At 36.4% G+C, this 144179-nt stretch overlaps 1 protein-coding gene and 1 long non-coding RNA gene across 3 annotated transcripts; one reads left to right on the top strand and one right to left on the bottom strand.

The window, feature by feature from the left end:
• Window positions 1-14177: 14177 nt before the first annotated feature.
• Window positions 14178-30314, bottom strand: LOC145680849 (uncharacterized). Its single transcript, XR_014130686.1, has 4 exons — window positions 30126-30314; window positions 23167-23289; window positions 22655-22793; window positions 14178-19416 (listed from the first exon to the last, which is right to left on the bottom strand). It is a non-coding gene; the product is annotated as an uncharacterized LOC145680849 (long non-coding RNA).
• Window positions 30315-31358: 1044 nt separating this feature from the next.
• On the top strand, window positions 31359-88294 carry sip1 (septin interacting protein 1). Of its 2 annotated transcripts, none has more exons than XM_081751974.1 (15): window positions 31359-31515; window positions 40761-40888; window positions 41381-41594; window positions 49279-49453; window positions 53874-53967; window positions 59629-59833; window positions 62649-62838; window positions 64038-64259; window positions 69463-69716; window positions 73793-73989; window positions 76340-76558; window positions 78222-78316; window positions 79711-79822; window positions 84993-85162; window positions 87959-88294. In XM_081751974.1, exons 2-15 carry the CDS (start codon window positions 40780-40782, stop codon window positions 88199-88201), a joined length of 2499 nt encoding a protein of 832 aa, XP_081608100.1. In that variant the 5' UTR covers window positions 31359-31515; window positions 40761-40779; the 3' UTR covers window positions 88202-88294. The 2 variants fall into 2 exon arrangements, with proteins under 2 accessions (XP_081608100.1, XP_081608099.1); XM_081751973.1 differs by having other exon boundaries at window positions 31424-31580.
• Window positions 88295-144179: the final 55885 nt, after the last annotated feature.

Consider the following 144179-nt stretch of genomic DNA (forward strand, 5'->3'; position numbering starts at 1 on the left):
ATGACAGGGAACAATTATCATGTCTCGTGTACTATTTCCTAATACGTGAAAGTTGTAAATGCATACTATGCCTAACTAACTGCTATGTTTCTACGAACTGCCTTCATATTATGCCACTTTAATATTCGGCCACTAAAGTGACTTGATGATCTTACTGCTGTATCTCCAGTTTACAGAACAATATGAGTGGGGGAAGGAACGTCGTATGCACAACTCTCACCTCTTCGTGTTAGAAAGTGTGAATGGGTATTGGCTTTGCAGTATAACACTTCCAATGGGGCGAAAAAGTTGTAACACAATCTTTGAGCATAACCAGCTGGTCATTTTTCTTCATAAAAGGGGGATTCCAATAGGTATATTGCCCGTCTCCTGAATATACCACGAAGTACAGTCGGTGATATCTTGCGACGTTATAAGAACGAAGACACGATAGAATCCGTGAAACAGAAGGGTCGGCCTAGCAAGCTAAATGAACAAGACAAACGTGTGATTGTGAAAAAAGTGAAGAAAAACCCAAAATTAAGTGCACTGAAGATTGCAGCGGAATTGTTGCGAGAGTGTGGAAAGGATGTACACCCAGAGACTGTTCGGAAAGTACTGAGAAACGAAGGATACCACGGAAAGGTAGCTACAAAGAAACCATGTGTCAACAAAGTGTGCAGATAGAAACAACTTCAGTTTCCTAAATTCTATGTGCAAAAGAAACCAGAATGATGGAAAGACGTTATTTTTGCTGAGGAAAGCAAATTCAACATTTTAAAGACGGATAGCAGGGTTATAGTGTGGCGAAAGGCGAATGAAGAACTAAGGAAACTGAATTTACAAGCAACAGTCAAATATGGTGGTGGTAACATAATGGTTTGTAGGTGCATATCTGCTGTCGGTATGGATGAACTCAGGTTTATAAATGCTAAAATGACAAAAGAACAATGCCTGAGCATTCTAAAAGAGACTTTTCACAAGAGTGCGGACAAATTTGGAATCAGCGAGACTTTCAAATTTTATCACGATAACGACCCAAAACATAAGGCGCATGTTGTGCGTGACTGGCTTCTGTACAACTGCCCCAAAGCTATCGAAACTCCACCACAAAGTCCGGATCTCAATCCCATTGAAAATTTGTGGGATGAACTCGATCCTAGAGTTCGGAAAGTGGCAGTAACATCAAAGGAGGAACTTGAGAGAAGGTTAACAGAAGAATGAGCCAATATTGCTGCTGAATATACCGCAAAAATAACTGGAAATATGCAAAATCACTTGAAGGAGGTGGTACACAATAAAGAGTATCCAATTAGGTATTAAAACCTTTTTCTTGCATCGAAGAAGGCGACAAGAAAGTTCCACATTGTGTGGTGGCCGAATATTAAAGTGATTATAATTTTTGTGTTTGAGAAGAAATGTTCTGATTTTTGTACGTAAGAGTTAAAATTTTATAGTTTATTTTTTGTAAAAAGTTGCAGGAAATATAGAGGTTTCACATAGAATAAACAATATTATCACTCAACTTTACTGTAGTTCATAATATAAGATAAAATGTCAGTACAATGTGGTGGCCGAATATTAAAGTGAGTCTCTGTAGGTATATATCATGCCTGTATATATATATATATATATATATATATATAGTGGCGGATCGAAGGGGGCTAGGGGCTATAGCCCTCCCTTGACGCTGAGGTATACACTGGATAAAATGGGCTTTAATCCTGCTTTACACTGGATAAAACGGCAAAATATGGTTTGGCCCCTCCCTTGATCCTATCCTGGATCCGCCCATATATATATATATATATATATATATATATATATATATATATATATATATATATATATATATATATATATATATATATATATATACAGGCATGATATTACCTAGGTATATTGCAACGCTTCCCGCTTCGCCTGTCAAAAAACTACGTAGAATAACGCCGAATAGATAGATAGTATGAGTGTGTGTATGTATGTATGTATCGTATATTGCAGCATAACTCACGAACGCCTATAGCAATTTAAACCAAACTTAGACATAAATTTACAATCTGCAAATGAATATTGAGGGGCTAGGACCCTAGGAGGGAGGATGGGAAGAGGTGGCATAAAAATAATCCAAAACTGTATATATTCGTTTCGAATCCACAATTTTCGGGGTCGCTGAGACGAATAGTGATACTCGCATGCCCCTTAAGTTCAAGTTTACTCCCATCGGTAAGGAGGTAAGAAGGGAAAATTACTAAGATTAGTGTCGAATCGATAGTTCTCTGGATCTCTGAGATGAATTATGATACTCACGCAGTGATTTATTTGTAGATTTTGTACAAGGGGGGAATATATATATATACAAGATTGTGTTCCGTATAATAGAACAACTTTAAAGTGGGGTTGGGATAATGTTATTTTTAAACCTATCCAGTTTGAAATTATGGTACTAGTTTGATAGGAGACTCCCAAGTTCATCATTTTTTAAACTTTTTTAAAAACAATTTTATGATAAATACGAATAGGTACGTTAGATAAGATTTGGTTAGGTAGATTAGATTGCATGCGTTAGTTACCTTACTACTTTTTGTCCTACTGCTGAGGACAAGTATAGAGCATTCAGTAAAATCACTATAATTGCACTGCAATTTGCACATCTTGTCATAACAAGTGTCACACTTCTACGTAAAACGGTTTTCCTATGAGAAGTAATTCTTTAGTCTGTTCTAATTTGCTCCTTAAAGACCAAATTCCCCGCCCGAACAATAAATACAGCAAAAGGTAAGAGTTTACTTTGGGCAGAGCAGTGATAGGTACACATATACTTGCGCCTAATTTTATTAAGTAGAAGGGGAAAGACGCTACTAAAAGTCATTCCTTATTATCATAAGTGAGTTTTCGTACCATTTCGCTCCTTGTACTTAATAAAATTAGATTCAGGGGTGTGTGCACTATCCATGTTCTGCTAAAAGTAAACTTTTGGCCAACAAAAAATACTGGCATTAAAATGAATCTAGAATTGAACAAAGACAGGGATAAGCTGAAGCATGATTTACGGCATGTTATCTGACACTGTCTTTAGAAATTAACAATACTTTCACACCGTACCTCACTTTAGCAATACGTAGAATAGTGTAGCAATACGTAGAATAGTGTAGCAATATGAGGTTCTTTTACATCGGATACCGTCTTTTTCCTGGTTGGTTTGTTGGTAGTAGCATGATGTCATGATGTCCATTTCTTATTCAGCTGATGGCATACTTTTCTGCATTGAACGAGGTAATATCTGGTCCATTAACGTTTATGAAAAGAATAAATTCGAGGATTTTTACAAATAAATGGTTTCTAGTGTCAGCATGCTGGAAGCTTAAGCTAGAAAAGCCTCTCTCACACTCTGCAGAAGAAACTGGAAGAACATTGATTTCCATGTTAAGATTTTGTAGATTTGGGCCAATATTAGGTTTCATATTATGCTCTCGAAATTCCTGCAGAATTTTGGCTGAATCATCAGAGGAAAATTTTAATTCTTTTATTTTTTATTTTATTTTTGAAATTTACATTACTTCTTTGTCGCCGTTTAACATTCTTGCAGACAATTATTCTCGCCAATTGGATTGTAGCAAAACCTTTTGGAAAGATTCATACTTTCACATATTTTAACTATGGAATCACAAACCTCTCTGCCTATTGTTACCTATATCTTCAATAAACCTAAAGATATGTTGCTACGCACCTGATTAACTACAGTACGGATATACACCATGAGAACAGATTTATGAGACAGTGGAGGATTCGTCCATCATTAGCGCGAAGGGTTGATCGGAATTCGCAAGATACTGGGTCATTTTTCGTTCATTTCTTTAGCTACAAAATCAATAATATTTGAACACGTAATATTAGAGTAGAGAACTTGTTCGTGGTTCATTCCATTTATTTCTTACTATTTAATAAGATACACGGTAAACGACAGACGATTTAGCGCAATAACATAAGCAGTTCTAAAATCACAGTTGTCTTTTCAACACGATTTCATTCACAATTAACACTAAAGCTACTTACTTTCTTACTTTGTGTACCGGAATTACTTGCGTTTCAATCGTCAGGAGCTTTTCCTTTATTAAAATATAGTCTAATTTCATTTCTTTATGTTCTTTTTAAGGTGCTTGTCAACGAAGAAACTACCTATTCTCAACTGCAGTGATTGATCACTAATAACTGAAAATGTTTATTATTATTACTAGCAGCGTTCACCCCGCTTCGCTGCGGTCACCCCGGAACGCAATAAACTTTGTTAATTAGATAATTTTTACTTTTTCGCTTTCAAATTGCAGTAAATGTTAACATTATAGCGCCTGTCATTTATGTTAACCCGCCGAGTGACACGGTCATGCGGGTTGCATATAAATACGTTTATTTTTACCTATGATGAACTAATAACAAAGGATTTGTACGTATGGACACTTGAATGGTCAATTATCTCAAGACACTGGTAATTAAAAATTAAAGTGATATGATAAAAACCATCTAGGGTCCAAATCCTAATAACCCCCCAAAAATAAAAGAAATTGGTTCAGCCGTATTAGCGTGATGAGCTAACAAAGGATTTGTGCGTTCTCTTTTATAATATAGATTATTATTATTATTATTATTATTATTATTATTATTATTATTATTATTATTATTATTATTGTGCTACTCAGATGAAGTATGATAATCAGTGGTATCAGCTGCAAGATTTTTCTTCGGGAAACAATTCTATAAACAAGACCAGATAGCTTGCAACAATAAACATACTAAAAAGTAAAGAATTGTTACTAAAATATAAAGTTGAATTATTGTACTTTACAATCGATTGTATAGCCTAAGAAAGGTGGAAAATATCTTCCCAGGCTGGGAAGATAGAATTAAATCTAGAGACAGGGAAACCAAAACTTAGAAGGGGGGAAATTCCCAGGCTTCCCTGGCTACAAATAAATCCCTGTACTCACGATACTGTTCAAGTTCACACACATCAATAGTATAAGTGAAGAATGATAATGTGAGATTAGTGTCGAATCCATAGTTTTTGGGGTTGAGAGCATGACTGTTTCATTTGAAATTGCTTTTAGAAAACACATACCTGAGCTTCTCTGTGGCTAAGCGGTTAGCGTACGCGCCTTTGACGTGGGAGACCCGGGTTCGATTCCCGGCGGGAGCTCGTGGTTCGGATTCCACGTTAATCAGTAGGTCTACGTCTCATATAGCCTCGCTGCTGAACGGGACGTTAAACTCAAAATCAACTCAACCTCAAACTGGATTGTTATCAATATGATTAAAGTATTTTTCTAAGGGGTAGAGTGTTTCAAATTTGTCAAAATAGGGTATCTTGTGGATTTTTCTTACACTTTCATTGAAATGCGTATCCTAAAGAGTAACTCAATATTTTCCATAAATCTATGCTTTCGATGAGAAGAATAAACACATCAGCCGGCAGTCACATTAAAAGTAAATTGCATACAATTGGTGCATTCGACTTCCGTTACATTGGCGTGGGAGACCCGGTTCGATTAACGTCGGGAGCTCATGTGGTTTGGATTCCACGTTAATCAGTAGGTCCACGTTACATATAGCCTTGCTGCTGAACGTGACAAACTCAAAATCACCTCACTTCCATTACACGGCAAATAATGGTAGTCGAGCGACTAATGTGTACAAATTGGCTGCACGACTTTGGCTTATCCCAACCACACCAACTGGCGACGTCATGCAATTTTACGCGAAATAAGTTTTTGGTTACTTTCGAGAGTGCATAAGCACACTTTTAGATCACGCCACACGTAGAACACTAGCAATATAGTCACTATTACATTTTCCCATATGAAAATCATCATACTTCGATAGCACGTTGAAATTGCGCCAAGGCTTGGATGTCAAATACTGTTCAATACCGTGTTAAAGAACTCGCATGCTCGGAAGTGGTACGAATCTACAAACAACTATAAGGTTCGAGACAAACGGTAATCGGATAGCGTTATATCTGGACTATAAACCGAAGTGAGTGTTGGTGAACGGTTGGCTTTTAGTTGTGATCGTTGTTTTTCAGCGGTTCTTTGACATTGATGATGGCTGATTCGCCACAGTTGTTTTCAACCAACCAATTTTCAGCTGAAAAGGAACCAAGTTGACAATTTTTAACTACTAAAAATAATCGTTGGTCATACGGTGAATATTGGTTGATTGAATTCAACGAAATAAGCAACCATAGATTATAGTTTAATTAAAACTAAAATCCGTTCGTTAAAATTAACGATTTTTACTATCAGAGAATGTTTTATGTCCCAAAGTTATTTTACGCAAAAAAAGTGAACTCAACCATAAATCAACGTTTTGCGGACCATTTTGGTTACTTGGGAAGATGAAGTAGAACACTCCAATTTGATTCCTTTTTGTTACAGACTTCTTGACCAGTGTGATTTTATGAAATTTCCTCCTAAGAGACTCAAAATATACGATGGGTAAAGACAGTGCTGCAAAATTGATGAAAATTCGCGTTGAGCATGATCGGAGATAAGCCTTGGAAATTTCGTATCTCTGGGATCAAATTTTCCATGAGCCACTCCCTGAAATCACTACTCCTGAGCTATATGGGCGTGTGCTATTTTGCAGCAACAGAATTCTTTTCTGTGCAGGCAGCGTAATAGCAATTTTCATTTGTAAACTTAGTAGTTTTTATCTTATCTTAATGTCAGGAAACACCTACCAAACATTGTCAGTGCTGTTTTGAAACACCATGTATAGAGTGCATGTGGTAGCAATATTCGGACAACGAGATCATAGATAAGCATGATCACATTGTACACGTATGTCTCCAATTCCAGGAAGACGCCAGTGAACGCCTATTGTACAGCTGTCTTCGAGTGTAGGTGAAACCGTATAATGAGAATGTGAGAGGACCGGTGTTTATTGAGTTGAACTGCCACTAACGCGGGTCATGACATTTCAGTAATCCATCGGTACTATACACGATGGGAAACGGAGGGTTCTCACAGCAGCAATACTCCCGAGACGCAGTAGCGGATTTAAAGGGGGGATTTTGGGCTGAAGCCCCACCCGAAATATTGGAGCAAGAGGAATTTGAAGTCATTCACACTAAAAATGCTGAGAATTTTGCTGAAGTAATAAATAAGTTTTTATCTGAATTATGGAAATGGATGATTCGGGCTTCCTGTGTTTGGCTTTAGATATTAACTGCTAGTCTTTTCAATGACGAGAGTCGATGGCCTTAACAGCCAAATCGCGAACTAATTTGTACAAGACAACCCCAATTGCATTCCAGAAGATTGCAATTTTTGTATGATTGAAGCAAAGATATATTAATTTTGTATTTTTTACTTCTGTTTTGTCGTGAAGTTTGTGATATGTATTCTTTGTTACAAAATATTTCATGTATCTCCCGAAGATTTTTTAAAATCCTAGCTCACTAAGAACACAGAAAAAAATTACAATGAGATACATTGAACAATGTAACAATTTTAATAAAATAAACCTTTTAAATAAATTAGGTAGAATATCGGGTAACGCCACTTCTTTGGTTCCATGAACTAACCTATTTTTAACTATATGCAAGTGTATATTACTCTATCAAATTTGAACAGCAAAACTGAATTCCACTGTTTTTCTAAATTATTTTGTTCCAATCCCCCTCAAAACAATTTCTGGATCCACCACTGCCGCAACGTACCGAAAAGCTCCTGGAAAGAAGGATCATTCGCACCGCCCTGACAGGACGGTGACCGCTAGTGCAATCAGAACTACCATGGTTAAGATGTGAGTGCAGGAACACTAAACAATCGATCGTTGATGACTGATAATCTATCCCAAGTTTCTTTTGCACAATTATTGTTGACGCCTGCTCATCATCAAAAATGTTTTCGGCGATATTGATAGAATGCAGTGACAAGGGAAATAGAGGTTGATGGTATTCAGTGATGAGAGTAATTTCTATCTTAGACGCAGTGACGTCGTATCTTCATGACATGCTCGTATATGAACTTGTAGGTGAGCAGGAAAATACAGCGTGTTTACATTTCTCATATAGGACACACATACACGACTTTCTGGTACTTCGTAAGGGAAGGGACGTTAAAATAAGCTATATATTCGCCTTCATTCAAGGGAATAGCACTAGACGTAGTACCTTCGAGGTGTTGTCAATTACATAATCGATCTTATGTCGACACATCTTCAGCAGCATAACACGCGTCCATATACCATTAGATGGGCAACGACAATCGCCCAGACATGCAGCATCTTTCTAGTTTCTTGCGTGGTTGCTTAGTAGGGTGGAGCGAAAAAATCAAATTTTCGAGTATCGAATTCTAAAAGGGCTCCAAAGTTGCGTATTTGCATGCTAATCAATGAAAAAATAATGAAAAAATCACACTTTGGATCTTCAGTTCGCGCAAACGCCCTAAAGTTTGAAAAAATGACAGAAAGCACCAAAATTTACCTTTATGCGAAAAAAATCAAATTTTTGAGTACAAAACTAAAAAGACTCAAAAGTTGCGTATTTGCTTGCTAATCAACGGTACAATAACGAAAAATAATCACACTTTGGATCTTCATTTCGCGTAAACGGCCTAAAATTTTGACAAAAAAAAAAAAAACGAAAATTTAACTTTTAATCAAGAAATATGCAGATTACTTTTTTTTTTATTTCTATAGCGTCTAAGTACTTTATATTAGTTGTGTGAGGGCATGCTTGTTATTAATTCGTTAATGTGAGTGATTTTATAATTTTATTTTCATAAGGATTTTGCAGCTCTTCGCCCATTTGTCAACTTTTTTTTTTTTAATGGCCCAGAACTCATCACGAGGAGGTGGCTGCAATTCGAGTTTCACCCACATCCTAGTCAACTCTCCGACCAATTAGGGTGTGCTAAATTATGTTGATTTACTCAAGGATGCCTTAAATTCAGATTTTTTAATCAAATTTTGGCATTGTGTGTCTTGAGAGCAAATTTGCTCTAATGTACCCTTCTCTGCTTTCTTGTCCACACAAGAACGACACATCTTTTAACTTCCTGAGTATGGCATGGAATGTTGCAGCGCCGTAGCTTAAAATTTTTGTTGGGGGGCAAGCCCTCCTATTTGGGCCCCCTCTATCCATCTTCTTACTCTCTATGGAACCCCCGGAACCTGTGGGCCCTTCCACACAGCAAGGTATGCGGGGCCGTTAGTTACGCCCCTGGGTCCGTTCCATACATGACAAATTAATTAAAGGGGCAATATTGACAAATCTCAAATCCATACGAATAAATATTATTTCTAGGGCCCCTAATAGTATATATATATTTTTTTTACTGAAAAAAGCCCACGACTCATTTTTGTTTTATTGACCTTTTGTGTGCTGTTTTGTTTATGTAATGTAGAGAACCTGTTTGATACTTCATTTATAATTTCATGTTCGTATCGTATATGGAGTAGGAAAATTTTGTCTTAAAGTGCCCCCCTCGAACGGCGGGGAGCTTCCCTGGGGGCAGTTTCCTCCTTCCCCCCACAAATTCTGGCCCTGCCATGTTGAAAACAGTAGAATCTACCATCGCTTTATTCTTGTGTACAACTTTGAACCAAGCCCATGAATTCCTACTCGATTTTCTTAAACTGATTTTCGCCAGTGTAATTGTTAGTTCTCACATATTTCATGTTAATAAAATTTAAACTCTCTCTAAAAGGTCTTATGATGACGAGTCTCTGCATTTGATAACATATTCCGAATATTTATTTCTCCCTTTTTTCTGTATTCTTAATAAATTCAATAGGTGATATACGTATTATTTACTTTTTGTTCTTCATCTCGCTGTGTGTGTTGGAACTTGTCCTCAGCATTGTAGTTCATTTGCAATTCTCGTTTACTTCATTGTTCGTTGCAATGCCTAAAACACACAGTTTAGTTTTGCTGGCATAGTTTCTTAATGTATTATTTCCATCTTCCTCAAGCTGCAATTCGCTCATTGAAGCCTCATTTCCACCTTTAGAACTTTAGTTTCTACACTGTTATAATAATATTTCTCGTGCTACCTTTCGATTTGTATGGAATTAATCTCTATATACATTTTTCATATTTCTCTATCAGTTTTAATTCCACTCGCCACCTTTAAGTTTACTGTGTATTTCCTTGAGTTTGTCGATTTCCCTTCTTAATTCATCATCAACTTCTCCAGGTTTCTTTCATTATGGAATAGAGTCACTTGGTTGAGCCGATAAAAGTGTGTGGCTGCAGCCGAGACTACTTCAACAAATCAGAAACTGTAGTTCTATTTTCTTCTTTGAAAGCGGCACACATCGCACAGACATTTCAGTCACACAAACTTAATACTTAACAGCACATGTACTATTAATTTGTGTACATATTTCATTACTTCTTCCATATAGATCTAAATAGTTTGTGATCATTTTCATCTGCTACACACAATATTGAGGAGGACACGTCTCACTGTCCCCCAGCCAGAGGTGCCCATGGTTATATATTTCTGTCCTTCCTTTTAGCTAGTGCGATACTTTTCCTTGTGTTTTCTGTCATCTCTGGTTGAGGAACCCAAGAGGACAAAGCCTCGTGCATTTACGGCCGGTGCATATGGTAGACAGCATATCAAAACAACTGTATTATTCTCTTTTCGGCACAATGCCCCAGTTTCAATTCGTAAAGAAAGATAAATCGTAACTGTGTGCTCTTCATGGTGCACTTTCATGACCTTGTTCAGCAACGCACTGTTTCATGAATGACTGGGTGCTTCAGCCTGTTTGTTGGACGTCTACTGAGTTTGTGACATTAGATACGTGACTTTTGTCAATATGTATTGTATTACTGAGATAAGTTTCCCACTGGACACTATGGCGGACATTCTATTCGCTTCAAGTTAATACTATATATGAGAAATAACATTTCAGTATTAAAATAATAAATAGAATGGAATATTACAACGAAAAAATGGACTATCAGAATTACGTAACATTTTAATTTAGATAAGTCAATTTATACTATTATATATTAAATAAAAGTGGAAGTGTGTGATTCATCATCGACCAGCCCATACTACTATAGGTATTAACGTGAAATTTGAAGATAGTAGTACTTTTGTCACGAAGGTAACCCACATACACGACGAACCTAGGACGTCCCATTTTTGTCCCAATTATCCTACATAGTTCCCTGATTATCGGGATAATGAGTAGACATTCCATGGAAGTTCTGCATGGGATGTTCTAAAGGATTTTCACGTAGGTTGTCCACGGAACACCCCGAATGCGACAGGAGATTCCAGGGAAATCCCACGCCAGATATATCTAGGGCCACATTATCCCACAACTTACCAGTAGAAATCCCTTTGAGGTCCCGTTGAATATCCCGTTATCCGGGATATTAGCAGACACCTGGGTATCTCGCGGAGGTCCTATGGATGTCCCGGGAGCAAATTCGGATGATACTGGGATGTCCCGTTGTCCATTGCGGATCAATCTCAGATGTCCTGTGGACGTCCGTGTGCTATGTGGGTAAGGAATATGGAAAGAGTTTTACAAGTATCCATCCTGAGGGGATAAAAGATGGATGTCCCTGGCTTGCAGCATACTTCTGATGGCACAGTCCACTGATAAATAAGTCGAACTTAAAATAATATATTCTGTCTTAATGAGGCTCTGTATACCTCTTTATAAAGGCAGTTTTTATTTTTTGAGTTAATTTATATTTTAAAATAACCTGTAAAAAAAGAAAAAAATCTCTTAATGAAGTAAGTTATTTTAGATATATTTATATATAACTGCAGAATAATATTTTCAGTATTATTATAATGCAACTGTTAGCGTTGAAATTAACTACGTTCATAATACGTAGCATCGTGGCAACAACTGCATTGTCGCAGTTCTGTTTGGTCGTGGCAAATTTCAGAACCAAAACAAGTGAATGGAATAGGCACAAGTCCATAAGCCCTAAACGGTACAACACATAAACTGCAGAAGTTGTAAAATTTAGGGTTTGTGCCCGCATTTTTACGAGGGGCGTTCCATATTGATTTACACTTTCCTTTTTCCTTCTTTCAGACTCCTTCATTGAGCTCGACATTACGCTTGAAAGGAAGTAGTACTTAGGTATGCCTTCAGGTGGAAGAACAATACAGAGAAGTGTACTCCCTGGAAAACTACAGCACTTACACCAACAGTTGTAAGCAAGTGAGCGGACAACATGGAAGGTGATAAACACAGAGCTGGAGAATGTGGTTTCTGTGGAAAGAGAAGGTACAAACTGCGGAAATTCACAGGCGATTGGTGACAGTGTGTGAAGAGTGCGCACCGTCACGTAAAACCGTATACAATTGGGTGGACGGCTGGAAAAGTGCCGCACATCAACGGAGAAGGGAACCACTTCCGGAAGAAAAGTGTCTGTGACAACACTAGTGAACACTTCAAGAGTGGAGCGGCTTGTTCAGGACAACAGGTGCATCACGTGCACGGAACTGAGGCGGCCACAGTCACTTTGCACCGCCAGAATCACTTTGCACCGCATAGTACACGAACACCTTAAGATGGGTAAGGTGTCTGTCAGGTGGCCCAAATCCCTGCATGCAACACAGAGACAACAACGCAAGAACGTGAGAAGTTATCTTATGGAGCACTACAGCCAGGATCTAGAAGGCTTTATGTCCAAACTCATTACTGGCGAAAAGACTTGGCTACACTACCATGAGCCAGAGGCCAAAGCCCAATCAATGCAGTGGAAGCATAAAGGCAGCCCCACGCCAAAGAAGTTCCCCACGCAGCCCTCAGTAGGCAAACACATCGCAACTGTCTTCTGGGACAAGGATGGAACTATCCTCATCGATTGGCTGGAACCCGGGACCACCATTAACAGCTAGTCATATGTGACAACGCTGCGGGGTTTATGCCGTGTAATTCAGAGGAAACGACCAGGAAAATGGGCGAAAGGTGTGCTTCTGCAACACAAATAACGCTCGTTCCCACACGAGTCGGACAACCATAACTGCCACTAATGAGCTGGGGTTCTAGGTGATGCCACACCGACCTTATTCTCCTGACTTGGTCCCTTCTGATTACACCCTTCGAGGGATTGAAGAAACCGGTGCGTGGACATCATTTCGCCGACTTCCAGAAACTGCAAGACGCTGTCCGGACGTGGATGCAACAGAATCCGAAAAAGTGGTTCGCAAAGGACACAGAGAAGTTGCTACGACGGTTCTTAATGGAAACTATGTTAAGAAAGCGAATGTATCTGCTGAGGCATGAAGGTTCTTATAAGTTAAAGAAAAAAATAAAAATAAAATAAAAAATAAAGTGTAAATCAATATGAAACGCCCCTCGTAGGACATATGCTGGTTAAATCTTATGAATGTTACTCTATGATTGATATATATATATATATATATATATATATATATAAAGTCGATGTGCATAATTCTGAATTTAACCCGAACTTCATACACGTGTGACTTAAAATCTGAGGGAAAAAGTACTGTGACGGTAAGACACCCAGACCAGCTCTAAAAAAAAAAAAAATAAAAAAAAAATAAAAATAAAAATAAATAAATAAATAAATAAAGAAGAGCGACATAAAAAAAAATAAAAATAAAGAAGACCAATATAAGTGTCAAATCCATAGTTTTCGGTGTCGTTGTGATTACAGTGACACCGACGATACCGTTAATGGTAAGTTCAACCCCCATCGTTAGGGAGGGGGGATGAGACTGGGTGAAAAACACAAAAATGGACAAAGGCGGCATCGGCCCAGGTATTGGTCTTCCTTAACTACACTTAAACCTAAGCTTACGCAAGAAGGGGCATATCACAGGGACAACTTCTTTGACGTTGCTCTTAGTTATTTCACTTATTTATTTTCAAATTGCATAAATCTTATTGTTCCCGTGCATGGTAGCTGACTTTGGCTTTCGCTATTTATCTCATTGATTTCTTTATTTTCAAGTCTTTGCATAAACATTGTCCTACTCGTGCAAAGAAGGAGCACTTGAGGTACTACTAAGATATGTACGTGAAAAGGCGATTACTACCACCAAAACTAAACACGAATATTGTAGATGAAACTTTTAAATGGCAAACAATTTAATACGACTCAGATTTTCTTATCTTGGCCTAAATTTATTTTCTTATTTAAATTTATCGTAATTCAATGCCTTCTTTCGTCGAATGCTTTTGAGAATACTTCATTGGCAACTAGAAATTTTTCGCTAAATATCTGATAGAGTATAGACAATAAACTTAGAGTAAATTAGTAAATGATACAGATTATATTTTTGCTTCGCAAATTTTTAATAACATCCTCCAAATATACTCAGCTTGAGGAAATGATGAAATGTTCGAATTGATTATGAACTCTTGTACAAGGATTACAATAAAGAACTTAAGATCCAGTTAAAATTAAAAACTAAAATAAATTAGTCATATTGGTAATATTTAAGCATAAGCGACGTGAAATAAGTACTTTCTAAATATTTATGAAACATTAATAAAGCACTTAAATTATGACGAAGAAACGTAGAATAGGTATGATTTAGTCTTTCTGATCACGTACAGAATGAACAAAAATAACATTTCGATATTGGTAAAATACGAATTTCAACAAAGCGGTAAAATACGTGAAAAAGCAGCTTGTATATATGGTGTTTCAGGGAGAAAGAGGAATACTTTGGAATATAAATGTCAACATAGGTGACTCTAAGCAAAAAAGTTAATTGAATATAAGCCCTATTCTCAATGGTTTCAGAGTTACAGATTGCGAACAATTTCTGACCTTATGTTGCTTATTGCTCGCTCTGTAGTTAATCTTGGAAGGGAAGTTATTGAAGGAAATTGGAAATCAACGTTACCATACAGTTCCCTTAAATAAATCTTAAATTAATGTTACATGTACTCTACAACTTCCCTCTCAAAGACACCACCTGCCACAAGTTGCAAACCGTTGGAAAAGTCATTCCATCAAATTTTAAGTGCGTTATGTCTCACCGCTGTAAAGTGACGACAGACTGAGGAATAAGCAGCCTAAGATAAAAAGTGGTTCACAACCAATAGCTCTCAAACCATTCAGTATACGACCAATGCCCATATGAAGTTGTCTGTTTAGAATTAGTCATACTACCGTTTCTCAAAGTATTGCCCTTTTCCCTTGAAACATCCTATATGTTTAATAATTTGTAGATATTATTGTAGATAATATTTGTAGATAAAAAAAAAAAAGCAAAATATCTATCGTAAGAAGGAAGGAGCCAGAAACCAGATATAGTGGAATTTTATTTCGTTATGTGCTATAGCTCAATATTCTAAGAAAAAAAGAAAGAAAAAAAAAAAAGATTTCCTCAGAAAATCTTACATATTCAGAATTCTTACATACCTGTGTACAAGGTTATGTGGATTTTACTGAAAAGCTTTTTTTCTATTCTGGAACTTAAGACAGAGGATGGAAGAAAAAAAGTAATGAAACTAAACTACAAGTACTACAATATTTTGGTTATCATGATCCTATTCTTCAATTCTACACAACATGTAAAAATCAAAAATACTGAAATTACAACACAAGACACCTCACCAAAAATGAGTATGCGAGCCCTAAATATTCCTTTATCAATAACTTCAGAGATTGAGCCATTTATTTTAACGTGAAAAAAAAAAAAAAAAAAATACCCGAAGTCCTTATAAAACATGTATGGTAAATATACCCCATTTCACAGATAAATTTATGGTGTCATAATTCTTTTCTTCAACCTAAGCAAACAATTGTACGCAATGTTGTTCATACTGTTGCGTATACTGTTGAAACATGATGATCGCTGTTCAAAGTTACCAACACCAAAAGCATACAACTTATGAAATAAGGAATAAAGATGTAGATACTACAATATCTAATAAACTTACCCATAATACAAACATTTCCTTCAATTTATGAATTAATTCAATTACATTTACAATTGATGATTTCAGTTATCACGCGTTAAAATAATTTGTATTTAAGGTGATTGTAGTTTCACAACTGAACTTTTCATTGATACACACCAAAACTTAGCAATATCAGGAAAACAACACATCATCTCCACCTCGAAGGAAGTGGTCATTTTAGAGATATACATAATTCTTCTAATACTCTTAAATTAAATTTATATCAAATGATTCGTATTTTACATGTTCGTTTCTCTAATCCTTGTCTGTGAAGAAATTTATAGTGTATGAGACCTGCACAATTTCATATTTACTTGATGAAAAAGATAAAAAAAAAAAATTATATACTTTCCCAAATACAGAGCTTAGAAAAGTAACGGCGACACTGTTTACACGTCAGAAGGATGTGTCTCAGCAATACAGGAGTTCCGCAGGTGATAAGGGAATGTAAGACGATGAAGTATGGCGAGAGATAACGACTATGTGTTATTCAGTCAAAACAAGCAATGTTCTAGAGAACGCAATTTGATGCGCCATAACAATATGTTTCGGAAACACGAACCACGTGCATGGATCGAGATTGAAGTGGCAAGTGGGTGCAGTCCACAACAATGTTTTCCGGGACTTCGTGGCGACCTCTTCGTCAAAAGTGACCACTTCGCGGGAAGCACCACAACACAAGGAAAGACATCACACATACAACATGGTGATCGCTGCGGTACATTGACAAAGGTTGACGTGCTGACGGTTATGACGCCTTCCACGGTGTGGTAAAAAAGATACAGAGATGGGAGGCAATTAAATTCAGGGAATGTAGCAGATGTTTTTATATGCATAAAACCAGATAGGAATTATAACACTGTTCTCATTACTTGTATAAGATCAGACCTTTGATGAGTCTATACGTAAAGGGGAGTCGTACTACAACGTACGTTAAAAAAATGTAAATAACTTTTCACTGATGGTGATGTCCTGTCTGATATGAACCAATGATCTAACCAGAAAGAAAATATTACATGAATCATATAATGCACTTCCAAACCAGCTTGTCTAAGATCGACGATATCAATGGACTACAGTAAGATATCAAAATAGATGCTAATAATTGGTTAAAAGCACTACGAATTGATTTTCAACTGGCTCCATTCTTTCTTCGAAGAGTGTAAAGATTATACATATATTTCTAAACATTCAATAGATTTTGGTAATATATTGAATCCTGGAAATGAGATGTTCGGCATGGCTCATTGGTATCAAAGAATATGGTGATGTTTGAAGCTATTCCCAATCAAAACATATTAGAAATACTAACTAAATCCGAAGTGTAACATACGCACCTAAACGTAAATGTATTCACTAATATTATAAAGGTAACCAACAAAGTTCTGTCAGTTTTTGTGGAGGTCTGCGTTAAATTGTCCCTAGGACACCGTAAGTTGAATGCGAATGGAGATAAGGCGAAGGTCAGTTCTTGGTATGGGTATATCCAACATACTATGTGATCGTGGCAGTTCAGTTACACCGTGAACTTGCGTAAGGACAGAATGAACATGGAACAGAATGTCACAAGGGTGTGTATGCTGTACAAGTTGAAACTGGGGCCAAATGCCGCTGCAGCGCGGCGGAAAATATGCCACGCTTTTGGTGAGGGTATCGTGACTACGTAGAAAGTGCATTGGTGGTTTAACAAGTTTAAGGACGGTGACGAAACACTCGAAGACGCACCACGTGCCGGAAGACCACCACATGTACAATTCAGGCGAACAGTGGCCAGATATGTGAGGAACTGGGACTACAATTCAGTATGAGTGGAGAAACCATTCGGCAGCACCTACAACTTGGAAAGCACTACAAACTGAGTCGATAGGTCCCACATAATTTGACTTCGAGCCAGAAGGCAACGCGAGCAGATACTTGCGTTTCTTTGCTGTCTCGTCTGAGGAAGGAGCCATTTCTGAACAGGGTGTTGATATGTGATGAGAAGTGGGTCTTGTACGAAGCTCCACGGAGCCGTTATTATTCGTTACTATCCCATTAACTGGTTTCAAAGTAGCCGAAACCAGCACAGCACTAGAAGGTCTTCCTTGTGTGTTTGGTGGACTGCTCGCGGCATCGTGCATCTGAAACTGCTACCAGCTGGTCAGAGCATCAACGCAACTGTGTACTGTCAGCAGTTGAGCCGTGTTGAAGAAAAACTTAAAACTCTGGAGTCAGCACTTCTGAATCGCAAAGGGGACCTCCTGTTGCAGGACAACGCTAAGCCCCACGTGGCTAGGATGACCCGGGACACCATTCTAAACCTTGGATGGGAAATACTATTGCTTCCGCCATACTCTGTGGACATTACACCATCCGATTATCACCTGTTCCATTCCTTGGACAATCACCTTAGAGGACGCCAGTTCAAATCCCTAGTAGAGATGCAAAATGCACTTGATACCTCCTTTGTTTTACGGCCCATTAGGTTCTATTACGATGGAATCCATGACCTTCCAGAACGTAGGCAGAGGGTGTTGATGCTGATGGGGATTATTTTTGATCGTCCAGGTACGTCTTAGGTGACATATCGATGTTCGAAGGTGGTGGGTGAAAAAGCTTCAGAACTTTCTTGATTATCTTTATAGGCAGGAATAAAAACCTAATTTTCGATAATAAACTACTTATTATTTACAATTATCTAAATGCAGTTTAACAAGTTTATACAGTACAGAGAATGATGTATGTCATCTCAGATTTGTACCGCTAATATGGAATTTATATCTTAGCTCTTAACTTAGAACATACCCAGATATTTTCTAATAATTATAAACCTCTTTTTCTCAGTTTTAATGATTATTCATAAAAAGAAATATTTGGCTAGTTATAAACCTACATGTAAAACGAATACAAAGTACCACACACCATGCACGTATTGCAACAAACGGGCAATAAATTCAACAAGTTGTTCAAATGAAGCCATTATAAAAGAAGGGAAAATAACTGGTATTGCAAGAGTTCCGACATTTTTTTTTTTTTTTAATAAATAAATAAATACGTGTTTTGATTTCTACTGAGCAAATGGCAGGCTTACATTACACTTGACAAGTTTCATGTGAGCCTGAATAAACGTTGACAATACGTGGAAACTTTTCAAAAACTTCCATAACTACTGATTTAAGCAAATATGAAGTGCTTTGTCTATCATCATGTTAAGTAAATTTAAATTTACCAATTAGTATATTTTGTTTCAAAAATTGAATTTTTATCATGTTCTCAATTTCGTGAATGTTCTATTTGGTCGCACTTGAGTACTCGTTCACACTTCCAGCTTGTGTAAGTCCGTTGATTTCAATGAACAACACCAAGATATCAAAAAGGATGCTCACAACTGATCAAAAGCACCACAGATTGATATCCAACTGACTCCATTCTCTCTTCCAGGCTTGTGCACATCATACATAATAATAAATTTCTTCATTCTCTGCTCCTTACAAGGAATGTGACAATTTGTGTACTGCAACTCGCCTACAAAAAAAGTTTTGGAAACAATGAAAACCATTTCTAAAATATTGAGAAACTAACATTCTAGTATGCAACAATATCACAAGAAAAAATAAGGCAAAACAAATAGTTATCACTCAACGATTATACAGCAATTATATTAAGAATAATTAATACTTATATAGTGTGTGTCTTGGGAATCACAATGGTATTATTATATTCCTAGTGTAATTTCGGGAACCAATTCTGTGGCCTTCGACTTCTAGACAGCAAAAGACAGCTTCGGCTTCACAAATATTTTCACACTTTATTTAACTCACGTATTCTGTTTAATGTTGTTTAAATAAAAGAATTAGTTTTTTTTTTTTTTATTTTTTTTTTTTTCACGTTAGCACGAAACAGAGTATAGTAAATCATTTGCAGTTTTAATTTTCTGTTCTGCATGCGTCTTCCAATTACACTCAGAGAAAAAGTCTTTTACTTGCCCGTTACACGAGAATTTGTATTCGAAGTACAGAGAAGCAGTAACTCATTATAATTTGTGGATGTGTTTGAGAAATACCCTTGTTAAGTTATAAAGGCAGAAGTTCAATTAAAGTATATTTTAATGGGTTAAAAAGTACCTTCTTTTTAACACAGTGTTCGAATCCAACTTCGATTCAGTATTAGAAGATTGTGAAGACTCTGCATTAGATGAAGAGAAATATTGGAGCTGCATACGTTTAGAAAATTGTGTTAACCCTTCTTTAATCTTCTTGTAGAATATTAATATTCTAAGTTATATTATAGTTATTATTTGGAAATCAGATGTTCCTTTCGTATTATTACAATTATAAAATTATGAGTTCAACATTCTAAGTTAGTTGCAGAGCCTTTGATAACAGCGCTTCCAATATACTACGTGTTCTGTCAACCTGTCAGAAGCCAACTTTCGTTAACTGTACAGTAGTTTAATTGATTTTTCCCTCGAAAGCTCTCCGTTAAAACTTTTAATTACTCCCTCCTTAGTCCTTTAATTGTTAGTAATGTACATCTTGCATAAACGGCTAGTTTTAAGCATGGTGAACCTAATACTTCAATTTACCTATTTTTAAAAATAAACCTCGAAAATAGTTAAATATTAATTGGGAGTTTGATGCAATAAGGGCGTAAGTCTGAAATATGCATTTGGAGAAAACGATGTTGAAAATTTAAGTGGAGTTTTATTCTTACATAAAATAATGTAATATGCAGCATTTTATTCCGATATCGAGTTGAAATTTTGACAGGAGGCTTAACAAGCATGATAAAAACCACTCATGCATTTGATGCAAAAAGGGAGTAACCTTTTAAGCGTAGGGCTTACGCCCTTATTACATCAAACTCCTCAATTCTACTACGATACTTCCTAAGTATGTAACAATGAAGTAAATAAATAAATGAAAGAAAATCTGTGACAAATAATCGGGTAAAAATAAAATAAATCTATTATGTTTAGTTTTCTTTAGTGCCTGAATTGTAAAATACATTGTGAACTACCTTAAGACGAAAGAAATGGGCTTGTTCTGTAGTGCATATAACAACGGACAATGTATTTCCTCATTCCATTCACTACTCAGAACGTGGAACACAGATATAGTCCAATGATCTTCCCTGAACACATTCCTCATTAATTCAAGCTCAAGCATACGGCTCGAAGCCTGTTAAAAGGTAATTCACGATTAACTGAATTTCATAGACCAAACCACTAACACTAGACATTGGACCCTCAATTAACGTGGAACTGTAAACTATTAGTTCAGTGTAGATAATAAATACATAAAATAAAATAGAATTATTACTGAAAATACGTCAATAAAAAAAAAAAAAAAAAAAAAGTTTATTCAGTGCGCAAGAAACAAATAAAATCCAAAGAAAACGAACTTCTACAATCTCACAATTTTGAATTTTGAATGCAGGGATGAAAACAGCTCTCAGGTACAATGTGTGATCAAAAATACGACTTTTTCCCCTTTTAAGCAGCAACTGCTGACGCTACACTCATTTGATGTAATTTGTTCGATAGCTGATCCGTTGAGACAGCCAGCGTCAAGATGAAACACGTTCTGACTTGTCAGTCCGCGTCCAGAGCCGCTAGAGGGAGGTCGTGTTTACCGTGTCTTTCGCGCATCATGGATTTCGAACAACGCGGAATATTAAGTTCTGTTTCAAGTTGCAGATAAGTGCCAAGAAACTCACGAAATATTGAATTGGTGTATGCTGATAATGCTGTAACTCTGAAGACTGTTTACAAGTGGTATGAACGATTTAAAAGCTGAAATGAATCGGTAGAGGATAAGCAATCTTCGGCACGTCGATTAACCACAAAAAAGAAAACGTGCATAAAGTGCAAAATTTGTTCGTTCAAATAGGCGAATAACTATTTAAGAGCTTACCGAAAAACTTAGCATCTCACAATTTTAGCATTTTAACCGCCGATTTGCCAATGAGAAGAGTGGGTGCGAAATTCATTCTCCGACTTTTGACTGACGAACAAGAGTTTTTGACCGATAAAAATATTGGTGTTTGTCCACATCCACAGTACTCTCCGGATATAGTACCATGCTAGTTCTGCCTCTTCCCCAAAATTAAAACTGCTTAAAGGAAAAAGTTTTGACACCATTCCTGACATCAAGAGGGTTACGACAAAGCAGCTGAACGCCCTTCCAAAAGCCTTCCAGGAATGCTTCCAGTCTTGGATTCAACGATGCGATAAGTGCATTGCTAGCCAAGATCAGTACTTTGAAGGAGATTAAATCAAATTCCATGTAAGCTTATTACTTTGTTTCTAATATGGTGAAATTATTCACCGTATCTTTTGACCACGTCTCGTATATTTCGAAAAATACGGAAATACTTAAATTTTAAAATATGAAAATAAAATTTTTGACACCTTATTCATTAGAAGTATGAAACTTTGAATACAAGGGAACCTTAAAAAAGAAGATATTAAAAATATGTATTTGAACAGCACTATTAAGATAAATATTCATGGGTTTTCATTTTGTTACTATGTTCTAATATTCAAAGTAAATTTAGATATAATATTGGCCTTGAAATGTTAATTTGTTGATCGAATGTAAACACACTATATGTCTTTATGTACAGTATGACAAAATACAATCACCTTCACGTACAAGTTCTACATTACTGCTCTGAGCTTACATCAACCTCTCTATACTCGTATTTAGGCCTTGCATTCTACTCTTACTTAAGCAAGATGCAATTATTGTTGCAAACTTACGGTGAGTCACACGTTAAGCATCATCCATTGAATTCTTCGATTACTGTATTTGGGGAAACTGGAAGTTACACATCCTATTCATCTTAGCGATGACACGTACTTAACTTACTACGGTATACAGGCATAACTGCTAGACACCCTGTAACCGAAAAACAATTATATATATATATATATATATATATATATATATATATATATATATATATATATATATATATATATATATATATATATACAAATAAATAACAAAGAAATAAACAGATAAATATGCTATTCTAAGTGCTAGCATAAGGATCTTTTCCCCCTGCAACTCGTACGCAGAATAGTGTTCCCACATTTGGAAGACCACAGCAAACGTGTCACATACTCAAGATGGCCATGGTTAAAATCATGATTTATGGTAGAAGGTTAAAGTAATTTTGAATTTGATCGATTCTGTTTATTTATTAATTAATAGAATAATCTGCAAGTAGGTATCTAATATTTACCCTAGTAATTATTAAGATACATACCAGTTTTCAGAATTCTAGTTTTCTCACCATTTTTCTCGGCCTTTTCAGTTTCTCTACGTTCACAATATATTCCACTTCCCACTTTTACGTTAAGGAAAATTTGAGTTTTCCGTCATTCACATCCTGTAAACCAGCGAATGTAGAGGAGAAATGGTTAATTAAATTTAAAAAAGAACTTGGGATACAGGAAAAAGTTAACTGTATATTGAACTTCAAAAGTACATAAATATCTTCCATTGCTATGCAAATTGAATAATACATAGCCAGACAGAAATAACTAACAGTTAGATGTAAAAAATGTATTCTGAAAATTGTTTACTTTAATGTTGTTCTTTACTGCTAGATATTTAAACTAATCGCAAATAATCTCTGTCAATCTATATACTGTTAATTATATATAGCTTGAAAAGCTTTTCACCATTTTCTCTTTTTCTGTTAAGTCCCTTGAAAAGTATAAAACCGGATTTATACTGTATACCAAAAGGTACAACTATTCTACGAAAACCATCTAGCAGTTTTCGAGGTTTACATAACCCTTAGTATTTCCCAGATGATTTTGAGATCTGTGCGTTAACATAGGGGAATCCAGAGTGGATCAAAATTTTAAAAAGTTAAAAAAAATGCCTATTACTCTCAAAATTTCCCGCTTGAGGGACATGATAGGGAAATGTGAATGTTACCCTTTCAAAAGCTGTTCTGTTCTAAAGAGAGTGATGTATGTACCATGATCCTAGGATAAATAGGGATGATGCTGTAGCTGCTTGACTGAAAGTCTATAATTTACCTTTAAAAAGAGACATAATTTAAAAGGGTTAAGAAACATTGTTTGGGATTGATATAGGTTAACGATAGGGGATAATTCAAAATTCAACCCCAATACTTTCACTTAAATAGCATAATTAGCATTTAATAGTAATTCCTAATGTTTTTTTCTTCAGTTCGCGACTTGTATTATACGAGGAGACAGATTTGATTTAAATGAAACAAATCGATTTAAATAAAAAAATCAACAAAAATGATTTTTTTTTTTTCACCTGCACAGAAACTTTAAATAGTGTTCAATCACATATCTGCCTTTTCACTGTCCCGAAACAAATTCCATGGCAAGACATACCAATAGAAAGGAAGGAAAATCGCTCAAACTGTATAGACTAAAACTCAACTTACTATGTGTGTGTGTGTGTGTGTGCATAAAATTAACTTCTAGTATTACTTTGAAGTTCCTAACTATATTTTAGACCTAGTTTTAACAGGAATCTTTATACAAGGGAATTTGCTTTAAAACCTAGTGAGAAATGCACAAGCCGAAGTGGCAAATAGGAGTGCAGCACAGAATTGGGGCGCCGCATGTCCAACTTGTATCACTGTCATTCACATTATACTACATCAATAAAAACAGTCGTTTCGAGTGTATATACTGTAAAATGAAAGGAAAACTTTGAGTTTTACGTCCCAAGATTATGCCGGGTAGGGTAAGCGAGACGGTGGTAATGAGAAATGGTGATATGAAGGAAGTGGGAGAACCACGAATAAACCCACGCATACGGTGTTTGTTCACCACAAAGTTCACTTGGCGCGAGCTGGGATCGAACCAGAGACCCCCAGCACCAGGGGTGACCACTGAGCCATCGCAGCTTCTGTATATTATATTGTGTACGATACCCCCTTTGAAGGACTATATGGTAAATATGATTTTATTATGTTATTTTTATCACTTTGATTGAACTTGAGGTATGTTGAAAAAAAAAAGTGCAAGTACTTAATGTTATTCCAAAAGACCAAGACCAGTAAATAAACAAATAATAATAAAAAAAATGCATACATGAGTACATTGCCTCTAACATGAGTTATAATGACGAAGCCGTAAAGCAAACTGTCTGGTCTTTACGATGTAATACTCCATAAGGAAACTATAATAAAATAGGTCTGCAATAGTACTGTGGTAAGGAAACGTGTGGTCATAAAAGTGTCTCAAAGAAATGGGCATGGGGTTCTGTACCACAAAAATGTTTTTCCCACTAATTTTGTTTATACAGTTCTTTTCATTGACGATGCACATGCTCCCTACAGAAGCACCACCGGACTCCAGCTTCGGTTAGAGATACTACTTGCATACTAGTGGTCATCTGGCACAGGACGGTTAGTAGTCTTTTGCTTGACAGTCTTTATAGCATATGTCATAACGAGGAGCATGAGTTAAGCCTTCCAAAAATCAATCTGTACACAGGAATGAAACTCGTCCCGCAAGAAATGTTTGAAGGTCGTAAGAGTATATTTAATCATAAAAGAATGAAATGCATTGCAACATAAGGTATGATCTCAGATTCTTAACCTGCATGATTGTTGTTATATTAAGTTCCAAATCAAGCAGTCTTCATCTGTGAAGTAATTTAAGGTGCTGATTGAGAATAATAAACCATTTCCCTTTCAATTTTTTTTGCCTTAAATGATTCCCTAAGATTCTAGGTCCTTATTAATCTGGCACATGCCCAAATTATTGTGCATAGGTTGACAATAAGCATGCAAACTGATGTACCCAGGAAATTACTACGTGCTATGCTATTGCCATGAAATTCACTCAAAGTGCCTTAGAAATCGTTTCTAAGGGTAGGAGTAAAATTTATGGGTGCCAGACACAAATACTCGTCCGGGTGTGTCATATAAACGACTGTAAAATATATATATACATACACACATCAACTTGTGTTAGGAGCAGTTAAAAGTGAGAATGCTATGTAAGTGAATCAGGCCAAAAGCGTAGCAAGGATGCCCGCGCCAAGGGAACAGGCGCGTTAGCAACAGAGGTGCGCATATTGACAACGACAGTGCATATAAACATAAAAGATTCCGTACATGGTGCAGAAATACTGCGCCGTAGGAAATTAGTAGGGTTAAGTGCTATATCGCGGGACCAATCTTAGGAAATTTGCCGGGTCAGTTGGAGAATTTATTTAAGTTTGTGAGGAAGAATGAATGAAAGTCAGGTAACGGGAGTAGTAAAAGCTAAGAAAATGGTTGAGTTTGTAAGTTCTAAGCGGCAGTGTATGTGGAGGTGGACTATTTCGCGGAGACAATGCCGCGAAAGGAGCGTGTATGTTAAGGCTGTCAAATATCATGTGTGAGTTATATAGAACTATTGAAAAATAACGAGAGACAGTTGTTGAAATTTTACGAAAGACACGGTATGTAAAACAGGCGAACAGTGTGTGGTAAATGGGAAATGAATTGAAAATACAGAAAAGAAAATGAAAATATTATTTTCAGCGTGGGAAAAGGGTACCGTACGTGGGATTCATTTTCTTCTTGAAATTGCAAAAGTTTACAAGCCTGTTTTGAAGGTAAGCGACTTCTAACTCAAAGGCAATGTACATCTGCACAGTGTACAGAAGCTATATCTTATCTTTACAAGTGAAACGTTACTAGTATGAAATCATGACAAGTCAGGGTTTGCCCAAGCGGCCTAGCCCGAAAAAACCCGTTTTTTTTCGTATTGAACCCATCTAAAAAAAACCACGTGGCTTATTGTTAGTATATCATTAGTACAACTAAGGTGATCACATTGAAAATTATTTTTTCCCCCAGATTTTGGACTTTTCTTGGGCGAATTAGATGCTTTCACGTTAAGGTACACATTAACATTCAACATAAGACCTTCATAAATCTCTGAATGCAGTGAAAAAAAAAAAAAAAAAAAAAACCTTAGTTTGGGATAATTGTGGAGCAAATTAATGTATGGATTATGCTTATAGCCTGTTTGAAATAAAATAGAAAATACTTTCCGTGAATAGTGTGCTTCCCAACTTGGCGACATCGAGGTTTTACGGATTTAAGGGCATAGGTGCAATGATGTAAATACGCTAGTTGTTGCTCGGGGCAAGAACTCGACTTAGCACCCCCCAAATATTTACCCAATTAGGCACCCGGGGAATAAGCCACGTTTGTTCCCCTAGTTACGTCACTGCATAGGTGCCGGTACTACCAGGAAATATGTAAATACATTAGTAAAACTATCAGAATGACTTCTTACCTTTGATGGTAAACACAAGTAATTATAATTATAGACATACAAGTAATCATTATTCTTCAGTAAAATTTGGTTTTCCAACAGCAGCAGCTTAGTTCAGTTCATTTGTTGCTACTCTTCAAATATGCATTCTGTAGAATCAACACCAGCAATAGTGTAAAAATTCTTGTCAAATTTAAGACGCTTAATACTTGGAGCTCTGACGACTACGTAACGCTAACTATTTCAAGTGCTGAATTCATACTTCCATACTAGTGGAAGATTGAATGTACAGTAAAGAAAGCTACATCCTCGGAAAAATTCCGTTGTGAAAGAAGCGCTCGGGAAATTCCCATAAACGAACGCACAAAGCATCTGAAGTGAATACTTCAACAATAAAACTATTTATTTTACGCTGGAAGATATATATAATTTGATTTAAAGCATTTAGATAACTTTACAAAATATGAATTATACCTTTGTTTTTTAAAATTAGTTTTCGGGAAATAACTGTCTTGCAACAAGTGCTCGGGAAATCCCCGTAATTGAACGCACAAAGTATCGGAAGTCAACTTCAACAATAAAATCATTTATTTTACGCTGGAAAATATTTATTTCATATTCGACATTTTAAAACATGAAAGATATCTTAGTTTTAATTCAATATATTTGGCATTCACATTTGGCGAACGTCACTGAGGCTCCTTCTCGACACGATGTACATGTCTCCACGTGTGTGGTATCTGCCTGTATCACACACTACAGGGTACAACTTTCGGTCTTCTAAGTTTAAATTTTCAGGCTACAAGGCACGAGATACGCTAAATTTCCTGTTTAGATTTTGGAGGCATACCAACGTAAAATTTCAAAACGGCGGCCATTATTATTATTATTATTTTTCAAAATAACGGGCATCCACGCTACAAAGCTTAATTTTCGGTCTTTTAAATTGAAATTTTCAGAGTAGAAGCACGAGACACTCTAAATTAGCTGTATAGATTTTCTCGGTGATCCGATGAAAAATTTCAAAATGACGGCCATTTTTCAAAACACCAGTAAATAAAAAAATTGTTGCAAGTTGTGACATTGACTATCTAAAAACGTAAGTCACATTTTAACACGTTTGCAGCAAACGCATTGAAATATTTCGAAAAAAAAAAACAAACTAAAAAACCCATATGGGTCGGGTTTTTCAAAAAAACCTGGGCTTTTATCCTATAACTACATTCCTCTTTACATGCACAGACTCATTTTAATCTATAATTACGGCATTTATTCCGAAGTTTGGCGTCCGCTTCCGCCACGTTTTTCCGCACTTTCTGCAATTTGTTATTAGGTTCATTAATCCGTGCTCTTCACAAACTTTTAAAAAATTTTGCTCGTTATTAACGTATTGCTTCACAAATGTTAAAACTGTTAGTTCATTGCCGTTGTACATTCGCCATGTTGATAACATAAATGCTCGTTTCTTTCCCACAATGCAACTGTTCGGTTACCTTGCGGCAAGTAGTTCCCTCCACTCGCCGTATAGTCCCATGTTTATAACAGCTTATATATAACAAATAAACAGATTTTTCGACACTCTTATATATTATCAAGCACACAAACGATCTAATTATCCATATCTTTCCTGTAAATTTTAAAAATTTTGCCGGAAACGGACGCCCAACTTTGGAACTTAACCCATAATTACAATTTCTATGACGGACTATTCTTAATCAGTACCTATATTGTCCGTAACATATGATAGTAACCTTATTCTAAAGTTAACACAAACTAGACAGGTTTCAAACGTACCACAAGTCGATGCCACGAAATATAAACAAATTGCTTCCCATAAAGGTTAAAAAAATAAAGCTTACGTTTAGCAGAAGGGGTCCAGCTCTTTTCCTTTAAAAAAAAAAAAAAAAAAAAAAAAAAACGGTAATAGTATACATGAGAACGCCGTGATCTGCGTTTCTTCTGTGTTCTATTACCACTTCTACATGAAATACCATAAATTTTTGTACGTAGTGCAATATTAAGAAGTATCCATGTGCACAAGACATGCGATATGCGTTAAATCCCCCCCCACACGCACACATAGTCATAGATAAAGTACAAGGGCACTGCACATGCAGATATAAAGTACAGGTACGTTCGTTTTTATTTTCGTATCAGTTGATAAGTAAATCAAAGTCGCTTTGTTACCCCCTTGGTAAGTTCGTAGATACTCAATGAATAATCCCTAAAAGTATGAGCGTCCAGCTCCTTCGGGAACTGACGCGGCTTTATGAATACTATATCCAAAAAAACTTACAATTTTGGTGATTTCTGTTTACATTAACTTAGTTTAGATTAGTTTATGTTATATTATATTAGTTTAGGGATCCAGCATAATTTTCCAAAAAAAGTAATAGAAATTCGCTTATTTCTGCTAGTAGATTACGGTAAATCTTTAGTAATTGGGGGCCAACACTAAAGAAGACAGAAGAGAATGTACCCTGCGGGTGTCTAACCCGCCTTCACTCGCTAACGCTCGCTCGGCAATACTGTTTGAATTAAATGTTGTTAATCTAAGCCAAACCAATGTGAATAGAATATCGCAAAAAAGTCGGTAAAAACCTATCCCCCCCCCCAAGGCTAAACACTACCCTAGACTAGTTTAGGTTAGCTTAGAATAGATTTGGTTACATTACGTCTAAATACTTGCATCATTCATTTCTCCTGTAAATTTTGTTTTTTTACAAGCTTCTGGACTTCTTCTCCTCAACATACTCCAAAAATAATCGGAATTTATATTCTGCACCTAATCTCGTTGTTATTAGTATATCACATAACATACCATAATATGTTTAAGAAAATTACTACTTTACAACTACATTCAAGAAAATATTGTTCTGTTATTAAATAACATACCGGTAATTAAAAAAAAAACTACTACTACTAAGCGGAGCTTTGAATTTTACTTGCTTACCATGAAATTCAACCGACTCATTCTCAAACGCGTCGTCAGTTTCTTTCGTGCGCTAATTTAGATTTCCACACATAGCAGACGGTCACTATTTAATTTCCTTACCCAATAAGAAAGCATGTTACAAATTGTTTATGACGTTCTGCCTTTTGACGTCACTAAAACTGATGTACGAGTAGCTATTGGCTAGAAATGGAAAAACCTCCATCTAGTTTTCACACTAATATCGTACCTGGGTGTGGATGCAGTCGCTACCTAATAAAGCACTAGAAAGAAGGAAAGAAAGGATCGTCTGAGATCCCTACATCACTTCAGGATAAAAGAAATTGCATGGTATTTGAGTTAAACAACATTTTCAAGTTGTAACCTGGGTTGAGGCCCAAGTTCAGGTCCATGTGAGAAGGCTTTACAGTTTTCCTAATCAATTATTACATATAACAAATTTTAGCAATTATATCAAGGATGTTATAAAATAGAGGATCTGCCCATATGTATCTGTACCATATGAACTCAATGAAGCCAAAAAACAACCGAGCTTCGTGTGAGTCGGCACGCCTGATTGGTTACTCTCGTTTCCGCCATGATTGTTGGCTCGAAACGCGATCTTAGTGGCGCGGAGTGGGCAGAGCAGGTGTGGCAAAGCTGTGACGTATGGCTTCACAATTTTGTTGTATGGGCAGATCTTCTATTTATAACATCCTTGAATTATATCAACTTATAGCTTAAAAGTAGCGCCCATAGAAAGTCAAACATTTTATCTATGCACATAAAGCATGTAATTTTTTTGAAAGAAGAAGAAGATTGACAAAAGAAATCCGTGTGTGCGGTTGAAAGCAAGGATGGTTAAAAGTATACAGAAGAATTGTAAATGAAAGATTTGCAGTTCGACAGTGGCCGTTACTGCGAGTGCCTAGTGTGTGGTGGTACTATGTGAGGAAGATATTTGAGTGGAATTTCCCATATACCTACACTACACTTACACTTTCTTTTACATTTACATGTATATACACCCGTTCTTTTCATACTCTTTTTTTCATTTGACACTTCCCACTTTTTCTAACTTTTTGTCCTGTTCAACTTGGCTTTCAGCTCTCTTTCACTGTCACTGTGACTCTTTCAAACTTCTTTCCCGATTTTGGCCTTTTCCTGACTTTTACCTTTTTTCCGATTGTATCCTTTCTTCCCACTTGTGTTCTCTATTTTATTCAATTTTGTTCCTTAATCACTCATCCTCTGTGTGAGGTACAGATAAGACACTTTTGCAATTGTAGCACACATAACTTTAATGCTTGTGCACCTACCTATTTGACCGATAATGGTCTGAAGACAACACAAGACAAAAGTATACAGTGTCAGTAAAGCGAGATACAATACCAAGTTTGTAATTTATTTTGTAAGTATAAAAGATTTTAAAGGTCTATGTCATGTTGAGTCGCTGTTAAAATCCATATTTGTTTGGTAAGTTATATTTAATGGGATACAATTTGACCACCAAACCAAAATTTGCTAATTTTCTAGTGTACTTGATGTTTACGAAGACACAATTTGACCACCAAACCAAAATTTGCTAATTTTCTAGTGGTACTTGATGTTTACGGAGACTTCTTTATAAGGAAGAAGGTTATAGTTAAGGAGCCGTACTTTCGGCATATATTCCGAAGTTGGGCGTCCGCTTTTGCCACGTTTCTTCGCTGTTATCTCCTTTCCACACTTCCTGCAATTTGTTATTAGGTTCATTAATCCGTGCTCTTCACAAACTTTTAAAAGATTTTGCTCGTTATCAACGTATTGCTTCACAAATGTTAAAACTGTTAGTTAATTCCCCTTGTACATTCGCCATGTTGATAACATAAATGCTCGTTTCTTTCCCACAATGCAACTGTTCGGTTACCTTGCGCCAAGTAGTTCCCTCCGCTCACCGTATAGTCCCATGTTTATAACCGCTTATATATAAGAAATAAACAGATTTTTCGGGACTCTTATGTATTATCAAGCACACAAATGATCAAAGTATCCATATCTTTCCTGTAAATTTTAAAAATTTTGCTGGAAATGGACGCCCAAGTTTGGAATTTAACCCGTACTTTCCATTTAGGGAAGGACGATAAATGCCATACTTTCAGGAATTATTCATTGACTATCTAGGATGTTAAAAAGTAGGTAATAGACTGAGTTCTTGCCCTTGTACTTAGGGTGTTTAGGTAGTACAACAGTAAGATGTATCCTCGTGCACGGGAGATGAGAAGTAGCTGTTCTTAACTATTACCAAAATAATGGTGGTGGTGATCAGGTATACGTTTCATACACCACTCTAAATAAATGTTAAATAATTTGTGCTGTGGGACATGAAAATACCTCATTTCACGTAACATAAAATTCAAGGGACATCAGAAGTACTTGAAAAATTACAACTCTGACGCCACTGAAAAAGCACGAACACTAGTTAGAACAGTGCGAAGCTGTTGGGCGCTCTCAGTATTGTTTGCGAAAGAAGCAGGCGCGTCAGCGAGAATACTGAAAACAAGTAAGTTTTGGCAATGATACGAGTTTCTATATGTCATCGTTTCATGTTAGTAGTGCGCTAAACTGCTGTTGATGGCGGCCCTGGACAAAGCCCACATTCACCTGTTTTCAACGTTGTATTACAACTTACCTGTTCTTCCTTTCACGTACCTTTACCTAGAAATACCCCAGTTTCATGTCAGGCTTTCATTATCGACTGTTAATCTCAAATATTTCATAATTTCATTTTGCTCTTTGCTATATCCGTGGGACGCGGTATTAGGGTACGTTTGCCAAAATGTGCTGCATTCGGGTATATTTTGTTGGATTACATAGAGTTACATTAGATGACGTTACCTTTCGTTAGGGGAATAAAAACTAGTGCTAAAAAGCCAACCTGTGCTAGGTGGGCACTAAAGAGCACGACTGCTATCTAATCGAGACAGGGCAGTAACACAGTAGGGAATGTGAGCGATGCGAGGGGATGCGTCCGAAGGGAGTAGGCGCGTCAGTGACGGTGGGTATACACGTAAGCGAGGGTCATGATGTGGGTTTTGGCAATCATGAAAATGTCAATAGTGCATGTCATGGTTTCATACTTGCAATGCTTCACTTGTTAACATACAATACAGCTTCCGCACACTGATTACATTCCCGTCAGAAGTCACTTGCCTTCAAAACTGAGACTTGTAAACTTTTCCAATTTCAAGAAGAAAATCGTGTACAACAGTTTCGTAGGGTTTTCTTTCCTTAAACAAATACTCCGCTGAATAGCCCTCGAAATGCTATTCCTTCTTCCACAACGCCATGCTACTACATAATAAAAAGTGAACCTCTCCGCGAAATAGTCCTTCCGCCTCCACATACAGTGCCGCTTACAACATAAAAACAACTAACTAAATCAAAAACTTTCTTCAATTTTACAGTTTCACTTACTTCACTTTCACTCATTCCTCCTCACAAACTTAAATAAATTCTCCAATTGACCTAGTAAATGTTCTAAAATTGGTCCGGCGATACGGCAATTAATCCATGGGACGCTATATAGCATTACTGAGCGAAATTAGTGCATTTAAACTGTTAAGTGTTAGAATCTACGCACTACTGCTAAATTACTAAGAAAAGTATCCTTACCTTCTCTCTGCGATGTAGCATATGGCTTCGAAACTGCTACTGAAAATTTGTGAATGTCATTCTTCCTTGTCGCGTGTTTCAGGGATGAGGGATTACTTACATTCACGAAAAATGAATTTCAGCATCGCATGTACTCTTACTACCTTAGAGAGTGTTTCTTAAAGGAAGTGCTCATTGATAGGTTCAGATTGACTTCAGTGTGTGGATGTATGGCATAAGAACTATAGTGCGCTAAGCACGAATTAACTATGCAGCAGCGGGCCCGAGCGGCAGTAAGGGTTGCGTCCATAACGCGGAGGCGCGTCAGCGAAGGTGGGCTTACACATTGTATGTCGCAAGGTTTTGCGACACTTGCATTATCACTTTGCATTCTGCTTTGACATAGCATTTCTTTTCATCATGTCTTCGTTATTGAGTATTATGAAATACAGAGCAAACCTTCTGCTTCGTATTTCTACCTTTTCACTCATATTGGAAAATCAAATACACAACTTCTTCCGTAAGTATTACAATTTTATGCCCTAACATGAGATATCACCCAAAATTTTGTCCCATGTCACTACATTTATCTAGGCCCGTATTTAGGTAAGTGCTATTCTGTGCTCGAGCACAGGGCGGGAAAATTTTGGATTTTTTTAAAGATTTACAATAAACTAATATTTGGAACTCTCAACCCACAGTGTCCCGCGCAAGCGCGAGAAAATATGTTAATGTGTTTAATTCGCTCTAATTAACAGTAGTTACTAATTACCTAACTTATCTGATAATTTTTAAAAACTCCCACCTGAAAGGGTAATGATGAACTTGATCATCATGAAAACTGATACCGTTAAACTCAGCGATCTCGAAGACTATGAGTTCAACACTAATATCTTTCGTTTTCAATTACTTTTGAAGTTTCACCCCCTTCTTGGGGAGTGGAGTATGACAGGTTGAATTTGATTAAAACTGTCGCTATTCATTACAGCGACCCCAAAAATTATGAATTCCACTATTCATGTAACCTAAAACGTATGAGGAAATGCATATAGAAGAAAAACAGTTTCTTTGGAAATACTTTGGGAAGTTATTATTATTATTATTATTATTTGGGTAATCCAACAACCTTAAAAAAGCATATACAGGAGAAAGCAGTTTCTTTGGAAATATTTTAAGATTTTTTTTTTTTAAATTTGTTTGTGTGATCTAACAACATGAGAAAACGCATACAGAGGAAAAGCATTTTTTTTAAATTTTTTTTTTTTTTATTTTACTGATTTTGCACAAATTTACCATCCCGGATTGGGCCTCCATCTTGGAAAAATGGCGCCAAAACTGAGTTGTTGTAGCAGAACCTTAACGAAAATTATATGATACTATTTTGTTTTAATGATTCTTTTATATAAAATACAAGTTAATGTATTTTTCATTCATTGCAGGTGTGACTAAGGATAAGTAATCAGGTCTATTAGATCATCTACGTTCAAGATATCAGCTGAAAAATGTTTTATCTGTGAGAAACTTCTCGGTGATGGTGTTACATGTATAGTAAAAGAAAAGGGACTGAAAACATTAGTAGACTACAGTATTAAAGTGAAAGATGCAAACGAATGTCAACTTAAGGGACTGAGAAGTGTTACACTTCATGAAAAGAGTAGAAAAGTTCACACAAAAACAAAAAGTAACAAAGCGTTGCTATCACAATGTACTTCATCACCTACACCGATAACCCTTAGGTCAGAAGTACTAAGATTTGATTTTCAAGAAGCCTATCTGTTTTGTAGACGATGTATATGATATGAAGTTTTAAAGAGTCAGAATAAAAATTTAAAAAAATAATTGTGAGTGAGCGTGAGAGTGTATATCGCGTCGAAATCATTTAAGTTAAATAATCTATTATGGAAGCAGCCGACAGAAGAAATAACGACTGCGGCAAAGAAGTTACTATTAGGATTGGCAATGTTCATGATTTAGTTGCTGCTCAAGCGAGATGCCATTGCTCATGCATGAAAAAGTTCTACAAGATTTCTTCTGGAATAAAACATGGTCGTCTGAAAGATAATGTTCTTTCAGATGCCGTGGCTTATGCTTTCAACTACCTTGAAGCTAACAAGGAAGAATGCCAATTTTTATTCAGTGAAATTTTTCAAGATTATAATGATACACTGCCAACTAAAAAAACAATAAAGACTAAACTGAAAGAAAATTACTCAGAAGATATTATTATATTATCAAACAAAGAATGCATGGTGCAGAAGAATCGAAACTTAAAAGAAAACTGCCTCAGCATATGATGCATACAGTCCTAACGAAGGGAGAACATTTAGAAGATGTTTACTACCATACTTTTGATTAAGATGTGCCGCAAGTCCTACTTGCGATAAGGATAAAATATATTTTGGTGTTGCTGCTGGTGAGAAATTGTTATACTTTTTCTTTCCCATTTTGTGCTATTCCCTGTCTTGTATTTCAAGGTAGTAATATCGAGAAGGCATTTAAAGGTCCCAGGAATGAATGAATTAACGTTATTCAAAGAATATCTGCTGATGGCTATTCATCAGTTTCGTAACCTGGGGGTCTGATATGTTCAGCAATTATTTGCCCTGCTGTCATTATGATTCTCAACATCTCTTGGTCCATATACTTACTTTTTTTTGATGATCATACCATGCATCCGTGAGAAGTCTGAATATCTTCTGAGTAATTTTCTTTCAGTTTAGTTCTTATTGTTTTTACAGTTGAAAGAGCATCATTATAATCTTGAAAAAATTAACTGAATGAAAATAGGTACTCTTCCTTGTTAGCTTCCATAATAGAATCTTTATCTTGAATGGTTTCGATGCGATGTACACTCGCACGCTCACTCGCAAGTTTTTTTATTCTGTCTCTTTAAAAATTCATCTGATGTACATTGTCTACAAAACAGGTAGGCTTCTTGAAAATTACATCTTAGTACTTCTGACGTAAGGGTTATCGGTGTAGGAGATGAAGTACGTTGTGATAGCAACGCTTTGTTACTTTTTGTTTTTGTGTAAACTTTTCTACTCTTTTCATGAAGTGTAACACTTCTGAATCCCTTAAGTTGACATTCGTTTCCATCTTTCACTTTAATACTGCAGTCTACTGTTTTCAGTCCCTTTTCTTTTACTATACACGCAACACGATCACCGAGAAGTTTCTCACAGATAAAACACTTTTCAGCTGACATCTTGAACATAGATGATCTAATAGACCTGATTACTTATCCTTAGTCACACCTGCAATGAATGAAAAATATATTAATTTGTATGGGTCATTCCACGTCAGTTCATGAAATTTGGTAGTGTTATAAAACTTTTTATGCTAATTACAAGTGTGTAAACTTTATTAGTGGTTCAGAAGTTATTGCATTTCAAAAATAAGAAAATCCATTTTTAATTCGCGACACGATATTTCGTTTTGAAAGAACACTAAAACAAACATATTTCGGTTCCTATTAATGCCAGAAACATGATTCATTCATAGGATTCAGATTGTCTTGAAGTTGTTTACCATTAAAAGCGTGAAAACTTTCCTTAGAGCTGATAGAAAATTTATAAAGTCACTTGAAAGGTAACATTTTGAGGAAAAAACTGGAACAGCATTTTGTAAATTTCAAACCTTTATTTCTCAGAATCCCCATCATGGATTTCAATGAATTTGTTTTGTTTGGAAGCTTGTTACATATAGTTTCACATATATAAAAATTGTGATGGGCATCCAAGCACTGAGGAGATATCCGTCAGTGTTGCCAACTGATAGCGAAATAAACATTTTTCCAATAACTTCAATACGATTTAACATATCCTCTCCAAAATTAGTATAAGTACTCTTTGGTATCCTAGAAACACGTCTGTGAGCATTACCACTCCTCCCAAGCAACCCAGTTGTCAGGGTTGCCAGCCAATTTCAGGCTTGCCTGTCACAGCGTTAGACGTATCTGTGCCACGTTTTGCAGTAACCTTATTACATCTATTTTCATTATATAAAAATTGTGATGGGGCATCCAAGTACTGAGGAGATATCCCAGTCAGTGTTGCCAACTGATTGAGAATTAATCTTTTTCCAACTTTAGCCTACCCGGCATAACCGTAGGACTAAAACTGAAAGATTTCGTTCCATTTTAATTTTTCGTTTACACGCTGCCGTGCCTGCTCCCTACGGAAACACACTCTGTTGCGGCTCCTGCGCTGACTCGGCTAGGTAGCATTCATGCTTTTTAGTAGCCAGCTACAGCAGATTAGTTTGTGGTTCTTACACTGTAGTTTGTATGGCATATTTGCAAATGCAGTATTTACCCGCAAAATGGTGAAGACCTCTTAAAGTGAATATGCACCGAGAAATTCTTGAGAAACACTTTCGAAGGTAGTGGCAGTGAATTTCCTAATGAATGACAAAATTTTGATGTTTTTAAGTCTGAAAATACTGGTCGTACTCTGTAGCACAAAGGCCTTGAAAATTTACATTTTGTATGTGGATGTAAACAGTGAAGGATAAACTTGATTGGTTCTGGGAAGTGTAGGCGTGTTCTCTCTCCACTTTCTGTGGAAATTGAATTTGTTATTCTTGAGCTTACCTTTCATAACGTGTCTGATGATGTATATGTATATATTCATTGACTTGTAAAATAAGGACACGATATTTTCATGATGCATTGAAATTCATATATGTATTTGATTGTGGTTTATAAAGCAAGTGACAATTTAGTCGATTAATCATTTTCAGCACCATGATCTAGACCTACTGTTGAATCTGAATCACAGGTGCACTTGCCGGGAATCGAACCCTGGTATCCCATACGAAAGACGTATTTCCTAACCGTATGTCTACTAGAAAGCTTCAAATTATGCGCAAAATTCCTTAAGTGTAGCTGGGACCACCGAATTTACTCTCCGTTGAGTGTTCTCTACCTTAGATCTACCATACATAACATTATTTTTTAATCAATGGCTTCACATTCTTATCAATAACATTTCAGAAGTAAGTCCATTTAAAATGTAATTCAAGAATATTTATTCATTTTCTATATGTTTGCAAAAGAAAAAAAAAAGAAGAAGTTGTTAGCATACTTCATGTGTTATTAAGTTCCGAAATCCAAAAGTGCATTAAGAAAATATTTTATTTTTTCTTCATAATAATTTATATGTGAGCGTCGTTAAGAAAACCCAATCTTTCGTCGAAAAGCTACGTCGAAGCTATGTTGCCTTTGAAGCAATATGAATCATTCTTTTTGCCGCAACTAGCAAGTCTTCCTTCCTACGCCCACCTTCGTCGTGTGGAGCGCGTAAAACAAGCACAGAACTGAAAAGACTTCATCCTATCACCCGCCTATTTTCCTGTCGCTCCCTTATCTTTTCGCCGCAAGGAGAAAGGTAGAAAGCGTTATTTTCCATCACAAATGTATGATTACCTTGTATGTAAAGGCAGGCGTTTAAAGGACTGTTCTATGAGGCAGGCTAATGTGAGAAAGAGCCAAGCCAGAACACATGAACAAAGGGTAAAATCACGCATAGTGACTTCCTTTGTGTTGCCAAATCTCACGGACATCAATCAGGGCTGCAGGGTACATATTAAAATTACTAAAATTTCTGTTCTGTCGCTCCTCATTCCTATGCAAATGTCCATAATAATAATTATTATTATTTTGTATTAATTGGAAGGCACGTGTCTTCGGGACTACATTACAGAATCGCTCATGTATTCGTTATTTTAAAAGAGAAATATATGTAAGTAATCAAAATATATGGTGATCTTATCTCTCTGACATTCCAGGGTTTTTGGATCGAAAGATCCAACATATTTCAGGCAATTTTTTATTTTATTTATTTCAACTCAATATAATGTGCTTATTCCGTAAAAAATACGAAAATCGATTTAAAAGCCGTTCAAAAGTTTTGTGGCCCCTGGTCCAAAAACTAATTATTGGCCAAGATCGCAATCTTTTGATCCCTTTTTTTTTTTTTTTTTAACATCCCTAAAATTCTTGTTGGAATTTTCCCCAGCCAAAAAAAGTAAAACTCATGTATGTAAACATCTCTAGAAATATACTTCAAAATTTGCAATAATAATCTTAATGTGATCGTAATTAGTTTCTACAGTCGTCTTTCTCAGTACTTGCTCAGTTTCAGAATTGGCTTTATATATGTACTTATAGATGAGAGATCTTCAGAACAGAATACCATTAAGAATGTATTTGGGAATCATGCTTAACGAATTTGGTTCGCGTATTAAATTCGCTTAATGGTGTTCAACTGTAATCTGGGACAAAAAAAAAAAGCAATATGACTACATTCCCTATATTTTGTAGTACATGTTCGCGTATTAGTGCAAATGAATAATAAAATGTATTTTTATATGTGTCAGTTAATTACAAATCGAAAATGTTTTGCTTGAATAGAAATTTTTCAACGTTACATTTGGATAATTACACACAAACGAAAACGAGTTGCATTAAAAAGGAGACCAGGATACTCCCAAATTCTTCTTGTGTATCTGGTGGAATATGTGACGTATAGTACGATTATCACAGGTTACAAAGGTCCTTTAATTGTAAAATATATTGGAAGAAAGTAAGTTGGCAACTGAAAATGGGGTTTAAAAACTAATTTTAAAAAAAATCCAATTAACCCTTTTAGTCTTGCATTTCTTAAGGAAAACGTTGATTTTATGTTAAGTAGCTATTGCTTCAGTACTATTCATACGAGTATTATGGTTCATACGTCATTCTCTTGGCCATTTTGTAATCATGATCGACTTGCACTCAGACTCACTATTTTCGATCAAGCTCACTGATCTCAATGAGGATTACACTAGCGAGTCTGGAGTTGCTATTCTCAATAAACTGCGTTGGACCGATATCTCGCTCATCAACTTCAGTGGGACTCAGTCTGAGCCCGCTCTGTAGGAGACTGTACAACATATTGTTAAAACGCAAAATAAATAAGTAAATAAAATAAAATGTCAGTTTACTATCCCTTTCACATCTTTCTTTAATTTCTGTTTCAGAAAGATACAGGGTCTCAAGATGGCGGAAGAAGAAGTAGAAAAATTTGAAATTACAGATTATGACCTTGAAAATGAATTTAATATTAACCGTCCTGTGAAACATCTTACCAAACATCAGCAAATTTATGGTAAGTCCATTTTTGTGAAAATTACCACATAATTTTATAGTGTAATTTCAACCAGTGAAGAAAAATCAGTATATGAACTTGTACGTCTGTTAGTATGGAAACATTCAGTTTCTATTACTTTGTGATTTTCTTTTTTAAAAAAACTAGATATTGGTAGTTACTTTGTCAAAGTGTTTTTGAAATGACTTGTGTGTAACAAAATGAAAATTAGAGCAAATAATTTCTAGTATTATCTCCATGTTGTTGATTAACTTGAAACATACGGGTGCACGATGGATCAGTAGTAGAGCGCTGGTTTGATCCCCGGCCATGGAGGTTTGTGGCGGAGAACATAGTTTTCTCGAGGTACTCTTCTTTCCCCCACATTCTCATTCCACCATCATCATTCACTTGCCCTAATCATCCGTCTCCCTTAGCCTAAAAGGCATAATTGTGGGACGTTAAACTGAAAGATTTCATTTCATTTAACTTGAAACATATCTTCTTATCCAGGTATCTGGGCGGATGAAAGTGATGATGAAGGTAGCAGTTCAAGTAGACCTAGTTTTAAAGGTGCTGCAGTGAGACAGGCTTACACAACTCCAGTGAGTTTTGTTGCTGGTGGAGTACATCAGGCAGGCAAAAAGAAAGAAGAAACGAAAAAAGAGAGTAAAGACGAAGAGGAGGAAGAGAAAGAAGACGAAGGTCCTGTTGTTATATCGTCAAGGTAAGGATCGCTGAATAACTTTTGTTCACATCACCTTGTGTATGTGTGTTTTTTAAGTTTTCTTGTATTTGATTTTAGTTTTCGTTTCAATAATTCATGAATATGATGTAGAAGTTTCAATGGTCAGAAACCTGCTAAGTTTTGTATTATAATGTGATCTGTAGTGATCATATTCTTTTATTCGTAAGATCGGAATAGTTGATTCAAGAATAAATTTCTTCTTTTAGGTTTTTCCTGTTACGTTGCAATTATTATTTTTTTATTTATTTCCTTGTCATATTTTTAATTTTTATAGTATATTGCGTTAATTTCTTGTTTTGCACAGCTTATACGTACTTTTTTTTTTTTTTTTTTTCCGGATTTTTAACGGAGCGTGTGTCGGCCCTGGCCTTATCATAGGATAGTGAAATAGTCCTAATAGAACTGTTGATGATAGTTCTTGGACTGGTTATTAAATTCCTAAATAATAGACTTACACCAAGATTAGTCCAAGAGAATATTGTGATCTTGCGTCAGTTTAGTTCCTTAAGTTATTACTAATCATGTTCACTGGGAAATTCAGTGCGTGAGAACATTTTCGCCATATTTCAAAACAACTATATAGAAATTTTATTAATGTTGATAAGGAAATGGGAAGCACGTTAAATGAGCCCTAGATAGATTGTCAATTGAGTTTTTGTGTTTTATGTTCTTATATAACACCGAGATTATGAAGGAGAGAACCTACTATTAACGTAGGCTCCGAACTTGAATCCAGTGCAGTTGGCGGATACGCAGACTATGATGCAAATCAGTCTTTACAGTATAGGCCGTTTCCTACTATACTATCTCGGCTTCAGAGGAGTTGGATTACAAGAGCACTCCACTGGTTTCGGTAGATGGATTCCCAAGTGCCAGTAAATATCTTGTTATACTTGGTACATTAAATCCTTATGTTTTTGAATTAAGTTGCTCCAATCTTACTTGCTGTGATCTTTTCTTGATTCCCTAATAATCTGTTTTTCTGGACGAATTTTTTATATTAATATTACTGTCGAAATGAATTGTGGAAATTTTTTACATGAGAATTGGAATCTAACCAGGGTCTCAGGCTTACTATATCGATGCGTTAACTATTATGCTGTGGTATAGTTTCAGTGGTCAGAGTGGCTGAGCACCGACTTCAGTGTGATGTGCAGAGAACACACTGAGTAGCGTAGTATTAACCCATTGTTTCTGTGTGCTGTAGACTCGGTTTAATTCCCAGGTCGTGTGTTCATTTTTTCTTTTTCATTCTTCATATATAGTAGTCTCTTGGTAATAAAAACATCAAGAAAAGTTGCTGAAGAAAAGAAAGAAAGATTCGGAATAGAAAACGGAGTAAGTAGGTGCAGTTTTTCCAGTTATCACTAATTACTTTATAATATTGTTTTCGAAGCCTCAGTTATAACTAATGGGTCATTCCATGTCAATCCAACACAGTGACTTAACCTCACCCTCTCAGATTTTAATGAAATTTGGTACATAGATGCCCTCAAGATAGAGTAAGAAACATATCAAATTTCAACTTTATATATCAACCAGTATTGAAGATAGGGCTAAGTAAAGTTTGAAAAAAAATCCCCAAAATAGCATGTTCAATGCATTGAGCTAAAGAGTTGGTTGAGGTGTCATTTTACAGCGTTTTTCATGCCCTTTCCTGTGGTATACAACACATAGGTTAATACAGAATTTGTTTTTTCAAAATAAAAATAAAAATTTTATTTCAAAATATTTCGAAAAGTACGTATTTTAAATTTTGAAATTAATTCCGCGAATAGATAGTATTGTAAAGCACCTGTCAAAACATGAATTTGGAGTGGCAATGGGCTCATACTTAAAATATCAAAACCAGGGTGGATTGATTTAAATCAAGATTTAAATCACTTTATTTCTTAATAAAAATCGTTGATTTAAATCAACTTCCGAAATAATTTAAAGTGAAAATTAGTAAAGTCCCGTTTCTGTTCTATTATTTCGATTAAGGAAGATGATAATCATAATACAATTGAGACTCAAATGTACAGTATGTTCAGCATAGTATGAAAACAAGTGTCATGCAGAGGATGATTAGGAAAAATCCCGTTTTGAACGGGTAACAGGGCAATCCTGTTTTCTTCTCTTCGTAACATAGAGTTTATATGGGAAATCGTTAACTATTCCGATGGGGACATCGCCATTGACATTTAAGACGAAGATTCTTTTGTGTGCACGTCTGTATATTTGTTCCCAGATAATAGGGCGTATTTAGAAGTGTCCCATCCTCTGTCCAATTTTTTTTTAGATTTTATAACTTTAGGCAAAATTTATGTATTTCATGCCGCAAGCCAGTTACAATTTCCTTAAAAATATGCCCCTGCCAAAGATCAGTAACTTTTGTGGGGAAAAAAGTGTCACTTTGATAAGCGTTGCTGTACTTTTTCCTTAACGCTTAACCTTTTAAATTATATCACCTATTTTTAGGTGATATAATAAAATCTTCATTATTCGATTAAAAAGTACCAATAAAGCTTTTTACTTCGTTTTTTCGTAACTGAAGGCATTGTACAGCACGTTACATATGCTTTCACGCCTCTCTGCGTTGAGACATAGGATGCGATGACGTCATAATTTAAAAAAGATATTTTTTGTTGTACCTATTTTTATTATTTTTTGGCGGGCCTACATTTTGAATTTAGAAGACTGAAATTCTGCACACTCGTTCAGTGCACCCTTAGTGTGTTTCAGATGATTTCAGATCTCTGTGTGTCAACAGGGGGTTCCAGAAGGGCAAAAATGTAAAAAGTATATTTTTTAACAAAAAATAGCTTTCTTCGCGATTTTTCAGCCTAAGATGGAGACATATGAATGGTACCATGTGAAATGCTGTTCTATACTGAAGAGAATGATGTACGAACCATGATCTTAGGATAAATAGGGATGTCTCAGGAAGCTTACCTGAGATCCTGTTTTATACGGTAATCTGGGGTATTTGGGGATATTATTTTTCGCAGGCTTACTATTGCATCTAGAAGTTTAAAATTTTGGACACTCATTCACTGTACCCCTTAGTATTTTTCAGATTTGTTTCAGATTTTTGCCTTTAAACAGAGGCGGTACAGAGGGGTAAAAAGTAAAAAAAGGGGATATTTCTTAACAGAAAATCCCTTTCTTCGTGATTTTCCAGCCCCAGATAGCCTAAAAGAGAATAATGTACAAATCACGATTCTAGGATAAATAGGGATGTCTGAGGAAACTTTTATATTACATCCGGGTCATCTGGGGTATTGTGGGGATGTTTTTAGCTCATTGTTAAATATTTTTCCCGCCCTAACTATTCAAGATAGAAGCTTGAAATTTTGTACAAACATTTAGTACACCCTTAGTATTTTCCAGTTGAATTTGAGATCTGTGCGTTAACACAGGGGAGTCCAGAGGGGATCAAAATTTGAAGAAAAAATCCCGACTTCTCTCAAAGTTTTCCGCTTCAGAGACATGATAGGGAAAATGTGAATGTTACCGTTTTAAAGGCTGTTCTATTCTGAAGAGAATGAGGTATTAACCATGATCCTAGAATAAATAGGGATGATGCTCGACTGAAAGTCTATAATTTACAGGAAAAAAAAGCCATAATTTTAAATTGTTAAGAAACATTGTTTGGGATTGAAATAGATTAACGATTGGGGATTAATTCAAAATTCAACCCCAATACTTTCACTTAAATGGCATAATTGGCATTTAATACTAATTCGTAATGCTTTTTCGTCAGTTTGCGACTTTTATTATACGAGAAGAAAGATTTGAATTAAATAAAAAAAAATCGATTTAAATCCAAAAAAAATCATCAAAACTGATTTTTTTCCACCCTGATCAAAACTAACACTTGATTTTTCAAGAATACTCTGTATGTAGAGTAATAATACAAGGATGCCAAGTTTTACACTTCTGTGAAAACAGATATATATATATATATATATATATATATATATATATATATATATATATATATATATATAAGCGATGTTCAAAATATTTATGGAGTTGAAAAACAATGCTGTGTAGGATCATGGTAACAGAGTTGTCTTCAGTGGCGTATTTAGGGTGCTATCGGGCTCAAGCTCGCCCTGAAATAAATTTGTTAGTTTTTCGCATTCCATTTACAACAATGATCAATAATCCTTCTTAGCATTTCTAAGAATTTCATTGACTTTCCATTTTCTTATGGTCTTTGTTCGGAAATAATACTGTATTTGTCAAATTTCATATAATATAAGAATTGCGTCCTCTTTTTCTTTCTTCCGTCCTTTCTATTTTCCTGTTTCTTTTTCTTGATATTACTTTCTTTCGTTTCGCCTATCATACTTTCGACCGTTGTCAGTTGTAATTTAAGTCGACGGTCATCAGTAACACCAAAACTAAGAGGAGTTGATAACCAAAACTGATGTTCCACACCAACTTGCGCGGATATCAACATAACGGGACTTTAGTTATTATAGCAAAAGAAAAATTGTATCGTTTTGTTATTTTAAAAAGAAGGAAATGTTTGAATTAAAGAAAATCAAAACGGGGGAGTAATTAGCCCGAAAAATTAGGTAGGCCAAGAGGATACTTCCTTTTTCTTCTATGGATAGAATAAAAGGTTAGATTCACTCCTAAATTTTTGTATTATGCCATATAGGATTTATCGGTGTGCAATTCTTGCCATTAAAATTTCAATTTATGCATAAATTAAAATAATTTAATTCTTAAACTCAGGTGCGCAATTGCCCACTTCCTTCCCTGTGTTGGGCATAGCCCCTCGAAACAAAATCCTAAAGGCGCCACTGGTTGTCTTCAACATTGCGAGGTAGGTAGATTTGAGACTTAACCCATATTAGGGAGATGAAACCCATATTACGGTAAGGGGCCGCAGTGGCTCAGTGGTATAGCGTTCACCTCTGGTGCATGGGGTCCCGGGTTCAAACCCTGCTCCCGCGAAGTGAACTTTGTAGTGGACAAATACCATGTGCGTGGGTTTATTCGGGGTTTTCCCGTTTCCTCCCACTTTCTTCGTCTTCAGTGGTTAAAAGCCAAGAGAAATCATTTCCATCTCACATTCCTTTGTGGCAGACGGACACAAATCATCACACTTATTCCAAAAAAGCACTTTTCACGTCAAATTATTGGGGGAGACTTTCCCCCCAGGTCCAAGATTGGGGGCACATGTCCCCGTCATCCCCCCTTCCCCCGGGATTTACGCCAGTGCTTACTTAAAGAAAGAGTATAGTTGAGTCCATAGTAAAACTTTTCAATGAGTAGTAGTATCATTTGAATTTTGAAAAAGCTACATTTGTTCGGAATACATCACTTTCAAGAAGAACATAACTTCTTCCAGTGGGAGTTACAGGATTCACTTTTGTCAGTACATCCGCTACTAACACCCACAGAACATCAGCATTTCTTGGATATGACAATGATGGAGATGGACCAGGTGGATGAAAAAGTTATTTTTACTTCAAGTTCTTCATTTTTCTGTAAAACATAGCCGAGTCACCAATTTTCTTCATAGAGAGCGGTGACATAGCCTGGTATGTCTTTTAATTGAAGTTTATTTGGAGATTTTGACACTTACTTTTCACAGCCCTGTAAAACATCTGAAAATTTTAATACAATTTGCCCTCATAATGAATTTGAACCTCCCTGAAAAGCTGTGAATTCCCCGAAATAAATTCCTGCGTATGTCCTTGATAACCAGTGTACTAAAATGGCGTTTATACAAACAATGAATGCTGGAATTTTAAAATTAAAAATTTAGTATGAGATATTATGCAAGAAAATTAAAAAATCCAATTGATAAGATACAGATGTAATCGATTAAGTGTGCCTACTTTTTATCAATATATTTAAACAAAGTAAAAAAACATTGATAACTATGAAACAGACACCCAGGCAAGCAGATAGCTAAGACAGAATTTGTTTCGTTGGAAGGGGCGACTTCAGGATTTTAATTTTCAGAAGGCCAATATATTTTATTGTATTTTTTTAAAATATAAAATTGTATAGGATTTGTTTCTTGGCAGTAAATATATATTTATTATCTTTTAGAAGTTTTTATTTTTCATAATTTTTCGGTAGGCCCGGGTCTACCCGCTAAAACTGTTTCAGTTCGTTTGGTTTGATTAGGCTTAACGTTCTTACGTAACAGCGAGGTTATGAAGGATTGGAAATATTACTTAAAGTGGCATCTGAACCACTACTCGGTTCCCAGCTAGGAGAAATTTTGTGGCTCATCAGGACCCCTTAATTACAAGGCGAAAATTAGATTCAACTAACACAGATGATTCGAGATATGTGAAAACGTCACTGTGAAATTCACACTATATGTGGCATCTTTTTTGTTTGCACCATTAAAAAAAGTGGTTTAAACCAGCCAACCCTGCTGTTGTACCAGTGCTAGATGTATAGTTTTTACAAATCACGTTCATTTACAGTAACATTTTTCTGAAACTTGTATTAATATTATTTTATTAACTTCTATAAAGCTGAAGTTCGAAAGTATCAGCACCTTAATTTAGCTTTAAGTTAAAGTTTTTAGAGCATGAGGAAATAAGTATTGCCAGCAGATTACAAGTCTATATGATAAGTTTTAGACCCATTACTCTACTCTTCACATTCATTCCCACAAGTAAAACAAAAAACATTGCATACTTGTATTTTTCAGCTAAGTACAGGGTATTAATGAAAACTGCAGTGTTAGTTTTTAATGTTTTTAACAATGAACCCATTATCATCCCAAATTCATATTTTGCCAAGTGGTTTACAACAATACTATCTTTTCATGAAATTAATTTCAAAATTTTAAAATATGTACTTTTTGAAAAATTTTGAAGTAAAATTTTAATTTTGAAAAACAATTCTGTATTAGTATATATAATGTTGTACATCACAGAAAGGGGCATGAAAAATGCTGTAAAATGACACCTCAACCAGTTCTCTAGCTCAGTTACTAGAGCCGTAATTCCAATTTCAAAATACATTGAACATACTATTTTGGACAATTTTTTGAAACTTTATATAAGCCTTATCTACAATACCGGTTGATATATAAAGATTAAATTAGGTATTTTTCTTAGTCCATATGGATGGTACAAAATTTCATGACAATCTGAGATGGTAAGGTAAATTTTGTCTTCAAATTGTGTTGATTTGACCTGGAACTGCTCTAATAACTTGAAAAGATAATTTATAAAGTACGAAATCTTACGAAGTCCCTTTCTGTTCTTAAATCTCGGTAAGTTTTACAGAGAGAAAGATATGGGAAGGAAGAAGAATATATAAACTGGAAATACTATAACTCATACAGTAATTTCAGGTTTGGATCATGTCACGCACATACACACAAAGAGGGGAAGCACAAGAGGAAGTCTTTCTCCTGCAATCCGTACAAATTATTTGATTATTCATAAGTTCCCTCAACATTAGATACTTTCACATTCAACTAAAGAAAACGTTCATGAGCGTGAAAGCTTGGGAGGAACTGAAATTAACAACTGAAGAAGAAACTAAGAATTTTAAAATTAAAATTATGTAGGGGCATGAGACGATGATTCAAGGAGAAACTAAGAAATCAAAAATGTTTTATGCACGCATATACTTTTACATTGTATGACCACAATTTATTGCATTTTATTTTATATGTATATTTTAGTGATGAGGAAGAGGAAGATATACCGAGGCCTTCATTTAAGAGTTCCAAAGGAGTTATAGTGGAAGGTGAAATAGCTGGACTGCGAAAGAGAACTATTAATACGTCATTAATCAATAAAGGAGTAGGCGACTGGGAAAGACACACAAAAGGAATTGGAGCAAAACTACTACTGCAGGTATGATATTTGTGTTTAGACATATGCTTGTTTTTATAACGGTCATATTGCAGTGTTAATAGTAGATAGGTTGGAAAACTGTCAGTAACGTCGAAGGCTTTCCAAGGGTCAAGTTATCACACATTTTTTTTATCTCCAGTTGATCCCTGGTAAAAGGACATGTTTAAATCTTAAGCTGCAGTATTGGACAACGTTCATAGTCTACGACGTTAAGCACTGCAGATGATAATTCCATGTTTGAATCTGCTTGCCGGAGAGAAAGTTATAAGTTTCTTTTTCTTACTGCGCTGAGCTTAAAGTTCAATATGAATGCGGATCAGCAGTATGAATTGGATCATTGTTTCAGTTTTACACGCAATCACGTAGATTAATACAATAGATATTTCCAATAAAGTCGTCAACTGGAATGGAATGAATGCATATTACGTTAGGAGGAGAGAGTAGCTGGAGATTTGCCTGCTCTTGTATATCCTTGCAAATTCACACTCACAACAGCTGGCAAATTCGGTAGTTACAAGTTCGAATTTTTCGAAGTTGTTGAACTTAAATAGTTGGATTAGAAGTGTTCCGCTATGTATCAGTCTTGTTGGGTTGGTGTACTGTAGTTATATAGAAGAAACTTAGTAACAGCTTGTTTAGAATGAAGACATCAATATTGGTGTTTAGTGCAAATCATAGTTACGGTCAAGCTTTGCATTAAATACTGACATTTCTTGGAAATAACGTAGATATAAACAGTACTCAATGTGCGTTAAACTGCTTTAGCATCACTGGCAAAAGTTTCACTTTGGAGCTTAGAATCTCGGGTTCGATCCCTCACCTTGACTTCTGAGTTTCATTTGTTTATTTGAAGTTTAGTTCCGTTGCAGCATCATTCCTATATGGGACGTGAATACATGTCCTAGAGTTTTATAGATAATTCGAATCACTAAGGATTAAACCCGAGATTCTAACTTTGTGGCAAGTAGATGCCTTCTAATTACTTTCAATATTCGTACCAATGTGCTCGTTTCTCATGTTGTTTTACAGATGTTAACTTTTAAAACGAAAATCAAAATTATTTTGGAATGTGTAGTATTATATAGAATTGAGTCTTCTTTGAAAAACTTAATATTTTTAAGTCAAGTGTTATAATTTATAGACTAAATACCCGCAATTCATGTTTTCATCTAGAAGTAGGGTCAAACTTTTATGTTTATTCATCGGAAAAATATTGGTGTTTACTTTTAATCATGAGCGCCCAAAGTTAACTTTTCAGTAAGAACTAAATTGATTTCTCTTAAAAATGAGTCTTTTGATAATTATTTACTCCTTTATTATTCTATTCAATTGGAAGTGTATACAATGTGTAGATCCGCTCATGTAAGAAAAGAATAAATTAGATGAGTCACAAGTGAACTTGAATTAAAAATGACGACTGCAATATTATTTTCTCATATAATCACTGGCGCAAATCCCGAGAGGGATGAGGGGGACATGTCCCCCCAATCTTGGACCTGTAGGGGACAGTCCCCCCCCCCCCCAAGAATCTGACGTGAAAAGTCCTTTTTTTGGGATAAGTGTGATGATTTGTGTCCGTCTGCGACAAAGGAATGTGAGATGGAATTGATTTCTCTTGGATTTTACATTTAAAAAAAAATCGTATTCTATAGTACAAGGTGAGCATAAACGCTGTTTTCATATTTTAACCAGGTTGTTGGGATTCTAACCCGCTGTGCAGCATTGCCACCTTTCACAAACCTTACCTGTCAGCTTTTACAAGATATCGTATATCTCGGTCAGTTATCGATCTCACATAACCATGGTTCTACTGCTCATGCTCTACGGCCTTGCATTATAGGTTTTAAAGCATACAGAACTAGTGACCTTTTCCGAGTTGTTCTATCTCTTCCAAACTCAATTTTTCCCTTCTGTTGATGGCAACACTGTTCAACGGATGCTTCCAGACTTAGAGTCGACGCAAACAGTTCTTATCAATATCTAATTTAAGGTGTACAAAACGTTAGTATCTCACTCCCTGTATGCGAAGACACATATTACACGTTATTTCTCGAAAAGTTTGCATCACTGATCTGCCTTTACAATCTCTTTTGTGTTTATTTTCATTGCTGCTTCCAATGATGATATTCAATTTAGGTCATTCCATTTACAAAAACACAACTTTGTCTTGGTTGGCGACACTGTTCATCCGGTGCTATTTGTCAATAAACGAGCAGATGTCGCCCTTTCTCTCGTTGCTTCGTGCAAAGTTTCGTTTCTCTGTCTCTTTTAGTTTCCTCGTTATCACGGTTGGAAATTCTAAATTATATTAAAATGTGGAAACGCCATTTCATGACTTTGTTGTCAAGACGGCACGGGTTAACGTTCCCGTAGAGAGCTGCTATTTCACTAATGAATGTTTATGGTCACATAGAATACATCAGGGGCGGATCCAGGACCGACTTCTGGGGGGGGCGGTGAGTTGTCATAATGCTACTTTTAAGGGCTCCAAACTCTGGTATGGATTTTATTTATATATATAAAATAAGAAAGTTTCCTCTTCTGGGGGGGCGCTCGCCCCGATCGTCCCCCCCCCCCTGGATCCGCCCCTGGAATACATTTGGGGTGTGTGCGTATCGCAACACGAAATTACCCAAAATAAGGGACACCCTAAATATATATATATATATATATATATATATATATATATATATATATATATATATATATACAGGGGCGGATCCAGGATATGATCAAGGGAGGGGCTAAACTATATTTTGCCGTTCTATCCAGTGTAAAGCAGGATTGAAGCTCATTTTATCCAGTATAAACTTGAGCGTCAAGGGGGGGGGGGATATAGCTTCTATAGCCCTCCCCTTGGATCCGCCACTGTGTGTATATATATATATATATATATATATATATATATATATATATATATATATATATATATATATATATATATATATATATAATTACTTACCCGTCCCCCTCCCCCAGTGTTGAAGACAGATTTGCACCGATGCATATAATACGTTAGGAACTCTGAAAGTGAGGGTATTCATACCAATATTTAAATGGACAATATTTGAATATAGTAGTCCTCTAAAATGTTGTTACTTATTACGCTGCTTATAAACGCTAGAAATTTAAAATATGCCCCAACCTTACGTTCAATTCATTCTGGCTTCATGTAGGTACCGTAGTTTGTTGAAAGATGCCAATAACTGTTAAAAAATTCAAGAAATATGTCAAGAGAGGACATTGGCTCACCACTTCACACGCCTATTTTATTTATTAACGGAGTTATAGATATAACTATTAGAACAGTTTTACATTGGAACCAATTAACAATGAAAAATGGAAGTGTTGTTACTTTTGTAGCATTTTCCTGATAGCGCTAAGAAAAACACCTAGAAATCCTGAGTGAGGAAGATGTGTTATGTGTGGTAGATACCAGGATCTCCCACCTGCAAGGCGAGAAACCTAACTGTTGTCTTACGGTCGCTTGTTTACCAATTTGCGTATAATGGTATGCTGGTATGTTTAGGAATTCCTTTCCAACACCGAGGCAATATAGTGTGTGACGTGAAATCTGAGCTACGTGGACTTCTATATGCAATCATGTAACATTATCTGCATTACATTCGTTCACAAAGTATGTATTGTGGAGTTAGTAAATGGTATGCAGTTAAAATAAATTTAAAATCACATAAAGTATTCCACCAATTCAGAATAGACATTATAATCGTAAAAGTTACTCTGCATGAAAACATGGTTTTATACATACAGTAATTTCCGTTTTCACTTTCCTTCTTCCGACTTCTGAATAAACTAACTCGGGTAAAACTTTTCTTTGTATAAATGAAGGAGAGTTGAGTCGAGGCATACCATCGGGGAGTAAGAAATCCTTGTTTCATCTTTCTGGATGGTTATTGCGTAGCCAAACTAAACGGAAATGTGTATTATAATTAACTTTATGTCATTGCGAGTAAAATTGAAACAATCGTAAAATTAGTATTGGCATTGTATATTCATATGGGAAATCATATTGTGTTAAGTGGAATATTTCGTTAGTTGCTCCTGAACTAAAATTTACAAATTGTTTTATGGGAATTCTGGAACATAAACTAATGAGTACAATTCACCTTAAGTGACCATCACTGCATCATCAAATAAATTTAGTTCAGTTTTAAAAAATAACAGGAATTAATTGCTTATAGACATTAACTGACCCATAATTAAACATTAATCTCAGACTTAATCTTAAAATTGACGAATTAGGATAAATTTTAAGATCACAATTAACAACAGAAATTAAATATTTATATTTTATATCTTTGAAATGAGTTAATTTCCAAGTGCTGTTCAAGCCATTTAAAGAAAAAATGTCATGTTCATGTTAACTGAATGAAATAGTAAATATCATATTCTTTTACAGATGGGTTATCAGCCAGGAAAAGGTCTTGGAAAGGATTTGCAGGGTATATCAGCACCGATTGAAGCACACAAAAGAAAAGGCAGAGGAGCTATAGGTAAGCAAAATTTTTAATATTTACCTAAATATGTCGTTAATATTAATGTTAAACAGATATATATAAATATGCACCCCGGACAAAAAATTACTCACCCCGCGCGAGAGCAAGGCTGCGTCGGCAAACAGGTACAAATGCCGTATTGGTCGAATCACATGGCCAAACGTGCCTACACTGCCTCGAGGCGATCAGAGGGCATTACTGTGGAGTGACACAGAACCGATTGAAGCGGTGTGTGTGCGGCAAGATCGGGAAGAGCGTGGACGTGACGGAGTGGCAAAAAGGGGCAGTCGTGTTTGGCCGTGTCCATGGCCAATCGGAAGTTGCCCGATTTGTTGGTGTTTCGTGGCGGACTGTTCAACGTGTCTACAAGCAGTAGTGTAACACACGTGGCCATGAAACACGACACCAGAACTGTGGTCGGAAAAAGATCCTCACAGATCGGGCCCGAAGACGGGTTGCCAGGCTTGTGAATCGAAATCGCTTCCAAACCCGCCAGGAATTACTGCAGTCCGTGAATGCAGGCCCAGTCCAACCTGTCAGCGAGAGAACATTGCGACGGGAACTGCATGCAATGAACATATGGAGTCGGGTACCTCGCAAAAGGCCACTGCTCACACATGCACATAAAGTTGCTCGTCTGCAGTGGGCTAATAATCATCAAACATGGACAGTAGCAGACTGGCGCCGTGTCATATGGTCTGATGAATCACGATTTTGCCTGTATTCGAATGACGCCCGGCGTTGTGTCCACCGAGGCCACATGAAGCATCTCACCCGCAGTGTGTGGAAAGTCAGGTGCAAGCCGGGGGTGGGTCTGTCATGTTCTGGGGGTGTTTTTCGTACTATGGAGTGGGCCCACTCATTGAGGTGTCCACGAACATGAACCAGCACGTTTATTTGAACATCCTGGACGAGCATATGTTGCCCTTCAGTCACTATCTTTTGCGATGACTTTGCTTATAGACACCCCCATTTTTCAAGACGACAACAGCAGGGTTCACAGAGCTGGACCCATATGCGACTGGTCTGAGAACACTCAGGTACCCTACCACACCTCGAATGGTCCGCAAAATCACCGGACCTCAACCCAATTGAGCATTTGTGGGACCAATTGGAACAGCGGGTGAAACGTCGATATCAGCATCCCCCGACGTTTGGTGGAATTGCGTTATCTTATCCTCCGTGAGTGGGTTCAGCTGGATGTGACGGCCTTGCAGACACTTGTGGACTCCCTTCCCGACCGCATCCAGGGGGTTATCCGGGCCAGGGGCGGCGCTACACAGTATTAACATAAGTACCAAGAGGGGATGACATTTTTTGTCCGGCGTTGCTTATATATATATATATATATATATGGGAGGCCTGGGTAATAAGGGACAAAAAAATTTCTAGCACTTGTATTGATTTCTTGAGGAACTAGAAAAAAATATATGTGATTGTACTTAAAAAATGAAACCTGTTGATGTATTAATACATTTTTCCAGTTGCTTTTGCGTAAAAAAAAAAAAAAAAAACGAAAACACCGCATTTGAAAAATAGTTTTAGCTAACTTCAATGGATTGAAAAAGCTATTAAATTATAATCATACAAGAAGAGAACACTGAAAAATGTTGTAAACCTATTGTTGGTCAAATTTTATGTAAAATGTAGCCTATGTAAAAAACTACATTTTCGAAAAATATGTAAGATGAATATTAAACCTTTTACGATGTACAGACGAACGAACATATGAAAAATGTGCAAAAGAGTTTGGAAATGTTATGCTAGCCTATGTAAACTCCAAGTTAACACTTAAAAACCGCATAAATGTAATTTAAACTTTAGTGTAACATAATTATAGCAAGTAGGCCTTATTAATTATCTCAGGCTGGACCACTTAAATAAACATAGGAAAAATGTATAGGCCAAAAAGAACTGTTGGCATATAGTCATGAGTTTAACAAATGTTAAGAATAGTCTTACAAACACCTAGGTCTACCAAAAGAAGAGGAGTCATATTTAATCTTTATGTTTTGGTTTCAAAAGTCCTTTTTCACTTTGCTATAAACACGATTTTTTTTTTTTTTTTTTTTTTTTTTTTTTTTTTTTTTTTTTTTTTTGAGCTATCCTCTGGAAATCTGGAATGGTCCATTTCCATCCAGTTTGATAGGTCCATAAAACACAAATTTGGATGTCACTGTTTGAATATCATCATAGGCAGGCCAGTTGAAACCATTTAGTCTTTTTTTTTTTCTTTCTTCAAAAATTTAACCTTGCATGGTCCTTTATCTGGGAAAGCAGTAACCCTCCCAATATACCAGTCAAGATCATAGTACATGGTGTAATACATTTCTAAACAAGATTCTGCTCTGGTTGGATCAATTTCTCCTGACAAACTTTCACAAGTTGACGATGAAATTAGTTGATCCAAAGCATATTCTCCACTGTCACTACCTATGTACAGATTCCGACTGGATTGCCAGAGTAGGAATTTTCCTATTTACTTTCTATATACAAAAAACTAGCAGGTTATACTCATCACATGCGCTAAATAAACATAAAGTTGAACTGGGGTAATTTCTAAAAGGGGTAATAAGAGACATGCCCTCAATTGACCTGAAATGCAATGTTTCAGCATTTTTCAAAACTTCACATCAATCTTTATAATCTTAGTCACAAAGTTACATAGCAGTCATTTCCACATTTGTAACTCACTTTTCACAATACAATTTTATTTTAAAACAGTCATGAACTTTCGTGGTAAGTTCAGAGTGAAGATATTTTTGCATAGCGTGATAACAGTATAAAAACTCATATAAGTTCATAAGTACACGTGGGGTAGGAAAGTAAAGGTATTGATGGTTTCATTACGTATTTTTTTTATAATTTTGATTTGATATTTAGGGTATTTTTTGGCCGTGTCTCTTATAACTCCTGTCTCTTATTACCCCGGTCTCCCATATATATAATTGCTGTTTAACGATAATACAAGGTGTACAACTTTCCTTCCGCCGTTTTCCGATAGGTGGCTACAACGGTAAGTAGCGGTCGAAATAAACAGATCGCAGACGTCAGCCAGTTAGCTTGGACCTCTGTCAACATAACTCCATTCAAGCATTAGTCGATTTGTGTGTGCATCGTAAAGTTGTTCTCGATTGAAAATGTCAGGTTACGAGCCAAATTCTCGCCATTTGCGGGAGGTTCTACTTTTTTGTTTTAATATGAAGAAAACTGCGGCTGAGTCTCATCGAATGCTCTCAAATACTTATGGTGAGGACGCTTTAGTGAGAGAACGGTGACTTTAATGTCAAAGACCGGCATAGTGGTGGAAGACAGAAAGTTTTCGAAGATGCAGAATTGGAGACATTTCTAAGTGAAGACTCGCGTCAAACTCAAGAAGAATTGGCACGATCATTGGGAGTGACACAGCAAGCCATTTCAAAACGGCTCAAAGCCATGGGTATGATTCAGAAAGAAGGAACTTGTGTCCCGGATGAGTTGAAATCAAGAGGCGTTGGAGGCGTTTGTGTGTTTGTGAACAGTTGCTTCAGAGGCAAAAACGGAAGGGATTTCTCCATCGCATTGTGACCGGGGACGAAAAATGGGTTTATTACGATAACCCTAAACGCAAAAAATCATGGGGATATCCCGGCCATGCTTCCACGTCGACGGCCAAACCGAATATTCATGGCTCCAAGATCATGCTCTGCATTTGGTGGACCAACTCGGCGTCGTGTACTATGAGCTGTTAAAACCAAGTGAAACAATCACAGGTGATCATTATCGAACGCAATTAATGCGTTTGAGCCGAGCATTAAAGGACAAACGGCCACAATACAGCGAGAGGCACGACAACGCTCGACCCCACGTACCAAAAGTGGTCAAAACGTACTTGGAAACGTTAAGATGGAAAGTCCTACCCCACCCGCCGTACTCTCCAGACATCGCTTCCTCTGATTATCACCTGTTTCGATCAGTGGCGCATGACCTGGCTGACCAACACGTCCGATCTTATGAAGAAGTAAAAAAGTGGATCGATTCGTGGATCGCCTCCAAAGATGAAACATTTTTTCGACGCGACATTCGTAGGCTGCCCGAAAGATGGGAGAAAGTAGTGGCCAGCGATGGACAATACTTTGAATAATGCCTGGGTAAGCAATTTGTTTCATTCAAGCGTCATGTTTCGGGGGGGGAAAACGGCGGAAGCAAAGTTGTACACCTTGTAATCCAACAAACTATTTTGAAAGAAACTGATAAATTAATAGTTTCTTCTAGTACGGAACTTCTTAAATTGTTTCTAGTGAAAGAAGTAATTTTATTCGTGTAGAAATAGAGGCGTTGACAGATATTTTTCAGTTTTAGCATTCTGTCCAGGTAGTGGTGCAATGAAATTTAAATTTAGAAAATATGTACTTAGCTGGGATTTAAGCCGCGTTTTCAGCTTACCGTGCCAGTGCATTAACCATTACTCCACTCTTTTGCTCGTTAGATCATCCATATATTGTATTGTAACTGTTGACATTGATGTTTAGCCAATTCAGACTTCATGGACTGTATTCAGCTTAACACTTGTGCTTTGACAACTCAGTGATTATATTCTTACGACTGTAATTATGTAAATACTAAGGGTCTGCTTTCGAGTTTCGAGGTATATTTTGTATTATTGTAATACTGAAAATAGCAAAATTCTTTTAATTCAAGGAATACACTGTATCATTATAACAATTGTGCGGAACTTCTGCTTTTTGTACCATACGAACAAATTGAGTTCTAGTGTATATAACGTAGGAACAAATTGAACATAAGCGGATAAAATGTTTATTAATGCTTGTTATTTCTGGATATAATAATAGAAGAAAATATTTCGTAGATTTCGGTCATAGAGAAGAAAATGAATTAGCAGTATTGATAATAAGTCTTCTCAGACACGCAAATCTTCTCCGATTTCTTATATTTGTCTTCTAGTCCAGCGTCCGCTACTTTGAGTTCGCCAGTCACTAATTTGATTTCACTTTATAAATTGGTACTAGTATACTTTTCCTCCATTCGTCCGATATCATTGCTTCAGCAACTTTTTCAGATTTCCCATAAAATACCTATTTTTCATTGCCCAGATTATTCCAAACCTTTACAGGAATTCGATCAGCACTCACTGCTTTCCCGTTTTCCATTTTCCTCATTACGTTTTCCTCGTCTACCCTATTTATCTCTTCCATCTCTCTTTCTATTGCCACTCTTCCCTTATATCCATCACTCTAGTTCTTCTCATTCAGTAGCTTCTTAAAATAACCTCTCTATCTATTCTGGATCAACGTTAGTTATCCAGCACTTTATTCTCATCGTGTTTTATCAACTTGATTGATGGTGATGTCCTTGGATGGTTTGTGTCTTGCTTTGATTATTCTCAATGTTCGTCTATGCCCTTTGTTTTAGCTATTGCCACAGCTCTTTTGACCTTATTTGCTAGCTTGTATGCCCTTGTCCTCCATACTATATATTCCATTCCGTCTTTTCATAATCTTTTTCTTATACATTATTGCTACTTGCACTTCCTCGTTCCACCACCAAGCCTTCTCCTCTTGTGGTGGCCCTTTCTCTGATAATTCTAATCTAAACGTCGGCATATATGAAATAGTATATATTTGAATAAATATATTTATGTGCATATTTCTTGTGTAGGTGCGTATGGTTCTGAGAAGGGTGCAAAGGTTGCTTCTCTTAAACCGGATTCAGACGAGGAGGAAGCAGAAGAGTTTAAAGAGAAACTTTCCAGATGGAGGAAAGGAGATGGAGCAACGAAAAACAAAAAAGTAAAATATTTGTTTAAAACTGTCGATGATGTTATTGAACAAGGGAAATCTAAACCAATGAAGAAAGATTATAGGTAAGAAAGGTATTTTATTTATTTTTAATATTTTGTTCCTATTGTAGGCAGATCAAAATGTGCGATCAGGATTAAAAGTACTTCGTGTTGTGATTTAACTTTCGTTTTCTCTACTTGTAATATTATGCAGTTATTCTCTCAATACATTTCAATTCCTGTATCCCAGTAATACTTCCTTTGGTGCATAGTTATTAACGAAAAAGTAAAAGTAAGTGAAATAGTGAACGTAAATAAATTATTTACACTCGAATTTCAGTCTTGATTATTACTCTTATTTGAGGTATTTTGTTTGTTGAAGTTTAACGACCCTTTTCAGCATCGGGATTGTATGAGACGTGGATCTACGGATCTACAGTTTAAGGTAAAATCCAAACCACCGTAGTGCGATTAATGTTCTCCGAGAATCGAACTTGGGACCACGTGGACCAAATCTGCTCTCACTATACTAGCGGGAGGGTAATATTTACGTGCTGAATAAACTTTCGGGTATATATAATTTTATTACCAGAATGAATATTTTTTTTTTTTTAAATACGTATAAAGCATGCAACGTAACTTGTAATATGTGTGACACTGGTAGGAGAAATCAAATAACAGATACAACGTGCTAGTTAATAGTGTATATTTTTCATATACAGCATATAGATAGATTAATAATCATTGAGGTCTTGCTAGAAAAAATCGATGTATGAGTGTATACCATGGCATCCTCTGCCTATCGAATGAGTGATTGCCCGAGGTGCAAGCCACTCAGTTCCGCCGTGGCCTTTGAACGAAGCGGACTGTACGTCTCTGCTCCGTCGGAAAAAGTGCCTAGTGTTAAAATGGAACAGCGTATCAATATGAAGATTTTTTTCAGACTGGGGAAATCCATGACAGAAACTTAAGATTTGCAAAAGGTAATGTACGAGGGTGACTACTGCGCATACAAGTTTTGAGTTGTTCAAGCGGTTTAAAGGGAGACGAGAAGTGATCATAGACGACCCCCGTCCTGGACAACCTTTGCATCTCGAAAACGAACTCAAACATTCCAAAAAATCGATTATATGATTCGCAAAGCTCGTCGCGTGAGTATTCGAGCTGTTGCTCCAATCATAAGAATTGACAGAGAAAGTTTTCGTCAAATTTCACATAAAAGCTTTTCAAAATCAGTATCAAGGAATCTGACATTGGAATAAAAGGAAACTTGGATAAACATTGGGTTAATATTTTGACAAGCATTGAAGGATACCCCACATTCCTAGAAAGAGTGACAGCGGCTTTAGAATCGTGTTTTCTCATGTATGATCCTGAAACCAAAGGCCAATCAGTGCATTGGTAGAGCCAAGTTCGTCACGCCACAAGAAAGCTTGAATGAGCAAATTGAATTTGAAAGCAATGATTTTTTTTTTTTTTTTTTTTATACATCCGTGGGATTGTGTATGTTAATTAGGTATCCGAGGGTGAAACTAAACCAACATTTATTACCGTAATTTGCTGACAACCCTTCGTGAGCGAATAAGACAACGATGACCTGTTTTATGGACGAACAAATCGTGGATTCTGCACAAAGCCGATGCACCCGCTTATGCAGCACTGTCAGTGAAAACGTTTTTCGCCAAACATGAAATCTTTGTGTTAGATCATTCGGTGTATTCGGCGGATCTTGATCCGAGTAATTTTGTTTATTTCCCGTAGTGAAATCAGAACTGAAATGAACCTAGTTTGAGACAGTAGGAGCTGTAAAGAGAAAAGCGAAGGATAAAATGAACAAGGTTTCTAAACACGACTCGAAACACTGCTATTTTAGTAAGACAAAACAAAACGAGTAGATAGAAACATTTACAAGTAGAACAGATATTAACTTGGTAGATAGTCTTGACGACAGAGTATATGCAAAACACCTGCATGTTTGAGAGTACCATAATAGTTGCAGTTTGTAGGACGAAAAATATGATGTAGAAATGTTTCTCTATCCTCTTTATACAAAGTGTACATACTGTAAAATGATTGCATTAGAGAGCAATGTACATACAGGCCATTAAACGTGGAGGTTCGGAAGTTCGTATTAATTTTCGAAAATTTATTCTCGAGTTTATCATAGATTATACACTATAGCGCTACTTTGGGACAAAAGGCAGAACTCGGTATTAGAAGGGTTAGCGAACTACAGAAGGCTGTTCTGCATATGTTTAACCAAACACGATTCCCTCATCCCGCGCGTAAAATGAGCTCGCCCAACTTTGTTCAGGTGCATGTGCCAGTAATGTGTGAGCTGTGAGTGTATGTGTTTTCTCACTGGACCGCTTTCTGGAGTTTCAAAACGGAGTCACTTTCGGGAGTTATGTTGTAGCCCTTTGCGCAAAGTTTGATGTTTCAGTGATCAGGAAATATTGTGCAAACAAGGGTTATGACATTAGCTTGACTTTATTTAAGAATGTAATCGGTAAACATAAGGATTTTGAGGCCCCAGCGTTTGATTCTCTAACAAAGGAGACAACTTGGCTGTACATACAGCCTAGTACTAACATCCAAAAAACACTCACTCAACGTCAATTTTCTAAACCAAACACGGAAAAGTAGCAGTTCAAGGAATAATTCCGAAGTAATAACATGCTCATTAAAGTTGAAAGGAAAAGAGTCGACAACATTTTACTCAGGTAAACAGATTTCGACTTTTAATAGAATGATTGAAGAAATTCAAAATTTGGTTTGGACTGTCCAATATGATATAGGTATATATCTATTAGTTTATGCAGTAGAACTCGATTGATTAAAGTCATTTAGTTTCTGTTCTTACTTTGAGCACATTTAACTTTTGTCTTTCTTCATCTAGCCATCTAACAAAGGTCAAGGTAATTGATATGACAGGACCTGAACAGAGGGTGCTTAGTGGCTATCATGCGATTTCTGGTCAGCAGCGACCAAGTGATGAGTGGGAGGTAAGGAAAGAGAAGAAGTTCCAAAATTTTGCTTTACCTGAATTATTACATAATTTGGATCTCCTGATGGACATGTGTGAACAGGTAACTGTCATATTATATTATATTTCTCAACATCCTAGTACTAAATATTATAGGATTGTATTGTCAAAAATAAATAATAAAATAATAATAATAATAATATATATATATATATATATATATATATATATTCCTGGGATGTATAGGACATTATGTCACATTTGTCTAAGTTTACAGGAGAACTATTTTATCATGCCGATTGTTGTTTTTATTTATTTTCTGCTACTGTTTGTTAGGTAATAAGTAATAATTTTTTTTTTAGTATGCTATATTTCAACTAGATTTCAGTCAGTGTTTTGTCAATTTGTGCTAAGAAAACAATTTAGAACGAAAAAGGCTTGTATAAGTGTTATCACAAATAATTTATGATGTGGTTGCAATGAAATTTAATAAAATTACATTTAGTCGAAGTTTGATATACTCTATTAAATTTACAAAGTACACGTTCGTACAAGTGGTAGTGTATGTCCGTAACTCCATATTTAAATCCTTGGATACGTGAGATTTTTATTTTTTTTAATTTTTATTTTTTATTTTACTTTTTATTTATTTATTTATTTATTTATTTGGACAAGACATTGAACATTAATCTTAAAAAAAAAAAAAAAAATTGTCTGACGGTATGGTAAACATTGTGTGTTTAGCAAGAATGCTTTCAAAATTTTGCTTTAGTGCTGCAGTTCTTGTAACTGCAGATGTCTTGATGGACATGCGGTAGTCATTTTCGATGAGTTTTAAATTGGTATCAACCTGCTGTGGAACCGACCGTACCTTTGCTACTGTTTCCTTGAGACCCATATTTTGGTACCTGCTGTATCAAGGTGGCGAAATTGGAAGTACCCCTCTATCATTATAAGAGAATAAAACACACACATCTCTCCACAATATGAATTCAAAAAGAGGAAACGCTATGTTTTTTTAGTTTTGAAAGTTTAGGGTCATTTATGGCAGAAACAGAAATTGAAAAGCTAGGATAACTTCCTTTTTTTCTTTATACCGATAATTAATTTTAAAAACTGGCTAAAGTAGTACAATTTTACATAACCTAGCTAGTAAATATCTGTATTACGAATATTAGTATATCTGAAATGTAACAGCAGCTAGCATACTCGAGTTATTAAATCTTTATAAAATAGGAAAAACTGAGCAAGGATTAATTATTGTTCAATATTATGCTTAATAAATTTTATGCTTATTTACAGGATATCATTCAAAATGATAAGAAATTAACATATGCTAAAGACAGAATCGTGGCTTTAGAACAGGAAGAAGAGAATTTGACTCAACTAGTGGAGCAGGAGGAGAAACAAATAGCTACTTTTGAACGCGTTTTGGGGATTGTGGAAGAAATGGTTAATAAAAGTAAGGACAAAGAAGATCCTTTAACTCTAGAAAAAGCAGTTCAGTCATTTAAGGAATTACAGGTAACAATGTTCATATTGACAGCGTCTCAGCAAATGATCGTTAACTTTTTTATATTTCAGTGCATTTCGTAAAGAATTGATTATGAAGCAGTCTGACAAGATTAGAAATATCTTTTCAATTTTAGACGAAATATGATGATTATGGAATTCTATCGATTACTTTTGTCCTGCTTAACTCACTATAACTGTGCAATTCCAGATATACGTTCAAGAACTCATGCACCTTTATTTAATTGACAGGAATCAGAGGAACGTCTGATAAGGGTAATGTAAAAAATAGAAAATTTACGTATAACATATCTTCCACACAACTGAATTCACTGAAGTTCAAAATACAGAAAAAATGATTTTCCGCTATTTCTTGTCTGTATCTAGTTCAATTATCATGCACCAGGTTATCCAATCACAACAGAAGTTGTGATACAGACCATGTGTCGGAATAGCAGTGCATAAACTCAAGAATAAGAAAAATGTGACTGGTTAGAGAAAGGGCTGAACACAGTAGCGGTTTGGCTTGATTTCTGCTCTAATCTCTTTTTCGCTCTTTGAATTTTGTGAAAAGAGAAGATAACGCGTAAATGGCATTTTAAAAATATAACATGTAAGGGAAATTAACTTACCAGGGAAGAACAATGTAGTAACTCATTGTCTTATATGCTTCTTAGATTCCACTTGTTCACTAATAGCATGACTCATTGTGGAATAGAGTGCTCTGATTTGTTTTGCACGCAGCACATGTTGCCACGAAGTTTATTTTATTGTGTCAATAAAATACTATTTTTAAAAATAATATTGTTCCTTTTTTTTTTAATTTCGTCTTGTGGTCTTGGCGGCTTGAAGAAAGAAAAAAAGATATTCGAAGAACGATCTTGGGGTTTTATTTTTGGCTTTGAATAAAATCCTCGAATCTGTCGTTCGAGTTCATTTTAAAGCTTTCGTTTGGATTTGAAATAAGATGTTTAGCTGTTGTATATTTAGGATGGTTTTTGACATGTATTTTAAAATTTCTTTTCGTCATACCTATATAGTCTTCACTTTAACTGTCCTTTGTCTCATAGATACCTTATGTTTTTATTTAGGTAAGTGAGTAACTTTTGAAATTAGTGATCTGTTTTCCCCTTCCTCTACCAAAGTTTTGGGGAGTTGAAATGCAATGTCCATACTATAAATATAACTTGTGCTCCCTATTGGCTATATGGTTAACGTACTTGCCTTCCGTGCGGCAGACCCGGGTTTGATTTCCAACTGGAGCTCATGCGGTTCGGATCCTACGTTAAGCTGTAGATCCACGTTTCATATAGACTTGTGCTAGAAAGAGACGGCAAATTCCAAACCGATTAGTCAAAGAATCAATAAATGTAACTTACTGAAGCTGTCAACTTAGGGAATATACGTAGTAAAAACAGAAATAAGTTGGCTAAGAACGTAAGTCAATGGAGAGCTTTTTTTCAACGCGACATTGAACCTTCGGGTTCCGTTGGCAGTAAGGTTAGTTAGTATCCATTTGTTCTTATTTATTTCGGTTTCAGTCTTTGATTCCAAAATTCTTGTATATTACCTGGTCATATCATCCTAATTATAAAAGAGGAACGTCCCAATCTGTATGTCACATTAATTCATAATAGTGAACAGTCATGCTAATAGGCATCGCTGCCTGCGCCAATAGATATCACTAGCGTGTGGGCAATTCGTCAATTTAAAACTATTGTGATAATTTAATTGCACTTTAAATAAACTATTGCTTCAATTTGATTATTTCAAAATATAATAAGGGTCCTAACCATATTCAATTTGAGCATTAATTGTGTAAGAGCATTTTAGGTGGTAGTCAAACTTTTTTTAAAAAGTTAAATATAAACCATAACTATATAAGCATGTATTGGTTGGTGGGCGAACTATTAGAAAACATCACAATATCGCGAGCGGTGATAATATTCAATGAGAAAAAGCAAAAAGGCTACTACTCCGCAAAAAAAAATATGTGGCAGAATTTTCTTCTACATGCAACAGGTAGCTTTCGGAAGATGCTACTTCCTTCTTCGGCCTGTTAAAGATTAGGATTTAAAAACATGAAGGAATGGTTAAAAAAAAAATGGTTAAAAGGTTAAGATATGTAAAAAAAAAACAAATCTTCTGTCAAAGATTAAAACACACGGGAATAGACACTCACTGATATTGTACACTGCAGTTCACTGTTTTCTGTTCTTGCTTTCCAAATGGTGAAAGTATGTAGTGAAAAGATTACTCCAAATGATATTTATTTCTCTTCTATCCAGATTAAGTATGGGCCTTTCTTTATGAATATAATATAATTCTTTAATTTTTCGTTCCGTTGGTGTTTTAGGTTTTTCAGTTAAACATGATTCCACGTTATGATGGTTATAATCTTTAAGATGCGTTCCTAAACCGGATAACTGTTGCGGGTTCCGAGATTTCGAGGTACAAACGTGTTCAGTTATTCTAGTACAAATGTTCCTTCTTGTTTACCTATATGCACTTTATCACACTGACATTTCACTCGAAAGACCCCACTGCTTTGTAAAGGTTCAGTAAAAAATGCCTTAAAATTGGTCAGATTATCCATAGATTTCGGAGGAACTTCTAAAATTTTGATGTTGTGTCTTTGTAGAATCATCTTAATTTTTGCTGCGAAATGTGAAACCAAAGGGATACCAATCCATGTGTCAGTTGCTGCATTTGTTGATGGTGTGTGCCGACTGTTGTACTTGTTTGTACCATTTTAACTATAAAGATTTTTGGAAACCATTTTCTTGTCCAATTTGTAATAAATATTGTATTTCCTTCATGGCTTCAGAAATTAAATGTCTGGAAAAACTTTTTTAGGAGAGCTCTTTTACTTTCAGACCTCTCTGAGCATCTCGACAAGGAAATACAGTATTTATTACAAATTGGACAAGAAAATGGTTTCCAAAAATCTTTATTGTTAAAATGGTACAACAGGAAATCGTCGGCACCCACCATCAACCAACAACAGATGCCGCAACTGACACATGGATTGATATCCCTTTGGTTTCATATTTCTCAGCAAAAATTAAGATGATTCTACAAAGACGCAACATTATCAACATTTCAGAAGTTCCTCCGAAATCTATAGATAAATACATAACTAATTTTAAGGTTTTTTTTTTCTGACCCTTTATAAAGCAGTGACGTCTATCGAGTGAAATGTCAGTGTGATAAAGTGTATAGAGGTCAAACAAAAACGAACATTTGTACTAGAATAACTAACACATTCGTACCTCGAAATCTTGGAACCCGCAACTGTTATCCGGTTTAGGAACGCATCTTAGAGATTATAACCGTCATATCGTGGAATCATGTTTAATTGGAAAACCTAAACAGCAACGGAACGAAAAATTAAAGAATCATATTACATTCATAAAGATAGGCCCATACTTAATCTGGATAGAAGAGAAATAAATATCATTTGGAGTAATCTTTTCACTACATACATTCACCATTTGGAAAGCAAGAACAGTAAACAGTAAACTGCAGTGTACAATGTTAGTGAGTGTCTATTCCCGTGTGTTTTAATGTTTGACAGAAGATTTGTTTTTTTACATATCTTAACCTTTTAACTAATTCTTTACCCTTCCTTCATGTTTATAAATCCTTTTGAGTCTTTACAGGCCGAAGAAGGAAGTAGCATCTGTTGCCGAAAGCGCTACCCGTTGCATATAGAAGAAAATTCTGCCACATATTTTTTGCGGTAAGTAGTGGCCCTTTTGCTACTTTTCATTATTAGAAAACATTACACATAGACAGAGCTTTTCATTAAGCATGATTTTAAGCTATTGTATAAAATACCCGTAGCTGTTTTCATATGTTTGTTTTGGTTACTAAATGTGCTGACCTGTAATGCATGTGGTAAATATTATAAATACGAGCAATAAACTTGTTTCTGCATCGTCTGCTGTGTAAATCTAAAGTGAGCTTGCTTTCTTGCTCTCAAGCTCGAGCTTCAGTTTGGTTGGATCTCGTTTAGTTTGTTAATTGATAGGTCTAATTGTTAGGTTTTATGTAGAACACTACATCATCATACTATAATAATAATGTACCTTACGTAATTTCTGTAAGTTAAAAATTTTGTTTTTAAATATTTAAAGAACAAAGTTAGCTATAACAATGAATAAATGGATATTTCATAGCAAATCCTACGTTTGATGAAACACTTCCCTATATACAGGATGATTCAAGAGGAAGTGTCAGCGGTGGAAAGTGGTGGGGATGTAATCCGAACTAAATAGTACTTATATTTAGAAATTGAGATCGTAATACTTCTTCAACTTCTCACTCCATTTACTTGCCAAAAACTTCTTTATCACAATTGTATTCTTAACCAGGACATATTTTGCTACAGAAGTAAGTGTTACAAATGTACTTAAATGGCCGTCACTTCGTCAGCGTAGTAACTAACTCTCATGTAACAGCGTAATAACATCAGTTACAATATAAGCATGAAGGGAGACAGTTGTCTTGATGCTACAGAGACGTTAATACAGTGCGGGAGAATATATATTCATTGTAAATGTCTTTCGTGTTAAAATAAAAGTAGTAATACTAATAATCAATAATGACTCAAATAAAACGGAAAACACAAGTACTGCATTAGCAGTCCAGAAATAGTGTGTCTTCTGCGTAGTTTTTTAATAACAAGCAGATGATGACATTAAAAGTACTCTAAAACACCAGATATTTATTTTACTGAAATATATCTATCTGGTGAATCAGCATTAATTTCAACTGTTAATTAGTGTAACCATAATAGTCTTTAAACCTACAAACACTCCACGGAATTTATAATTTTTAACAATAATAATATTTCTAAAACATTTCTGTAATAGGCTTGAAGTCTACATTATAATTCGAAACTAACAATTTTACCAAGTATTTCTTCTTTTTTAACGGCGTGTTATTAATTTCAAATTTAGCATTTTTCGAAGTCTTCAACACCTACATACATGTGAAAATTTTGCAATAAGTACTATGGTAACTTTCGCGCGACGCTATATCTAGCAGTTCCTCAACCGGTATATCTAATTCTCTATCTGCGCATGCACCAAACTTTGTTCGTAATAAATATGATAGCTAAGCTAACTATTTAGGAAATGAAATTCTTTTATGATCTTCATGTGTATAACAAGTTTACATGATCTCACGTATTGTATCTTTTATATTTTAGGACAAATATTATGAAGAGTACAAATTGTATGATCTTGGTAATCTTGCTAGTACATTGGTGGCTCCGATAATTAAGGATCAATTGAAGGACTGGGATGTTCTTCAGGAACCAAAGAAGCCATTGGATATGTTTAAGCAATGGAAAGATCTGTTGGAAATGAATGAAAGTCATACTATTACTATGGGAGTAACGCAAGATCCATATCACAAGCTCATATGGGAAGCATGGATGCCAAGTGTTAGAGCAGCAGTAAAGTACGTGTAAACTAGACATATTGTCGATTATGTTAAACATGTTTTCTTGAGTACTTACTTCTATACAGCAAAAGCAAGTCAGTTCTGCAGATTTACCAATGCAAATTTTCGTATGTAGATTGAATTATTTTGAATTCTGCAACATATTTCTTCCACATTCTTATCATCATACTCATTCATTTATCTTAATAATCCATCTGCTTTAGCCTATAGGCCTTATAGGCTAACTAGAATATTTGGTTAGGGATGGCCATGGCTCCTTACTTCTGAGAATTAAGAGAATGTTGTCTGTGGCCCAACGGTATTTTAGGAGGGTGTGACCCCTTCTAGTTACGCTTATATCTACAGGACATAATCATAGGACGGAAAACTTACAGATTGCAGCGAGGTTCAGTGTCATCACCGAGGACGTCTTTGGTAGTGTAGGGAGAGTGCGAATGGAGATCGTGTTATTCAGAAATGAAAATAATTCCTGTTCTTGGACACAGTTCATAGACGTTCAAATGTGGAGAAAATGTAGACGTTCAGTGTGTTCGCACTCGTTATTTAGGATCTGCACACCTGGCTTTCTGGAAAGGACGATAAGCTACGTATTCCTCTCATTTCTGGTTTTCATTGAAAGAGTATGACTAATGCGTCGTGTCTTTGTGATGTCATCAGTCCTACATCTGGACACCGTGCTAGACCGCAGTTTTCAGACGAATGACGCGCGTCCCTATATTACCAGCGATTACCCAGTCTGCTATAGTCGGTACACGCCTTCTACTCTGGCTTGCTAGAATTCTGGCCAAGGTTCTATCGTGCGCATATATTACATGCAGAGCAGACTATCTTAATGGTTCCCAATTTGGGGGAGTTGAATAGCAAGCAAGGGAGTGCAAGCTAATAACAATAAACTATGAAATAATGAATGAAGTGCCATCTGTAATGACCACTGACAAATTGATTTTATCAAAATTCACAGCCGCAACATGTTTGACATTTTGTCTTTGTCATGCGAAAGACGGAGAAGAGTTTGCAAAGGGGGCGTCAGGTAAATAAGGTTGGGAACCACTGCTCTATCGGAACTCCGGCAACGTACATGGCCATAACGCTAAGATCTAGAGCGAGCATGGAGTGTCATACTCCAGACACATTCAGCATTTTTAAGATCGATTATACATGCCCCAACTGAAGATACGGATAACGATATAAAAGACAGATTTTACGAAGAAGCGGAACGGATATTTGACCAACTCCCGCGATACCATATGAAAATTCTATTAGGGGATTTCAATTATTGGAGATTCTCAGTTCGGATTTAGACGAAATCGATCAATTATCGACCAAATATTGACCATTCGCCAAATACTCGAAAAAAAGTAGGAATACAATACGCCGGTACATCAACTATTTATTGATTTTAGAAAGGCGTACGACTCGGTTAGGAGAGAAACATTATACAACGTTCTTACAGAACTTGGAATACCGAGAAAGCTATTTAGATTAATTAAGATACGTTTAAATGAATCATAAAGTAAAGTCCGGGTAGGAAAATTTTTGTCCACGAGCTGTCACGTCAAAAATGGCCTGAAACAAGGAGATGCGTTGTCGCCATTATTATTTAACTTCGTTCTGGAATACGCTATAAGGAAAATCAAAGATAGCAACCTGGGCGTACAGTTGAACGGTATTCACCAGGTTATGGCATATGCTGATGATGTAAATTTAATAGGGGATGATAGGAGAACTATAGAAAGAAATGCAGAGATCTTATTAAACGCTTGCAGGGACATGGGTTTAGAAGTAAATGCAGAGAAAACTAAATACATGGAAGTGCGTCGTAACCGGAATACAGCAAATTATGGATGCGTTAAAATATTAAATAATACTTTTGATAAAGTGGATAGTTTCAAATATCTAGGATCAATATTAACAGAGGCAAACCATATTCACGGAGAAATTAAACGTCGACTAAAAGCAGGGAATTCGTGTTACTATTCGGTTCAAAATCTCTTGTTGTCGCGAATTCTGTCGAGGAATGTGAAGCTTAAAATATACAAAACGATAATCATGCCTGTTGTTCTGTATGGCTGCGAAGCATGGTCACTTACTCTGAGGGAAGAACATAGACTGAAAGTATTTGAAAACAAGATCCTGAGACGAATATTCGGACCCAAGAGGAACGGAAATGGGGAATGGCGGAAACTTCATAACGAGGAACTGCATAATTTATATGGTTTACCCAACATTGTTAGGTTCGTCAAGTCTAGGAGGCTTAGGTGGGCGGGTCATGTAGCTAGAATGGAAGAAAGTAGAGACGCTTTCAAAGTCTTGAGTGGAAGACCAATCGGAAAACGACCATTAGGAAGACCTAGGCGGAGATGGGAGGACAATATTAAGATGGACCTCACAGAGATTGGAATACAAAGTAGAAACTGGATGCAGTTAACTAAGAATAGAAAACAGTGGAGAGCTTTTGTGAACGCGGCATTGAGCCTCCGGGTTCCATAGGCCATAGAGTTTTATATATATATATATATATATATATATATATATATATATATATATATATATATATATACAATATAATATCTTGAGGAACATGTTTGAGATCATCATCTCTGTTTCGAACGCCAGACGAAGCAATGTCTCTCTCGGGGTATGTGCTAGGACTGTCTGCAACCGTTTGCTGGACGTAAGGCTACAATTACAGATGTCATTATCCTGGCTTTTTCCCCCTTCCGCCTTGCTACGGTGCATACCGCTTCCAATGTGTCGCGAACGAAGCAGTTGAAGGAGTGAATGGCGTGTCATTGTGTTTAGGTGACAGCTGCAGGTGTGGCATCGACTGGATGAGCTGCACTTTTCACATTGTGTAGAGCAGCAACACATAGGACCAGTACCAAGCATTATAGTGTGGAGAGCCATATTTTACACTGTGTATAATTATGCGCACAGGGTCCTACGTACATTTATGGACAAAATATAGAGAAGTTAAACGACTATATCAGTACGTTGTGTGCTCTCCTACAACCTTAAGACAGATTTGATCTCATACATCTAAAATATTGTAAAGGTGCTGGATGATATCTTAGAAAATAAGATTCCACATTTACTCAACCAGATGCCGCAGTTTGTCAAAGTTTGTTGCCGGGGTTGCAGACCAGATCAGAAGCTGACTGGTGATCGTGCAAGCCAGGAGAAATAACGCAGGTATTATTGGTTGGTTAGTTTGAGTTTAGCGTCCCTTTCAGCACCCATGCTATATTAGACATGGACCTACATCTTAACGTGGAATCCGAACCACTTGAGCTCTCACCGGGAATCCAAGTGTCGGAGAAGGCGTTTTGATGTTGAAAGAACCATCTCCCTGATGGTGCACGAACCTGCTTGAATGATGTTCTGAATGTACAGCTGATTTTTCCTGTATGAACACCAAAGACGAACAGCCAGTGTAAAATATGGCTTCCCACACTCTAATGCTTAGTACTGTTTCTATGTGTTGCTACTCTACACAATGTGAAAGGTGCAGCTCACCCAGTCGATGCCACACCTGCAGCTGTCACCTAAACACAATGACACGCCATTCACTCCTTCAACTGCTTCTTCCAGACAGTCCTAGTACATACCCCGAGAGAGACATTGGTTCGTCTGGCATTCGAAACAGAGATAATGATCCCAAACATGTTCCTCAATAATAATAATATATATATATACACACTTTAATAAACACACACACACACACACATATATATATATATATATATATATATATGCATGTTCGTGTGGTTCTGAGCCCACATAAATAGTAAGAACTTGAGTGTTGTATAACGATATAAAGCAAAAATCGACTAATCAGTTATTACAGTTCGTATTATTATTATTTGAAGAATTTAAAGTTAAGAATCTAACCGTAACTTTTTTAATTCAAAATTTACTTTTCTGTACTTGATTCCTATTACAATGATTTTAACTAAACTTAAAATTATAATAGAAGCTAATAACATTATTGTAACTAGTAAAGTAGTACAAGAACAACACTAGATTATGATGCCAATTCTTTGTTAACATAATGATCTCCTTTCTGATTCCAGTGGATGGAGCTGTCGCAAATGTGAGCAAATGATAGAATTTTTAGAGTATTGGTTGCCGCTAATTCCGAGTTGGGTACTTGATGTTGTATGTGACCAATTAGTGCTTCCACGAATACAACAAGAAGTTGAAGAATGGAATCCTTTGACGGATACGGTTCCAATACATGCATGGCTTCATCCTTGGCTACCTTTGTTAGGTTAGTATTTAATTTATATTGAATACACAAAGCAAGGTACGCATAGAACTAAATTTGAAAAGAGCTTTGTATTATTTATCAGTTCACATCCAAAGATTTTTCTTCGAGCAGTATTTCTGTTTCTGTCGGGATAACGTTGAATATAAATATCTAATCTTAGTTCCGTTTAAAGAAATCCACTTATTTTTTTTTCTTTTTCTAAAAATAGGTATCCTTAAAAACTTCTACATATTTGTAAGCTTTAGTTACAAGTAAATGTAATGTCTGGCTGAAATTTACTTCTGAGAGAGTTCATAAAATTTGATATATAAACAAAGAAAAATGTTACATTTAGTGCATGGGGTTTCTAGTTCGATACGTGGCCAAGTAAGTTTGCGGTGGGCAACGTCGTGTCCATGGGTTTTCTCTGGTTTCCTCTCACATTATTATCCCACCGATATTCCCATTATCATTCAGTTGCCTCCGTCTCCTTGAGCCTAAAGGGCATAATCGTGTAACGTTAAACTGAAAGATTTTATTTCATTTTAATTCCAAAGGAAAACGTTGATTTGTTTTTATTGTATCAACTTTTTTTTTAGACATAGGACGTGATAAAATGTCTGCACCTTTGAACAACCTAACCATCATCTGAAGACTTGTGCTTGTTCATTTTAGTTATTCAATATTTCGATGCATCAGCACTTTGCCGTAATTGTGTTATCTAATTAAATCTAATAAAAAGACTTAACGATTGAAGAAAATATAAGAATAAATAATAATTTCAAAATGAGGCCACGATTTCTCAGTAGTACCAGATTAAAATTTTCATACGTGCAGTATAATGGGATCAATACATAGTGAAACGGCAGTTTAATGCTAGGGTAATAGATAGCCAATAACTTCAATAGCCAAGCTAGCCAATAAGCCAATAACTTCATTGCTGAAAACGTGAGGAAACAGTTACTGAAAGCAGTTTTGTTCTTAAGGAAACTGATTTTTTTTTTTCCTTCAGTAGGTACATGTATTGTAATGCTATTTCATCATTTGTATGTAATATAGGAATTTAATAGTGGATCCTTGTAAGGGTAAAGTTAACAAAATAATTAATCTTTTGTCGTAGATATGATGTGTAGTATAAGCAAAAATGCATTCTAAAGAAAATGAATGTGCACAAAAAATATCAGAAGACAATTATAGTTCAGTTTATTATAATCCACCGTTATATTCTACATTAATTCATTACCCATATTCTGATTCAAATTCTACCTTCTATTAAGTACTTGAGTTATTTTGTTAATAGTATATATTTTTTTTTCTTCAATGAAATGAATACTACACTACGCGACACCGGATTAACGTTTGGCGTCAACCAATAAGCTCGCATCACTCTCTTGCTAAACCTTGTGTGAGAAAGGTGTCTTTTCTTTTGCCTCAATTTGGTTCCTTCAGTTAAATATTTTCTTCCGCTCTTGTAACATCTTCAGCATCACTTTCGTTTCAATCCTTTCTTTTACATCTCCAGTTGTAGTTTTTGCTATCCTATAAATATATTTTACACAGAGTAATCTTGGACTCAATCTCTGTTATTGGTTGTCATTTTTTAATTTGTCACTGAAAGGAAATATTCCTAGCTAAATATGTTCCCAGCGTGGAAAGAAATACAGTGAATTCATGATTTTCTGGGGGCATTTAATCGGTGCTCGTCCCCCCCCCCCCAAAAAAAAAAAAAAACTATTGCAAAATTCATAAGCAGAAAGTAAACAGACATGGAATTTGACAATGAGGTTCGAGTTCACAACGACTTTTCAGGTCTTCCCCATCCTTTCCCCTTTCTCGAACTTTTTTAAACAACCTGACTGCACTCAATGACAATGAGGGAGAGGTGAATAAAGTTGGGGAACAGTCAGCTGAAAACAAGATGACGCACGGAGCTGCATGTTATCACATCGAATGCCTTCTAGACTACTTGGAAGGGAAAGAGGGTAGTCTGCTGAGTGTCAAAATCATGATACGCAAGATGAGATCATCGATCTTAAAAAAAGAAAACTCTGCGAAACAAAGTTCTACATGAATTTGAACTGTCAGATTGTTCAAGCTCTTTTGCGTACGTATTTCTTTTTTGTTTGTTACAGTTTATTAAGGCACTATTCCTGAAAATACAATACAGGTAAATTTTAGTATAACATTTGTCTATTCATTATATAGTTCTTATTTATTTATTTATTTATTTATTTATTTTCTGTATTTGGATTAACAGTAATTTTGAGTAAGGTTCTTGGAAAATACGGGAACGAAGTTCATTTTAAAATTTTTTGAATCACTGTATGTTCATGCCTTGTAGTCTTACAAAATACATTATTTTCTTTCTTAGGTGCTCGTTTGGAAGCTGTATATCCTATTATCCGCCACAAGTTAACAAATGCTTTGGTGAATTGGCATCCGTCAGATCGATCTGCAAGGCTTATGCTTTTACCTTGGCATAAAGTCTTCTCCAAGGCTGATATGGACGCATTTCTGATTAAAAATATCCTTCCAAAATTACAGTTAGCCATGCAAGAATTTATAATCAACCCACATCAGCAGCATCTAGGTACTCACTTGTGTTCACTTAGCATTTTATAAATCAGTATGCAGTGTGTTTAGAACGTTTTTCTTTCTGGTACAATTTGCCGTACTAACATTTTATGAATAAATTCATCCATTAGAACATAGACTTCTTCAGGTTGTACATAACCTTCATAGTTGTTAAAATTTATATCATGCGGAAAAATGTGCTAACTTCATTAGTGTTATTAAGCTTTTAGTAGCATGATAAGAGAATGGTAGTTGTATACTGTTAAACTAATAAAAAGTATAAAGTGTCAAATATTTTTCAGTGGTGGAAATAAATAGAAACGACTTTTAAAAATAGAAATCAACGTAGTCATTGGAACTATTTGTCTGTAATAAAACCGTAATTTCTTGTTTTATGTTATCGTTGAGCATGAAGGAATGGCTTCTCCCTGTTATTATGCGAGTTGAATATTAATATTATGAGAATATCCATATTATAACCACTTTCGGTATGAAGGTATCGGTATATCCTCACTTGCTGCAGTAATAGAACAGGATTTGTTCTCATATGAAACAAAAGAGAGAAAAGCCCAAGTGTTAAAATTTTAGAATTTCTTATAAGGTAGAATTACGGAGAAAATTGCATTTAGTAAAAAATCTTAATTGATTTTTCCTCCCTTTCAAAGTAAATCTTTTGATAAATATGCATGCTTGCTGGTAACATGGAGATAGATAATGTCTTCAAATATAATATGAAATATGAGAAAATATTAATCCTTGAATGTTGGGAAGCCTAAGGTTCATCTTGCAGTGCATCTTCGTAGATGATACCAGCAGATTGCACGATTGATATGTCAAAAATATTTGCATAAACTCAACTTCTAGAATTTTGACAGCACACTTTTCTCTCTACTGACAGATCGTTTTATCCATCCCATCCTTAGGCAGAAAGCAGATACTGGGACCTATAGTGTGGTCCTAAAATAGACCTTTGCTATAGATGAATTAGTGTTATAGGAAAAGATCTGTATCTTGAGAGATACTTTTTCGTTATAGAGTGTGTGCACCCGTGAAATGCATTGAATTCAAGCCTCAGCATAATTCAGTCCCGACGTCAGTAATAGGTCTCGTTTTTCACAGCCACGAACTTGCATAATGACGTAAAGCAAAATCAATCAGTCGAAGTAAATTTCGTGGAAAGGAGTGAGAATGTTTGGGATGTGATAAATTGAATGGAACGGAGGAGGAATTTCAGTTTCAGTTTCCAAATACAAGCGCTATTAACCGTATATCACGTGCAGTACATAGCTTTAAATACGTAGGGCGTAAAAGTGTAATCGTGAAAGTGCATTTGAATTTTCTTCTGCTAATACACACTGCGACACACTTCTCAAATTTAATCACATAGGATTTACGGTTCTTTGCCCAGAATTAGTATCATCAATTGGATTCGCAGTTTCGAACTTACTGTCAATATAACATTTAGTGGATAATCTAACAGGCATAACAGAGGACATCAAGATTTTAATTTGACACTAAACGTCAACATCAGCAAAATGAAAAGCTGACACCTTATTTAATTCACAAAGGAACTTTAAATGCTGAACAGGAATTAAGTTTTCTTTTCTCTGTAAATTAAGTTATTTATACTAGAATTAATCATTTAAATTACAATTACAGAACCTATATTTATTTTTCAGATCAGTGGAATTGGGTTATGGAATGGGAGGATTTGCTGCCAACACCATGTTTGGTGAGCCTTTTAGAGAAGTTTTTCTTCCCTAAATGGTTGCAGGTAAGCAAGAATAATAAATGCAAATTGTGAATATTTGAATGAATAATGATTGTCAGCTCCTCAACAATAATAAAGTCGATCGCCAACAAAAGTGTATTGTATATACACTATATATACACATATTTTTGCCAATATCTCTGGAAAGACTCTGCCAATTAAATTTGTTCAAGTTTATAGAGTTTAAGTGGTATTTTAAGCGCTAGACTTTCCGAGACGTGGGTCTATGATTTACGTGGGATGTCGAATCACATGTGCTCCCATTATATGCATTCCAGTGTGATAGAAGAAAGTGGCTCAAGAAATTTGTACAGACCTGGTTATTGACATCTAGATGGCCTTCTCGATTATTTCGAATTGTAGAAATCACAGATATACGCATTAATGTTTAGCTCCCAAGAACATTATTCTTTATTAGTCCATCCTGGGTAAAAATATGATATAATTAGTATCTAGGAAATGTCATAAAAGGAAATGCGAAACCGAGGATGTTCTAGATTGGGTAACGCTTGTGCTACACTGCTCTTTCTAATTCGGATTCCAAGTGAAAATTAATTGTTCATCCTTACTTCTTTATAGTCGTTGTGATGCCCGGAACGTTGAACTTTATAAGCACGTCGCATCACATTATCACATTTTGCTGTTTTTGGATTGCAACCGTAGTATATGGCATTGAAGTCCAATATTGTATGATATTCTGAGGCGCCGACATGGAAGAGGAAAGACAAAGGGAAATGTTTCGTTATGCAAGGTCATCTGTGGGAGCGTAACGGCCCTCTAAAAATTAAATACGTATTTTATTCATAGAAAGAAATGAGAATCAAGCAAATGGAAAATATTTCTCACATGCGCTTGGATATGGATTAGTTTCTTAAAAATTCGAAGCTAGTTGGAAATACATTAACGTGGCACTTTGGATAATTACTTACAATTAATTGCAATTCATTTTTCAGGAGATTTGTGGAGTGGCAATATAGTATATAACGAATATCTTAATAAATATTTACTTCGAGGGAATTTATTATCTCTGTAATATTAATTGACTGGAGTCTATCGCCAGCCAGTAGACCATTGGATAAGGGCACTATAATATTATTGCCTGTTTAGTTGTTCACTTCATCAGTAGCTGCTATTATTATTATTATTATTATTATTATTATTATTTTGTTTACCGGTTTTCATTGAGTATTAAAGATTTAACAACTTTCTTATAAAATCATACTTCCATCATGTGTATAAGTAGTAGACGGACGAGAATGTTAGAGAAAATAAAATGCTTTCATGTCGAGGATTAAGGCCTTTAAAGTATATTACATAAGTGTAAATATTTTTTTTACACTTAATTTCAGTTATAATTTAAAAATACTATTATGCATTATTTTTCTCCTTTTTAATAGATCCTTACAATGTGGTTGAATCATTCGCCGAATTACGACGAAATTACAAATTGGTACATGGGTTGGAAGAGTATGCTGTCTGAAAAGTTGTTGGCCGAGCCAGTAGTGAAAGGTAAGAAAAAGCTTAATGCGATTTATGATTATGTAAGTCACTGAAAAACGATTGCGACAAGAATCTTATTTGAAATTAGTAGGATTCATTTATTTGCTTGCTATGATAATTGTTAAATGTAAGAAAACAGAATACCAACAGTTCGTGGCCCATAAGACTGACAACCTATTTAATAGGCTTCTACAGGGTGAGCACAGAAACAGTCCCAGATTTCAAATTAGTGTAAATGTAATATGCGAAGGAATATTTTGCTGAAATTTTAAACAGTGATACATAAACTCAAAAAGTTTTTGTAGCAATAATTAAAATCACAAACACTCGATATGCGAGCCACCAGTAACGCGGGAAATATCGAGGCGGTAATCTAGCTCCAACCACACGTTGTGAAGCATATCCGGTGTGATGGGGTTGACAGCATCACTGATGCGTTTTTGGAGATCGTTCAGGGTTGCGGGTAGTGGAGGTGCATACACTTTGTCCTTCACAAATCCCCACAGAAAGAAGTCACAAACAGTGAGGTCAGGTGATCTTGGAGGTCACTTGCAAAGAACTTGATCATTGACTCCAGAGCGCCCTATCCATCGGTTTGGGAGGTTCTCGTTTAGAAACCTGTGTCCAGCACGATGCCAGTGTGGCGGCGGTCCATCTTGTAGAACGAAGTCGTCTGTCTCTGCATTACTAAGTTGCGGAATCAACTCGTTACGTAGCAATGCTAAGTAACTTTCACATGTAATTGTTAGTTCCTGAAAGAAGAACAGACCGTGCACCCGACGCTCTGATACTGCACAAGAAAAACATTGATTTGCGATGAGTCACGTTCCACATTTACAGTTGCATGAGGATTCTGGGTTCCCCATATCCTTACATTGTGTCTATTCACTTTTCCACTTATGTGAAATGTCGCCTCATCGCTGAAAATGATCGTCAGAAAGTTTTCGTCGTCCTCCAGGAAATTTTGCATAGTCTCACAGAACTCACGGCGCTTTACCTTGTCTTGTGGGTATAACTTCTGAACCAACTGCAGTCGGTAGGGTAACACCGCAAACGCTTGCGTAAGATCTTGCTTATTGTTGTTTGTGGCATCTGCAACTCTCTGCTAGCTTTACGTGTAGACTTCTGTGGGCTGTGTACGAAGGCTACTCTTACGTGCTCCAGTTTTTTCGGAGACTGGACGTCGCACTGAATGTGTCCTTTTCTTTGATCACAAATGCACCCCGTCTCAATAAACGTTCTATGCCACTTCACAATGGATTTGTGTGTGGGTGGATCAGCATTAAATTGTCGTTTGAAATCACGCTGCACTCTCACAAAACTGCTTGTTTTTGCAAATTATAAAACGCACCAGCTTCGCTGCTGTGGGGTGAACGCCATTTTCGATGTTATTGCCCTCTAGCTGCCCTGGTCAGAACTAGGATTCTGAAAGATAGATGGGAAAATAGTTTGAGTTTACTGAGCTCTGTACAAAATTTCATGTAAATATTCAATTAAATGTTAATTATATGGCACTTTAAAATCAGGTACTGTTTCTGTGCTCATGCTGTATTTCCTATGGTTCAGGACAAACATGTAAAAGTAATGAAAGATCTAGTTAAGAGATTTAACTTCCTTTAATGTATAATGCATTTACGACGTAAGTACACACTAGACATGGGAGGGGCATTCCAACTCACTTATTCACTTACACCGAGTTCGCAAAGTCCATACAACAATACAAGTTTGTTACTGTTCACAGAGAGGTACAGACGTGCCCGTCCATTTACCAAAATAGAAATACTATCGCTGTCTCGTCCTCCGTTCCTATAGTTCTGCTGGGGTCACCGACAGCACCACGTTGACATCGTGGGAAGTGGTGCTAAGGCAGCCGAAGAAAGCATTTTGCATGCTTGAATGACAAATATACACGTAGGTAAAATTACAAGGACTAGAAAGCTAACTGATAGCTGTTTGGAAATTAACAGTTAAAAATGCATTTAATAGCCAAAATTTTGTTAAGAATTCGTTTAAATTAACTGAAGTTCAGTAACTGGTGAGATAACAACTTAATGAAAAGTGGCTTCATTAGACATTGAAAAAATGAGACAAGTTAATATAATTGTGATCATGCAGTTATCTGATAGAAACCAATGCGTTATTTATAGTCATGTTTAATTTGTAATTTGATAGAGCCCATCCTTAAGTAAATTAATCTAGCATCCTGTATACAAGTGATGAATAAACTACGCCCCACGTGATCACTGAAAGCTGTATCTAGCCCGCGACATGATTCCTAATCTGACGAATGAAGGCACTGAATGCTACAGTTGTTTTTAATAAATTATTAAATTATATTTGGGCGCCTAAAGTATTGTGTTTTTTGTCTCCCTTCTAAAAAAGTTTGCCGATCACTGCTATAAACATACATTTCAAATTGACAATCTCAGACACTGAAATCCGAATACAATTCTTGAATATTCTAAGAACGTTGTCGTCGTAAAAGTCGGAATAAACGGTTGAAAGTCAGGAATATTTTCTGAAATAATGACCTTCTTCATATAATGTATAGTCCTCATCCATATTCAACTTGCAACACATATAAAAGATTTCATCGTAATGGTAGAGATTGCTTCTATGATATTTTTGAACCTTTAGTTCTTGAACATAAATCTTAAAAGCTGCTTTTTACATTGATAATAAGGGAACACAGCAACACACAGAACTGTCGTAAAATCATAGTGAAGGAATGGAAGTCACGTTTTTATTATTGTTGGTATTTTTTTAACTTAAATGGAACCACAGCATGTCAACTCAGTTATATTAAAACAGAACTGACAAGTGTATGGGTTCGGACTGTCGAGACGAAAGTTTTCTGTTAGATAAGGATATATTGAGTATCTTGGGATGTAATGGAAATATGCAGAGAGAGCAATAATTAGAATATTATCATACATCACTGAAGACGTTATGCAATTATAACGAATGTGGAAAAATAAATAAGTCCTCAGGGAAGACTAATATTTACATACAAAATCGAGTTTTGGTTTACATGAGATTGATATTATTAATAAAGTTTTGATCGTACAAGACTTCCCAAATTACACTGATGAAATGAAAATGAAGTCAAGTAAAATTGAATCCTTTGCAGCCCGGAAAACTTCATCTACAGAAGATTTTGTCATTGCAGAACTGATAATAAATCATGTACAAACGAATAAAAACTGCTACTTTTCATGTACTATTTTAAAGGACATTAAGAATTGCTTTATTATCAGTATTGCCACAGCAATCTCAAGGAAAAAAATATCCTCAGTATTTGCCTTGTGAAATGTAAATTGCTTTTCACTTCTAAAATCGATGACAGCTCATTAATACAGTATTAAACTTGCTTTCCCTGGACTCGCAATAGGTCAAAATCTCTGAAATAGAAAACACCAGATTATTAATACGATAGAACTACTGTTGGATGAGAAAATTTATGAACACATGTGAAAGATTAAGGGTATAAATCTGTTTTGTTTTACTTTGCAAATAGCATAACGGCTGGAAGAGGCTAATTGGCTACGAACAGAAGAAAGAACACTTAAGATGTGTCTTGTATTATTTTTGTTTGATCATTTCGCAGCCTCATTTGCTTATTCATGTAGTCCGAATATCCGGATTATTTTTTGGAACAGCTTAAATCATGTTTCTTCTCTTGCGTTTGATCAAAAAAAGATTAGTATGCCTTTCTTCCTCTTCTGCACTGAAAATTGCAGAAACACACCACAGAGGTAACAATGTTTGCTCTCTTTTATACAACTTCATAATTTTCATTAAAAATTCCTTTCTAAGTAGGTAAGCTCAGCTATTGATTCATAACAGGCATTAACACTCGCTTGACGGAAATGAAATCAATTTTGACTCATCAACTTTATACATCACCTAGATATGCTCTTAGCTTACGTCGGCAAGAGCCCTATGATAAGTATCATCATCGGACAAATATTAATAAGTATTTCAAAAGTTATGTAGCAGTAATACCTTCATAAATTCGATAAAAATTATTTGAGGAATACGAATATTTTAGTGTATTCTAAGATATGTAGATGTATATCGTATATATATCTAACTCTAATCTGTGCCAGTTCTCCATTTTTCTCAAGTTTGAGGTGGTAGTCAGCAGAGGGGAACGAATGAATCTCCAATACAGCTGTTGAGAAATTTGCCGTTCGACGAGCTTACCCATTTTTGAGAAATTTGTAATAATCTATCTCCACGCGCCTAAACACATTCACCGATAACTTGGTTTCTTTTAAGGGAATAATGACAGTGACTAATTAAGAAGAAATTTCGTTGTTGACTCTGGAAACCAAATTAATTCCCTGCAGGCATGCATTTCATGTAATTCTTCTACCTCATGTACTTAACATTCTCTTCCACTTCGTATTTATGTGACTGTCAGGTTCAGAAATAATACTTTATAGTGCCTGAGCTGAGGAACAAATACATGTGTGTGCAAGGCCAGAGATTACGTAACATTGTTTAGATTTGCGAAAGATGACACTCGAAGTCAATAGACTCGAACCGTTCGTCATATGTATAAAGCTTTTTTATAATAAAAAAAAAGAAAAGAGAAATAAAGTATTGTGAATTTATTGTAGGGAAACTTGTAAGTAATGATGTATACGAAAAGAATTTATAATATTTTAGTAGTAAAAGCTTAGTATAAAAGTACTGCCCGGAATGAAGAAACCTGTAATAATAGTTAAGTTTTATATGTTTAATTTCATGTGTCCAATTTTGATGACTCAGATTTGTACCTTCTTTTTCACTCCATCTTTTGATCAATTAATTTACCCCCTTTTTTAAGAAATGTAACAATTTTCCCTTCCTTTCCCCACCAGGGTTCACATTTCCAGAATTTATTTGTAGCATGTAAGGCTGAAGTAAATGCTGTTATCAGTCGAAAGAGAAAAAAAATATGGTTATGATTCTTTTCTTTTTAATTTTTTAATGCGATGGAGCATCAGTTTTGTGCGAAATTTGGCATTTTTCAAAATGGTTTCTTGATGCAGTGGACATGTAATTTGTTTTACTAATATTGTACGCTATGTGATAAAAATGTTAATACATATGACGTTTTATTAATGTTATGCCATTCATTTATCTCTTACACAATCAATATTTATATATTTCATTATACGTATATTTTTAGAGCAATTTCGTAAGGCTTTAGACTTAATGAATAGAGCTGTAAGCACCCCAGGGCAGCCACTAAGTCAACAACCAGGAGCGGTGGAATCAGTTTCTTATCTGACAAATATAGAGTGTAATCAACAGCAGGTTCGACGAGAAAGAGAAAGAGATCGAGAGTCTCGTTTTGAGGTAAGTTGCATTTTATGACAGTATAATATTTTGTTATATCTGAAACTACATCAATTCAATTATCAATAAACAGCCGGCATGTGACCATATAGGCAAAATAGGTTGTCTCTTGGAGTGGCAGAACATGGACAACATTGTATCTCCTAAAAGCTATTTAGAGTATATCTCTGTTTATTATAGGGATGGATCAAAATTTAATTGATATCAGGCGGGGAACTTTCAGTACTTCTAGAACAAAGAAACGTGATTTTTTGAAAGCTGAAATTACTTAACTTCAGGATAACAGTAAAAACAAAACCATTTGGGACATGTGTAAAGATACCAACGAATTTAAGAAAGACGATCAATCTAGGGCTTATATGTTAAATCTGCGGATGAAATAGTTATCATGGATAAAGATAGTACTTTGACTAGGGTGAAAGATTTCTTTGACAATTTCTTAAACACACAGCCAAAAAAAATGTTCACGAAGAAAGTGAAATGCATACAGTAGAATCATATATTCCGGAGCCTAACCGAACGTTATTTATTATAGAAAATGTATAAATTCAAGGAATAGAAATCTCTGGCTGTAGATGAAATTCTTGCTGAGTTAATTTTAGCTAGAGGGAAAAAAATGTGGAACGAGATACACAGACTCATTCTTCTCGTCTGAAACAAAGAAGTATTCCCACATGAGTGTAAAGGATCAATCGTGTCTCGAATTCACAAGAAAAGCAACAAAACTGATTTCTAAAACACCAGTTCCTCTGCAAGTGCAAATTAAATAATACATAGAGTGAAAAATGAATGACTGGATCTGGACTCGAACCCGAGACCTTTGGCGTACTGTGCCTATGCGTGAACCATTATGCTATTGCCATATTCCCTGAACATTCCCTGAACAGCCATATGTCTTCTCCCCCCTGAAGTCGGTAAGAATGAAGATTAGCACGCTTGCGTATCGGGCATAGCCATCTGACCAATGGCTATCTGTTGCGTAGGCAGAATCCGCCTTCCTGCACCCTTTGTGGTCCCCTACTTACTATCCGCCATCTTCTCGTAGAGTGTCTTCCTATTGCTCCTGAGTGAGCCCACTTTGGACTACCAGCTGATATTCCTACTTTGCTTGGAGACGATGTCCAGGTGATCCTCAAAAGTTTTCTCCTTCCTACACCATGCTCAAGTCCTGACTGCTTTGTGAGTGCATTCCTCACCTTTCTTTTAATTAATTTATTTCTCGTTTTACGTAGTGCTTTTGTGTGTTCTCATGTTGGTTTTATGCTTGTCATAGCATTTCCTTCATTTTCTTTTTCTTTTCTGTGCAGTCATATTCAGTACTAATTACGGGTTGCCCAACATGTATTTACCTGTTGCCGAGCTGCTCCGGCAGAGAAGATTAACATGTCTTTGTACATTAACCAGTCCTTGTGTTCGTATATTGAGTTTGCACATAGCTTTTCTTATTCCACGTAGGCGTCTGAGTCAATTTATAAAAACAATAAAAACGCCGCATCGTTTCATGCTCCGAAAATATGATCATCTTCATTTGCGTTCATTAGCAATATTGTGTTTTTAAATAATTGCTATGTTTTAAGGGAGTTCTAGTCAAAAATCTTGTGGATCTTCACTTGATAACCTCTTTTACACATTGAAACAAATAGCAGGTGACTGCTTTTTGCCATACTAGTAGAAAACAAATTGCCATACAAGTGACTGTTAAATTGGCAACGCGCTAGTAGCTGGAATCACATAGATAGGGGCGTCGATTGTGCTTCTAGTGGTTATTTTATAACTAGGGCCCGGAAGTTGAGAAAAAATACTCTTTTTTACGAGTGCCCTAAGACGAGGCTTAACATAGTATACGTAGGCCAAAAAATGGTGGATTTTATTTGCCTCTTTTTCCTTTTTTCTTTCTTTCTTTTTTTTTTAAATATAGGTCTTAACGTCTCTTTTTGCACTTCTTCTTTCGACAATAAATTTACTGGCATTAACTCCCGTTAGGATCGCATTTGAACCCGCCCTACCTCCTTCTGAAAAATGGCTTTTAAATTATTAAAATCACTGTAATAAAATGTAAACCGTAGGTTAGGACTAGGAAACGAGCAACACATCTCTTTGCCCAGGTGAAAATTTTGCCTTGAGCTGCTCCTGTAAACGGCCAAATAAAAATTTATTTTCTTACGTCTTGCTGCTCAAGGCTGCCGAATTCACGTCCGGCGGGGAAGCAATTTTGTTCTTTTTCCTACAATTTAAAGCATAAAATATTTATATATTTTTTTATTACGTGCCAATTGATACACAGATCAATTATAATTTCAGAGTGTTACGGGCCAATGTGATGTCCTTACTTTCTCCAAAAGTGTTCAAAGTGTAGGATTAAACTTGGACAACAGAAACAATATAACAAAAATGCAAATTGAATGACAAAGCAAAGCATTTCCTTGATAAGGTTTCTTTCAGCTGTATATTTTATACTACCAGACGCTTCTATTTCTTGAGCATTATATTCATTAAATACGTAATTCTAAGTGGATATTACTTTTACGTTTTTTCAATTTTTAGGTCCATTTTAGGTAATTTTTGGGTCTTCAACTTCCGAGCCCTATTTATAACTCCATGGTTTAATTCGTTTGGTAGATTTTTTAGTAATAAATATGTTTATGTATTCTGACTTGTAACTTAAGCAAGTTGGAGTTTTGAGGTAGAAGAAAAATAACTTAGGTAGCGTGTGGAATGTTTTAGTGTGAATTTTGAAGCTCCTTGTGATTAAGTAGTGATGGCATTAGTGTACTGATGATTTCTCCTTTCTTCTAGATGCTCGCAGAGGCCGTTAGAACAGCTAGTCAAATACCACAAGGTTTTAAGGAGTTGGTCCAGAAGAGATGTGAGGAAAGAGGGATCGTGTTTGTTCCAATGCCTAATAGATGGCGTGAGGGAAAGCAAATATATCGTTGTGGAAAAGTCCAAATATATATCGATCGAAGCGTTATATTTATGTTTCAGAATGGAACATGGGTACCAACTTCTCTGCAAAGCATATTAGATTCAGCAGCATAGATGCTTCCACAGAAAAGAGAGATTGTGCGTGTGCAATTGTGCGTGTGTATGTATTTGTACATATAATGTAATTAATAAATTATGTGACTTGTATGAGGTGAAGTTTTATTGCATATGTTTTTTACGAAGTTATACAATTAGTTTTGTTAATAATTTGTGAGTGAGATCGGTCCTGCAATGAAAACTATACAAATAATGTAAATCATGAAGTTCCCCCCATATATATATATATATATATATATATATATATATATATATATATATATATATATATATACAGCAATACTGTAGATAGATAGATAGATACCAATACTTCGTTGTTTCGCCTTTTGAAGGACGGCCTGGACACGGCGTGGCATGGATTCTGCAAGTTGCTGATATGTTTCCACGGGAATCTGACACTATATATTCCTGATGGCATCCCACAATATGCCCACAAATGTCTGTGCAGAGTCATGGCGTGAAGAGCTCCTTCCACAACATTATATATATGTTCTATAGGATTAAGATCCGCTGAGTTAGGGAGGCAGTTCATATGCTGCAGCTCCGCGGAATGTTCCTCAAGCCAAGCAAATACAGTCCTGGCTCTGTGGCACCGTGCATTGTCGTCCTGGAAAATGCTGTCTCCTTGTGGGTAGAAATATTGCATTGTGGTTCATCCACACCAATGGTTCCAGTTCATGTCAACAGAAGCATCCCAAAACCATACAGCAACCCCCACTTGCCTGTACAGTACGCACCATGCAGGAGGGTTTCATAGCTTCGTGCTGTTGGGGACACATACACACACGTACCCATCGGAGTATTGTAGCACAAACCATGATTCATAGGATCACCCTTTTCCATATCATCCACGGTGCCCAGGCGCGACGATGTCAGCTGTGACGAGTCATAAGGAGTGGATGCCAACTGGATCGTCTGCTGTGGAACTTACGCGTACCAGTGTACGCCGCATAGCTGCATAGGATATGGGTGTAGTGTATCCATTATTGTATTGGTCAGGTAATTTTCGGACAGTAATGGTTCGACTGGCTGTCACGAGCCGTTTGACGCGACGCTTGCCCCGTGGTATGACCTTCCGTATGCCCCTGCAGTTCCATCTCTTGGAGACTGTTACCCCATTTTGTTGTCACTCCTTGTACACCTTACTACAGTGGAATGGGTGCATCCGACGAGTGTTGCTGTCTAGGTTATTGATGCACCTGTTATTCGAGCACCCACAATCATGCCCTTTTGGAATGCGGGTAAATCCTGCCCACCTCCAATTGTAACAGTGTGCTGTCTGCCATTTTTTTTTTTTCTCTTCAGTACTTCCAGGCTCGGCTGCTGTCTTTTTTGAAGGGTGATCGCAATTTAATGAGCTCTCTCAGTGTACAGGTGGAAGTGGAGTTCCAGAACTAAGGAGACAGTCATTAATAGATACAGCCTGATCGAACTATGTCACGAAAACACAAACCCAGGATTTAAGGACGCGAGCAACCTTTCGTGGGCGACTGATGCAGAAGAAACAAGCAAACGGAATCAAGATCCACCGATAACTGCAATACAGCACCTGAAATATTCTTTAATATAAATACATTTAAAAAAGTAAATTGTATTTATGAAACCTTAACATAAGATCTAAAAGAGGGATCAGCAAACTGTTCCCCGCGGGCCAAATATGTCTCGCCGTCTCTTTTTGTATGACTTAGATATTCATTTATATATTTTGTAGCATTTACCTGTGCGAATTATTTACAGTGTGGCCCTATAAAGAAAAATGTATAGGTAGAGTATTATCCTGTCTATTTTCCGTAGAACTGTCATTTTTCTACGGTCCAAAAATGAAAACAGCCCTATATGTCGGATACATATTGACTAATTTAGTTTTGTTTGCCTCTCCTCTCAAATTAGCTTCGATGGAGATGACTGGTTTTCAAACTCAGCGATTCAATTGGTTTCTATTTTTAAATTACAAACAAAATTAAGTATAATGATATATCACAGGGAAAAACCAGAGATCGAGTTTTCTTCTCTGCAAGGAGGAGATCAGTAATCACAGAAAAAAATACCACGGTATTTTATATTCACAAATAATAATATCTATGAGTGCCGCGAGAATTCAAGTTACACCCGTAGGTGCCGCAAGACTTTACTGTGGGATTCATTTAAACACTTAATACATCTAACGTTAGCTTTTTCGGTATTCCAAATTCTGTAAGAATGTTGTACAATGTTTCCCTCCTAACCGAGTTGTAAGCCTTTCTAAAATCAATAAACAGTTGATGTACTGGGTAATATATTCCCATTTCTTTTCGAGTATTTGTCGAATGGTAAATATCTGGTCGATTTCGACTAAATCCACACTGATAATCTCCGATAATTATTTTTAAATGTATTTCATGTTTTATATATACAGACCGGTGATCAGAAAAATGGAAACACCTGTAGTTGGCAACACGTCAGATGTATGGGTTGGCAGTGGTGTCGTGGCGCCCGCAGCGCTGGACCGCTGGTAGTGGCGTGTTAGGTCGGTCTCCATACTACGTCAGGCGCAGTGGAACAACAGTGTCCAGTGGCTGCAGCAGACGGAGGTAGTGTAAAATGGGAGACCTCTCAGATTTTCAAAGAGGGCAAATTGTTGGTGCGCGGTTCTGTGGAGTGTGTGACGGCACTGGCTACTGTGTTAGGTGTGTCGCGTGGGGAAGCGGAACAGTGGGCGGAAGAAAATCATGAGTGACAGATCACGCCGGGTATTAAAGCGCATTGTCACGCAGAACCGTCGTGCCACTGCGGAGCAAGTGACGGAGGAACTCAATCAGCACCTCCCCCATCCTGTTTCGACAGTCACAGTCCGCCGCGAATTACATGACATGAACTTATGGGGTCGTGTTGCACGGGCCAAACCGCTCATCAGGGACCATAACGCTTTCGCACGCCGCAAATGGTGCCGCGACCATGCAACTTGGACCTTTGAGGACTGGAAACGTGTGATATGGTCGGATGAGTCATCTTTCACCCTATTCCTAACCACGGGCCGTGTTTATATGTGGAGAACGCCCAAAGAAGCTTATGATCTGCAGTGTCTCCGCCCAACTGTGAAACATGGCGGCGGCTCGGTGATGCTGTGGGCCGCCATATCATGGTTTTCATTGGGTCCTGTGGTCACACTTAGCGGACGAATCACTGCCAACGATTATGTCGCAATTTTAGGAGACCACTTGCATCCTATGGTCCGGGTGTTGTTCCCGGACAATGACGCCATCTTCCAGGATGATAATGTACCCATTCAGACAGCTGGCGTTGTTGCAGCGTGGTTTGAGGAACATTGGGATGAAGTTCAACACCTCCCCTGGCCCGCCGAATCCCCAGATCTCAACATAATTGAACATCTGTGGTCCGTCTTGGAAACAAGACTCCGGCGACGATTTCCACCTCCATCCTCTCTCACAGAACTGGCCGATGCCCTGCACGAGGAATGGTGTAAAATTCCACTTGCTACCATTCACGACCTCTATGCCTCCATCCCACGTCGCATGAAGGCTGTTCTGAAGGCGAAAGGTGGCCCGACACCATATTAATCTGGTAAGTTGCAATTTCGTTCAGGTGTTTCCATTTTTCTGATGCATGTATGTATGTATTTCCTTTTATTTTATACTTTCGAGTGACGATAGGAGACAAAGTATGGTGAACGTAAGGGAAAAAAAATGAATTCGGGATTCACTCGTTTCATGGATACAAGCCGAAAAAAATATTTTTTTTTTATGTCTGTTCTTCCGCCCGTTTGTCCTCATATAAGTGTATTCACACACATGGAGGTCGTAGCGTTCTTCGTATCTGCACCAAATTTTAAATTTAAGATTTTTATAAGATTCTCCTGGGAGGGTTTCGAATTTTCTTCCCATCTCCAAAATTAAGGGTAGTTTAGTGAAATATATAGACAATCCAAAATTTCTGTTTTCCCGTAAACGGCTCTAACAATTTTGCTTATATCTCATACATCAATATTTCATTAGCAGCTACATAATGTGGTATAAGTCGTTTGTCTTAGAAAATCTAGGGGGGGGGGGGGTAGTTTACTCTTGAGATGAGTTTTTCTCAGACGATTTTCTTAGAAGTGACTCAGGCAATTTTGTTCATATTTCATAGATGATCCTTTAGGAAACCTACAATATGATATAAACAGTGGTGCTATTCTAATTTTTTAACAACTGGTTTTCTCTGTCTCTCTACATGTATATATATATATATATATATATATATATATATATATATATATATATATATATATATATATATATATATATAATATACAGTATGCCATACCGCCTCTGGTTTTTCTGTGATATAGGCATACCGCTTGTGGTTTTTCAATGATCAAGACATACCGTCACTGGAAAGTAGTTGCTAACTACCTTTAATAAATCAATTTTTATACACAGTAATTAACGAATAGCTTTGGACATAAAAAGATTTTATTTCTTATGTGAAAGTAATTTCTAACAAGGGAGGATCACGAAGTTGCTCCGCTGAGATCCGAACGAGACAATTGTGTTTGCATTTGATATGTTATAACTAGATAAATCCCAAAGTTACACGTGCCACCGGGCGGGATATCATGAGTTAAAACATATTTTGTAATGTAAAAGCTACAAAAAAATCACCTGACAGAATAGTTTGAATCGAGTCATTTGTTCGGAAGCGGTTGGGCAAATAAAAAACTTTGCGAATACGTATCCCATCATTTTCAAGGACACACTTTTCGGGGTTAAAAAACTTTGCCCCAGGGTCCCAGACAGGGGCCAACTCAAAATTTTCAAATGGCAAGGGGGGTTAAGTAGCATATCGTTTGAAAGCTGTTGTAAAATGGAAGAAAATCGAGCAAGTTTTAACTCTACGACAACCCTGTGCAAAATGGCGGCGGGTCAAAATGTAAACAAAAACAATTGAAAAGTTCATGGCCACCCCTATAAATCGGAAACAATTAGAGAATTGTGAAAACAGAAAAAGATGTGTGGTATTTTCAAAGTATATGTGGTATTTTCAAAGTACAATTTAAGTTAAAACGCCTTGTTCCAGGGTCCCAGGTGAGATCCAACTAAAAAGTTTCAAATGGCAGTAGCACATCGTTTGAAAGCTCTTGGTATATGAGAGATGTAGCAAGTCTCGACTTTCTACGACAACCCTGTGTAAAATGGCATCGGGACAAAATGCAAACAAAAGCTTAATTGAAAATCTATGGCCACCTTGAATCCAAGGTGGCCGCTTAAACCCTATATCAAAAGGATAGGCATACCAAACTGCTGAAGCTAGGGAAAACCAAATTTGGCATGAATGTTGATCAGTAGGTGAGGAAAAGATGCGAGTGTTCAAAAACGCTACATCTTGAGTTCAAAATGCCGCACGATGTATCGAACGCATGTCCAGCTCAATCTACTGGTGCTGCAGAAGCGAAATGTATTTATGTTTATGGTTAATAGCAGATATCCACAAAATATCAAAGAGTATCATCTGTAATCCAATATCGCTGCCAGCCTGAAAAATGAGTCTGTATATAAATATGCTATTTCTTGTAATATGGGGACAAACCATCAAAGTTTGCGCAACTCAATCACTGAAATGATTTACACGTGGTTTGGTACTGCTCGCCAATCTTGTAAATGATTTTTTTTTTTTTTTTTTTGTATGGTATTGTTTGGAATATTGCGATCAAATTAACGAGTGGCATACAAATGTAACCATCACGAATACGTTACAATAGAGCCCCCAACCTGACTGGTGCAGCAAGTCCTTTATGTATGAACTACCTTTGACAAAAATAGAAAAATACCCGAAGGTATTCAATTCTTGTTTAGTAGTATGAATAGGAAGTCAGAGTTGTGTGTTCATTGTATTAACGTAAATGATATTGAGAGAACCGTGACAAACGTGCATTAGGAACAAAACATGTATGTGTTGTAACGGAATGAAATAATATTATAGTTGAAGTGAATCGAAATTCAATTGTTCTTTAGTCTTTCTATTGTTTCTAAACACATAATAGAGAAAAATAGAGATTTAGATTTGTACAGGTATGAATGACATAGGTTTTAAGCGGCCATCTTGGATTTAAGGTGGAAATAGATTTTCAATTAAGCTTTTGTTTACATTTTGACCTGCCGCCATTTTGCACAGGGTTGTTATAGAGAGTCGAGACTTGCTCCATCTTCTTTTGTTTAACAACAGCTTTCTAACGAGGTGCTACTTAACCCCTCTTGTCATTTGGATCTTTTTAGTTGGACCCCACCTGGGGCCTGGGACAAGACGTTTTAACTTAAATCGTTGTATTTTGAAAATAATGCCATACTTCCTTTCCGTTTTCACGTTTGTCTCACCGTTTCCGATTTATAGGGGTGACAATGGACTTTTCAATTTGTTTACATTTTGATCCTCCGCCATTTTGCACAGGGTTGTCGTAGAGAGTCAAGACTTGCTCGATTTTCTTTCATTTTACAACAGCTTTCAAACGATGTGCTACTTAACTCCCTTGCAATTTGGAAATTTTGAATTGGCCCCGGTCTGGGAGCCTGCGGGAGACCCGGGGGCAAATTTTTCTTATCCGAAAAATGTGTACTTCAACATGATGGGATACGTGTTCTCCGAGCTTTACATTTACCCAACCGTTTCCGAACAAATGACCCGGTTCAAACTATTGTGCCAGCTTTGTAGCTTTTACATTACAAAATATATTGTAACTCACGACATTCCGCCCGGTAGCACGTGTAACTTTGGGATTCATCTAGTTATAATACATCAAATGCAAACACAGTTGTCTCGTTCGGATAATCGGATCTCAACGGAGCAACTTAGTGACCCTCCCTTGTAAGTTTACAACACCGACATTTTGGTTATCTTTTTCCTACCTTTTGTTTATAAAATGAGGTGTCTTCAAATAATTTCATCTACTTTATAGTTTAATGTGCCATATTTAATTGTTTGTTTCTTACGTAGGCCTATTTATGTGTCTTCTTGCCTTAGTGCATATAAATGTCATGGTTTGAGCATGGGCGGATCTTCTGGAGGTTTGGAATACCTCTCAATCGAGTGGGGGGTTCGGCAGTTTTCCCACAGGAAATTGTTAATATAAAAACTCAGTTTTTGAGCATTTTCGTGAATAGTTCTCCATAATGCAACATAAGGGGATATTTTTTTTTATTTTTTTCAGAGACTTCTTGGCGGGGGACCAAAGTCTCTTCATGTCCCTCCCCAGGGGTGGACTGGCTATGTAAAAAGGGCGCGGTCACATACTCTGGGACGGCGCCGTCCATCTGAGGCTTTCGCTTGTATGGAATACCCCCTCCTAATAAAAGAAAGTGCCGGGGGGCTTGCCCCGGAAAATTAGTACACAAAACACAACAAAAGATTAACTAGCTAGTGCAGTTAATCACGATAGAATTATACAAATTCAATATTTTCATAAACAAACAGAGACTTTGAGTACTAAATACGAGGCGTGTTTTTTAAGTAAGGTCCGTTTTGTTGTAGACACTAGTAGTTCGCGCGCATACCGCAACTAGCGTGTGCGTCATGTACCGGCATGCCTCGGGAACAAATGTGCTCAGTTTCAACTCTGTAGCTGACCTGTACGGTTGTGTTCTGGGCTTTCACAATGTTTAAGACTATCAAGTCGTCCGCCGCGTGTGAGGTTCGTTCAGTGATACGATTTTTGGCAGCAAGTAACCTGTCTGCTGCAGAAATTTATCGACAGATTTGCGAAGTGTACGGTGATACTGTTATGAGTGCAAGCAAAGTGCGTAAGTGGGTACGAGAATTCAAAAATGGCCGTGACAACGTCCATGATGAGGACCGCTCCGGTCGCCCTTCTTCGATTACAGACGATTTGGTGGCTTCAGTTGAAGCGAGGGTTCGTGAGAACAGGCGCTGCACAATAACAGGTCTCTCAAACGAATTTCCTGACGTGTCGAGATCAGTGCTTTACAAAATTGTTTCTGAACACCTAAAGTTTAGGAAACTGTACTCCCGTTGGGTCCTGAAACTCCTAAAGAGGACCACAAAAACCAAAGATTTGAGTGTGCCATGAAGTTCGTGACTCGTTATCACGAAGAAGGTGACAGCTTCTTGAGTCAGATCGTAACTGGAGACGAAACATGAGTTTCGCATATCACGCCCGAATCGAAGCAACAGAGCATGGAATGGAGACACACACACTCGCCTGTAAAGGTGAAGGCCAAACAGACTCTGTCCCAGCGCAAAATCATGGTGGCGGTGTTTTGGGATAGGCATGGTGTTTTGTTGGTCGACTTCATGCAACGAGGAACCACTATCAATGCAGAAGTATACTGCCAAACCCTGTGAAAGCTACGCAGAGCGATTCAAAACAAACGATGCGGCATGCTGACAAAGGGCATTGCTCTTCTCCATGACAATGCAAGACCTCACACTGCAGGTCAGACCCGCGATTTGTTGGACAGTTTTGTCTGGGAAGTTTTAAACCACCCACCCTACAATCCTGATCTTGCGCCGAGCGATAACCATTCCTCCACCTCAAACAACACCTCAGTGGCAACCGTTACAATGACGACGATGTGAAAACGGCAGTGAAGGCTTGGTTATCGGAGCAGGCGGCAAGTTTTTATGAAGAGGGTATTTTGAAATTGGTTGAGAGGTATGATAAGTGTTTGAACAAACTTGGCAACTATGTCGAAAATTATAGTAAAGTATGTACTTTCTGAAAATACATTTACTTTTTTGAAATAACCTTTCGTTGTGTACTTATGTTCAAACGCCTCGTATATTAAGCCTATATAAATCTGCACACTTTAACTGAGACTACAAAAATCACACCAGTTGTTTAAATTCTTCGGCTACATTTGTTAACAGCCTAATTATAGCTGAATATTTGAGTTAAGTTTGGGGCTTATGCTATTTTTCATACTTCTGTCCTTTTAAAGCTATGTTCATCATAACATTAACTTATTTTTCATCTATCTTTAAAACCGTTAATAAAAAGTGTACATGAAATATTTACTACAAATTAACAAAAGTAAATTGAGAATTATATACCTACCTAGCAGTAGCGGCTCGATACCATAATCTGAGGTAGTTCTGCACAGTTTGTTTTTTGTACATTAAATTTCCCGTTTACAGCAATTAATTATAAAATGTACACCAACCAGCAATTTCTTTCAGCACTCTAATCGTTATAAATGACAATTATAATTGAAATTAACAAATATATATACAACTTTAGTGTATAGCATGCAAAACACTATTGTTTTGTTTATTGGTTGTCAGTGGCGTATTTAGGGCTTTGTTTCGGGAGGAGCTATACACAGCATATGAATAAGCACTTAACTTTTCCTTTGGGATGCCTACAAGTTTTAATGAATTTCGGGTGATCTTGAGCCCGATAGCTCCCCTCTAAATACACCACTGTTGTGTGTAACAAATTTTTAAAATACATATTCATACCGTAAGAAACATACTGTTTTCAGATACCATAACAACTTCGGATTCACGTAATGTCTACAGGCAGAAATTTTATTAATCTACTGAATTATAGATATTTTATCGTTTGTAAATGAAGTCTATCCGACGTGACTTCTGCTGTACAAAATGTCCTATTACTCTTTCATTCAAGTTCGGCGTGGTGGATATGATATCACGCTCGATTGATAAGGCAGCCAAAGCATTGATTCTTTCCTGACATATTATGCTTCCCAAAAATGTTTTAACTAGTTTAAAATTAGAGAAGTAACGTTCTGCTTCACCTATTGTCGTTGGGGTAGTTAGAAGAATTTCCAAAAGTTTTATGGTTTCCTTAAAATTGTCACACAAATTGTGTTTTGTTCAGAAAATTTGCACAAACTCGAACATGGAATACCATTATTTTTAAAGCGCGCAACAATTACACTGAACTCCGTTATAAAAAAACAAGAGAAGGGTGCCTCACGTACATCACGTCGTGTGTCTTCGTCTTCTTCGGAAGTATTCGTGAGTTCTGAGCTGCTGGAAGTGCAGCTCTAGTAAATCCTATCTAACAAACAAGGAAAACGTAATACAGTGCGGCCTGTGAAGATTTTGGTCTCAATGCTAAAGTATAGGGCAATCCGTGCACAGCTCTTGCAATATTATTAAGCTTCAGAAGGTGTTTCCAATAATTGTACGCTATGTAGCATATCCAGCAGCACAATTTCAGGACACTGTTAGACCAAATATCATCATTACATGTTATTTATTACCTTGATTAAATTAAACACAATTCAACTTAATTGAAAATACATTTATTCCACTAAAATAGCTGGTAGTTCTGCAGCTCTTATAGACAAGCCGCCCCTGCTACCTAGCGAAAAAAGAAATTCAAAAACAAAACTGGAAAATGAAAGTAAAGTCACCGCTATATGCTTGAAGGAGCCTTCGCATCTCCTTGCTCTTTCCATACATTTTGTCAATAATAAGATTGTTGTCTATTTTGGTCAGAATGTCTCTTTCTGAGTTCATCAAGAACAGTGATTCCAGATGTTCATCTGTAAGTCTTGAACGGAGTTTTGTTTTTATGTAACGCCACTAGCGTCTCTAACGGCAGGAGTGGGAGGGAGAGACATGTAAAAATGATCCAAAATGACCGAGATTAGAGTGAAATCAATATATTTCGAAATCGCTGAGATCATTAATGGTACCACCAAAGCCTAAAACAGAAAAGGCAAGGCCGTAGGCCGAGTAAAGACGGGATCTGGGGGCGGAGCATTGGGGGTGGGAGGGTTGATATATAAAAATCATCCAAAATGACCGATATTAGAGTCAAATCCATAAATTTCAGGGTCCCTAAGATCATTATAATGACATTCCCAAAGCCAAAAACAGAAAGAGCGAGTCCGCAGGCCGAGCAAATACTGGGATTTGGGGCGGAGTGTGGTGTTGGTAAGGGTGATATGTAAAAATCGTCCAAAATGACTAATATTAGAGTCAAATCTATATATTTAGGGGTAAATCTAAAGTCATTAATAGCATTCCCACGCCGAAAACAGAAAGAGCGAGGCCGCAGGCCGAGCAAATACCGGGGTCTGGGGTGGATCCCTAGCTGGCCAAAGGCTAGCGAATTTATAAAATAATTATTTACCTTTTTTTTAACTTGTGTTCAGAGAGGAAACTGTGTGCCTTCCCGAGGCTAAGACGGGTCTTAGCCCCTCCCGAGGAGGGCGCAGCGGCCATCGGGCCGGTACTTGATTATGGCCAGTCCACCCCTGTCCCTCCCTCACGTAACTGCAGAGAAACTCTCCAATGGTTTCTTAGTCATTATGTAAATTGAAATGAAATCTTTTAGGCAACATTCCCTCACTGTATTTCAGCATTTAGATAGCCGGTATGTCGAGTCAAAATCAAAATAAAATATACCGCCTCTGCTTTTTTTTTTTTTCACTTCGAACACTGCGTATCACATTCATTACACTCACAAGTCCCAGCATTCCGGAAGAAATTCCGGAATTCGTATTCAAATTTCTGTCTGCGGTGCGCGAACCGGTGTGAACCGGCTGAATAGCACCACTGGATATAAATAATTTTTCATTTAAAAGAATTACAAGGGTAGTTCACTCTTGGAGCGAATTTTTCCGGACGATTTTCTCAAAAAGAAATCGGGGAATTTTTGATCATATTTCATAAATAATTTTTCTGCAACCCTACAATTTGGCATGAATAATTTCTCATAAAAAAATTCACAAAGGATAGTTTGCTGTTGGGACTGTTTTCTTCGATACAGTTTTCTGAAAGCACCTACTGTAATTTTGTTTATATTTCGGAAATAAAGGTTTTCGTAATAACTACAATGATTCAATTTAAGAAGTGAGAGCGAGAAAGTTTAGTGTGATGGCCTGTACCTTATTATTATTATTATTATTATTATTATTATTATTATTATTATTATTATTATTATTATTATTATTTTATAGTAGGAGGAGTTACTATCTGATCGCTTAATGCAAGTGTTATTACATTATTTGTCAAAAGAGTTTCTGATAATTCTATTTGTAAATGGTAAACATCTCTGTGCCTCACGCTGATTTTTAATATAAAAGTGACACTAGTAGATATCCCTTGTCTGCCTGACTCTAATATATATTGCTAGCGTGCAGCTAACTTGCCAATTTAACACTGTGGCGATTTAATTTCAACTTTAAAAATGTATTGTTTCCATTCAACTATTTTAAAATAGGAGAAAGGGCGTAACTACGGATGTAATAGGCTATACCTAGGGGCAGGAGTTTTTCGCAATTTGAAATTAAATATTTCGCATTTGAAATTTAAAAAATCATATTTTGTCGCATTTTGAGATATAAAATTTCTCGTTTTGTCACTAAGTAAATTATTTTACAAACTGTAATATAAATTATAGACCTACAAATTCTAATGTAAGCCCCAATATAAGTAATAAGCAATAAATCAATAATGCTACTTAGGACAATGAAGTTATTCTTTATGCAGTTACCAACAACAAATTACTTCTTTCTTCTTTTACAAGTCCAAAAACTTAAAATACACTAGCACAGTATCATCACAATTGCCATCACAGAACACCACACATTGTATTAGTTATACACCGAAAACATATATACATGTAAAAACACATACATACAATACATTAATGTAGTATCTTCTAGCATATCTCGTCTGCAAATTATTATGCTGATGAAAAGTGCAGCATAATGTATGTTTCAACATTTCCTTCTTTCATTTGTAGCTTTCTGCCATTGATTACCAAGCTGTATTAAAAAAAAAAAAAAAATCAGTATTCGTTATTGGAAGCCATATTGCCGACAGGCAGAAGTTATTAAATTTTTCTCCCCTTTGAAAAATTGTACTTTTTATTTCTGTATTTTAACAACTAAAATTGACGTTTTTAAAAATTCGCAATTTGTAGCGTTTTGCGGCAGGTACATTTCACTCAAAATGTTAGTTATCGCATTTTGTCGCGACTTCAAAATACCTATTTCCTTACTCAATCTGGCGTAGTTCGTTGGAAAACCAACTCTCGGCTTCGTAGGAAAACTTTTGCAATTTCGCAACGTGCGAAAAAAAAAAAAAAAAAAACCTGCCCCTAGCTATACCTATATGTTGTATACGTACCTAATATTTTTATACTTCAACCTTTACTGGGGGGCGCGGTGGCTCAGTGGTAGAGGGTTCACCCCGGTGCTTGGGGTTCCTGGTTCGATCTCAGCTCGCGCCGTGTGGACTTTGTGGTAGACACACACCGTGCTTGTGAGTTTCCTTGGGGTTCTCTCGTTTCTTCTTTCTTTCTTTATTCCACCACTTCATTCATTTCTCATCATCACCGTCTCCTTTAGCCTAACCGGCATAAGTGTGGGACGTAAAACTTGAAGATTTCATTCATTTTTCTTTTGAACGTTTGCTCATCTCAAATTTACGAAAGAACGGGCGTATACTGGGGTGGGTATACGCAATATTTTTTGAAAACGGATGCAATTAAGTTACGTAGTAGGGAACAGGTTTTTCCTAGTATGTTATTACACTAGCACAGTGGTTCGCAAACTCTTCGATAACGCGGACCACCTGTTCATTCGGGAAGTGATCTGCGGACCCCCTTGCAATGTTACCTGAAATTTCACATGGTATTAAAAATATATACTAATTAGAATTACCACTGATAAGAAAAAGATCAAGAGAAATAAAGCAATAAGTAATTTATCCTAAAGATACGTGATTGTTTCATAGTGAACAAAATTGCAATTGAAAATACAGTAACTTTCAAGACTGAAAATCGAACTTTAAAAAAAAGAAAAAAAAAATGAGGAAATCCACTTGATAAACAATTTTGTCAAATGTGGGATCACTAATGTGAGGAATGAAATTCTGTTTTTCTCCATAATTGCATTGTAATCTGAAATAACTTGTCACCATCAATCTTAGGTCCAAATCAATTTGAGTCAAGAGTTACTCGCAGTAGCGGATTTAAGAACATTTTTTTTTTTTTTTTTTTTTTTTTTGGAAATACCAGATGTTTATAAGCATAGGAATGACTAACATTTACTTTTTCAAAAAAAAAAAAAAAAATCTGGAATTGGTGGTAGTGATAGGAGCTTTCCGCCACTTGAAGATGAAATCCATGAAATTCCGAGGTGTCGTACAGTTAACGTACAACGGCTTTTAAGAAAGTGCCCAAACAAAGAAAGAATTTCTCTCACTTGAAGTAGTCCTATATAACGGTTGACCAGCTTCAGGGCAGAATTTTAGTAAAGTAGGAAAATATTTAAATCTACAAATGGAGGTATAATTTCTAATTGCTTTCTTTTTAGAACTGAAAAACAAATTCTTGCATAAAGCTGTGAGTTCCAGTTTATTACAACACCTTTCAATTTTTAGGCGTCGTGGACCCCACTTTGAGAACTACTGCCCTAGCGTATACCACCAACAATTCTTGCATTACATCTCTGGTCGTAATCATATCTAGATTTCAGTATTAATAGTTATGTAAACGAATGTTGGTTCATGGGTAAACTCAAAATAATAATAATAATAATAATAATAATAATAATAATAATAATAATAATAATAATAATAATAATAATAATAATAATAATAATAAATTAAAGCAAATAATTGGAGCTTTTAATTACACAATTTTAAACTACAGCAGGCCAAAGTCTCGGGCGAAACACGTACTGCATAGAACAAATACTTTTGTGTAATAATGTTATGGAAATATTGGGGTTATTTGTAATTAATGTAGAATGCCTGATAATTTTATTTATTGTCTTCTCTCAATATTTGCTAACCTTCCTGATTTCGTTATTTGGTCCTCCCACACAAAAAAGGAAAAAAAAAAAAGATTCACCGCTCTTTTAAAAGTATATTCTTTCTAAGGAATAATTAAGCATGAAGTCATTTTTCACATCTTTTTAAATAGTCTTCATTAAAAGTTTAGTTTAGTAATAAAATATGCAATAACAGTGCGATAAGAATGTTATTTGCGAATATTCAGAAACAAGCAAGATGTTGCCATAATGGTTCTGGAAAAGCCTTGACAAACTCAGAACAAAAGATACGCTTAAGGAGGTATATTTATTCCTCGTTGAATTTTGTTGCCTACACACGGATGAGTTTAAATCCATATATAAGAGCACAGGAAATATATTTGTGCAGGAATTTTCCACACCCTTGTGTTGGGAGATAGGTGCACATAAGATTCTACAAGTCTGCCCCCAAAGGTTCATATTTGGCAATGATTCGTCTTCGGTCAAGTAGCTAAAACAGTGTTTCTAACTCAACAATTTACTTTGTAAATGCGAATTTTAATAAGAGAAAGAAAAAAACGTATGCTATAGTGGGAACAAATATTCATCAGGATATATTTATTGTATTCATTTACCTAGCGTGTAAGTGCTTACCGAGTGTAATTTATTGTCTGTCTGGTTGACATTTTCTTTTAATTGGTCGTAGTATAAAAGATAGGGTTACTAACGTTATGTTATCTGTTCTCTGTGAAGGGAACACGGTGGCTCACAAGTAAACCTTACGTTTGGGTGAATCGAGTTGCTGACTGAGACACATATGAGAAAGTAGTACTAAATGTGGTCGTATTTCAGTGAAGTTATAGGTGCGAAGCTCCAAGGGTTTAGGAGATACAGCTACCAGAACATCACATGGAAGTACAGAATAGCCTTCATACAGTTGGAGGTAAAAGCTCTGTAAGACCTCTTGTAACGACAAAAGGTGAATAACAAACGTATGGGTACATATTAGGACTAGGGGGAAGTCATATAGTAAGGGTATACCTGACGGCGGCCATCTTGAAATCCGCCATTTTGAATTAAGGTTAAGTTTTTAAAATAGGAATAGGGTCATGTGATACATGATTTAAGGCGCAAATTTAATCAGAAGAACAATGATAACATTAATTTTGATTTACGCGCAATTGGTAAAAAGTTAGAGGGAAATTAAATATTGTTGCAGCATATGTATTAGTCCTTTACCCATCTTACAGAGCTTTTACCTCCAACTGTATGAAAACTATTCTGTACTTCCAAGTGATGTTCTGGTAGCTGTATCTTCTAAAGCCCTGGAGCTTCGCACCCATAACTTCACTGAAATACTGACCACATTTAGTACTACTTTCTCATATGTGTCTCAGTCAGCAACTCGATTCACCCAAACGTAAGGTTTACTTGTCAGTGGTTGTCGGTAGCCATAGCCGGGCGTTCGGATCAGTGGCGTATCTAGCCTGGAGAACCTAGGCTCCTTAGTTTTTTGAGGGACAAAATAATTGAAGCTATTATTCATATACTTTTGAAAATTTATAGTAAACTCATTATTAGAAATCTTAATCTAGCCCCTTCAGTTTTTACCTTCCAGATCCGCCACTGATTCGGATCCAGTTCACTGGACACAATCCACCATGAATTTGGTCCCACTGGAAAGCGTGGACATTTTTAACTGTCCTTGAAGTTCTTGTGCTCGTATTCCTGTCGAATTGAGTTACTAGAATTTTGAATAAACTGAATTGGAAAGAGTTTCAGCTGGAGCAAACATTTTTTTTTTTTAAAAAAAGGTACAGAGTGCTTACTTTTGGTATGAGGGATCTATAGTTCGATCCCCGGTCATGTGAGTTTTTGGTGGACAAATTTGTATTTATGTTTTTTCTGATGATTCTTCCGTTTCCTCTCACATTCTCATTCCACTAATTCTTTTATAACCATTCACTTTCACTATTCTTCCTCCTTCTTTAACCTACAGGACATAAGATGGGACAGTAAATGGAAAATTTCGATTCTGTCCTTCATGACTGTTAAGAAAGCGATAATTAATCGTAGCCTTAACCCTTGGACGCCGGATGTACTTATTTCATCTTAAGAGAATTTTTCAAAGATGCATAAGCTCGCATTCTAATTAGAGTAGAAGAATGTATGCACCATACTACATTTTTTTTATCCCATGCCGTAAACGTTACCAGCACTCAGTGGGTCACTTGCCGGTAAATGTCGGTCATCGATATAGACACGCGTCGAAGGATTGCCGCTAGTGGCATAGATATCGAGTCGAAACAGATATCTAGAGTCGGGGTGTTGAAGTTACCACCTGGTAGCAGCGAGGACTTCATTTTGGTCCGCGCTCCTTCGATTCGTCGCGGAGAATCGCGAAGGGACTAACACGAACTCTCGCCAGTCATGTGCATGAGGTTCTTATTGTATATTATTCTTTTCTGACGAATTGTTCCTAAAGTGAGCTCCGGGGGTCAAGAGTAACCTTTGCCTCTACATCTTTAACCCTTTGGGGATCCCATGGTACAATTTGTACGATACGGGGTGTTTCATGGTACATTGCGTTATAACTCTCCTATTTGAGCTTTTTCGTCCGGTTTTTTATTGTTTTTCAAGTCCAGAGGCATTGCAGAAGACATTACGGATGGTTTCACACCTTCCTGTGTCGAGACATAGGAGGTGATGGCGTCATAAGTCTAAAATTTATATTTTCGTGTAATACTTTTTTTTTGGGGGGGGGTATGTAAAGTATTTTTGGCGGGCTTATTTTTGCACGTAGAAGATTGAAATTTTGCACAAACATTCAGTCCACCGAGTGGTATTTACCAGATTTTTTTTTCAGATTTCTGCATTAAAACAGAATCCAGAGGGTCAAATAGTTGAAAAAGGGATATTTTTACCCAAAAATCCCGTTTTTCCTCATTTTCCCGCCTTAGATACATGATGGAGACAAGTGAATGGTACCGCCTGAAAGGCAGTTCTATTCTAAAGAGAATGATGGGCGAAACATGACCTTAGGGTAATTAGGGATGTCTCAGGGAATGTTTAAAAATTTTCATCTGTATACGGGAATATGGAACGTTGTCGGTATATATATATATATATTTTTTTTTTTTGGGCGGGCTTACTTTTGCACCTGAAAAATTGGAATTGTGCATAAACATTCAGCCCACCGAGTAGTATTTACCAGATTTTTTGTCAGATCTCTGCGTTAAAACAGGGGGGTCAAGGGGGGCTAAAAGTTGGAAAAAGGATATTTAGACCCCAAAAATCCCGTTTTTCCTCATTTTCCCGCCTTAGATACATGATGAAGACACGTGAGTCATACCGCCTGAAAGGCAGTTCTATTCTGAAGAGAATGATGGGCGAAACATGACCCTAGGGTAATTAGGGATGTCTCAAGAAATTTTTTACCTGAGATCATGGTGTTTTACGGTAATTTGGGGCATGGTGAAAATTCCTGATAAAATTTCTCCCGCTCTTGGTATTCAAGATAGAAACTTGAAATTTGGTACACACATTCAGTATACCAAGTACTATTTATCAGATTTTTTTCAGATGGCTACGTTCACACAGGGTTGCTCCAGGAGGGCCCAAAGTGCGAGGAAAAAAAATTTCCCTCCGAAATTTTCCCTTTGACATCATTTTTCCAGCTCCTGGTATATGGTATGAGCATTCAAGTGGTACCATTTGAACGCCAGCTCCATTCTGAAGAGAATGAGGTATGAACCATGATCCTAGGATAAATAGTGACGATGCAATAGCTGCTTGACTGAAAGTCTAAAAACTGGCCCAAAAACCCCGGATCTCTTAAGGGTTAAGTGAAAAAGTGAAGTGAAGTGAAATCTTGAGATGAGTGTGTATAATTGTATGAATTTAGATGGCAATTGTCGCCGATCATTGGGAAGTGAATATGGGAGAACTTTGAATAAAGTGAATAGACGCGCGTCATTTTGTTATAAAATTACATGGTGAATGCATTTCATCTGATCCCAGACGGTTGTCGTCGAATATGCACAGTTAAAGGAGCACTCTTATTGGCCAAATTAAAAATACTGCATTGATTTATCCTATACCACAAGCCAGTCCGTGGCGAAGTTGGAAGAACACGCGTCTAGTAATAATAAGGTTGATGGTTCGCGCCCACCCTGGAGTACTTTTTCTTTTTTTATAGTGTTTTTTTTTTTTAAGACTTACCTTAAGGTTGACAAATCACGCATGTAGGCGATTTAACATATATTGGACAAATAATTTTGTGGTTGATCGGCGTTTCGTCGCGTCTCTGCCGCAGGTGGTATAATTTTCAAAACGGAAGTGGGGCCACCGCGGATAGTCCCTTCGGGGCCGCCAATTTTTGGCGAGGTGTTTCTAGTTGCCCATCGGTGGTCCACCGATGCTTACGGCATGGGGTAATGTTTAATATAAGGAAAGTGACTTTGATCTAATTTATAAAAGAGGACAACACTTTTTTTTTTTTTTAAAAAAAAAAGTTTAGGTTAACTTCTATGCCTCACCCTAACCTCCCTTTATTATCTTTGTTCTAGCAATTTATTATTATTGTTGTTGTTATTTTAAATAAAAGCCTAGTGTATGATACCAATTTTAAGGATTTTGTTTTACTAAAACTATTTTATCGTGTTTACCCTAGGTCTGTGTGTATGTCTAAGAGACAACCCCCCCCCCCTCGAAAAAAAAATTAATTGATCACCGTCAGTTTTGGCCAGGATGTAGAAGGTCGAAATTTAAAAATCAAGTTTGTTGATGGAAGCAGTAGTCACACTGGAAATGTAAAAAAGTCAAACATTTCCGGTTTTAATGATCATCATTGAGCAAAAATGTTAATAGATAACTTAGAATCTGTTCTTTGCAATCGATTAACCGTCCCATTAATACATTTCGACTGCATTCTGAACTCTCTACTAAAATCGAAATGGATAGAAATTCACTACAACTTCCAGTACAATAACATCGATCTACATAGAGCGAAGACAATAAGAAACCAGTTCAGAATGCTCCAGGAACATTGCCAGAACGAACTTAAAAAGAATGGAGAGATGGAGTGGGAAAGATAACTGTGATTGTACCTACATGTAAATCTTTTTATCCACACCTTGTTCTGTTTCTCGCAAAATATCATCTCTATGCCTTACATTCCTCCAGATATGACTCCTTAAATCTCCCGAAATTCGAACACTTTTGGCCAATATCTGGGGAACGGTGGCCAGTTGACCAGTGACCGCCGGTTACAATTTGGTACCAAAATATTTACTATCCTCAAGGTATTGATCAACACCAATACGATCTATCTATGACTTACGGTTCCCGAGATATGGTTCCTTAAATCTTCCGAAATGGAAACTATTTTTTGGCCAATGCTGGAACAAAAGTCATAGAGCGATGATATTGGTGTTAATCAGTACCTAAAGAGGATGGTAAACATTTTGGTACCGATATTAATTGGTGGCCACTTACCAAACCAGATGGTCACCGGTTACTATTTAGTACCAAAATGTTCACTATCCTCTTCGTATTGATCAAAACCAATATCGTCTCTATAACTTTAGGTTCCCGAGATATGGCTCCTTAAATCTCTGAAAATCAGCCATTTTTTTTTTTTTTTAGCCAATCTGAGGAACGGTAAGAATGATACGAAAAATTTCATCACATCTTAGATAGTTTTTGATGCTCTATCGAATGCGGGGCTCAAAATTGAAAAAAATAGCAAATAACAGACAGACAGACAGACATAGGAAATTCAGTAACGAACTTTTTAAGTTCTTTTATAGCAAGAAGTGATTTGTTTGGAATCGATTTAGCGTCTAAGAATAGATACAATCTTAGTCTCTTAATTCTCTATTGAAACCACAAGTGGAGGAATTCCACCACTTCCGGTTTTTAACGTTGATTGCTATAAAGCAAGAATGGTAACAGATAGCGAGAAACAGTTTTTTGGATTCGATTTAGCGTTTTAAGAATGTGTCACCTTCTTTCTTACCCTCCTATTGAAACTAAAAGTGATAGAAATAAAGCACATCCAGTTTTAATGTTGATCACTATAGAAGAAAAACGGTCATATATAGCGAGAAGCTCTTTTTTGCAATCAATTAAGCATTCCAAAAATATATTCCACTCTAATCTCTCTACTAAAACTGGAAGTGGTTGAAATCACTGTAGCTATTTCTGGTTTTTACCGGGCATTTCATCATTGTAGCTCTTTGTGGTTTTTACCGGGCATAGTGTCGACTTTTTTCTGCCTTTATATGTCTGATATCTACTTTTCGTTGGGGATACCCGTTGCGCGGCGACAGGCCCGTTTGCACCTGCACATCATTGCATTTTTCGAGTGGAACTTTGTGTGTAATTTTTTGACCCGACAGTGATATCTTTCTCCGTTTGTGACTATTTTTCATTATGTAAGCTTCCTTGCTGCTTTTTCAATGCCTCTGACATGAAACCGATGCCAGTATCGATCTATTTTTACCTTACTATCCTGTAGCTGAAGATTTCGTCGGATCCACACATGTCCTATAGAGCGTCCCACTCTTAGATTGCAGTACAGGGTAAATGGAGCGCGCTGTTGCCACATTTCTTCCGCTGTGTGTTTTCTTCTGAAGAAAGAAGAAAGAGTGACTGTGTTGTAAATAAATGTTTTTTTTTTAATTCATATATTTTCAACCTTTTTGTCATTCCATTCGCGCAAATTCACTTGGAACGGCGAATTGAAGAGTACGAAACAGTCTAATAATTGTGTGTTAGAGATTTCCTTTTATGATGGTTTATAAATATTTGCAATAAAATTTCGAAAAGGGCAATACGGAATCGAGAGAATATATGAACGAATAGAAAACATATGATTGAAATAGACGACAGACTAAACAGTTTCACACAGAAATTTCCTGTACCGATTGTGCGGCAAACTAAGGAATAGCATTGGGCAAGATACTGAAATTGGATAAGAGTGAAAATTGGAGTAGGGTGATAATGATACGTGGCCAGAAAATATGACATACGAAAACGCTCATTCGTCTGTGTACGCAAAATATACGCAAATCCAATTGCGTTTGTCAAACAAAAGTTATATCGTAAAGCATATTGTGAAGGCGGCTGCTCCTCACTTCCGACGGTTTAGATCCGATTTTCTCCGCGGAACAACAGCATGATATTTTAACAAATACCAGGAGGTCTAAATGAAACACCACACTATAATAGACATTATAAATGCATTTGTGAATATTAACGAAGGATTAGTAAATTTAAAATAAAAGGATAAGAAAAGAACGCATGCTAAATACCTTTTAATCACTGTCACTGCTACCACTTAAAGGTGAAATGCCTTCCATGTATTCAGTCTGTAGCTGCAAACCCGAAGCGCATGGTTGAGGTGACGACGACGACGACGATGAAGTTGAAGATGATGATGATAGTGCTATGAGAAGACGTTCTTCATCGTCTTGCAGTTCATCGGCCTTCCATAATTCTTGTTCCAGTCTTTTTACATGTTCCACACAATCGCTCCATTTTTGTGGGGAAATCTGGGAGTAACCTTCAGATATTAATTTTTCTATATCACTGACTTTGAATGTTGTGTTGTGTAATTTAATGAATGCTTTTAATTGCGCCCAAATCAATTCTATGGGATTCAGCTCACAGTGGTATGGAAGTAGCCGAATCACTGTTTTCCCCACACTTCTTGCCATTTCATCGAGTCTGTACTTTTCATATTTTTCTCTTACTCCTGCCACTATGTGTAAAAGCTCTCGTTTTATCATATTATCTTCGAATGCAATACTTTTTTCGCTTAACCATTGTTTGATTTCACCTACACGCCATTTTTGTGTTGGAATGGATTCGCACAATCGACTATGGTAAGATGCGTTATCAAGTACAATAACAGCCTTTTCTGGTGTATTTGGTATTAATTGTTCCGCAAACCACTTTTCATAAGTATCTGCTGTCATCTCATCGTGGACGTCAGCGGTATTTTTCTTACAAAGAAATGTCAACTCGGCATTTTTTACAAACCCCATTTCATTCCCCGCGTGAACTAGCGAAGCCAGAACTCACACCTTCTAACACAGCCTGTCGAGCACTTTTAATGTTGGTGTCCTTCCATTCTTTATCCACTGTAAGCCCAACATTTACCCAAGATTCATCTGTATAAAAGATCGGTAAACCCATTGCTCGAAGCTGTTTGACTTGCCTCAGGTACCGATGACGCCAACGTATAATATCATCGCGTTCTATGAAAGCACACTTATTACTTCGCCTTACATATCGGAATCCGATGTCATGTAGAAACCTGTGCAAAGTAGTTCTTGAAAAATTAGGCAAGGTTTCGTCTTCATTAACGTTTTTTAAAATAACATTTAGTGTTGGTGGAATATTTGCGAAAAGTAACGAGTGAACAATACGGCGTACTCCACTCTGAACAATACCATCGTAGATCACCGATGTTGCATTTTTCTGTAGTCCTTTTCTTGTTTGCTTGACCTTCGCAGGAGTCGTCAATTTTCCCTTGTGTTCTTCCTTTCGTATTGTGTAAATAGTTCTTTCTGAACATCCTGTAGCTCTTGAAGCTTCTTTAACTGCAGAACTAACATTCATACTTTGTGCAAAATGTTTAAACACGTTCAGCACTATTTCACGCTCTCTCCCACGCAGCTTACCAATTGAACGTCTTTTTCGCACTTCACTTTCCATTATGAACAATACAGTAAATACAATATTATTGTACACGACACACCAAATATTTTAAATATTTCAACAATCTACACCCGAAACTGAACCGCTCTTGTTTCTATACTCACTTCTGACACCTCAGACACACAATGACAGTCTGGGAACAGAAGAAGAATTAAAAGAAACCCTATTACATCTATTCTAAACAAACGCACCAAGTTGTGACTTTAAATCACGTATAGTGACAACCAACAAGGTACAGATCGTTGGGCGAGGAAACAAAACCAAACAAAATAAACCCTCCGAAAATTCATTTCGTTTTTTCCATGCTTTCTAAAGAAACATCGAGGAAAAGAACAAAGAGCCTTTTCATTCTGCTTTGAGTTTTATTATTAACAGATATTGGCCTGTTTTTTTTTTCTCTTCTATAGATACTAACCTTCTGAAGAAACAGTTCGTTTTGTTTGAGTACCAACTGCATTTTTGTGATTTATGTTATTGCTAAATTAATTACTATCCTGATTCACGTGTCCACTGTACTTACCATCCATCCGCGATTGAAAATTGTCTTTCTTGGAAAAGAGAAAATAAGAACTATACGCTCGCGCACGTCTGTATGTTAGTCTATATATATAGGGTGGCCCTAAAGTAGGTATACAGTACAGTATTGCTTTTTATATCATTTCTTATTGTTATTCATCAGATAGACTTAGTTTTTTCATTATTTGTTCTGAATATGCTTTTACTTACATCTTAAGCTCGGAAGAGCCGAAGCAAATAAACCCATAAACTAGAATATTATATTTGATCAATGCAGGGGTGTATACCTACTGTATATCAGTAGATTCATGCTCACATAGCATCAACAGTGAATACTCATCGGTATAGCACGACACTCTACATCAGTAACTTTAAAATAAACATTGTAAGGAAAATAGCATTGGCAAGATTTGTCACTGCCTTTCTTCTGGTCAGATGCGCGCGCTTTGGAAAGTTGACTCTTAACACTAAAAGTCATAAAACCCAAATAAAGATAGATATCGACCTGCAAATTGTTTTAAAAATAACTTCAATCATTTCTCAATATTTTTCTCGCTTTGCACCCCCGTCTAAGGTGAAAAAAAAGTTTCTCACTAGTCAACTTTTTAGATATTGCATTGTAATAGTATATGCACTTTCTCTTACATTTTAATTTTTTATTTTAAAACTCAAAAAGTTTTTTGAATGCAAACTTTTCCAACATTGGCACCAAATATGGTGTTAATAACTGTATAAGTTTCAACTTTGTATCTCTTATAGTTCCAGACTTATGATGTGATATATTTAACGCGACTTTAGAATTTGTCATTAGCAAGATTCCACTATTTCAATTTATTTCAATACTTGAAAATTCTTCTTGATATGAGAAAAACAGATTATTTGATAGAGAATACAATGTTCTACAATAACCTATCCATATCTAGTAGAAAAAGCTATTTCTAAAATTCAGGCTAAGTTTGGCAACTATGGGCATAAGGAAAAGCATTGCCATTTACTCCTGTACTGCAATCTAAGGGTGGGACGCTCTATAGATGTGTACAACTGACTTTAGGAATGCTGTCCATCTATTTTAGAGATGATAGTGAGACCAACTCTCGGCATCGGTCTCGCCTTGTTCCGAATTTCCGAGACAAGATCGAGATCGAGGCGAAACCGAAACTCAACGGTATACCGAGACATACTCGAGACGAGATTGAGACACGCTTGTAGTTCAAGAGACTGAGACGAGACCATGCCCAATCTCGAAAGTCTGGATGTTGTTTCGTATATTAACAAATCAATTACGAAATTACCTCAGCTCAAAATATTTTGCGTTTTTCAGTTAGAGGTCTAGGTGTAAGATAGTGTAATGATAATCCTTGGGTGGCCAGAGTCATTTCTCCGCTATAAAAGAAGTCTGAGTGAGTGATTGATCAACATCCAGCCAAATTGATTAAGCTATAAAATTGAAATTTTGTCAGTACATACAGGGTCGTCGCCTGGGTTGTAAGTACCCGGGGCGAAAATTCCCAGGCGCCCCTCCCCCCAGTGTGCTATGAAAAGCAACCAGAGTATATTCTGTACTCCTAGATTTAAATATGGAATGTAAGATCATAAGGTAAGAAAAACGAAGTTGGTATTATGCCAATTTTTTTAAAGTGAATGACTTTTGTAGTTACAACATAAAAGTTAATGAAAACATCGTTTCGAATTATTGAAATCGAGTGCTATTCTTGTTTATTTTGAACTTGATACACATCAACATAGTAATATCATAGAATATATTATACAAATAATGATAGAAATATTTCAAGACAAAAAAAAAAATTCTTACAGAGAGCTGGAGAGAGTTCCAGTTTAATAATCCTAGATGATGTTTTATTACCGATGATTTTGAAGTTCAATATTCTACCGGGAGTTTCTCAAGGATTTTATCTAGGTCCCATGTTATTTCTTCTTGTTATTAATTATATTTCTCTGTGTATTAAAACTTCTAAAGTTCTTTTTTGCCGATGATCTCAAATTATACTCCAAAGTAAGTTCAATTAATGACTGCGTGAAACTTTAACAGGATTTACAGAGAGTTCAAATATGGTATGATAAGAATAAATTAGTCCTGGATGTGTCCAAATGTAAATCTGTATTTTTCACAATGAAAGACAATCCAATTAACTTTACCTATATATTTAGTTTAATAAATCTTTTATTAAATGTTCACTTGGAATAAATGCTTCGTGTGGAGTGTTGTACTGTATGGGGCGGAAACGTGGACATTACGTAAAGGTGACGAAAATCGACTGGAAGCCTTCGAAATGTGGGTGTGGAGAAGAATGGAAAGAATTAGTTGGGTCGAGCGGAAAACGAATGAGAGAGTGTTAGAAATGGTGGGTGAGAAAAGAACACTTTTAGATAGTATTAGGAAGAGGAAGAGAAACTGGTTGGGACATTGCCTAAGAAGGGATTGTATCATGAGGGACGTCCTAGAAGGTATGGTGGCGGGAAAGAGAGGGAGGGGGCGAAGGAGGCTACAATTAATGGATGATATTAAAACAGAAAGATCATACGTGAAGACGAAGAGGTTAGCGGAGGACCGTGGAGCAAGGAAGCTTCTCAGCTGCGGCAAGTGACCTGCCAATAAAGGCAGAATACCTATGATGATGATGATGGAATAAATTTATCAACACTTGTAAAAGCGGTGTCACAAATTCTATAGAAGGTTTCTACTTGGAACTTCTTCCACTTGGCTTCTAGTAAAGACGAATCTTCATCAAAGCAATTTTCACCAAAAAGCGCTTTTTACACCGAATACTTTTCATTGTAAAATCAGCATCTACCCTGAGATGAAGTTCATTTGCATTCCATTCTCTGTTAAGATTTTCCGAAAAAATTTTAACGTTTTCATACAGGTGAGTAAATTTCTCTCTGAGTGCTAGTGTTTGGACCATTTTCCATACCGTTAAGTAGCCGTACTTTGGAGGCAGTGAGTAATTCAAAGTTAATGTTGTAAGCTCAAATAGTCCTTTTTAAAGAGCTTCTGTCATTAGAGTTTCGATTTTCAACCATTTGTCTCATAAAATTCTTGCTCTGGCTGTTCTGCTCTCTTTGCACCACGTGTGCACTACATACAATATTTTAAATTAGAATATAAATAAATATTGGGCTTTTGAGCCTTACCTTCAATATAAAATCCAAATATCCTGTCGCTGTAGTTAGCAAAATATTAAACGTTAAATTTACATACTGTTTTCGTTCTTACAATGCAGACGATACAGTGGTCTAGTCAGAAGATGGACTATTAACTTTTAACCAAAATAAACTTATAATTTCATAACTATTGAAAATTCAGCCAGACAGAATGTGTGAAGATGTCTTTTAGATATGTTAAACGCGATTTACGCATAATTTGAATATTAAAATTCTGAAGAAAATTTTATCAAAAATATTTCCATTTTTAGCTAAACATCTATGACTACTAGTCAATTTACATTAATAAATAACACTGTAAACAATAGCTCACCACATTCTTGCTTAATTAATATCTACTCTCCTACTTCAGAACACGCAGGCGCCGCTTGATTTGGGTCTCGACTCTAACACTTTAACATTACAACAGTCAAATAACGCAACGAGACAATAAGCCATAGCAGTCAAAAGGCCACTTGTGATAATACTAGATCAGACTGAATTCTTACATATCATCTAGGATATCTGGCAGTGCTGGACCCCGCGAAGAGCAGAGCAGGGCGCCTTAACAGCTTATAGCCTATAAATAATAATCTACGCAAACCTGCAATAACTCTGTTATATGATATTTATTATAGAGACAATAATGGAAATTTTAACTAAAATTGTCTTGACTTCAACACAACTAAGCCTATTTTATTGTGACAAAAGGGCGCCATAAGCGGGTGGGCGCAGGCGGAGATTTCCGCCTTGCCACCCTGTCCAGTCCGACACAGCTGTAATCATAATTAACGATGAACTATTAATCACCATTGCAGATACATGATAACCTTTATTATGTTCCTGCTTTTGATTAGCAACAGTGATCGCACGATTTCACGAATTGACTGGGTATGTAGTTTTGTGTATTTTATGTCTGTGTTCTTGCGTTTTCCATGTGAAGTGAATTTTGTCCTGTTGTTTTAATGCACTGTGAAGATGTACATTTGTAAATAAAATACCAAGATCTGAAAAGTGTTTGGCTCCAACAAGATAACATAATCTTGTTTCTCCATACATATTTTAGCAAATGATTACAGCGCAATCAGTGCCTCCCACAAAGTTGGAATTATTAACAAATTTCGTATATACTCGGTTAACTTACGAGCTTTGCTGCTCTCTGAAAGGGAAACGACCTATCCCAAAGCTTTCCGTAAAAACGCTACTAGTAATCACTCAAAAACTTTTCAATATACGCAGTATGTTATAATATCTTGGCTTTCTGGGTTCTCTGTCCTGTTTCATCTGCATTATGTTTGCGGCAAAGGAGTCAGACTGGTGTTTCTGATTTGGGTAATTTCATAAAGAAATCTTAAACATGAATCATCGAAACATTTGCTACAAGTGAATATCTCGTTTGTTAGGAAAACTCTTTTATCTGTATTTAAAGGAACATTCTGAATGTTCAAAATGATTTACTCGATATGTCCTAAAGAAAATATACAATTTGAAATTCAGAACTATTATATATCAATTCAACCTTCGGCGTCTCATGTAAAATTCAAATGAGCGTAATACTGTATTTCGTTCTTGTATAACGAATATAATAGAGAGAGTACAAATTACTGGTCACCACTAGTGCAAGGAATACCTGGTTCGATATCAAGCTACGTCAGTTTGCGTACAACAGATTTCTCGGTGTCTCTCCATTTCCTTTCATATTCTTTTTTCACTCAAGTTTTATAACATTCATTTTCAATAAGCGCCGTCTCTTTTAGCCTAAAGAGTATAACCGAGAGGCGTTAAACTAAAAAATTGCATTTCTTTCTTATTCTTTGATCATGGTTATAATATTTCACATACTGAAATTCAAAGTATGTTTTGTGTAATAGTTACTAGAATATGTAATTTGAATGTTTACAATAATTTAGAAGTATTATTCTTTTTTCATAAGACGTTATCACCACAGTAGCGAACGCAAAATTTCATCAAGTGAGTTAACATTAAATTATATTCATTTACATATTCAAGGGGGTGCTAAAACCCCTTGTATCCTCCATTTATCACATGTAATTGTATGTGGATTTATTTAGTGTATTTTTCACATCTTACTGTAGGTCAACGTCGCATATAGCCTCGATGCTCAACGGGACGTCAAACTCCAAATCAATCCTTTCATTTGAAGAGAAAAAAATGTAAGTCGTGGGTGGGGAAAATGTGGTGTCGCTAGCTTTTGCTTTGTAATCTTATAATTTCTTGCAATTTAATCAAATACTGAATTAAAACTAAATAAATGAATTTTGAAAATACTTGAAATTCCTATGTATGCTTTAAGTGTTAACTAATTCATATCGGACTTCCGAAGGGATTTTATGTCCGTGTCAATAGCGACAACTCCCAGTCTCGAACCCTCTTCAGTTCTATTAGAAAAAGGAAAGAAAGAGTGAGGAAAAAAAGAAGGTAGGAGAATGGAGGAAAAGAGAAAGACGAAAAGGAGGAAAGAAGAAGGCACTAGGGATAAAGGATTACTGGATAATTATGGAGACATGGTAAAGGAACTTGAATAGTTATTAAAAGGTGATTTATATTTGAAAGTTATTACTTGAAAATCAATTATGAAGTGATCCCGAAAACACACATGTTTCCTCATACAACCCCGACCTGGATCCAGGAAACTGCACAAGTGGGAGTTGCTCTAACCCAACCCAGGTATTTAATTGTTTGTTTATTGTTTCAAAATGTTGAATAATCTGTATCCAGTATTCGAACTTCTAAAACGAAGATCGAACACGCATTTGAATCACCCAAGAAAAAGAAAGTCAAAGTGTATATTTTTTACAAATAGAGGTTTGAGATTTCTGAAAAGACTGTCGTTATTCTGGCTCATCCTGTTATGTTGGCTTTTCTACTAGAGCCGATTTAAACTACTTTAGAATCGGCTATCTTTCATAACCTTCGCCACACACTTATTATGAATATTATCATAGTAAATCAATAGTAAGTGCTACTATTAAGACTAAATTTGCCATTCATTCACACACACTCACACACATACAGGACAGCGTATTAACATGGGTAATAATAGTTTTAAAAGAAACCATCTAACTACAATTTGGTGAACATTTATTACATTTACTAAGAAATTAAGACACAGAATTTCATAAACATGCAATAAGTATACATTTACATGGCTCAATTCACATACGAAATTGCATAATAGTAATGTAGTAGTATATACACCTATATTTATATATTTTTATTACTAGACATGCTCAAAAGAAAAAAGGAAATTATATTTTTATTTAGCTTTTGGGAAAAATAATATAAATTTGTTAAGTTTAATATACAAATTTGACGAATGGAAAGAAAAGAAAAATCTTAAAATGAAGATTTGTAATAAGTCTCTATCTCATTTATGAGTATTTTGAAAGTGATTTTAAACAACTCCTTTCTCGTACTTCAGGTTAACGATATATTCCGTATATCGTCGAAGCACCCATTTTGGTGTCCACATTTTCACTTTTTGCTTTTCTTATCTTTGCACATAAGGATGTATATACGTTAACCCTATTTATTTGGTTTTATAAAGAATTAAACACATATTCAGTTTGTAAAGGTATTCATCAACACTTCCCCCATTTTGGGGGTTTAAAAAATCAAAGTATCGTCAATCGTATCACGATGACCATGTTACCAATTCTGTCATTGGCTTACTATCACATTCACTATCTTTCAATAAATGTTGCTTTGTACTACTTATTACACATATTTAACGTTAGACTTGCACTATATATGTGCCTGCACGAGAATTTTCCAAGTTCAGAAGGATTTTTGCTGGTATGGTAAACACAACTATTAAGATGGAAACACTGGTGAAGTTTGAGGATTCGTATGGGAGGGACGGAAATTGAAGTGTAGTTCTAAAAGAAAGATTTTAGTTTACTCATTTGACGGTTGATTCAAGGACACATTAGGGTTACGATGACCTGCCTAAATCCCATGCTACATGCAGTTAGTATATTACATACGATGTTAGTTGTTACATAGATTACTTAATTACATTACAAAGTTTGACGAGAATATCTAACATACGGTGGTATTTTACAACTTTTCTATTTTGTATATTTATCGGATATTTCATAACTATGGCAACTAAGAATCGTTCGGGGTAAATACTAAGACTCTTTACACATATTTATCTACTCACTTCAACATTATACATTTACTTCAATATTATATTCATATTGTAAACACATATTCATATCTCAATATATATATATATATATATATATACTAGCAGCGTTCACCCCGCTTCGCTGCGGTCACCCCGGAACGCAATAAACTTTGTTACTTAGATAATTTTTACTTTTTCGCTTTCAAATTGCAGTAAATGTTAACATTATAGCGCCTGTCATTTATGTTAACCCGCCGAGTGACACGGTCATGCGGGTTGCATATAAATACGTTTATTTTTATACCTATGATGAACTAACAAAGGATTTGTACGTTATGGACACTTGAATGGTCAATTATCTCAAGACACTGGTAATTAAAAATTAAAGTGATATGATAAAAACCATCTAGGGTCCAAATCCTAATAACCCCCCAAAAATAAAAGAAATTGGTTCAGCCGTATTAGCGTGATGAGGGAACAAAGGATTTGTACGTTCTCTTTTATAATATATATATATATATATATATATATATATATATATATATATATATATATATATATATATATATTAATAATTATTCAATCTTTCACATTATTAACTCCGACAAATTGAGTTTTAAGGTTGCAACACTTTACATAAAAGATCCGACCTATCGTACATATACAAATTAAACAAATTACCCGCTCATAATGATAAAATTAGAATTCTCAAGTATTTTATTTAAACTGGAAAAACATTTAAATAGCGTGGCAGGCACGTAAGCACATAATATTTGGTCTAGGAATTAATTCGTGCGGTTGGTACGCACACATTGAAGCTGTAGTACAAACACAAAATACATAAATACCTTAAGAAAAATATTGTCCATCGCTAGCCACCATTTTCGCCCATCTGTCAGGCAATGTACGGATTCCGTGGCGAAAGAAGTCCTCATCCTTGGAAGCGATCCAGTCAGAGACCCATGTTTCGATATCTTCTGAAGAAGTAAACCGCTGTCCAATCAAATCGTTGTTCATGCAATCGAACAAGTAGTAGTCCGAAGGAGCAACGTCTGGTGAATACGGCGGGTGGGGTAAAACTTCCCATCCGACATTTTCTAAATAGGTTTTGACCGGTTTTGCGACATGTGGGCGAGCGTTATCATGTTGAACAAGAAGTTTATCATGTCTGTTCTCCCATTCTGGTCGTGTTCTGGCCAGAGCTTGCTTCAAACGCATTAATTGTCGTCGATAACGTTCTCCATTCATAGTTTCACCCGGTTGCAGCAGCTCATAGTACACCACACCTTTCATATCCCACCATATGCACAGCATAACCTTTACACAGTGAATATCTCGTTTTGGTTGTGATGGACCTGGTTCCACCCAGGCCTTTTTTCGTTTAGGGTTCTCGTAATGGATCCACTTCTCATCACCCGTAATAATTCGATGCAGAAACCCCTTTCTGCTCTGTCGTTGAAGCAGCAATTCGCAAATGGTTTTTCGTCTTTCAACGTCTCTGTCTTTCAATTCATGTGGAACCCAATGTGACATCTTTTGAATCATTCCCATGGCTTTCAAGCGTTTGGAGACTGTTGTTTGATCAACGCCTAATGCTGCTGCAAGTTGTTCCTGCGTTTGACACGAATCCTGCTCGAGCAATGCTGTCAATTCTTCGTCTTGAAATTTTTTTGGCTGTCCAGCTCGCTCTTGGTCTGCCAAGCCGAAATCACCACTTCTAAACCGTGCAAACCACTTCTGACACGTTCGCTCAGCTAGAGCATGGTCACCATACACTTCCACCAAAATACGATGACTTTCAGTCGCACTTTTCTGCATGTTAAAGTAATGCAGCAGGACACCCCGCAAAAACACTTTATCAGGCACAAATTGCGCCATGTTCACTTCACTACAAACTGGTGTTGTTGACGCTTTAATCCACTGCCCTATACTACGAACGATACGCGATGACAAGGGTTTGCAACACATGTGTGGATACACGGAACTGTGGGACGCTCCGTTCGTTGCGTCATCTCTTGTCCACCCGCACGAATTAATTCCTAGACCAAATATGTATGAGTATATGATTCTACAATGTTAACACTATTTTTGGGCCCATTACAACTACAACAACCTTTACACTTGTGATTATCAATGGAACAAAAGTAAAAAGTGACTGATAATCTGACGAAGAATTCTGAACGGATAATAAAAAAAGCAAAATTGTATCTGGACTGAACCACCGCCCACTACCGCAGTGGGTTGGAATATGATGTAAAACGTTCCCTTGACCTTCCACATTAACGAATACCTCTACGAGTCGTCTCGCGACATCTCAGCTGGTAAGCTAAGTCCAAATGATACATGTCAAATGATTGATATATGTCAAATTCAAAACTCGGGGGGGGGGGGTAAAAATAAAAAAAAATATCTTGAAGAAGAGAATAGAGGAATAGATGGAGAACAGAAAGAAAAAGCAAAAGCGCCGCCAAAGAAATAAGCTAGGACACTAAAACTACAAAGATAAGTAGTCAAATTTAGACATACAACAATCCACAGCCAAATATATTTTCATATGTCGAAAAAGATTTGGCCTACTAAAATGCGTATTCTAAGATAAATATCCCCGAACCCACAGCTAGTCCGTCTCCAGAGCGAGATTTCCACAAAGACAATAGCTTTATGGAAATCTCACTTCGCGCTATATCCGGCTGAGACCTTGGAGACTCTGGCACTACCGGGAAGTCAGTGTGATTTCTCAATTTACGATTTCTAAATAAAAAAATATCCGACCCCTCAGAAACTGAGAAGAGTTCCGAGTAAAGTATGGAAAACTAGACTAAATCAATACAACAGAAGAAATCCTAACAGATATTTGCCAAAATAAAAAAATAAATAAACTAAATTTTGTACTAGTAAGTTGTCTGCCAAATCTTACTAGTAGCTCCCAATCCGCAAGAGTGCCAACCTTGAGGCGTCAACTAATTTCAAACACTATATACTAAAAGTAAAAGAAGTAAAAATTCATGGGTTTTGGGGTTTGGACGCCCTGGTACGGTAATACGAGAGTCTACTGTAATAAAATTTTCTATAGTATTTCTACTTCGTCACCTCTGTGGACAATAGTGAACTTAGCTTAGTTCACGTGACGTGGGAAAAAAATTCGAAGCTGCAGAGTAGTACCGCAAAAGTAAACTAAACGAGTATTTTTAAATTGTATCCATTCGGCAGACGGTTATTCTATTCTTTGACTGACTGGAAAATATCCGGAATCATTTGTCATATGACTATTATTTATATTGTCAGGCCAATTGATCAGTTAACTGGTATGTTTGCTATTGGATGTCGAGCCACGAAGTGAAAATACCATCCATCATTTTTACGTAACACACTGCCCTCATACAAAATTCTAACGTGATAATTAATGCACTAAGAAATTTATCATTATATATATGCAATCAATATCTTGTAGCAAACTTTACCACTAGGCACATATACACATGGGCGTCCTACTATTTATTCATACTCCCTACTATACACATCTATATATCAATAATATTTTCATTACTCACTTATTCTCTTATATATTTATTTTTTCTCTACGATGTCGATTTATTTTCAGACACCCTTTACTTTATCATTACGCCCAAGTCTGTTCAAAGCAGTCTTACTATTAAAATCAGCAAATTATCATAATACAGTAACTAACACGTGTGATTTCATATGAACTAAATATGAAATTCTTTCACAACAAACTATGGTATATTTCATTTTAGGGATTCGAATTTATTTTGTATGCAATCAGAATTCAATATTCTGAATAGAATGGAACTATATATCAGAAAATGTCAACAATGCAATTGTTCACAGAAAGCAACGGATAGAGAGGATTCATAAATGTAGCCTGCCAATAAAAATAATGCCATATAAACAATCTTTGAGTTAAGTGGAAATGCGAAGTTTAATATTATTGATAATTTGATTACTAGGTTATATAAATGATCGTGTTTTTCCGGAAGGGTAATTTACGACGTGAATTATCTAAACATTTATTTTTAAGGGCCGGAACTAATATTTACTTATTATTTATAGCAAAAAAGGGGTTATATTCGTTTTGACCAGATCACTAAGTATTTGAGTAACAAAACACTAGTAGCGAATTATTTTTAACTCGGAAGAGATGGCGTTAGTAGTACGAAAACAATCTGTGCACGATTAAATGCTCTTTGCACTCTGATATTGTCTATAAGTAGTAAACAGTACAAAATTAACTATAAATTTTCATTATGGATCAATGCATTTACTACGAGGGACCAAAAGAGATGAATAATCAATAAACACCAATACACTGTCCGTACATAGCTAAATCATACACTTACTGACATGTTACTGGTCAAATTACTAAATTATACTCACATGCATGCTACATACTACATAAACTAAGTAACATATCAATACATATCATTACGTACGTTAAATCATGTTATCACACGAATTCACTACATGCACACTAAATGAATCATTGTTCTCACCATTCTAAATCGGCTCTATAAACCGGGGAAAAGAAAATGAATAATCAGAGCCCAATGGCCCTACTACTGATTTAAATTAATGGTTTCCCAAATACTTTTAATGCCCCAGAAAGGACATATTAAAACTAATAATGGTAAGGGTCCCTTTCCTGAAGGGAAAAGAACCCTAACGAAAAATCATTCAACCCATCCCTGTTGGAAGCTTGATCAATTCAGGAATAAGTGAGAGCCCCTGTTTACGTTTACTCTGACATAATAAAATTCAACTTATCTACGACGAAACTTACAGGTCCCGCCATGTTAATAATAATAAAAAAAAGTCACAGTTACTACGTACACAATATATATATACAGATGGACAGGCTACCATAACCCTAAACTAAACTTTTGGAGGGTGAAGGGAATTCTTAGGGGAAAACACTAATCTCCAAAAACTTAGTCTTATATATCACTTAAAAAGAACCGGAAAATCGATGTACTTCACTCTGAATCCTGTCCACAGCTACTTGTTAATATAAAACATGGCGTCTGTCAAGCTGACTTCTATATTTCACAGATTTTCGACTGATCCCACTGCTAGATTTTACTGTTCAGGGCTCCCTTCTTCTTCCTTGATGGTTCATTTCCTAAATAAAGGTAATTTTAACTGCTGCTTTTATCTGCCGAAAGTCCAAATTTTCTGAGAGTCGAAGTTAAGTGCTGTGGCTTCAAACTCGTCCCAGGTTGAGAATGAGAATAATCCCGCCTTAATACTAGCGTTTCAGAAATAGTTCCAATCATAACAAAGGGTTTTGGCGGTTGAAAAAATATAAAACGAACAGAAAGTGTAAAAACTGGATGAAACAGGATTTTGGGGGGATATAGGAATCTCATAGGAACGAAGGGGGTCTAAATTATTCAACCAAATATCAGATTGATGGATAATTTCAAGAAATTCTCTCCAATTGTAGGCCTTTATAGTATTAAGCTGTATAATTTCAATACTTATCCATTTGAAATGCCCATGTAGAAGATTTACATTAAAGTAATGTATAAATAAAGATATTATTCACCGAAATATAATTTCTACTAGGTTATTCAAAGTTACCACGTTAATTTTGACTTCAATAAAGAACTAATGAATTTATTACATAGACCGAAAATATATTTTGAAAATATCGTGTAGTACAGTACGTTCACAAAATATTGGACTCCTCCAAAGAAAAAATCTCATTACATCGACTGTAATGGTACATTACACATTTTACGATTTGGAGTAAAATTAATTTTAAATAGAGAACTTCTGAACGCTTGTTTTGGTACAAGATCATAACCAGAAAAATATTATAGGAAAGGAAAGAATGTCTCAAAGATAACAACCCTTATTAGAAAATCTAAAAACGGTTCAAAGTACCATTTTATTCAGTATAAAGAATTATCTATATTTTCCCTCGGTGTAGCCTTGTTTTGGGATTGCAGTATTGAGTATCAGTTCTTAGATCAAAATTTGTGTTAGAATATTGATAATCGAATACAATCTGTGGAAAAGAAAGAGGAAAAAAGGAAAAGCGAAGCACTGATTCATAGAAAGAATGAAAGAAGTGCAACGGTATAAAATTGAACTCTCTTTATCGTCAAATGGTAATTCCCTGGATGCTGGAAATATATTGAAACCTGGTATCTACACTTTCTATTTTGGCCAAAAAAGTATGTATCTCTATATATGTATATATGTATCTCTATATATATACATATATATATATGTGGCAGGAGTCACCTCCGAAGAGTTGTAACACTTATTTTGCAACACCCGATATATATATATATATATATATATATATATATATATATATATATATATATATATATATATATATATATATATATATATATATATATATATATATATATATATATATATATATATATATATCGGGTGTTGCAAAATAAGTGTTACAACTCTTCGGAGGTGACTCCTGCCACTGAAACAAGAAAAAAAGTTCTCTTGAACTTTCGGCTATCGGACATAGTTTCGGATCTACAAGGTGCCGAAAGCGTGAGAAAATGACTTTCGGACGCCTATAGTTCGGAAACTATACAACGTAAAGAGAGCGGGTAAAAAATTCACTGAAAAAGTCATACCTGCTGTATTGAATTTTACATGTTTCACAATCCTACCATGCACGCGCAAGGGATTCTCCAAAGGAACGTTGGGAGTCCCGGATAATCTGCCAAATGAAAATTGGTCTAAACGGATATGAATTGATAGGGTTTCTACCAGGTAACAATAATTCGTTTGTATTAAGTCAATATCTGGAACAAATACAAAATGGCGGACACCTTCATGCCCGTTGTGTGTGGTTGCATAATCGCCAAGTACGGATGCTGGCCAACAATGACGTTCTGAGTAGTAAGCAGGAGTGCCCACAAAGGGGGGCTATGACGCAAACTGCGTCATTGAAATATTTGGGGGGGTTAAAAATCTATATAAATATGTTTGAAGGGGTGTAAAAATTAATCGAAAAGATTTTTTTTCACGGAAGAACACCTACGGATAGACAATTGAGGGGGGGGGTGCGTCATGGACATGAGGGGGCTGGGCACCACTGTAGTAAGTGTAGCGAATTTGTACTCAAATGCTCTAGAAAGACATATGGAGTGTCTGTAGAGCACAACAGATCAAGCAGGGTGATTCAAATGTGTGGAAACACGTAACGAAAAATGACCAGAAATCACTCGTATTCTGTATTCGTTAGTTTAAAGCGTCGGAAATGTAAGGAATAGCATCAAGAACATGAAAGCCATTGCCAATTCACCAATAATATTCCCTCAAACCGATGCAATATGATGTGCTCGGTTGCATACGAATAAGGATGCAACAACTGAGGCCAAGTTGAAATTGTGAAAGGGGACTCACTAAGAAGCTGGGTAAACTAAAGGAATGTCACTAGTGGGATCGCATGATCGATATTGACATGTGCCCAATGTGTGTGTTGATATCAACATGTAGCTAATGACAAATGTCAACATGTCCCACTACTTCTGGGACACCGTCTCACGTGCGAAAACTAGGAAAATAAAGTTGTACGTTCTGCTATTACATCTGGTGCACTTTTTGGTAGAACGTAAGAAAAACACGATTGTATCAGTGTTCCTCTTTGTTTGGGACATTGTCCCTCAGTCGACACATATGGAAAGAAATCTCTTAATCCATGGTTCCAATTCTGATAGAGCGTGAAAACAACAAACTTTTATCATGTCCCACGTCTTCTGAGACATATGACGTACTCGAACTATAGGAAAATACCTCCAGAAATTCGTATCTTACACACATTTGCACATGCCAAGACGAAGACGAAAATGAACCAAGTTGCCACATGTAACACTACTGCTGGAACACCATACATATGGAAAATAAAACGACATGAGAAATAGGAAGAAATGTCTTAAAGGTTTGATTGTTTACAACTGTGCAGAAGCAATAACAAACTGAAACACACAAGCATGTCGGGAGGCTGTACAAGAGCGCTTGCCAAACTAAGTGGGTACTCCTCAAAGAAATGAATACACAGAAAGTGATTCTCCCTCGAAGCCTCAGGGTTAGAGCGCTCGCTTTCGCTCGCGTGGTCGCAGTTTCCAATCCTACTGGGAGCTTACAACCTCAGATTCAGGACCCGAGTTGTTATTTTTCTATTTTTCGCACGTGGGACGGTGTTCCAGCAATAGCGGGACATGTTGACATTTTTCCATTAGCTACATGTTGATATCAACACACACATTGGGCACATGTCAATATCGATCATGCGATCCCACTAGTGACATTCCTTTAGTTTACCCTGCTTCTTAGTGAGTCCCCTTTCACAATTTCAACTTGGCCTCAGTTGTTGCATCCTTATTTGTATGCAACCGAGCACATCATATTGCATCGGTTTGAGGGAATATTATTGGTGAATTGGCAATGGCTTTCATGTTCTTGATGCTATTCCTTATATTTCCGACGCTTTGAACTAACGTTTACAGAATATGAGTGCATTTCTGGTCATTTTTCGTTACGTGTTTTCACACATTTGAATCACCCTGCTTGATCTGTTGTGCTCTACAGACACTCCAGATGTCTTTCTAGAGCATTTGAGTACAAATTTGCTACACTTACTACTCAGAACGTCACTGTTGGCCAGCATCCGTACCTGGCGATTATGCAACCACACACAACGGGCATGAAGGTGTCCGCCATTTTGTATTTGTTCCAGATATCGACTTAATACAAACGAATTATTGTTACCTGGTAGAAACCCTATCAATTCATATCCGCTTAGACCAATTTTAATTTAGCAGATTATCCGGGACTCCCTACTTTCCTTTGGGGAATCCCTTGCGCGTGGATGGTAGGATTGTGAAACATGTAAAATTCAATACAGCAGGTATGACTTTTTCAGTGAATTTTTTACCCGCTCTCTTTGCGTTGTATAGTTTCCGAACTATAGGCGTCCGAAAGTCATTTTCCCACGCTTTCGGCACCTTGTAGATCCGAAACTATGTCCGATAGCCGAAAGTTCAAGAGAACTTTTTTTCTTGTTTCAGTGGCAGGAGTCACCTCCCAAGAGTTGTAACACTTATTTTGCAACACCAAAAGTGAAGTTCTGAGTATTAAGTGTAGCGAATTTGTACTCAAATGCTCTAAAAAGACATCTGGAGTATCGGTAGAGCACAACAGATGAAGCAGGGTGATTCACATGTGTGGAAACACGTAACGTAAAATGCCCAGAAATGCACTCATACTCAGTAAACGTGACTTCAAAGCGTCTGAAATGTAAGGATTAGCGTCAAGAACATGAAAACCTTTGCAATATTCACCAATAATATTCCCTCAAACCGATGCAATATGATTGCACGGTTGCATATCAATAAGGATGGAACAACTGAGGCCAAGTTGAAATTGTGCAAGGGGACTCACTAAGAAACTGTGTAAACTAAATGAATGTCTCTAGTTGGATCGTATGATCTATATTGAAATGTGGGCAATGTGTGTGTTGATATCGACATGTAGCTAATGGACAAATGTCAACATGTCCCACTACTGCTGTGACACCGTCCCACGTGGGTAAAATAGGAAAATACCTACTCGGGACTTGAATCTGATGCCGTGGGCTCGCAGTAGTATTGGAAACTGCGACCACGCGAGCGAAAGCGAGCGCTTTAGCCCTGAGGCTCAAGGGAGCTTCACTTTCTCTGTATTAATTTCTTTGAGGAGTACCCACTTTGTTTAGCAGGCGCTCTTGTACAGCCTCCCGACATGCTTGTGTGTTTCATTTTGTTACTCCTACTGCACAGTTGTAAACAATCAGAGCTTTAAAACGTTTCTTTCTATTTCTCATGTAGTTTTATTTTCCATATGTATTATGTTCCAGCTGTAGTGTTACATGTGCCAAATTGGTTCATTTTCGTCTTTGTCTTGGCATGTCCACTGTGTGTAAGATACTAATTTCTGGAGGTATTTCCCTATATTTCGAGTACGTCATCTGTCATAGAAGACGTGGGATATGATACAAGTTTGACACGCTCTATCAGAATTTGAACCATGGATTAAGAGATTTCTTTTCATATGTGTCGACTGTGGGAAAATGTCCCAAACAAAGAGGGACATTGGTACAATCGTGTTCTTGTTTCGTTCTACCAAAAAGTGCACCAGATGTAATAGCAGAATGTACAACGTTATTTTCCTAGTTTTCGCACGTGAGACGGTGTCCCAGCAGCAGTGGGACATGTTGACATTTGTCCATTAGCTACATGTCGATATCAACACACACATTGCCCACATTTCAATATCGATCATGCGATCCCACTAGAGACATTCATTTAGTTCACACAGTTTCTTAGTGAGTCCCCTTGCACAATTTCAACTTGGCCTCAGTTGTTCCATCCTTATTGGTATCCAACCGTGCACATCATATTGCATCGGTTTGAGGGAATATTATTGGTGAATTGCAAAGGCTTTCATGTTCTTGACGCTAATCCTTACATTTCCGACGCTTTGAAATCACGTTTACTGAGTATGAGTGCATTTCTGGGCATTTTACGTTACGTGTTTCCACACATGTGAATCACCCTGCTTCATCTGTTGTGCTCTACCGATACTCCAGATGTCTTTTTAGAGCATTTGAGTACAAATTCGCTACACTTAATACTCAGAACTTCACTGTTGGCCAGCATCCGTACCTGGCGATTATGCAACCACACACAACTGGCATGAAGGTGTCCGCCATTTTGTATTTGTTCCAGATATCGACTTAATACAAACGAATTATTGTTACCTGGTAGAAACCCTATCAATTCATATCCATTTAGACCAATTTTCATTTGGCAGATTATCCGGGACTCCCTATGTTCCTTTGGGGAATCCCTTGCGCGTGCATGGTAGGATTGTGAAACATGCAAAATTCAATACAGCAGGTATGACTTCTTCAGTGAATTTTTTACCCGCCCTCTTTACGTTGTATAGTTTTCGAACTATTGGCGTCCGAAAGTCATTTTACCACGGTTTCGGCACCTTGTAGATCTGAAACTATGCCCGATAGCGGAAAGTTCAAGAGAACTTTTTTTCTTGTCTCAGTGACAGGAGTCACCTCCCAAGAGTTGTAACACTTATTTTGCAACACCCGATATATATATATATATATATATATATATATATATATATATATATATATATATATATGGTGTAAAATACTGCGGTAGGTGATTGTACGTGGCTAGTACATGAAAAAAGGTCATATGAACATCGATCGCGAAACGCCTAGTTTTCCAGTAAATTGGGAAAAAGCAGGAACAACGAAAAACACCACGTACGTATTTCTCCGATTTTTTACTAGTAGTACCATTAATAAAAGTACATGTTTTGGCAAATGTCCATGGTATGTCCTTAAACGCAGATGGTAGAGTCTCCAGAAACTGAAGGAAAGTTGTCCATCAGATTATTGTCTAGGACGATTAGGCCATTGAGTATGTCATTTACCACGGCACACCACACATTAACCGAGAATCTGTTCTGGAAATTTGTGGGGATGGTGGCATGCGGATTGATATCACCAATAATGTCAATTGTGGCTATTATTTGTGTCATCTCGCATAGAAGTTGATTCGTCGGTGAATGTGATATACTTGATTAAGTGCTCATGTTGCGTTACCCATCTACAAAAGGGCACATGTTTCTCTTCGTCACCATCATGAAGCCTTTGTACACGCTGGAATTGGTACGAATGCAGGTCTTTCTCCGCTAATGTTCTACACACTGCCATATCAGACCCGACCTCGAGCCGACATGGTATGCGCTTGGCACTTGTTGAAGGGCTGCGTTCCATGGATTGCAGTATTCGCCAACGTGCCGCACGAAGCAGCCTTCTATCCCTCTCAGCATGTCAAACAGTAGGCATTGTGCTATGGTCCCTGATGGATTGGTATACGTTGGCGAACACACGGATGTTTGGTGTTTGACAGTTTGCAAATCAAGGTCGGTACTCGTTTACTGCCAGATGATTATTGCCATTGCAGAATCCATAACGAATATTAATGTCTGCGTGTTCTGCATTTGTGAACACATGGCCATTTGGACCATTCAACGTCCCGAACTGCAACTATGATACACGACAATGACCTGTTTGCAGTCACTGCACTCACTCTCACAACTGACCCATAGGACATGGATCTGGAATCAGGGTCTCGCTACTCGGGGCGGAGCATAGGACCTAGGCTCACCCGGCAGAATCGTTCAACCTGCATTTGTACACTTTCGTATGCATTAATGGTACTGCTAGTAATAAATCGTACGTACGTGGTGTTTTTCGTTGTTCCTCCTTTTCCCCAATTTACTAGAAAACTAGGCGTTTCGCGATACATTTTCATATGAACCTTTTTTTCATGTACTAGTCACGTACATTTACGTACCGCAGTATTTGCATTACCTTCCGTTACACCCAGTCTTGGGAAGTAACGTAACGCAAGTAACGCGTTACTTTTTAAGTAACGTTTCCTAGTAACGCGTTACATTTTTCCAAAGTAACTGTAAGGGTAACGCGTTACAAATTTTTAAGTAACGTACCTAGTTTGCGTTACTTTTTCGCGTTACATTTCGGATGAGTAACTACAATATATGTATATTTTTTTTCGGAAACAAATGTTTCTTTCCTGTAAGTGAATTTCTCAGAATGGAACAATGGAGCATGAACGATGTCAGTGACCGACAATTCCTGCACTGTTCGCCTTTTCCCGTTTCGCCTTATGACCTCTAGCAATGAAATTAGCATGTAAAACCTGTTATCACTTTTCATCTTAATGCAAGGCGGAACGGAAAATCTCGATGTGCATTTTCCCGTTTCGCCTTACGAACTTTACGTTGGTAGGCTCCAAATACATTCATAGATACAATTTGATTTGTTTATTTACATAAAATATAGTGCCACTTGCTGCTTTTGGAAGATGAGGACAGCCTCAGGGAAATCACGTGTACTGATTGCAAGCACCTGGAAGATTTTGTCTTAGATTTTGACAGCTCCAAATCAATACATTCAGTGAGTGAACTACGAGTGCAGTGGTACTGGTAGTCTATTTTACTTTGAATGGTGTTGTTTTTATAAAGATGGAGAACGAAAATATTTTATCGTTCGTACATTTGAAAGAATACTTTTTCTTAAAAGCTGAAGATGATGGTGAACAGCAGTGGCGTATTTAGGGGTGGGGCTTCCGGGCTTAAGCCTCCCCCCCGAAATCTTTACAGAATTTTCACATTTTCAGGCAAAGCCCCACCGAAACAAAATCGTAAGTACGCCACTGCTGAACAGAATTTAAAAGTAAAGTGGTGCCCCGGCGGGAAATATTTATCAACAATTAGGGTGCCATAATGAACGACACTCAGTAAGAGTTTAATTGAATAAACGATGTTCTGATGAGCAGGCCTACTTTATTGATGTAATGTTGATGGTATGTAACATTAGGGTTCTTTTAGATCAGTTTGCATATCCTAAAGTCCCGTTGATTATAGAGTTTGGAACAACTAGCTTTAAAAAGCATGTATCGATTTTAGAGTTATTGGCAATTTTGATTCACCCCCAGTTAATGTGTTCTCATTTCGTCAGTTGTAGTGTAATGTTTCTCTATATTCTGTATTTTTAATTTTACATAGCAACATTGTTATTATTATATAATTAGTTTAGCAGAATAATAATAAGCAACCATTTTTTCTAACGCATAGGGATGGGCGCGAGTCAAGCTAAAACTCGACTCGAATCCAAGTCGAGTCAAAAGTAATATTCTCGAGTCGAGTTCCGAACCGATTCACTGTTTTTGGCGTCGAGTTTCGAATCGAGTCGAGTTTGATAAGTGGCTCGCTCGTTTTAACTCGTTTTGAAATCATGGGCTGATTACACTGGAAAGCGAAAGCCATGAGAAATGTAAGCTAAGCAGTAATATGGAGTACTTTAGTGTTGCTCACGAGAGGGGACACTGCTCGCATCTCGTCTCGTCTCGATAGCGAGACTACAAGAGATTTTTTATAACAAGCTTAGCTCGGCTCGGCTTAACTAAGCCGATGGCTCGAGCTGGCTCGCTTGGGGTGAACCATCGGCTTGAGCTGACTTGGTTGGGATAAGCCATCTGCTCGGTTCGACTCAATTGAGCGAAGGGCTTTAGCCGACTCGGTTGGGTGAGTTGTTGGCTCAGCTTACTTCTCGGTTTGAGTCGATAGTGAATGAGTTGTGAGCCGATCTGCTCGAGTCGTTGACAATTCTAAACCCGGGCCGAGCAGTTTTGAAGTTATTTGGCCAGTGCCCTATAACTTTTAACAACGTTTGGCTCGAGCCCAAATACTCAACCTAGACCCTCAACCCAAATTCAGAAGCTCGTGAACAATGTCCTTTACTCCGATAGACTTCACGACTACCGAGGTTAGCAATCAACTACTTTTTTAGTATTCATATATAAACCACCTATCTTTCATGTTTATACACAGTGTAATAATAATAATAATAATAATAATAATAATAATAATAATAATAATAATAATAATAATAATAATAATAATAATAATAATAATAATAATAATAATAATTGAAGAAGAAAAAGAAGTTTTAATAGTAGTAGTACCATTGATAATAATTATATTGTCTATGTAAGATACTTGAAGAGAGTACTCAAAAGTATACACTAGATTGACTCGACTCGACTCGAAGCTCGACCCGAATTCGAGTCGAGTTGGAGGAAATTTTTCAAGCCGAGTTCTCAGGTCGAGATGAACATTAACACTTCCGATGCCGTTTAAATCAAAATTCATCCTTGTAACTAGGGGGCGGAGGGAGGATGAATATATACAAAAATGATCGAAAATGACCGATATTAGTGTCGTACCAATAGTTTTTGGGGTCCTGAGGTGAACATTAACACTTCCGATGCTGTTTAAATCCAAATTCATCGCCGCAACTTGGAGGAGGGAGAAGGGGTGGATATATAAAAGTGATCGAAAATGACCAATATTTGTGTCGAATCCTTGGTGGTTGAGATAAACAGTGACGCTTCCGATGCCGTTTAAATCCAAATTCAGCCCACATTAGTTACTGCTAAAGGGGAAAATGATATGTAAAAGTAATTGAAAATGACTGATACTAGTGTCGAATTCATAGTTTTTGGAGTCCCTAAATTAATTGGAATGAAGACAGCACATGCAGAATAGCACAGGCTAAACAAGCATTCAATAGGAAAAGAGGACTACTAACATCAAGAAATGTGTCGCTGGACGTTAGTAAATGATTTATTAAGACACGGGTATGGAGCGTGGCGCTGTACGGATCAGAGACGTGGACATTGAGAAAAGCTGAAATATCCAAGCTGGAAGCATTTGAAACGTGGTGTTGGCGCAGAATACTGCGCATATCATGGACAGAAAGGAAAAGGAATGAAGAAGACGTACTAAAGGAAGCTAATGAAGGACGACAGATCGTGAAGATAATAGGAAAAAGAAGAAACAGCATGCTTGGCCATCTTATTCGACACTCCGATTGGATCACTGTGCTGATAGAGGGAAAGGCAGAGGGAAAACCAGGAAGAGGAAGACCAAGGATAGAATATCTAGATGCAGTTACGAAGAAGAGGCCTTATCAAATTATAAAACAGCTCTCCCAAGCGAGATAAAAGTTTTAAAATTTCCATGTTGCCCACCAACCTATGGTTGAGGTGAACAAGAAGAAGTTCATTGGTGACAGTTTTTGTGCCCTTTATTCCCAAAATGAAACATATTTTCCCCGTGCGAAGAACGGGTATTCAGTTAGTCTTTAATAATAACAAACAAATTTCACATGTTAAATTCTTCAATACATTTGTCGCTGCTCAAATTTACGCACTTGTGCTGTGTATGTGTGTGTATACGTAAATAAGATCATATCTCTTTTTGAGTTGTTCGAAAAATACAATTACAAATAATAAAGAGGGATTCTTATCAGAAATCAGAAAAATAAAAAATAAAAATAAAATTAAAAGCTGTCGCTTTAAGTATTTTTCCTGCTAGTGAAATGCGTTGTATACATAAATGCTGCAAACACGTTACAGTAAATAAGATTAGTGTCAGGCGAACAAATAGTTTTTAAATTATATTTTTTGGGCTTTGCCGGTATTTCCGAACAAAAGATTTTTTCTAATGGGTTCAAAATTTCCGGAAATTTTACACAGCACAAGGACAATGCATATCTCTGTAAAATATATATATTTGATTTTAGCATACTGGTATTAACTAAAATGATTCTGTCCTTGTTATTTAACACTTCCCTGCCATAAAACGGTAACTTTATAAGATTACTTAAGATAATTTAAATGCGTCTATATTAATTAATTTAAGTAGGATTATATTTTAGTATCTTTTGTAGCCATAAGTTCATTCTATCACGGAGCTAACTTTAAAGGAGTGGTACAAATATATTTGTTGCCACAAAATTTCCCTATTCTAATACAAGAAACATAACTAATCATTGTAATCAATGATCTTAACTGTAAACTAGTTTTCATTTTAAAAGCATAATGTAGTAAAATATTCGAAAATTTCAATTTTTCCCAATTTTTCCGTTTTTTTCCAAGCTCGGGGGAAAAAACGGTAAAAAAAACTGTTTTTTTACCCAAAATTTCCGGATATTTTCCAGACCTTTACAACACTAGTCTTGCACATAATTTTTTGTGCATGAATATAACATGTCTTGGTTATGTTTGTCGACTGGACTAGGTTTGATTCGGATGTCCGGATGACACATTCATATTCGTTTCTTGTCAGGTTCCTGGAACCAATACTTATGTTTCTTCACATTTAGATCCAGTACTTACGAAAAATGATAATAATAACAATAATTCTCTAGAACTATTTTTGAACTTCAATATTCAAAATATAAATATAAATATGCTATATGGCATGAAATGAAATGAAATCTTTGTTTAACGTCCCACGATTATGCCCTTTAGGCTAATGGGGCGTTTACACTTGGTCGATTTAGTCGCACGACTAAATCGACACGCTGCATTTGCCACTAAATCGAAGCAACTAGGCCGAATCAGATCGATGGATGTGTTCAATTATTTCAACCACAGAAAATAGAACGTCTTTCAATTCAGTTGCCAGTCGATTAGTCGCTTTCGATCAACAAGCGATTAAGTTGAATTCCCGTTTACACGGTCGATTAGGTTGAAAGTGACGTCAATTCAACTGAATCGAACGCAAATCGACTAAGTGTAAACGCCCCATAAGGGAGACGGATGATTAAGGCAAGCGAATGATGATGGAATAATTGGTGGAATGAGAATGTGGGAGTAAATGGGAGTACGCCGAGAAAACCCACGGGCACGATGTTGTCCAGTACAAGCTTATTTGGCGGATGATCGAACCAAAGACCCCACGCACCATTGGTAACCACTGTACCACTGATCTACCGTGCACCAGCTAGGCCTATATGACTTAATCTAATCACTATTATTAGTATCATTAGAATGTATAGGAACAAAAACATAATCATGTAGTAATACTATTAATACTAAGCCAACTTAACTATACTAAAAAATAGAACCGGTTACTAAATACTATTCATAGAACTATTTCTAAAATGATTTGAGTGACATGCGTAACTTTTTAAACACGCTGCAGTAGTATAAAGCAAACGGTCAACTAAGCAAATCATATAAGAAGAGCAAACGCTGCTAGACACTCACTTCAGGAACTCATTCAATATACAGTATACTGTACTGTTTCATATTTCCAAAACACACATTCCCAAGCAATTTCTCGATAAGCTTCTTATGGGAAATCCCCTTATACTTCGTGACAGTAATATGTAGCTTACGAGATATCCTAGTTTTTAAATAGGGACAAGAATTTTGAAATGTCCTTAGCTCGGAAACAAAGTCAAAGTCGTTATGAACACATGCTAACGGTAGAGATACCATATTTCTTCTATTCCAAACCAGGACAATTTGGTGGGAGGTTTACTTTCATTCCTCCCATCGGCAGAAAGTACCAAACCAACAAAAGAGCTATTTTTATTTTTGCTGTTGGATGTGTCAGTAATGAGAGCAGCAGTGAGGCTTAGGAAATGTAACTCTCAGTGTAACTCTCTCTCTATTTCTATATCTATCTATCTATCTATCTATCTATCTATCTATCTATCTATCTATCTATCTATCTATCTATCTATCTATCTATCTATCTATCTATCTATCTACGATATATATACAGGGTGTTAATGAACTATACCGACAAACTGTAAGAGGTGATTCCTCACATCAAAATAAGAAAAAAGTTCATATGGACCTATGACGAAAAGTGCATAGTTTCAGAGCTAGGGCAGTCCAAAATCGCGAAAAAGCTAAATTTCAACAGGCCCTATTTCGAATTCCAGAAGCTGTGGATGGTGGTCCTTATCAGCGTAAAGGAAGCCACGCATACACAATCCAAAAGTGCATATTTAATCTAACAGTGCATTTTTAATAGGTGTACAGGGTATTCTTTACGACAGCGTTCCCCAACTGGTGTGCCGCGAGGAAATCGAAACAAAATTATTAATTCTCTAGCAACCAAATTGCAGGACATAGGAAAAAATGTATATTTTTGTATTTCACATTACTATGAATTTCTTTTTTTTCTTTTTTTATTTTTTAATGAATTTCTACCATGGCAAAAAAATACTGTAATTGTAATATATTATTCTACATCTATTACTGTGTAGCAGACAGTATTTCGGCACGTACACATTTCCACGGGCAGCTGCTGTATTACGCTTGAATTGAGAGTCATAGTAACACCGAGAAATGGAAGCACTTGTATGGTACGCGTCAAGTGGACGTTCATAGAATACTCATTCGCACGTGAATGACAGAACAACACTTTGTTCAACAGCTGTGTTTTGACTTCGACGCATCGCAAGCTGTGTGATTGCAATAATATGCACCGGTTTTGAATAAAACAGCAAAGTTAAAAGTACAAGACATTTGTTTGTTCGTTTGTTATTTAGTAATCTTCGTTCTTAGTGAAAGATTGGATACAGTTTTCGAAAAAGAAAGCGTATTTTTAAAAATCTGAGTCCTATGTTTCATTGTAATTGTTTTTTTTTATTTTAAAATTAGAATAAAAAATAAGCATAATGAATTAGCATAGGGGAAACCAGTGATCGAGCTTTCATCTCTGTGAGGAGATCAGTAATCAGAGAGAAAAAAATACCATGGTATTTTATATTTGCAAATAATAATAATAATAATAATAATAATAATAATAATAATAATAATAATAATAATAATAATAATAATAATAATAATAATAATAATAATATCAATGAGTGTGCCGCGAGAATTCAAGTTACACCCGCAGTGTGCCGCAAGTTCAAAAAGGTTGGGAAACGCTGCCCTACGGGATGTAATTCTCAGATATGCTCTCAATAGAATTTTCAGATGTATCCTGATTTCAGGGAGGATCCAAAGTAGGCAGGAGGTAAGCCTTGACAACATTGGACATCCAATGCTTCGGACGGAAATCGGAAGTGTTAGTAACCGACAGCTCCATGCTTTTTGTGATTGGAATAACGTGTAATGGAATGCATTTCGTCATATTATATTTAACGTTTTCTTCACTTATAACTGTGAAAGGAAACATCGCAGCATGCGTTTTCCCGAGTATGAGAGACCGTGCTGCTGATGATCCTTAACACTTCCGATATTATGCCAAATGATTCCGTGTTCATTGCTGTCAAGACTTATCATTTGGATACTTTGGACCAATCATAAAGTCAGAGCATATCTCAAAATTCGGTTGATGGCATGTCTGGGATTTTCATCCTGCAGGGAATACTCTGTACACCAAGTGAACATTAATGAAATATGTATTTTTGAATTGCGTATTCGTGACTTCCTTTACGCTGATAAGGACCACCATCCACAGTCTCTCGAATTCGAAATAAGGTCTCTTGAAATTTGGCTTTTTTGCGATTTTGGACAGCCCTAGCTCTGAAACTATGCATTTTTCTCCACAGGTCCATATGAACTTTTTCTCTTATTTTTATGTAAGAAATCATCTCTTACAGTTTGTCGGTATAGTTCATTAACACCCTATATATATATATATATATATATATATATATATATATATATATATATATATATATACACAGAGAGAGAGAGAGAGAGAGAGTTCAACTTCCCACGATTATGCACCAAGGCTAAAGGAGAATGTGATGATGGAAGTGGAAGAAAACGTGAGAGACGGAAAAAAAACCACGCACATACGTGTTTATCCACTACGAAGCCCACTTGGCGGCAGCTAGGATCGAAACAGGGATTCCACGCGCCATAGGTGAGCACTCTACCACTGAGTAACATTAGATATGTAGCTATTACTGTAAAAGTACCTAATACCAAAAGAACAATACGGTATTTTAGAATACTGCAAAGAAGATAGGACATAAAGAAGGGAAGAAAATATAATTACAACTAAAAACGGGGAGAAATTGTAAACCGACGGGATACCAGGACTGTCCCGTTCATAATGGAACTCATGGTAACCCTACCCAGAGACACACACAAGAATTTATTTCGCTGAGGGATCCAAGGATTTCTGGAAAGGTTCAAAGTCAATATGGGGATAAATTATATTAAAATTTGCAAAATTACCCCTAAAATTAGATTAAATTTACAAAATGCCGGGATTTCGGGGGAATTCGGAACCCCAGAACCCATCCCCTTCGTACATTCCTGATCCTTGTTAATTGATATATTTCTGCTTTTATTTTTCAAACGTTTCAAAATAATCTTATAGAAAAATAGGGGGAACCATTTTTGAATTATATCAAAATATGATCAGGGTTATTGTGAAACGAAAATAAAAAGTAACCTAGCTTTTCGTTTTTAAATCATTTTTGGGTATAATCATGATTAAAACACTTTAAACTTTGTATATGTGATTTTTATAATTTTCGAAGTTAGTGCCACTGTGCCAAGATCAGCCACTTTTCCAAAGCGATGGGTGTGTGCCTGTGCACGCGACCAGGTCGACTGTTGGTGGGGCAGGGAAAAGGATGCTGTTATGAAGTGGTTGAACCAGTTGGTTGAAAGGCAACATCATCAAGGCAAAGGAGTAGAACACGACAATCTATCATGTAACGTGTTTTGCATGCGTTCTAACTTCGTTGTTGACACCGATGAGTACAGTTTTTTTTCTTTTTTTTAAACTTTACTGCCTGTATGTTTATGTCTTACGTAAGACATGATATGATACTCGTATACAAATCTCGCTAAGTCATTTTTCTCCTCTAGTTAAGCCGATTATTTGAGATCATACGATCATTTACTGATTTCATACCTATTCTCGTACAATATACATGAATAGGATTTGATTATAAACATGAACTAAGTTATTACCGACGTAATACCATAGTTTATTGCAATATTTTCGACCTGGGAATTTACTTAGTTGGCGACAGCCTTAGAGTTATTTATTAATCTTACTTTCAAGTTTGAAGTTATAAATAGACTAGTAGGTTATTTAACCAAAAGTCTAATTGATTTTAGTAAAGATTTAAAATTTTTTACTTGACATAATGCCAAGAATAGGAATTACTTTTTTTTAATTTTATAAAACCTTTACATGAAAGCTGCTTATCACAGAGTAAAAGTGTTTTGTGACTCGATAAATGTCCAGAGTTCCGGAAAATATTTATGAAACATGTCGTGTGGAGAGTTATATGAGGAAAAAAAGATTGTGGAAACGTTCGAAATGTGAGTATGAGGAAGAATTGATAAAATTAACTAACAAGTAACACTTCTCAAGTGTAACACTCTGATTTTGATAAAATTTGGCAGGTAGATACTACACATGAAACAAACGATTACGTGCTTTTTTTTTATTTTCTGCGGAAAAACGGTTTTAGGGGGCAAAAGCCCTCACCCAAAATTTTAAAAGTTGACGCCCGAAAGGCAAAAAACAAGTGAACCAAAGTCAACGAAATTGTACACACATATTGTAGACATAAAATTAGGGAATACGGGTTTCGTATTTTTCTGAAAAAAAAAAACAAAAAAAAAAAACGGTTAGGTGGGGCACGGACTCCTCCAAGCCTTTGATCACGAAATATCAAAAGTGCTAATAACAGTACATGTCAGATGTGTGTTGTAATGAAAATCTAAAAATCAAAGTTAAAAGAAAAATACATGTATTTATTTTATAAAAAACAAAAAGTTACTCTAATCTTAAAGGAAAATAAAACTCTGAAATTGCAAATATAATTTTTATATTGTTATTTTGTGGCAATTCAAAAATGTGAATATTAGGTGATGGGAATCTAAATGTAACAAAAGAATTTTAATCTCGGCAATCACGTATCCTCTCGTGTCATTTAGTACCATTAAAAAAAAAAAAAAAACAAAGTAATTATAGTGGACCTCAGGGTCCAGAATAATGCAATTTTTCTAATATAAAAGGTAAACGAGAAAACAGTAAAAATTAAGGTACACATTAAAACTCAAAACAAAAACTCCCAATAATCGTAACTCAAAAAATGGGTAAACGACGGAGAACTAACCTCAAACCCTGTTTAATGTAAGTTGTATTTTTCATTCACAAAACGCTGTTATTTTGGTAACCCAAATTTCAAGTTTGGTTTCCTTGCAATAAAATGAAGCCTCAAAATTAATGGCTATCTCTTTTGTATGTAAACATTAAATTAATATCTGTAATTACCTGTAAATAAAACATTGCATTTTGGCAAAGGGGAAAATAGAAACACTTGTCTTTTGTTTTAAATACCGGTACCATCCAATAACTTATTAAATTAATAACAGGTGGTAACACTCATCCTCTCAATAAAATCTAACCACTATATTACCGCACTATTTAAACAGTGTAAAGGACAGGAAGAATTGCAACGAAACTTTGTGTAGGGACATTCGCCAAAAATAAACAAATACGGTTTATTTTATTTTCTGCGGAAAAACGGTTTCAGAGGGCAAAAGACCCTATTCAAAATTTTGAAATTTGACACATAAAAAGCAGGAAGAAGTGGACAGAAGTGAACGAAACTGTACACAAATATTGTAGACACAAAATGAGGGAGTACGGGTTTCGCGTTTCCCTTAAAAAAAAAAAAAAAAAAAAAAAAAGTTTGCGTGGAGCACAGACCCCTTCAAAACTTTGATCAAGAAAAATCAAAAGTGCTAATAACAGTATATCAGAAGTGCTTAAAGGACATGAAAAATTGGAACGAAACTTTGGGGAGTTGCAATAGGCAAACAATAAACGAATACGTTTTTTTTTTTAATTTTCTGCGGAAAACCGGTTTCAGGGGACAAAAGCCCCCATCCAAAAATTTTGAAATTTGACGCCCGAGAGGGAAAAAGTGAACCGATGTGAATGAAATTATGCACAGATATTGTACACATAAAATGAAGGAATACGGGTTTCATATTTTCTTTAAAAAAAAAAAAAAGGGTCTCCTCCAAACCTTTGATCACGAAATATCAAAAGCGCTAATAACAGTATATCAGATGGGTGTAAAGGACATGAAAAATTGTAACGAAACTTTGTGTAGGGACAATACACAAGAAACTCAGATTTCTTATTTTCTGCGGAGAAACGGTTTTAGGGGCAAAAGCCCCACCCAAAATGTTGATAGATATCGTCCGAAATTCAAGTAGAAGTGGACTGAAGTGAATGAAATTGGGTGTAGATATTTTATATGTAAAATAAGACCTTTCGTGTTTCACAACTGTCTATATCCGATTTCTTCAAATTTGGCAGATGAACAGCACAAACAGTATAGTGTATTTTATAGTATTTCAGTAGGTGCCTTTAACCCTTACAATGTTTTTCCGCATAAACAAAAAAATCGTGAAGAATTTATTTCCTGTTTAGTGTTCATGTGCCAAATTTGAAGCAAATCGGATATGGACACTTGAGAAACAGGCCTTATTTTACATATACAACATCTACACTTACTTTCATTTGTTCGGTCCAATCCTTCCTGCGCTATTACGGTAATATTTACTTTTTTTCGGAGGGGGGCCTAGGCCCCAACACTGCTTTTCCGCACAAATTAAAACACGTTTCGTTTATTGTTTTGCAAATTGTCCCTATACGAAGTTTCGTTGTAAGTCTCCGTATTCTTTAGGAACTTCTAACGTATACTTATTTGCACTTTTGATATTTCGTAATCAACGGTTTAAAAGGTCCGTGCCCCACCCAACCGCCTTTTTCCAGGAAAATACGAAACCCGTAATACCTCATGTTATGTCTATAATATCTGTGCACAATTTCATTCACTTCGGCACACTTCTTCTTATCTTTCGGGCATCAGATTTCAAAATTTTGGGTGGGGGCTTTTTTACCCCCCTAAAACCGTTTTACCGCAGAAAATAGAAAACCCGTACTCGTTTCTTTTTTGCGTGTTGTCACTCCGCAAAGTTTCGTTCCAATTCTTCATGACCTTTACATACATTTGACATACTGTTATTAGCATTTTTGATATTTCATGTTCAAAGTTTTGGAGGGATCTGTGCCCCACGCAAACTTTTTTTCAGGAAAATACGAAACTCGTACACTGAGAAAAAAAAATGTAGGTGGCATACTTAAAAACGTAGGTTACATTCGTAATTCCTGTAGTTTCTGGACTTAACGTACAACCGTATATAACATCCTGCAGCAAACG

The sequence above is a fragment of the Thermobia domestica genome, chromosome 3 (assembly GCF_964235325.1).
Source record: "Thermobia domestica chromosome 3, izTheDome1.hap1.1, whole genome shotgun sequence".
Classification (NCBI taxonomy): Eukaryota; Metazoa; Arthropoda; class Insecta; order Zygentoma; family Lepismatidae; genus Thermobia; species Thermobia domestica.

Excerpts from the sequence above, each read along its gene's own strand:
- sip1 (XM_081751974.1), top strand. The coding sequence starts at position 40,780 with ATGGCGGAAGAAGAAGTAGAAAAATTTGAAATTACAGATTATGACCTT. Across the intron at positions 69,717-73,792 it reads AGTGTTAGAGCAGCAGTAAA|TGGATGGAGCTGTCGCAAAT; the intron begins GTACGTGTAAAC and ends TTCTGATTCCAG. Across the intron at positions 76,559-78,221 it reads CCCACATCAGCAGCATCTAG|ATCAGTGGAATTGGGTTATG; the intron begins GTACTCACTTGT and ends TTTATTTTTCAG.